This window comes from Aythya ferina, assembly GCF_964211825.1.
Source record: "Aythya ferina genome assembly, chromosome: 3".
In the NCBI taxonomy this organism is placed as follows: domain Eukaryota; kingdom Metazoa; phylum Chordata; class Aves; order Anseriformes; family Anatidae; genus Aythya; species Aythya ferina.
In genome coordinates, this window is record NC_140298.1 from 13,864,419 (window position 1) to 13,976,096 (window position 111,678).

General features: G+C 46.0%; 8 protein-coding genes and 1 long non-coding RNA gene across 20 annotated transcripts; 6 read left to right on the forward strand and 3 right to left on the reverse strand.

The window, feature by feature from the left end:
* Positions 1 to 13,200: 13,200 nt before the first annotated feature.
* Positions 13,201 to 27,693, reverse strand: SNX5 (sorting nexin 5). Of its 2 annotated transcripts, XM_084514809.1 has the most exons (14): positions 26,237 to 26,254; positions 25,744 to 25,812; positions 21,333 to 21,437; positions 20,731 to 20,841; positions 20,154 to 20,275; positions 19,679 to 19,802; positions 18,975 to 19,070; positions 18,014 to 18,119; positions 17,853 to 17,928; positions 16,980 to 17,019; positions 16,807 to 16,893; positions 15,579 to 15,738; positions 14,761 to 14,846; positions 13,201 to 13,762 (listed from the first exon to the last, which is right to left on the reverse strand). In XM_084514809.1, the coding sequence occupies exons 1-14, from the start codon at positions 26,237 to 26,239 to the stop codon at positions 13,715 to 13,717; spliced, it is 1,233 nt and encodes a 410-aa protein (XP_084370935.1). In that variant the 5' UTR covers positions 26,240 to 26,254; the 3' UTR covers positions 13,201 to 13,714. The 2 variants fall into 2 exon arrangements, with proteins under 2 accessions (XP_084370935.1, XP_084370936.1); XM_084514810.1 differs by lacking the exons at positions 25,744 to 25,812; positions 26,237 to 26,254 and adding an exon at positions 27,566 to 27,693.
* Positions 27,694 to 27,744: 51 nt separating this feature from the next.
* Positions 27,745 to 36,722, forward strand: MGME1 (mitochondrial genome maintenance exonuclease 1). Of its 3 annotated transcripts, none has more exons than XM_084514813.1 (6): positions 27,745 to 27,910; positions 28,879 to 29,062; positions 31,816 to 32,417; positions 33,595 to 33,817; positions 34,092 to 34,224; positions 35,585 to 36,722. In XM_084514813.1, the coding sequence occupies exons 3-6, from the start codon at positions 31,880 to 31,882 to the stop codon at positions 35,717 to 35,719; spliced, it is 1,029 nt and encodes a 342-aa protein (XP_084370939.1). In that variant the 5' UTR covers positions 27,745 to 27,910; positions 28,879 to 29,062; positions 31,816 to 31,879; the 3' UTR covers positions 35,720 to 36,722. The 3 variants fall into 3 exon arrangements, with proteins under 3 accessions (XP_084370939.1, XP_084370937.1, XP_084370938.1); XM_084514811.1 differs by lacking the exon at positions 27,745 to 27,910 and adding an exon at positions 27,916 to 28,025; XM_084514812.1 differs by lacking the exon at positions 27,745 to 27,910 and adding an exon at positions 28,365 to 28,762.
* Positions 36,723 to 39,292: 2,570 nt separating this feature from the next.
* On the reverse strand, positions 39,293 to 46,320 carry OVOL2 (ovo like zinc finger 2). The gene is made up of 4 exons (XM_084514814.1): positions 46,074 to 46,320; positions 45,321 to 45,511; positions 42,871 to 43,060; positions 39,293 to 40,494 (listed from the first exon to the last, which is right to left on the reverse strand). Exons 1-4 carry the CDS (start codon positions 46,171 to 46,173, stop codon positions 40,184 to 40,186), a joined length of 792 nt encoding a protein of 263 aa, XP_084370940.1. The 5' UTR covers positions 46,174 to 46,320; the 3' UTR covers positions 39,293 to 40,183.
* A 9,015-nt stretch (positions 46,321 to 55,335) lies between these two features.
* On the forward strand, positions 55,336 to 59,155 carry PET117 (PET117 cytochrome c oxidase chaperone; the record flags this gene model as incomplete). The annotated part of the gene is made up of 2 exons (XM_084514832.1): positions 55,336 to 55,523; positions 59,006 to 59,155. The coding sequence occupies exons 1-2, from the start codon at positions 55,428 to 55,430 to the stop codon at positions 59,153 to 59,155; spliced, it is 246 nt and encodes an 81-aa protein (XP_084370958.1). The 5' UTR covers positions 55,336 to 55,427.
* A 272-nt stretch (positions 59,156 to 59,427) lies between these two features.
* Positions 59,428 to 76,888, forward strand: KAT14 (lysine acetyltransferase 14; the record flags this gene model as incomplete). Of its 2 annotated transcripts, none has more annotated exons than XM_084514815.1 (10): positions 59,428 to 59,683; positions 61,648 to 61,766; positions 63,986 to 64,107; positions 65,481 to 65,662; positions 66,223 to 66,642; positions 67,468 to 68,039; positions 68,569 to 68,705; positions 69,163 to 69,338; positions 72,426 to 72,616; positions 75,206 to 76,888. In XM_084514815.1, the coding sequence occupies 10 exons, from the start codon at positions 59,428 to 59,430 to the stop codon at positions 75,377 to 75,379; spliced, it is 2,349 nt and encodes a 782-aa protein (XP_084370941.1). In that variant the 3' UTR covers positions 75,380 to 76,888. The 2 variants fall into 2 exon arrangements, with proteins under 2 accessions (XP_084370941.1, XP_084370942.1); XM_084514816.1 differs by having other exon boundaries at positions 66,226 to 66,642.
* A 1,021-nt stretch (positions 76,889 to 77,909) lies between these two features.
* On the forward strand, positions 77,910 to 80,098 carry BIRC5 (baculoviral IAP repeat containing 5). Its single transcript, XM_084514830.1, has 4 exons — positions 77,910 to 78,077; positions 78,194 to 78,303; positions 78,411 to 78,528; positions 78,788 to 80,098. Exons 1-4 carry the CDS (start codon positions 77,949 to 77,951, stop codon positions 78,869 to 78,871), a joined length of 441 nt encoding a protein of 146 aa, XP_084370956.1. The 5' UTR covers positions 77,910 to 77,948; the 3' UTR covers positions 78,872 to 80,098.
* On the reverse strand, positions 79,473 to 100,502 carry DZANK1 (double zinc ribbon and ankyrin repeat domains 1). 5 transcript variants are annotated; one of them, XM_084514819.1, is made up of 21 exons: positions 100,235 to 100,502; positions 99,449 to 99,573; positions 98,626 to 98,779; positions 97,270 to 97,384; positions 96,789 to 96,885; positions 95,878 to 96,002; positions 95,234 to 95,319; positions 94,788 to 94,905; positions 93,752 to 93,865; positions 93,363 to 93,455; positions 91,600 to 91,722; positions 90,410 to 90,574; positions 89,586 to 89,814; positions 86,767 to 86,870; positions 84,556 to 84,630; positions 83,548 to 83,644; positions 82,304 to 82,392; positions 81,092 to 81,172; positions 80,605 to 80,732; positions 80,292 to 80,366; positions 79,473 to 80,188 (listed from the first exon to the last, which is right to left on the reverse strand). In XM_084514819.1, exons 2-21 carry the CDS (start codon positions 99,555 to 99,557, stop codon positions 80,140 to 80,142), a joined length of 2,226 nt encoding a protein of 741 aa, XP_084370945.1. In that variant the 5' UTR covers positions 99,558 to 99,573; positions 100,235 to 100,502; the 3' UTR covers positions 79,473 to 80,139. The 5 variants fall into 5 exon arrangements, with proteins under 5 accessions (XP_084370945.1, XP_084370946.1, XP_084370943.1 ...); XM_084514820.1 differs by having other exon boundaries at positions 80,292 to 80,398; XM_084514817.1 differs by having other exon boundaries at positions 79,473 to 80,067; positions 100,235 to 100,479.
* On the forward strand, positions 80,630 to 100,218 carry LOC311434583. Of its 3 annotated transcripts, none has more exons than XR_014691574.1 (5): positions 80,630 to 80,755; positions 83,855 to 83,986; positions 93,729 to 93,815; positions 97,317 to 97,441; positions 99,975 to 100,218. It is a non-coding gene; the product is annotated as an uncharacterized lncRNA (long non-coding RNA). The 3 variants fall into 3 exon arrangements; XR_014691575.1 differs by having other exon boundaries at positions 80,670 to 80,755; positions 83,837 to 83,986; XR_014691576.1 differs by lacking the exon at positions 97,317 to 97,441 and having other exon boundaries at positions 80,670 to 80,755; positions 83,837 to 83,986.
* Positions 100,503 to 100,590: 88 nt separating the features above from the next.
* On the forward strand, positions 100,591 to 108,198 carry POLR3F (RNA polymerase III subunit F). 2 transcript variants are annotated; one of them, XM_084514827.1, is made up of 9 exons: positions 100,591 to 100,704; positions 100,804 to 100,921; positions 102,415 to 102,482; positions 103,468 to 103,535; positions 104,301 to 104,413; positions 104,989 to 105,132; positions 105,880 to 105,987; positions 106,726 to 106,917; positions 107,528 to 108,198. In XM_084514827.1, exons 1-9 carry the CDS (start codon positions 100,649 to 100,651, stop codon positions 107,603 to 107,605), a joined length of 945 nt encoding a protein of 314 aa, XP_084370953.1. In that variant the 5' UTR covers positions 100,591 to 100,648; the 3' UTR covers positions 107,606 to 108,198. The 2 variants fall into 2 exon arrangements, with proteins under 2 accessions (XP_084370953.1, XP_084370954.1); XM_084514828.1 differs by having other exon boundaries at positions 100,595 to 100,708.
* The last annotated feature ends 3,480 nt before the right edge of the window (positions 108,199 to 111,678 follow it).

Genomic DNA, 111,678 nt, shown 5'->3' on the forward strand with positions numbered 1-111,678 from the left:
ATTAGAGCCTTGCGTCACGGGGCCAGGATACTTTTGATGTGGTTATCAGGAGCCCTGAAACCACAGCCTCCAGCCTGGGGTGAAACCATGGCAGAGGGCAGGAGGCGGCACAGGACGTGGCGCGTGATGAGCGGCGCGCTCGCCTGGCTCTGGAGAGGGAGCCGGGAGATCTGGTTAAGTCAGGACCACACAGAGGCACAGGCACAAACCTCAGCTCCTCCACCACGCTCCCAGAAAAGCAAAAAGTCCAGGAAACTCGGGATATGGCAGTAAAAAAACAGCATGGAAAAAACAGATCCTGGAGAACAGCGTGGTTTAGCCATACCCACGATGCGAAGGCAGCAGCTGTAAGGGGATGGCAAACACCTCCAAAGTGAGCAGACCTAATTCTGCAGTTGTGATGGCTTCTGCACATGGCTGAAAGTACAAGAACACGCCATTTCCCTCGAGAGCTTCAGCAGCCTACGGCCATGCCAGGACACGCAGGCACTTCACCAGAAGCTTCGTGTTGTTCTTGTCATCGCGCCCAAGGCCAGGACCCCTTTTCTGTAGCGCTGTTCAAACACACACGGCAATGACAGCCCCTATCTCGAGCAGCCCGCAGGCTGAGAACAGATGGGTTGTGTTTTAAGGAGTTGGTGGGTAGCCCTCGGAGGGCGGGGAGCAGAGCAGAGCAGCAGTTTCTTCGCTCAGGCCTGGCACACTCCTGCGGGGACGCCTCGGATGCAGCCGGTGCCAGCTCGCAGCAGCATGACACACACAACATCCCGAGGAACTGAGGATGTCCCAGCCCGGCCACCAGCAATGTTTTGCACATTTGCACACACACCGAACGTTTACCACGGCAGAAAACAGGCAGTGACATACTCCTTGCCTTTATCCAGGTGCGGAAGGTGTTTCTAGGGGGTGCTGGACATGCGCAAAGCCCACAGAACTCAAAGGGAATTTCTGCCCATGCTACAAGCCTGGTTTTCCAAAAATACTGAAGGGACAAGCTGTTAACACAGACCAAAAGGAGGCAGATGCTCTGTCCCTCTTGGGAAGGCTCAGACACTCAATTCCCTTGTGTTCCTTGGGATATCCCAGCCCGCTCTGGGAGCATACTTTGGGATCAGCCCTTGTCTCCTCTGAAAGAGAACCTGCTAGCAAATGTCAACAGCACTCCCAACTATTCCCTGGGGTTTCCATGCTTCCTTTGATGCTAAATAAAGCGAGGCTGGGGACCAATCTTCAGCCAAGACAAAGCTGTGGCTTAGCTGTGCCACGTTACAGCAGCCTGCTATCCCTTTGAGCCCCACAAAGTGCTGCCACGTCCCTAATTACTGCTTGCTTGAATCACACAAAGGCTACAGCCCTTCTTGCAAGCCCCCCCAGCAGGCAAATGTTATTGCCCTGGTGCAGAAGTGGCTGGGCACTCTTCCTGGGAAATACACAGCATGTGAGACGGCCGGCAGGGACTTACCTGCAATAATTCCAGCTGCCTCCTGGTTTTTCTGGTGCTAATATTGGCTATTTCCCCTCTGCTCCTTGCTTTGTTTCTGGTAGATCAAAATAAAGCATTCGATGCCATGCAAGTGTTACACCCCTCTAACAAGGCCAAGTGCCTCCTCCAGAACCCAATCAGAAAATGAAACGTCAGGGGAGAGACATGGGCTGGGGCATGATTTGCCCTCAATTTGGCCTTTTTAGGAGGGATTAAGGGTTTGGGGCTTTCCTGATCTGAAACCCACTGTTATTCCTTCAAGAACTGGCATGCCAGCAGAGAAAGCACATTTCTAAACAACATCTCTATCTAATATTGGCCTTGTAGCTTTTTAGACAAAAGGTGCCTGTATCTGAAACCTAGAGCAGAAGTCTAAAATCCCACCTACCTGCTGTGCTCAAGGCCGCGGTTCCACAAGCAGTGTCAGCAGCAACACCTAAAACACTGCTTCTGCTGGTTTGTTTCAGCCAGGGTCAGTCCCCTGCTGTTTCACACCTCACCCCACAAACCAGGATCGTGACCGAACGGGAGGCAGGAAGAGAAGGCATTGCTTAAGCACGCAGCACACATCAGCCTGTTTCAAACCAGCTTGGTCCAAGGACCAGCGCAGATGTGCCCTTAAGGCACACGTTACAACTTCTACAGCGATTGCAGCAGATGAAGAGATGAAAAAATTAACCTGCTTTCCCCGGACTTGGCTCTCCTCCCCATCTTTGCCCCTTGGGCTGGCTGGTGGTGAAGGTGTGCTCCCTATTAAACACCACGGACAGTGGGGGCAGGAGACCACCACAGTTTGAAAACATGAGGCTGTTTGGTACGATGGACTGAGGTTTGGTTTGGTTTGGTTTGGTTTGGTTTGGTTTGGTTTGGTTTGGTTTGGTTTGGTTTGGTTTGGTTTGGTTTGGTTTGGGGGGAAATGCATGAGGAGGGAAGAGGGCTTTAAGGCAGAGCACATCCCTGCTCCAGTCCACCATAGAGCTGCTGATGGGGCAGAGCTGGGCCAAAATCACGCAGCTGATGTCCCTGGGGAACCAAAGCATTGCTGATGAATGGGTTCAGGATGGAGGGAGAGTGGTATTCGGGACCACTGAGCGAGATCTGCAAAGAGGCAGGTTGGTGGGACCCCAGAGGAAGCCTCAGCTCACAGCCCCCACCTTGGTTCCCTCCCCATGGAAGTAGAAACCTGCCCACCACTGAGGAGCAGGAGGGAAACCAGGGTGGTGGGACCTTGGGCAAGCATTGCTCTGCAGGAACAAGATGCCTGCCCGCAAGTCCTGCCTCAGGATGCCCAGCCAAAGCAAACCCCCAGTGAGTCTTAGAAAAAAAGAAACAGTAAAACTGTAAGCACTAAACTGGCTGATTCAGGAGAGCATTGAAAGGAGAGATATTAGACATGCTGTTAGTTGACCCACAGCCCTGTTCTTTCCTCTTGGGCACAGCAGCCTACAAATACTGGTGCTTCGAGCCGATAGCACCTCCTGTTTTGTGGGCAGGTGCTAGATAAGCTCGGTGCTCCATAAATCACATGGAGAACATTGCTGGGGCCGTGCCCCTTGGCAGAAGGCAGCACCGCTGCTTTCGCTGCTTGGCTACGCTGCAGTCACCCCGAGAAGCCTTCCTACACAGCTCCTGCGAACGGGCTGCACAGAAAATTAGTTCTTCAAACATCTGTTACCTTCTCCCTGCGCAAACACCAGGCTGCTGATGGCAAGGAAAGGATGCAAATATTTACTGACGAGGTGAAGGCGGGAGCTCTGCCAGACATTGTGCTTGTGGGTGCTGCTGAGCAGCCAACGGAGATACCAGGGTGCCTGTGGCGGGTGCCTGACCCCGAGACAGACCCGGCAAATCCTGGATTCAGCAGCAGAGCATCTTCCTTGGGCTGATTTCAAGGCATTTGGTTGAAAGCCGATGTGCTGATCTGGACACAGCTGAGGGTGGGGGAAGCAATTGTGTTAACCTGCCGGGCTCCACGAGGCTCTCCAGCACGCCAGCTGGATCACCACCACAACACCACATGCCAGGCATCGCTGCCACGACGAGCCTGCTGCCCGCAGGGAGGGCTGGCACCGTTGTGAGAGAGGAAAGCGACCACGGGAACACCACCAGCACCTCCTGGTCAGTGCTAAATGCCAAAAATGCCGTCTTTCAATCTGTTCAGTCCTTGTTGTCCAGCACATCCTGGAGATGGGACATCCCCCTGCCCTGGTGTGCACCAGCAAGGACAAACCAGCCTTGTGCTGTACCAAGGGGAGGAGGAGGCAGTTTCAGTGTTGTAGGAATAAAATATTTAAGCATACCAGGAAACACGGCTGGGAACTGGAAATGTGGCTGTTAGGAAGATCCTTGGTGTGGTTTGAGCTCACGCCAAGTCGCTTCGTTCTGCAGATATCCCAGATTCGAGATAGCGTGGGCCAGACAGCATTTCCAGCAAGCAGCAGGAACATGGCTGCCCTGCTCTGGAGGTAGTTTAATAATACGTGGACTTGGCCAAACCCAGCCAGCTGGGACACAAAACACTCCTGCATACGTACTGGAAGAAATGTGCCCCCTTGCATCTTCCTTTCTCCATTTCGAGACCTAAAGACAAGCGCCCTGGGGGAGGGATGGGGGCGGGTGAGGGGTGGATGCCCTTTCACTCGGGTTTTCTTGCAGAAATTCTTCTTTGATTTGACCTTTGCAAACATCTGAAGCCTCAGGCCAGTTTCCTGGGGTTTTTCTTTTTTTTTTTTTTTTTTTCCAGGGCTGGAAAGCAAGCTGTTGGCCAGGGAAGCAGAGCCGGCTTTTGATGTTTAACAGGGAGAATTTCATCCAGCCTTGCCTCGGCAAAGCAGCGTATTCCTCCCAAATTTACAGTAGGACCTTGAAGTATGGAAACACGTTAAAAACCTTCGCCCACCTGCTGCGGTGTCCTTGTCACAGCTGATCGCCCTCCACTTTCTGCTTTTTCGTGCCCCAAGCCCCGCGCTATGCTACAAGAAGCTCCTCACTGAAACACGCCAAAGTATTTCTCTAATTCCCGCATTTACCAGCCCAGGAAATCAGCCGTGATATTGCTTTCACATATCGGATTTCTGGCCTCACTCATTCATGGCAACAAAAACCAGATGGCGAGAGCACATCTCACACAGCCCGACAGGAGGCCTAGCCGAGACGCAGGCCGTGGTGGGGCTGTGGGGACGCTCAGCAAACAAGGCAGTCACAGATATGGAGACAGCCACCCCTAAATTCTTTGATAGGAGGCGGCTTAAGACATGGTCCTGCAACCAGGCTTGGTTGCCGGCTTTGGCAGGCCCTGCTGACGCACAGAGCGGCATACCAGGGCCGACGGAGGGCAGGTGTGCCCTCAAGCCTCCCGTTTCCCCCTCTGTGTTGTGCTTTCAGAAGAAGTGGTCCTTCTTTGAACCTCCTGCAGCTTCCCTCAAAGTGCTTTGTCCATTTGGCCCATGAGGGAGCTGGGCCCACTGCTCCATGTTGCACCAGACAGAGCGCCAAGAGGAGCAAGGAGGCAGCCCGTCTGCTGCTGGGGCACCAGACACCAAGCAGAAATATTCAACAGCACAACACTAACATGAGATAAGACGATTCCCACATCCTTTCTGCCATGGGTGAAGGAGGAAAGAGGGGAGGAAGCCGTCGCTACCTCCGTCTTTCACTGAAGTAATCCATCTCTCATCTGCTACCAGCCAGGGCGTCCATCTCCTCAGCGTCCTTGCTCCTTTTTTAGCTCCTCTGTAACCAAACACAGCCAGGTGGTTTATTTACAAAGATTTCCCCACTGAGACACAGGGATGCTTGTCTCCCACAGAGAACTCCCTGTTTTCATTGTACCTCCCCCTGGTTGTTGTGTGCACTGAGGGAGCTGTGGTGGTTCAGGGTTTGCATACTCGCACACCACATAGCTCCTATGATTAACCAGTTTCTGTAGACTAAATTACCCTGCCTCAGGAAAGTTTTTCAGCCAAGCGTCATCTTTCTTCCTTCAGAATAGATCCCCCAGCTTGCAATTTCACTCAAGCAGGCAAACGTTACATGCGCAGTTCCAAGGACAGCAAATAAACACTGCATTTTCCTTCTTCCCCTCACCCCAAATTTGAGCCACTTGCAGCATCCAGGCCCCACGTAACGCTTTGTGCTAATGCTGACTGCGCTTTTGCCAAGCTTTGCTATGGAAAGAGGAGACGCTGTCCTGAAGTCTAATGTGACATACAATTCATTGATTATCCCCAGATCCATGGTCCTTTGCCCCCTTATTCTGATCGAAGGATGGCCTGGTCCCTCCAGAAAATAACAGACAGACTCCACGCAGCACACAGTTGCCAGAACAGTTGTCGCTGACAGCCAAACTGAAGATAACACCGTCACCGTCTTCATTTGCTGCCTTGAATTCCTACGTTTTGTTTCTCTTGGCACACACAAGGGACAGGCAAGGTTTTTTCATGTCATCTTGTCAGTGTCAGTGACCAGCTTCTGAGTCACCTTGCATGTTTCACAGGGCATAGGGCCGAAATCCCACAAGGATCAGACAGCCTTAAAGAAACTGAGCCAGGACCTGCACCAGCGGGCCAAATGGTGCCAGCCCAGACCTAGAAGGCCATCCCAGGGTTGCAAGAAACTTTCTGCAGTAGATAGATGCAAATACACAGGCCTGAGCTAAGCCTAAAAAGCCTGGTCTCCCATCTGGGCAGAGGAACCACGTGAAGGTGAAGACATACAAACACACTGTCAGTTATCAATGGGAAAATAAAGCAGCACAGAGGGTGAGACGTGACTTGTGCAAATATACCTAGGGAGGGCTGGTATAGAAAGGAGGTGGTGGTGCTTTGTGGTCAGTCATAAAAGGAAGATGTGTATCAGGTCACTGCATACTGACTCCAGACAGACGTCAAAAGCAACCATGTTCGGAGCCAGACAAACATGGCCATGGAGCCCTATCGGTGTAAATCAGCCTTGCATCCGTGCAAGTCAACGTGATGCCAGGTTACAATAGAAGACACTCCAGCCTCCTCTCCCAATATGAGAAGAAACTGTACAAGAGGCTTGTTTGAACTAGGATTGCATCATCCTGCACTGCAAAAAAGCTGGGCTGTGGCAAGTCCGGGAACAGCTGCCAGGGAAATCCTGGAGTCGCTTTAGGGAAGATCTGGGAGTTTCACCCCTCCACCAGAGCCCTGCTGAGTTTTTGATGCTGTTCCCATCACGTTGCTTGTCAAAGGTGCTTGGCTTCACCCACACCATCCCTATGAGCAACCCCCGAGACATAACCCAGAGGCACTGCAGCTGATTCAACAGCATACAGCATTAGGAAGCACACGACTCATTTAAACATACCATGTTACAAGTCAACACTGACTGGTGTGTACTGAGGAGCTGAAAAGCACAAGCTGCCTTTCCTCTCCAGCCAGGACACCTCGTATAACACCACAAGGATACAATGCAGGAGTATCCTCTGGAGCCTCGCAACAGCAAGTTCAGCTTCGTGAGTGTCAGCATAAAAATTTGGCCCAGAAAACATTGCCAAGCAGAGCTTAAAGCTCCAGGCGTCAGGCAGGATTTTCTCTACCTGCTTCTGTTCAGCACCTACCACAACCCAGGACTACAACAGTGTGGACAGACAGGACAGCAATGGGACAGAACCAGACCTGAACAGACAAACCTGTTTCTGAAGGCAGGGAAACTCCTGATCCAGTGGCCCCTCTGCAGATTATCAGTAACCACTGGTGTGCTTCAGTGGTAATCTGCTGGTCTGGCCTCTGAGGCTGACGGTGGGAAAGACAGACAAATATTGGCCACAGGTATTGTGGTTGCACCTGGCAGCACCCAAGTACCCCAACCTTTATGAAACTTGAAGTTAACAGCGATGGCTCAATTAAGCTAATCAGTCCCCATGGGTTTATCTGGTCTCAGCTCCTGCAGGAACCGGGTCCTCTCACAGAGCCTGCAGTGGAAGCACCCAGTGGAAGAAAATGCAGAGACCTTCCTCTGCAAACAGTAGAGGAAAAAAGGAATAAGAGTAACTGTGGATTTAAAGAGGCAAATCATGTAAATTTGCTAAATATCTTACTCCCAAGAGAAAATCCCTTCTGCTTCTCACATTAATCAGGGCACTTAGGACTAGTCCTAACCAGCTGCTCCCACTTCCTTTGTCCATCACCTCTTCAAACACACACGAAGCACACTACGACGGAGCGAACGTGCAGAGCTCTGCAGACAAAACTGAGACCTTTGGAAAACACCCCGTGCTAGCAAGCACCCCTCTCCCCGCACAGAGGCAGCTGTGCTTTACAGTAGGACAGTTTCCAATGTTTTCCTTCTCTGTGCAGACGAGGGATTTCCTGTCCTCCATGGCAACAACCTTGCATTTACTGAAGGAGGCCGTGCCAATAATCTCCACAGCAGAATGAGAAATTTTAAAGTGGCACTGCCTGTTCACTCCGAGCTTCAGCTCGCTGGCGTTTCCCACATCCACTCGTGAATGGGGCAAATCTCCAGTGTTGCAACTGCCCCCAAATGGGAAGCTATTCCCAACCCCTACCAGGACTTCAGAAACTGATCTCAGTCCCTAGTAGTACTTCAGAAACTAATCTTTCCAAAGAAGGCACCATCACCTCCCAGCTAGCTGACTAATCACCTTCCAAAGGCTTTGCTAACAAGGCACGATTCTCAGTTCAGAGTCAGTCCCCATCATGCAGACAGCCTTGGGGTTACGTGACCCACATTTTCCCCCTGCAGGTTTAGAAATAAGGATTGTCACTCCCTCCCGAAAAGGAAGCACTGGTCCAACAGTTTCAAAGCTGAGCTGAGCTAAGCCTTCCCTGCAAAGTCTCCCCTTCACATCCCCTCCCGGCCTGCCTGCGTGTTGCTCTGCTCCAGGAACACAGGCTCAGTACACTGAGCTGGCGACGGGCCCGTCTTTGGTTTGGCCCACCTCCATTTTGGCCCATCTCATGCCATTTTAGTGAGTTACATCAGCTTGGCACGCAGCCACACGAACATCAGGACCAGCCCAAGGGAAGCAATAGGAACAAAACAGGAGGGGAAGCGAGGCCATCCCCTTTCAGTGGCAGCAAGCTCGTGATGAAACTACATCTTTCACTGTCCAGATTCAATTAGACAACTTTACTAGTGTAGTTCTGCTAACTCGCTCATTAACCTCTTATGCCTAAAGACGGGCTTTTTTTTTTGAGCAAGACCTTCGAGGAGGAGTACTTAGGAAAGAGCTGGGAGCCTCTGACTAAATGAAGCCAAACCTGAGGTAAGTTTTTGGGCTGAGCCACAGGTGCAGACTAAACCTGTGAGAGAGGCCTGGGTGGTTTTGGTCAGAACAAACCCGATCCAAGCTAAAACAGACACAGTGAAGTGGTAAATTGGTTTCAAAGCAAGCAGTAGACTAGCATCAAAAAGGAACCTTAAAATACTTTTCACTCATCTGTTATACCAGTGAGTCCAACTCTCAGAGGCACGTTTCATAAAGAACAGGCTTAGGGAAGTTGGTAAGGAACAGCAAAGCAACGCTAAATAAAAGGAACAGAAAATGAATTAAAATCCCTTTAACCGATAGGGACAATCCTATGGCCTTACCCAAAATAAGTTAAGGTGTTATAAGCAGTAAGCACACACAACCTGGCCGCTGCGCTCTGCCTTTCAGTGCTGACAAGGAGCTGAGGTATCAGCAGCAAAGTACATGTACTTGCAATGCATTTCCAAGTGCCTGGGACTCCGCTGCCCTCCCTGCAAAAAGTGACCTTGCAACGCCGCTGCCAAGTAAAACAGACCCACAGAACAGAGCACTAAAAGCCACTTAAGCTGACACATTTCACTGCGTTTGGGCTGGACACGGGGCAGCCACACCAGCAGCCACCACGTTTCCCCAGAAGAGCAGTAAAGCGCAGCCAAGGGACAGCCAGGCTGAAATCACAAACTCCTTTGGCCGCTTCCAGCAGCAGCAGATCGAGGCAGCGGGAGACCCCGGACCGGGATTTTAGATCCAAGATAAATTTCTGCCTCTGCTGCATGTTCCCTGTGGAATGACAGGCAAGTCACCTTTTCCATGCTCTACGTGAATCCCCTCCCCTGCAAAAGGGGTCCTGTTCTGGCCAGTCTGTTCACATTATAAGGCTGTCCCAGCAGGGGTTATTTTTAGCACGCAAGCACGAAAACCCAGCTGAGATGGACTCTGATCTCAGCTGGGCCTTCTCATCAGCTTCGTAATATAAAAAGTAAACAGAAAGCAAGGCTGAGCCCACGCCGGAGCTCAGCCACTGGGCGGTGTTTGATAGCAGATAAAGCACGTTTCCAGAAAGCAGGGGGCTGCAGGTCTAACGCCAGGACCAGGCAATGACCTGAGGAATTAAAACGGATCACCAGAGCTGGTGTTCATTCCCCGGTGACTAGTGAGCTGCAAATGGACACGTTTCAAAGCCAGTTCAGCTATTCCACTGTAACCAAGTGGTGACGCAGGTGTTTCTCAAGTGCACGAGCTGAAATAACTCCGAGCTGCTCGCTCAGACGCAGCAGCAAGTGCTGGGATAGCAGGAGAGCACTGAAAGCTACGCTCCAGAATGGGACCTCTGCAGAGCTCTCTGCTTCACAGCACAAGCAAGCAAGCTGTTCCTCCCTGTCTTTTAAGAGAGGCTGCAGGTGCCAGAGGCAATTAATACCTACCAGAAGAATCTTCCCAGCTCCACATGTAGAGAAATTCACTTTTGCTGCTATCAGAAGCCTAGCACAAAGCTACAAAGATGCTAGAGGACAGGGCCTCAGATCAGAGCAGAGCACCCCTGAAGTGCACGGAATCAAGAAGAAACAGAATAGAGCAGAGAGGAGAGAAACTGAAAAAAATCAGCACATTAAAAAAAAAAAAAAAAAAAAAACAACCACTAGTGGTGATAAACCTAATTAAAACATCAGTAATCGTCCCAAGACAACTCAGACTGCAGCTGAATTTCTCCCTCCAGCCAGGACCAGGGTGTTTCACAGAGTTTCTCAGGCTCGTAAAGCTAGTCACAGCTGCAGGACCACTGTGAGCATCACAAAACGGGCAATAACTTAGCACAGACAATCCATGCTCACAGTTTCTCTGGGCTTTCTGTATCCCAAAGGCACGGGAACTGTTCTCTTTGTGGTTCACCACCTTTAGCATGTGATGTGTCTCCCTAGAATCATTAGTATTTGCATAAATCAAACTAAAACAGCTCTTTTTCTTAGCACACTTGACCCTTAATCGTACCCTTTCTGTGGCTACAGAATGCTGTTTTATTGAATTCCTTGTTTCTTGCACCGCTTGAAATAGCAATCGCCTGCAACAGGACACATTTATCAGCTTATCACACTTGACCAGGTTGGTTCCCACCTGCAGTTTTCCAATGCCCAGATGCTGCCTACACCCTGGGTACAATTGATACTTATTTCACCCATCCCCCAAACGCTCTCATTTTAATGTCTCACCCGCTGAGAACTCACCATACCAAGACCATGGCTATCTTCTGGGTTTAAAAAAAAAAAAAAAAAAAAAAAGAAAAAGCCAGACTCCAAACTTACCATGTGTGGAAGGGAGCACTGTATCCTACAACACCCTGTGTAGCCCAGAAGCTGCAGGCCAGCAGAAGCACCCTCCCTCAGAGGGCAGTTTCTCTGTGCTATCTCCTACCTCCAGGCAATAGCAGTGACTGCCTCTGTCAAAATCAGAGCTGGATGTTTAACAAGCCTGAGTAAACTTCATCAAACGTTAGCATTCCCTCTGACTTTACACAAAAAGCCACGTACCACAATAACCACGACAATGGTGAAGCTTGCGGCTGGGCTTCGGCGAAGAAGCACAACTCCTAGAGCAGAGCGATGAGGCTGTAAACGTAAACTGCTTTACAGCTGTGAGGGGTAAGAGTACAGTAAGCAGTCAAGACTGTTCACATATGCAGACAATTTCTCAAATACCAACATCAGTCTAGCCATCAGGTAAGGAACCAGGGTACGCAGCATCTTTCCAGTATTTCACCACAGCTCAGACTGAAAGCAAACGTGGTGCTAGTGGTTACCAGCAGCTGTCCCAGGCTGCCACCCACTGGCCTCCAGGAACATGATCCGTGCTGTGAGCAGTATTTTCCTAGTCAACTTGCTTCAGACGCTGAAGCTGATTGCGATGCACTCTACTGGCATAGCTAACACAAAGCAGCTGCCTTTAAAGCAACAGCGACATTGACAAAGGCTACTGCGTAGCTGGATTCCTGGGGTTACTGTGATTTAACTAACTACAACATCAGTATTGTATATTCTTCAGATTCAGCATAAATACTGATACAACCCATACGCTCCTTGCTACTGACTTCAATTTACAAAGATGACCCAACTACTGCAGCTAGTTTCAGGAAGATCCACCATATAAACAGCACGTTACTGCCAAGCATGGTAAGGAAGGGGATACTACTTGCCCTATCACATGTGCAATGGTTATAGAAGGGAAAGAAGCAACCACAGCTTCTGTGAGCCACAGCAAACTAGAAGTTCATTGTGGCACAGCTGGCATACCAACAAAGCCCAGCATCTCCAGCCTGCTGTCTGACTGAAGCAGCCAAAGTGAGTGCAAAAGGCTGTGTACAGTTTTAGAAAAAGTCAAAGCTTTGTCAGCATGAACTGTCCAGCTTGGGAGGAATAATTAACCAGGACAAGTGGCTTATCCTTGTCATATGCAGTGTAGTGCCTGTGTAATGGTACCTACCAACCCTACCTATAAAGGGCCAGACGTCCACAAGCAGCATGCTTTTGTAACTGCTGCTGTAAGTGAGCTATTTGGGTAGGGGTTGAACACAAATGCCAGAAATCTCATGAACCATAAGCTGAAACTCTTCCTGTCAAAGAAGTGAAAAGGTGACAGAGTTCAGGTATTTCTCATCTAGACCACTGCAGGATGTTGTGGCTACCAAGAGCTGTACTGTTTCCATGGGGGTTCCAAATAAATAAAGCAATAGGTTATGGAAAAGTAAACTACTGAACAATTATTATAGATACTGCTGCTGAGCAGCCCCTTCTCAGAGCTTCTCTTACTGAAGCTGCTTCAGGCAGCCTGCTCAGAGCATGGCTACACAGCCTACTTTGTGCACAAGGGGAAAGTTAGACATAAGAAATCTTAAGACATTTTAGACATAAGTAATAAAATGCTCAGGTATTCTGTTCACTCCACAGAAAGCTGCCTCAGGAAGGGCATGGCTTGCTGACCCATTTCCACATATGCCACGTGACAGCCAAAATGTAGCAAGGTGCCCTTGGAATTTATAGGCCAAGTTGCCTAAACTATGGCAATGTAAGCTTAGCATGGCCAGCCAAAGAGAGGGTGAGCTTACATATAGGACTTCAAAACTCCTGGAAGGACAGCCCTTGCCAACAGGAGGTATCAAGATGGGTAAGTATGAACTGCTGTAACATAGCCTGAAGGAATCCAAGCCATCTAGACACTGTTCTGTTCTAGAAAGGCTTAGTTTTTTTGGCATATAGCATAGAGGAATTAGAAGTTTGAGAGCTACTCAAACAGCAGCGTGACCTGAAGTCCCCACATTTCATGTCAACACTCCTTCTGAAAGCAATCCTACCAAGTCAACTGTATATAATCTCTAGTGCTCTCAGTGAAGAGCTCCAGGTGATGAGTAATGGGGTAATTGGTAATTCTGCACTTGAAGCCCATTTGTGTGGGATATGAAGTGACAGTCCTGCCATAGCACAACAGCTTGTTTTTATCAGACATCTTTATTTGCTGTATCATCCAAGTGTACAAATACTGAATGTGTTTATAGAAATTCAAAATATACTGTAGTAGAAATCTGTCTGGGAAGTGGAATGTTAAGATATTTACTTTATAAAATTACTACACAAGCCATTCCCACTTGCAAGTTTCAAATATATCAGGGCTATGATGACAGATCACTTTATGATGCTGAAACAAAAAGTTCTTCTCAGAAAACATTTTCTGCTAAAGAGTCAGTCGACATCAAATTGATTTCTCACATTTGACTCATTTTGAGTTATCAGCCAACAGGATGTTAGCTACATCCAGACAATTCATACGCATTTCAACTCTCATTTATACCAACTCAATGCATCACTATCAATATATTTAGGTATTAGTCATAATCTCAGTGACAATATTTATTTTAAGCTAATGAAATTAAGCCAATAAGTTCCCCTTGGCCATTGAGTGCAACTGATGCTTTTTTTTTCTTCACATTTTCAGAGTAAGGCGCCTTAGTTCTTGAACAAGTCAATACAGCTTTGCAGGAGAGACACATTGTTCTGGAAAGGAAGAGAATTAGTTTCAGATGAGTATGACTGATTGTTTAAATCCTGCCTTCCACAATGAAGGAGCTTTCAAAATAGTAGGTCCATCGCAGGATTTTGCAGATTGTCACAGTGCTAAGAGATTATATTGCAGGAACAAGTAGTCAGGCAATGTATCAAACAGATCAGTCTGCAATCTGCCCCTCCCTGCAGGCCTGCAACTGTGACTTTGTGGGAAGGAAGAGAGGAGCAGGAGACTAAGATAGCAGTAAACTTCAGTGGGCCAAACTGAGCCTTTCTTGTGTCTCATTCAAGCACAGCACTGAAGTAGCTACCTGTGATGAAGTTCAGGGCAATCAGGAAGTAGGAAGTTAAATTCTCCTTGCTTAGAGAGGCTGGGGTTACCTCTTCCTGAGGCTTCCCACTTTGTAGGTTCTGCTAACTTAGCATAGAGAGCAACCAGCATACACTTTCCTAGATTAAGCTGACAATAGTGTGGTCTCCTCATCCTACTTCAAGCAGGCTCTGCACACCTTGGCAGAGGCCTCAAGCCAGTGTCTCCCTTCACCAATAAGCTAGGTAAGAAGGGTTGACAGCTAGCTCACAGGCTGCAAAACATGCTCACAGCACTTGAATACAGACAGTAGCTGACCCCCTCCTGAATTCAGTGAGGAAATTCCATAAGATGAAGCAACTTCCTGTGATGCCTGTAGATAAGGGAGATGATATTGCCTACTACCTGCAAAACAGACTTCTTACTTACAGCACAATAGGCCAATGTCCTAGGAGTGACAGGCTGAAAACGGACTGTATGAGACAGATAAGACTGCCAGCACTTGTTCATTGTATACACAAGTCTTCAATTCCTTTTTTTCCCCCCCTTCAGATCTCAGCCAGAGCACCTGCCTATTCCACTTTACACTTCCTAGCCTTAAAGAAAACCCAGCAAGTACTCTAAGTTAAACATTAGTCACTTTCTTCAAGCTACATATGTCAAATTCCAAAGAACACACCTTTGCATGTTTTATTTCCAGTTCTGCCATTTCAATTAGGTTTTTGCGGAAGGCTGCTATTCTCTTCTGTTTGAAGCTCATCAATTCTGTAGGGAAGAATAAACACAGGTAAGACAGATGTACAGAGTAGTGACTAAAGTTTCAGTAATGCCCTTTTCATAGCATACAGCTCTAGTTACAGCATTTGACCACAAAGAGATTGAAGGGTTTAGTCTCATTTCTAGCCAGAAGATGCATTCCATCGCACAACACTGTCTTACTAGACAAGATGGTTATTTCTCTGCTAAGACAGGAAGGTTTTATAGGAAGACAACAGGAATTAAACAGGAGTAGGCCATGCAAGTTCTGAGAGAAACCGGAGCATTTAAAAACTGGGAATAGGAAGGGAGCAGCAGTGTGTACCATAAAGGTATGTCTCCTCTATTTTATATTGGCCAAAGACATCCACTAAAAAGCAGCGTGAGACTTGGTATCAGGCACTGCTCTGTCCCAGTACAGCTGAAAAACCTACTTGCACAGTCCTATTTGGGAAAATCAGGAGTCTGAGTTGTTATATGCAGGCTGACGAGTTCAAAATACAAAGCAAGTGGGGGCTTATACTTGAGATTGGTTTAGTACTGACATTGACCAGCTTCAGGCAATCATTCTTCAAAAGATTGAGTTCCATCAACTTTCACAGGCATTTACACTGTCCCTGGTATGTACGGACCACTTGCTTCAGGACAGCCTTCAGGAGACTTTGGTTGCTGAAGATCAGATGGAGACCTGGGCCGCATTAGAGTCTCCCTTCAGGAGAAATACAGCAAAGCCTGTTTTACCTTGTTTTGCAGATTCTGAAATCTTTTCAAACTTCTGACAACAGTCCTGCTGATGTTCCTCCGCCAGCCTGACGTCCTTGCTCTTTAGCCTGGCTTTGTCTAGAGCTTTGTTTGAATTTTCATAATTGACAAGAGCCCTTGTACGTCTGTACAGAAGATCCTGGAATTAGACAGGAATAATGCAGAGCCTTAAGACTATTGCCCAAACTGCAGTTACAAATCCTTTAGCAGGAGATATCACTTCTTTCAGCACCAGATTATGCTTTCTCTAAGAAGCTGTTATAACCTGCTGTATTCTTAGCACAGCAAGAAAAGCCTTTCACCAATACACGTGTTCAGGACAGTCACTTGTGCCTTAATCAAGGAAGTTTGAGGGCTATTGTAGTCACCACTTCTTCCCTGAAAGTAGCTTCATCCTTCTATAAGGTGGGCCTTTCCACCAAGTAGTAATAGCACTTTTTGAATTCCCTCAGTCTTCCAGCAAAGCATACAGTGCATTTCATTCCTTGGAGGAGTTGGCAATTTGACTGAAGTGCTGTACTAACCTAGACATGAGCAGCAGCACAGGTCTCAGTGCCAACTCCTTTCTAATCTAGCAGCAGAATAGTCTTAGTACTTGGAGCAGTACATCACACACACAGAGCCTGTACTGAATGCCCCAGGGTATGTGACACTGGAGATGGCACTGGAAGGAGAGGCTTGTCAGAATATACCAGGTATCATTCCTCGGCATATTCACGCCCTTGCCAAACCAAATATTTGTTACTGGCAAGTGTTTTGCAGTCACATCAGTCTACCAGGCAGGACTGATAGAATTCCTAACTCCAGTTGCTTTCACGTTATCATGTGTCCACATACAAGGACTAATTAGAAACCGTTCAGTAAATCCCAAGTGCTGTAGTCATCAGTATGTGTCATGAGAACTTACGCAATGGATGTGCCAGAACACTACCGCAAACTCAGCTGGCTCTAACTTGCAGGAATCCAATGAGTTCTTTTCCTCTACATGCCAAGAGAAACTGGTCAGAGATCTGTACCCTTAGTGCAGTAACGGACTGGACTGCAGCTAGCCAATGCATGGCTTCCATATCCTGCTATCATCCAGCTGTACCAAATCGCTTAAGCAAGACAAGGGTCCACCTTCCCATCTTCTTCAAGCATAAATAAGAGTGGGTCACAATTCCCATAATAAAACTAAGCTTAAAAAAAAAAAAAAAACATTTCTCACCTTAGCAGCTTCTATATTGAGCATGTAGTATCTCAACAGTTCAGAGAGCTTTAAGTCTTCATCTGAAGAAACTCTACTCTCCACTTTCTGCAGAAGAGATTACATAGTTTGTATGTAACAGGACACAGCATGACCCACATTTACAGATTTCATTTTTCCAAGACTTCTCTTACCCTGAGTTTCTCAAAGAGCTCAGCAACTTTCAAGAGATACCTTGGGGAAGAAGAAAATAGCAAGTAAACATTAGATATCTTAGTGCATAAAATGCCAGAATCAATTACCATGAAACCAAAAAGCTGAAGGCTAGAGTTTGTTCCTACACACATATCCAGACCAGAGCTTTGAAAGAAGGTCTAGGCACAGTCCTAGACAAAAGGTTTAATGCCAGAGGTGCTGGATTCCAGCCTAACAGACCAGTAGAGATAAGCAGCTGGACACCATTAAGAATAGCAACAATAAGCAGTATGAAGATATTGTACAGAATTTCCCCACTGCTACTCCCCAAGACTGATGGATCATTTTGTTTATTCAGCTGTTAACAGCATTAACAAGGTTACATTGAATTGATAGCAAAGTTATTAAAGAGTATTTACCTCTTAAAATGACCAGGTTTCCAGAAGTTGGAAAAAAAAAAAAAACTATTTTGGAACCTCTGAGGTCCAGAAGATAATACAGGCTTAGTATAAGCTATAGAGCTTATACAGCACATTAGAACACAGGTGCATAACCCCTTAACTTCTCCTATGTTCTCCAGAAGTTTGTGACCTGAACAACATTCAGGGAGACTTCTATTTAGCTATTTAGAAGGAGCTTTGAGCAGTACAATTCAGCTCTACTGCACAACTGGCAAGAGATCAGCTAATCTGAGAGTCCAATGCAATTGATAGTTTTAGAAATGTCACACCAGGAACATAAAAGGAAAGAGTTTCAACGCCACTTGCATGCAGTTCAAGAAACCCAATCCAGCTATGACTCACTCCCCTTGATTTTCTGAAAACATAAAATACCTGGACTCAGAATGTTTATGAATAGTTAGTGTTGCTTACTTTTTGATAACTGTAGGTTCTTCTAATGCCAGGCTGTTCAAGCAAGCTGAAGTATAAATATAGTCATCTGCAACATCTGCAAGAACAAGACAAGGCTTTCAGGCTACAAAAATCACTCAGCAAGACTGCAGGTCTTTAGAAAGGTCTTTGAAAAGATTCACTTTTATGAGATCTTGTCATCTTATCTGCTTTTGCACATGCATCCTTGATTCTGTTGTAGTAGTTTACAAGAAAAGTCTTCTCTTGCTCAAAAAAGTCATCTACTTCCTGAAAGAGAGTATAACCTGTTAAGTCAGTTACTTCACCACAGAACACAGGCTCTTCCCTTTTTAGGGAAGGGTCCAAACAAAGAACTTTAGTCACCTGAAGATTATGCTTGTCACTCACTATTGAAAAGCAGAGTTCACAAAAAAAGAAAAAACCCTGAGGATTTCCAAACCATTTGTTCAGTTCCTTCTTCACAGTGAAGTGAAGATGGATTTGACACTCAACTATTCAGTGCTGCAGGCTGTCTGAAGTAACCAGTAAGTTATCAGAGAGCCCTTAAGGCTACTAGCTGTTGGAATTTTGTTTCCCAGGCCTGCCACTGCATGGTAGATGAACACTAAACAGTTCACAAGCCTGTTTCACACCTATACAAAACATACGTACTGTAATGTTTTATGACATTGCCTTTCAGACAGCAAGTCTATTAGGAAGAACTGCCATGGCAACAGGGTAGAAAAGCTGAAGCTGGACCACTTACAGGAGTCTTTTGTATTTGATCTTAACTAGTACAAGCAAAAACATGTAAATCATGTTTATTCAGACCCTGAAGTAGCCAAAAATATATTTGCTGAAGGTATAATTCCTTCCTCCCCACCAGTATCACATGTTCAGGCAACTCTTGTGCATCAGATACTTGAAATATACTTGAATTTTTAAACAGTCTATAGCCTCAATGTCCTTTTATTTTTCAAATAAAGTAGTCAGAATATAGGCTACTCCATACTGCTGTCTAAAGTTAGCATAGCAGCTCCAAGCCTCACACACCAAGCCCAAAGCAGATAACCAACTTCCCTGAAGAAGGAAGCAAGAAGCAATCAAGAGTAAGGTGACCAGGAGGAAAACCAGCTACCTTACCTTGACTCCAGAGAAGAGAACTTCATCAGCACTCTTTACCACACTTTTTAGAAAGCCACCAAACATCTCTTTTGTGTTTTTCCTTCGAACACTCAGCTAGAACAGAGAGACCAAGACAGCTTCAAAGTCATCCATGGGAGGAAAAAGTGACTATTTTAAACATTAGCAGAGTAGTAATCTAATTTCTATCTAGCATATGATAAAGCAGCCTGATTTGCAAGCTCTCCAAGACCACTCCTATAAGCTGTACAATGGATTGTTCATGTAACAAATGGCTTTACTAGAAGTTCAACTGTTCTGTGCCAGAGATTTTTCCCATTCCCAGGAAGTTTGGTTTCTCCTTACATTTCCTGGACCAGCATCCACCACTGATACTGAGGCAACAAAACATGTGATATTAACTTCAATACACTTCCATTTTAAGGACCATGAGGCACACATAACAAAGGCACACCTGAACCATGTTTGTTCCTAAGATCCAAGGACACATCAAATTGGCTTCCTAACCAACTTGAGTAGGATTAAGCAATGCTATGAGATTTATGGCAGAAGGCCTAAAGACAGGTCTTCACCTTTTAGTCATCTCACAGAAGTACAGGCAATATCTGCTTGCTGACACTGTGTGCCGATTTACATTCATTCTAACTGCCCAGAAGGGGGATAGCACTTGTAACACCTTGCCTTACATGGAAAGAGTGACTTACATCCTGGTCATACTCCAGGAAAACATGAAAATTGCGATCTTTGCTGAGCACAGGGTGAGAAGAAATCCGCTGAAGGAAGATCTCATGTGATGATACAGTCTTCTTGAAGACAGCAAGGTATTCACTGAAAGGAAAAAAAAAAAAACAAAACAGATCCCTTCTGTACTACCCATTTAATTGGGCAAGGAATTGCATTATGTTTTTCCAGGAAAAATATTCAGTGCATTTCTGAAGTAGTGACAGAGCTTCTCTATAGAGAGAGAAGCCATTTTCAATCTTTCAATTGAGGAAGTTTTCCAGTTTGAGCAAAGCTTTGGACAACTCCCCAGTTCCAGTGGTTTTTACAGAATATCAGGCAGCAGCAGCAGACTCTCTTCAAAACAGAGACACTCAACACCAGCTACCAACAAATAAGTTGCTCTCCCATGAGAATTATTTACATTCAGCCTTCAGTAGTAGACTCAGTTCTACTTACGCTTCCAGTTCTTGCTTCATTTTGGCAAACTCCTCTTTTGTCATAGACACTTCCCCTTCTCCTAGTTTCTGCATCTTCTCTCTGGGACCATCAAAGTCCGGCTTTGAAGGTGCGGGAGGTATCTAGGCAAGGAATTGGTTAGTGATAGATGGTAGCAATCATAAGTTACCCAAAATTACTTCTAGCCTTCTGTAGAGAGGCTCTTTCACATGGTCATACCAAGCCAGGAAGGTTCTGGACCCAGGAAGCCTATAGGAATGTTGGCGTCTAGGTCCTTGATTGCCCCTCCCCGCTCTGTGCTACCCCTGAAACCAACCAGCCCTTCCAAAAGGAATATAAGAGGAACAGCCTCTACTCTCCACCCACTAGCCAGAGGCTCCTGTGGCAGCTGAATAATCCCGACAAAAGAGACTATTTAATAGAGCAACCCAGTGTCATCAACAGGCAGATACCATAGGGACTACCCGAGTCATGAAACACTCACAACAATGGTAAAGCAAACTTCATGTCTTTACTAGTTTCCATATGAAATCACCGTAGCATTTTGTTTAGAAGTGCATTTTCAGGAAGTACTTACAATGAGGCCGGCATATTCCTCAGTTTCAGTGAGCGTATCGTGCAGCCACACAAAGTCTTCGTGCTGCCTTGTAACTGAAAACTCAGAGCTTTGAAAAGCTGGCAGCGTAGTCTGGAAGAGAAGATATAGAAGGCCTACTGTTTTGTAAATTAGTGCTTTTAGAAACAGTTCTGTCGACTTCCAAAGGAAGCTATTTTGCCTACTAAGAGCCTCGCCTACTCTTTTAGCTGAGCTGGCACTCAGTGAGTCTTACTACTAAGGACACTATTTAAAGAACAGGCGCTGCTGCAGAACAGCATTAACACAGTTTATTTTGTGAAGTTCCACAGTGGCTGGCTTCCCCACCCCCCAGCCTTCTGATCTCAGGCTAGTTTCTTGGGAAAGCCAACCTAGCATATCGGTTACCTTGTCTCTAAACAGAGCATTCAAGTTTTAGGAAACTTAAAGTTTCTGCCTTTTTAGCCTCAGGCCACATTTAAGTGGAAAAACTCCATCTAATGAGATTTTCCTCATGGCCAAGCCCATCCTTGCAGGTATATGTGTTACAAACAGCATTTGCAGCATATTTACAGAGTCCACTTCGTACCCCATGATCTTCTTACCTTAGTATGTACCGTGAACTTCACTCTGTCCTTTTCACTCAGGGCATCCGGTATGTCAATTTGGAGAGAAGGATCAACATTCAGGTCTACAGACACAGACCTCAGCTGTAACAGATTTCACAGAAAAAGCCCTGGTTAAGCATCAAGCAGATTTAACAAAGCCAGACTCATCATTGCCAACACGAACCATGTTGCACTGGACTGCTGCCTCCAGGAGCAGTACACACAGGAATATGACAGCCTTGACACAGCCTGCACATCACTGCAACAAGCCTTCCCTTCCAAACACATGAAAGGAAAAAAAAGGCTTAAAGGCTTGCAGCTTAAAGTCTGCAGAACCAATTGTTGAAGATCACACTAGAGGTATTTGTGGAATATTTCTAGGAGGAAGCATCCTCCTTCCAGCACTTCTCCAGCTTCTTTACTTGGAGCACAACAAGCCAAAGCCTATACTATGTCATTTTGAAGAGAGTAACAACCCTAATAATATTCTCTTCGTTATCCCAGGCTTAATAGCCTAGTCTTGTGATCTGTTTCCTCACCCTTACATCAGGCAGCTGCTGTAGTCTGGCACGAGAAGAATTAAGTGATTTTATCTGTTGTGAAGTGCAAGCCACAGGCTGGGTGCCTGTGAGTCCCAGATGAGCCTCAGGTCCAACTGCTTGCCAAAAAGAGGACTAAACCCCAAGAACACCGGGGCACTAACACCACATCTGCATAATCTTACTCTCAAAATACCTGGCATCATGTTATTAATTGCTGCTAGAATGCACACTTTAAAAGAAAAAGCCTCAACAAGCTAGAATAAGAACTAGATACAATGATACCTGAACTTGGCTCTACAAAAGCTATTTATGCTTGCAGCCATGAGCCTCTTTCCCCCTGCTAAATTCAGGTCTTATCTTTCCTAGACAGAGCTTTGGGCCTGGCAACATTTTAATGCTATTTGCTTCTACTCAGAGCAGCCTGGAAGAGGTTTCAGAGCACGCTGTGAGGATGGGCTGCAAGTACACCGTCTGCAGGAGGCCCCAGAGCACACCAGCTTCGACAGAGACCAGATTTACCTCCAGTGATTGAGGCCAGCACCTTCCTTAGCAGAAGGGCACTTATTTCTTCAAGAAGCCCGGCCTACCACGATACGGTGCCTTCCTCTGCCACGGGACTCGTCTTTCCAGAGGCTCTTCCTTCAGCACTAACACACCACTCTTATTTTCTGCTCAAGAGAGGAACTGCCAGGGATCACAACAGGGGAAGCGTGCTGAGGAGCAGCTGTCAGAGCTGGGCCAAACCCCAGGGCTGTCCTTTAGGGAGGATTTAGAATGAATTATGAGGAAAGGCAGAGAGCTGGGATGGGACCGATGCTGTTTTGCCACACCACAGCATGCCAGCAGGCAGGCGCCTGCAAGTACCACCTGCCAGCACCGAGCCCACAAGCACTTGACAGCAGCCCAGCCAGCATCTGAGCAACCCCCTCGCGTTACAGATGGCTCGGATGCCACTTTAAGCTCCTGTAAAGCCGCGGAAGAGCTGTTGAGAGGCTGCCCTTTTTAAGGTGAGGTGTCACTTCCAAAAAGCTTCGGAGGCTCCCTCCCCCAGGTCTGGCCATCTGGGACCTGCAAGCCAGAGCAGCAGGCAAGAAGCCTCGCTGCCAGCCTGCAGAGCACGCAGACATCGGGCTGCTGAGCCTCTCATGGGATGGTTGTGGTCGGAAGGGACCTCCCCAGGGCAGCTTTTGCCTCCACCCAGCCTGTTTTTGGCTGGCTCTGGCTGTCACCAGTGGTTCCTGTAATCCTCAGCTCCTCACGCCTGAGCGAGGGATACCCCAGCCACGGTAAGAAGATTCCTACCTGCGGCATCCCAGCTGCTCGCTGGGGTTCGGGAGGGCGCTGAGCTTCCAGAGCACGTCCTGCTACACCACAGCAGGAGTACAAGCTGCAGCCCCTTCCACTCGGTGTTTTGCATCCTGCTTACTTATCTTCACTGTCCAAACAGGATCAGCAGAGCTAACAATACAAACTGCTGAGTCCAGGAAAAGCACGATAAGCCAAAGGAAACTGCTTCCCCTCAGCTAAACTACGGGAAGGATTACACAAATCATCCAGTCCCGAAGTTGCGAGCTTTCTTCTTAAATGCTGCAGAGAAAGTAACCCGTGGTGAGATGCTGTCCTCACACCCCTCCATGCCGAGTATCTGCCTGCACAGGAGGTGGGGATGTATGGACACAGGGTGGTAGTGCTTCCTCAGGTCAAAGCAGTGTGTGCCATTACATCTGCTGTGAACACGAGGCCCAGTTTATGCTTATAGACCACTGCAGGCTGAAATATCAAGCATATCACTTTTGGAAAAGAGCATGGGATCATCAACTCTGCCCCTAAGGAGTCTCAGCCTCAGGCCCTTCAGTAACGTGAAGCTGAGGAGCAGAAAACCACTGGCCTACTCCATCCCTGCAAAGGTCACTGCAGGCCAGGGACCTTTCGGATTACACAACCATGGCAGAAAGGCCCACACTACAAAGAGAGCATTCACACTGCCCAACCTCGGGGCAGAGGGCTTTGCTGCCCAGCAGGAAGCGCTGGGGCAGCATTTCTCCAGCACACTGGGAGCAAGAAGCCCCCTCCTGGTCCCAGCTCCACGAGGCGCTCACCCAGCGAGCACCCCGAGCAGATGCTCCACACCAGCAGCTCACCCTCCAGGATGTTTTACCCCATTCCTTCTACGCCCACCCCACACGCAGGAATGAGAAACAACTCGCTCACGGTCACACGGAGGCTTTGCCAAGCCTCCTTTCATCTGCAGGCCCCAGGCTGGTCCCTGCCCGAGGCCTTCCCAGGGAGCCACCCCAGCTGAGCTCCCCAAATTCAGCCGTACCCAGAGCTCAGCAGAGGTGACAGCGTGCCTCACACACAGCAGGGATGGCAGCCCCGCAGATTGGGTTAGAAACCCGAGCAGTTCCCCAAGCCCCACACCATGCCCCCACTTTCACCTCTCGTTTCCCTTCCTCAGAAAGGCTCCGGAGGCTTCTGGTTTGCAACACCCACAGCAGCTGTCACAGCTGCTCTGACACTTTCAAGTTCTGGGCTCATGCCTCTTTAGTGGCTTGTATGGGGATCCTTTGGCTTTCTTGAGGATTCAGGGGAAAAACTCTTCCTTGTTCAGGCTGTCCACTGTGACTCCTGCTTAACCTGACCCAGAAATTAGAGCAGGACATCACACAGAGCTCTACAGAACAGGACCATCATATTGATGGCTTCCAGCTCCACGACAACCCAGATGTTGTTGAACTATGATAATCACCTCCTTGAGAAGCCCAAGAGAAGAGACAGCAGGGACAGCACTACTCCGGCCAACCCAGGCAGAGTTTTACAACAGCTGATTGTTTCCATTGGTTAAAGACGATAAAAAAAAAAAGTCAGACCACCTAAACACAATCCAGCACTGACCATCAGCTCCTCAGGCTTCAACTTGAACAAGTTTCTTTAGATGGCCACGTCATTTCTCCATTCTAAGAACAGAATCCGCCAGTGCAAGCAGCTGTGACACAGCATCCAGCCACTAGTGACGTAAGAACCCCTATTCATCCTCAAAACCCAATTAATCCAGGGGTTTCCAACAAAACAGGGCTCCCAGAAGGAGCAAGGAACTTATTTCTTATTCTTTCTATGTATTATCAGCTACCTTCTAACCAAGCACCCTTTCGCTGCTCACCTCCCTGCTGCCACTCAAGCAGCCACAAATAAGACGTCAGCAGTAATTACATCTGACCCAGCATCCATTAGTTTTTAGAGAGCAGTCTAATTAAACCAGTGTAAGTGCTCTCCAGAGAGCACTAGAAGATCGTGATGCTTTCTGGAAGTTCATACAGACCTTTCAGCTCCAGAGTGCCTCGTTTCAACGCCCAGAAGCTAACCAGCAGCCTTTCAGAGTATCCGGACAGCACATTTCAGAGGCATTAGTTGCTAGAATTACATTTCAGTCATATTCAGCACACGGAACTGAAGTTTCCCCTTAATCAAGGCAGTAAAAGTATGCCTGAAAGTACCCTGTGTTCCTAGAGCAGCAAGGAGCTAGTACAGGAGATGAAAAGCTTTGATTTTGGAGCCTTCATGATAGACCTGCTGTTAGTTCTCTGATATTTAGTTGAAACAGTCCTGAAGTAGAAGAGATTACACATCACCAGGAAAACTGAACCAGCCTTCTCACATGCACTCCTCGCATCACTATTGATGTTACAGCAGACCCCAGTTTGGTGATTTTGGACGGCAGAACTGCAGGGATGCACTGGTTTCATTATGCCTTCTTAGTCTTGGTTGTAACACAAACAGCAGCTTGGTTTAGCCGCACTGAGATGCCGTTCCTCACCACGCGTGGTGCCTGCCAAGTGAGCGGGAGGCAAGGTCTACGGCCACAGTACCTGTTGTGAGTGATGGTGCAACGAGCAGGCCCGAGCACTCCGCTCTGCCACAGGGATCTCAGCTTCACTCTGCAGAAAGCAAGCGGTCACACACCTACAGTGGGACAGGGCTGGCAGCATTCAAGGATCCCATATTCCAAGAGAAAGCCTCTAGTTCCCCTTACTCCAGACAGCAGCACCCAGGACACCCCCACCCCTCCCTGCCGTCCCACAGCTCTTGAGGAGCCAAGCAGCAGCGTTGGCAGCACAGCCCAAATCCGCCCTGCCACAGCAATCTTCCTGCACAGCACAGCCCTTCCAGCCCATATTTCATCTGTAACACGACATATGCCCAGCTACAAAAACTGTGCAACAGAAGCAAGCCCCTAAGTCATGTTCAGCGCTTACAGGGATGTGTTAGTGGCCTCCTGCAGCGAGGCCAGGGCTGACAGAAGGGACTGTGCGACACAGCCCCACCATGCATTCTCCAGCTCCCATGGATCTGAAATTTTACCATTAGTTCAGGCTGCTGGGCCAGCTTTACAGAGGTTTATATCCTGGGTAGTACATTATCCTGTCCGGTAGGATTCACCTTGCTAGCAGTTTATCTCTGAATGAGTTTTTTTTTTTTTTGGCTCCCATGCAGCAGTACCCTTGTGGAGCAGAAGCAAGAGCTGAGAGGCCTCACTCATCCCAGAGCACCCAGAAGTTGCCTGGCACTGAGAACTGCTATTAGGAAGTGATAACAGACAGACACTGGCCACAACATCACATTCCATTTTTATTTTTATTTTTGGAAGAGCTGCTACAATACCCGGTGTCACCATTTTGATCTGGTTAAGTATTCAGAAAGCTCAAGCCTGCACTTCAGCAATCAATACAGCGACATTAGGAAACACCGGTATGTGCACAGAAGCAGGGCAATCCCTCTACTTCACTTTCTCAGGCGCCCTTCCCTCCCCACACGCTGCCTTTCCCACCGCGCGTCCAGTCCCCCCTTATCCTCCCCTCCCTCCCTCCCTTTTCCCACGTCTCCCGGCCCTCTCCAGCCTGCCCAGCTCAGGGTCAGCTCACAGTTGACACCTCCCAGCGCTTCCCACTCAAGGTTAACACCTCGCGAAGCTTCCTCCGCAGGCAGCCCGGTTTTTATCTGGGGGCCACACACCAGCTCCGCGCTGCCGCTTCCTTGAGCAAACAGGAACGGAGAAGATCGCAGCCCTCCTGTCCCCCCTCCCAGCTGCCCAGACCCCACGGCAGCCCCCCTGCCTCTCCAACCTGGTTAATTTTTGCCCGCTTTCTGCCGGGGTTAAAGCTCCCGGACCCTCGGCAGCCGCCTCCCCCTTCCCCCATAGGGAAGAGGGAGGAAGGCACAGGATCAAAGGCACCAGGTGCTGCACGACAGAGGGCATTTCGCCTCCCCACCCGCAGACACAACCCACAGAGAGGCTTTTTGGCTCGCTATCCTCACGTTAGAGGCTTTTTGGTTCACTATTATCCAGCCAGAGATGTTTGACTCGTTGCTAAGTTCAACGCGGAGCAGAAAAAGGTGCGAGCGCGGCTATTTCACCAATAACCAACTTCCAGGCGGATCAGGAGGGGGAAGCCCTGACTCATTCGCAACCCAAAGCGGGCACCCACACAACACGAAACGCCCAACCCCGCTCCGCTCCTCCCGAGACACCCCCACAGGGCTGGGGGAAGCTCGGAGGAGGAGGCAGCCCCCACGCCCCCAGCACCAGCCGCCCCCCGGCACACCCAGCCCGGGCATAACACCGAGCCAGGCGGCTCCCCGCTGCCCCTCCGAGCCTCAGCACCCCTCGGGCAGCAGCCGGGCAGCCCTCACCTTGCTCTGCGCGTCCTCCCGGAGCAGGGCCATGTCGCCGGCAGCCGCCCGCCCCCCGCCCCGCCGCGCCTCTTATAGCCCGGGGCGGAGCCGCCTCACGCCGCCATCACCGCCACCGCCCCCCTCCCTCCCGGCGGCCCCCGCGGGGCGGCGGCGGCCATCTTGGGTGAGGGCAGGGCGCCTCTTCGCCTTCATCCAAGATGGCGGCGCTTTCCTCTCTTTTTTCCCTTCGCTTTTAAACGGTTTGGGAACCTTCTAAATGAAAAGGATCTAAACTTAACGAAGGAGAAAAATCCCATTTCAACGGTTCTTATGGGCTTTAACGCCGAGCTCCCCGCGCATACGGTATGGGAGGGTGCAAAACTACAAATCCCGAGAGGCAGCGGGGCGCCGGCGCATGCGTGGTGTGTGCGGTGTCGCTGCCGCACGTGTGTTGACGAGCGGGCAGCGCGGCCCTGAGGTACCGGCGCCCCCTGAGGGGGCGCCCCGGTGGGGGGGGGTCTGTGTTGGGGGGCGGCTCTGTGAGGGGATTTGGGACAGTGCAGAGGGGCTGCTGCCTGCCGGGGGGCTCCTTTCTCTCCGGTACGGGCTTGTGATGGAGGCTGGGCTGCTGAGCTGAGCCTTATTACCTTTATTTTTTTAATGGGGAAGCGCCTTTTTCTCCCCACGCTCCTGGTTTCCCGACTGAGGGCTGGGTGTTGGTCACCTGCGGCAGGGCAACGGGTGGCGAGGTGGATGGAGAGAGACGGGGAGTGAGCAACTGTGCGGGGTCCCGGGGGTTGCAGGGCTCTCGGAGCCTCACGTTATGAAGATACAATGAAAAATAAAGGGGAAGCGGTTGTTCTGATGAAAAACGTGGCTTACTGTTGCTTTTCTGGCGAAAAAATAAATAAAAAGTTGTTATTGCCTCTCTACATCAACTAGTAACGCTGCTTGTGATACTAGTTTAAGCCTGTGATACTAGTTTAAAATTATACTTTTGTGATTGTGTTCGATGTACTCAAATTAGGCACGTAGGGTAGCAGGTCTGTAAGCACGTTTAGCAGTGCCCTTTCCTAGTGTCTCTGAAATGAGCTTGTGCTCCTGTTTGCTCGATCGGTGAGAGAAGGAAAAGCCGTGCTGGGTGCTGCCTGAAGCCCTGGCTGCAGCAGTGCCTTATGGCCGTGAACACTGAAGCGATCCTTTCAGTTTCTACTCGTTTGTATCCTGGGAAAACCTCCTCCGTTATGTTGGTGCCGCTAATGTTGGAGCTGCAGAGTCAACTGGCTTGGGGCAGTTAAGAAAAGTTCTCCTTTTTGTGTTTTTTTTTTCAGGTTATTTTATTTCGGTTCGAGTCTGCAGTCTGGCTCATCGTGCAGTACTTGAAACAATTGTACCAGCGCCAACGGTTTGAGAGAGAAGGGAGACGCTTCCCCTGAGAGAAATACCCATCAAGTTCTGCTCTGTCTGTGTGAGAGCAGATCCAGGCCGCCCCAGACCCGTTGCTTTCTTGTAAATGTAAGTTCTTTATACAGAAATGTCACTGTGATTAACCGAACAACGCATGTGATTCTTTAGTAGGTTAAGTACAAGCGTGCTTTATTTCTGAGCGGTCCTAGAACGACTTTGTGGAACAGCACAGCAGCAGACAAACTTTTCTTTTCTCTGCTGTTCGCTTCATAGTGTGCACAAATGTTTCCAGACATAGTACTCCAGAACAAAACAGGCTGTAAATTTAAAATACATACTAGATACTACTGAGACACTGCATGAGTGTTACAGTAAATTAGCTCGAGTGCTTGTAATACTGAGCATTCTCGTGGCCCCCTGATTTACAGCACCGCTCTGGTATAAGGTTACTCCTTAAAAATTATTGAGGGTTAGATTACTACAACTGAGCTTAATACTTGATCAGGTATCATCTTGCCTACTGCTACTGACACAAAGCCAGCATAAACTATTTCTTTTGTGCTCTGGCTAGCTTAACAAATACCCAGTCAATGACCCAGTGTGTATTCTGTTCTGATTAATGCACTTGGGTAAGACTGTAATGGCCATTAAACAACGGCCTGAGAAACTGCAAGCTCAGACACTACTGCATTTGAGTAAGGGTTGTGTTTTTCCTCCTATTTAGTTCACACTACAGCTTCAGTAACTCAGTTTAGGGGCAAACCTCAGGAAGAGAAGAGATTAATTTTTGCACCCTGCTATTTATGATGGAAAAAATACCTTAAAAAAAAAAATTGCTTCTGGTATTCAGGTCTGACCTTTAGGTATTCTTCTGCAGGTTTTACTATTATTTCTTGTTACCACCTGCAGCAAAGTGAAACCTGATGTAATGTGCTAACATAGTTCATTACTTCTTTTTCAGCAAGTGGCAGATTCTGACAGGTAACCAATTCCAAGATCAAAAATCCATTAAAAATGTGATTTTCTTCTTAGAAGAATGAGTTGTTGCAAGTTTTGGCATAGCAGCTTTGCAGAAGTGAGCTACTTTCTGATAGTTAAAAAGCAAAACACAGAGAGCTTCTTAAAAAGAAATGCATTAGAATGATTAGTAGTAAAAATGAGGCCATACAAAATTCACTGGCTAAAAACCTAAGAAGGACTGAAGAATTCACACAGATGGGTACTTCATTAAAAGTATCTTCTTAAGCTCTTACAAATTTCTAGCAAAACAGTTCCTTGACATTGAATGAAAATGAGAGGTAATAGAGAATTTGGTTATATTTCACTCAACATTGTAAAGCTCCCTCAGACATCCATGAAACAAAGCAGGGCAGAAGTTACAGAAGGTGGACAATCCAATTTCTCACTGTTGTGTAACCTGCCTAAAACAGGTTGCTCTGTTTTTTGGCAAAACTTGCACGCTTTCATGGCAATAAAATGGTTGAAATTGCCTGCTTTCAACACGTTAATTCTGCAGAGGTTGCACGCTATGTGTTTTCACCGTTGATGTTTTATGAATGCTTTTTGTTAGATCGGTTATTATGTGCCCAAACTTGACAAAGTCAGTGTGAAAAGTGTAAAGCCAGTAAAGAAAAAATGCGGTGTATCTGCCTACTGCTGATTAAACTTCTGCAGCTGGCAGGTTTTGTCCTTCACAAGTGAAGAACGGTATTTATGGAACCAGAGTCCAAGGTCTCCCCCTTTTGTTACAAGGTTCCTTGATCTAAACAGCTGCAGCTGGTATCACCCTGCTTCGCAAGTTGCTCTGTGTGACAGATGCCTGCACCCACACTCTGGTGTCCCTGCGGTTCTGCATGAGTTCAGGATCTGCCCATGCAAAATAACTCCTCCTAGCAAGTATTTGTCTTCTGTGCTGCCTACATCTTGGGCAGTGCTGTGTAAGGAGTGTGGGGGGAAAAGAAAAAAAGAGTACTGTTACAAGTATTGTCCAAAGCAAAATGCTGATGTTGGTTGGCTACGTGTGTTGTCTGTATTTTTTTGCAGAGGGTGGATGGAAGGAAACTTTGTGGTGGTCAGCAGATAACTTTCAGTAGGAGCAAAGGCCTTAATTCTGCAATTATTTAGTGTTGATTTAAATGCCACAGTTCACGTGTTTGTTTTAGCCATGTTTGTAGACTTCCGTGGGACTTAACATTGAAGCTATAATATAGTTTTGAAAGCTTTGCCATGAACAAGAACTATGATCTCCAGGTTTTCTTTTAAAGCTTCCTAAGTGTCTTAGAACGTAACTGTGGTTGAAACTTCTTTTGAAAAACACTTTTATATTTTACTCTGGTCTTTAAAAGATTTATTTGCGTCTGAAGGTACTTGCAATGTGTCTGGTTTCTCTTTGGCTTTCCCAGTCTAAAGCCTCCCAATTTCAGCATGCACTGAAAAAAATTAATCAAATTTACTATCTCACATCAATGGGTTTACTTCATTCTCTTCTAGACAGGATCTTTTGTTTGTTTGTTTCTTACTTCCCTCTGCCACTTTTGGGGGTGGTTTGTTACCGATCAGTTTGTGTGTTTCCTTTCATGTCAGTTCTGATACTGTTGCTGTAAGAGCATCTTCTGCAGTTTTTGCTACTTGCAGCATCTTTGTGTTTGCTGTTTCAGATTTTGCCAGCCAGTGCTGGTTCTTTTCAGGATCGTTTCCTCTTTCCTTACTTATAGGTTTTTGTTATTGTATTGTTTATCTAAATTTTGGTGGTATGAAGTGTATGAAGGCACTTTATGACCGTAGTAGTTCTTTATGTGGCTAAGGACAAATGGTTGGTGGTGTTTTATGACTCTGAAAGTGACTGATTTATTTTTCTACAGGAGCAGATTCTGGTATCCTGCAGACTGCTCCTAACAGAAGGAAGAGAACTGTAACTACTCAGAAATGCTTCTTGTCAGAATGAATTTCCTACAGCTACTGTGCAGGAAACCCGAGAGACTGGAAATGATTTTTCAACTACGGCATTGCAAAAAGCAGTTCCCATACATGTGTCTGGCTACCTCCGCTTGTCTTTACAGCAAGAAGAAAAAAGTGAACGGTTATGAGCAAGTTGATCAAGAAAAATACAAAAGCTTGGTCTTCTCTGTTACATCTTACAAAGCCAGTGCCCAAACACCAGAGACAATACTTGAAGAAGACGGTTTGTTATATGGACAGCCACTTAAACATGCACCTCCAGATGAAGCTGAAACAAAAACTCCCAAGAACTGGATTCCTCTCATAAACCCCAACAAGAGGACTCTGCTTCTTGACAGCGACTCCAACCTGCCCATGAAAATTGCTTTGCAGAAAACAAAAATACCCAGCGTTACCCGTATCCTTCAACAGACCATCCCTCCGCAGCAAGCCTTTTACCTAGAAAGGTGGAAGCAGAAAATGATACAGGAACTTGGGAAGGATGGCTTTGCAGAGTATACTAAAAGTAAGTCTCATCACATGATGACAAAGCAGGAGCAATGGTTTGGATAGTTGTCTGGGACACATTACCAGAGCTGCATTATCCAGCTCTAGAAGTGGAGTGCTTTGAAAATTCCTTGTTTCCATTTCAGGGGACAAGAGCGTATGATGAGGGCACCTGTCCTTGATGAATATAAGCTCTAATCTTTGTTCTAGGGCTACTAAAACTGATTCAGAATCGAGTGGGGAAACTGGAATTAGACTGTAGATACCCTTTGTTCTGTCCTACCTGCTTCTCCACAGTTTCCCTATGTGCTAGTATCTGTTTACAAATAGATATTTTCCAGTGGATTTTATTGAGCCTGCCTGCAGATCCAAAGGCACTTTGTAACAGGTGGGAATGAGCATGCTGAAATTGTATCATCTGGAGTGTTTAAAAAACACCTGGTGCCAAATATGCTGAAGTTCTTCAGTAACCATTCAGAATATAGAATACAGCCAGCCCCTCCGGTGAAGTTCGGAGGTTTTAGAGATTTTCATTTCATAAGATACCTCCCCCAAGCTGTGGGACTGAAGAGGATTTGGGGAGACAATAGGTAGAAACTTGCAGCAAGATTGATAAATACCCTGGTGCTCCTTACACAAACAATTATGCTTTGGAAAACTGAATATCCTATATTTATACTCTTTTTGACTTATTAAGTACTTGACTGAATAAGCTTAGTACAATGAAATGACACAACCATATATGACTGTTTAAAATTATCTTTGAATTGTTTCTGAGATAAGCCTTTACTCCTAAGAGTTATGCCCACCCATTTCAGATTTATTCAATTCAAATGGACCTGTACAGCAGGAGAAGCAAATTCATTCCAGACTTCTGGCTGCTATTTTTTTCGTTCACAGAAATTCACGTTTTTAGTATACAGTAAAATAATGCCTTTTAATAAACAGTAAATTAGAGCTCATCTTTTGTTTCTGCAGAATTAGAGACAAAGAAAAAAAAAAAGAGTAAGCATTAATATAAAAGAGAGAATTTCACTGTTGACTAAAGTTATTTTTCTGTCTCATTCCCTTCTCCTCCCCACATTCTTAAGTTTTCAGTACAAAACCAGTCTGATTTAAGGGTTTGTCATATAATGTCCAATATACAAGTCCATCACATATCATGAGCAGTGTCTAAAATGTCGCATCTTTCTTAGATCTTTTCCTCCAAGGAGAGCTCTTCCACGCAGCTTTGGAATCTATGTTTTTACCTGAAGAGTCGGCAACTAAGGAGCAGGGAGAAGACGCTGCTATTTCTGGCTACTTATCAAGCGTGCAACACGTCTTAAAAGACATCAGTGAAGTCAGAGTTCTGGAAAGCGCAGTTCAGCACGAAACTCTTCAGTATCTGGGCCTGGTAGACTGCGTGGCTAAGTATCGGTGAGGTCCTGGTTCTCTGAGAGACCCGAAAATTGGTGCTCTGTGGCACGTGGGAGGCTGGAGCAGCTGCCTTGGTGAGCTGTTGAGGGGAAGCTGGAAAATAATTTTGGTATCTGAGCTGCCAGCATGGGGGAGACTTCCTTAGACTGGAAGTGATGACGAGCAACAGGGTTGAAATGGGCTGTGTTACACCTGTCTTTGCTGTGCTGTGTCTGATTTCCTGCTGTGACTGAATTTAAGCTAAAATATTGTCCTTTCTTGTTGTCTTATGCAGGGGCCAGTTGTGTGTGATTGACTGGAAGACATCAGAGAAACTGAAGCCGTCTCTGAAAAATACTTTTGACAACCCACTGCAGGTTGCAGCGTATGTTGGGGCCATCAATCACGATGCCAATTACGACTTCCAGGTCAGCAGGCCTGCTACCTGCCGAGACAAGCAGCAGCGCCCCTGTTCCTTTCATTTCTCCCCACTTACTGCCTCCAGCACCTGCTGGCCATGATTAGGGTGTTGGTAGGATTTGTAACAAAGCAGCCCGGGCTTAGATCAGGTTTAACTGACATAAAACTGTACTGTAAAATAATTCTTGCTTATCCTGCTGCCATGGCTTGTCAGTAACATCTTGTCCCTGGTTTTAAGGGAATCCCTGTTCAGGGATGGATGCTCCGTGTCCCAGGAGGTCAGGTAAAATCCCAGTTACCTGACATTTGGCCAGTCCCCAGTGCTTTGTTCGTATGTTTTTGGTTTGTGTGGGGAGTAGGAAGCAGGAGGAGAGAGAGGAAGTGAAGCAGAAGACCGTGCAAACAGGGAAATGGGATGGGAGCGCATTGCTCACATCAGGAGTTGCTTCAAAGACTCCACAGGCAATCTAGCCAGGCCTGCTTGGCCTGAAGGTTTGTTATTTTAATGCAAAGCCTTGAAGGGGGGAAAATGTAAAGCAGAAGAGAGCAGGGTAATGCATGGGTTCTGCAAAGGACTTTCTAGGATATTACAGAGATCGGTTTCCTGATCAGAAGTGCTTCATAAACATGATCCTTAGAATGCGCTACAGGCAGTAATGCAAGGATTCTGCCACCAGCCTTCTGACTCCACCACTTCCCCCCTGTTGGCTGCTCGGGGTTTGGATTAGAGCTGTTTGTCAGGCACTAAATATTTCAGAACAGGCCTAGGTAAGCGTTCGCGCTCAGACTGGTGCTGGAGAATGGCGTCAGGCTGATCATATGACCCCAGGCAAAGCCTCGTCAATCACTGGGAATTTTACCACAGAAGGTGTAAGTGGACCCTAAAAATTGATATTTAAGTTTGAGCCCTCCAGTTCTCACCCAGGTCAATCAGAGCTCTGGACTCTCAACGTTTGAATGTCAGTCTCCAAGTATCTTATGGTGAATTATTGCTGGGTTTTGTTCCTCATTTCTTAAGATATTTCTTATAAACTAAATATTTCTGATTTAAGGTATGAAGGAGCACTTTGTTACTGTGCAGGTATCCGAGCACTGACACAGGCTGCCCAGAGGTTGTGGAATCTCCCTCCTTGGGGATCTTCAAAACCACCTGGACATGGTCCTGGGCACCCTGCTCTGGGTGTCCCTGGTCGAGCAGAGGGTTGGACCAGCTGGCCTGCGGAGGTCTCTTCCCACCCCAGCTATTCTTTGATTCTGTGATGTGTATGTGTAAGCTGACATTTTACAGTCAGGTTTAGTCTCTAAAACTGCTGGCTGAAGTTGCACGTTAATGTTCCCTTTCTAACAACCTCCTGGTTTTAATTGCAGGTCAGTTGTGGACTCATAGTGGTTGCCTATAAGAACGGTTGCCCCGCACATCCGCACTTCATGGGTCCAGACCTGTGCTCACAGTACTGGAATAAGTGGCTTCTGCGCCTCGAGGAATACATGGACAGAAACTGACCCAAACTGAGCTATACAAGTGGTCAAGGCAAGTGGTCTGAGCACAGATCCAAGGCACACATCCTTTTTTTTAATCTTTTTTTTTTATACTGTAAGAAATATTCTTTTTCTAGTAACTTGAGCTAGTTTCTTATTACCATTTTTCCCCTTAGAAAAAAAAAAAAAGGAAAGAAAAATGCAAATGGGGAATGCATATTTGCCTAAGTTGTAGGAGACTTCAGTCAGTTGAATTATCCTTTTCTCATTTTTGAGAAAAAGCTGTTGCAGAGCTGAGACTCTGAAAATGGAATGGGTAAATGAAAGCAAAACATCTGTGTTGTCTGAGCTGAGAGAAATGTAAACAACGAATGAACATAGTAGACTGGGTTTCAGTCAGCTTAGTTCTTGCCCATTTCAAAGATAGCCATTAACGGGTCTGTTACTATTTGTATTTTTTGTTACAGCAACAGTTGGAAAAACTGCACTGTGAATTACAACCAAACTCATAAGTACTTGTTTAAAATACTGAGTAAAAGTTGATTGTGTAACAGAAGTGGCTGAGGAACAGGGGGGCAGAATTGTAACTGGTACACTTAAAAATTTCCAGCAAGTGTTCTGGAAGGTGGGAAGGTTGACTGCTGCTGGTAAATCCTCCTGCAGGTTTCTTAACAGGTTGTGTAGCCCACGTAAAATAAATATGAAAGTGGAAACGGGCGTTGTGCCCTAGGTTGTGACCTTACAGTGGGCTCTGCAGGCCGGGTCTGTGACTGTCTAGGGCTCTTCTGACTTTGCTGTGGGTCTGAGGGGACAAGGAGCCTTCCCATAAGGACCTGTCTGCAGTGTCAGGTTGTAGCGTTTGCCAGCACGAGTACATTTCCTTATAACAGTCACAGACTTGTGACTTTGAAGCTGAGCCTTCTGAGGAACAAAGAGCTGTTTTTTTTGTTTGTTTGGTTGTTTTTTTTTAATTGGTCTTGTTTATTTGTTTTCAAGTAAGTTTGTGAATAAATATCCTGAAACAGAAGTGTTACTTTGAAGCCTGTTTCATAAAATTAAGCTTATAGACATGGAATGAGCCTTGGTGATGTCAGGGGATAACGCTTTGTGCGTTGCATGCCTGGAAAGCTTTTTCTTCATCCACTTTCTCTGAATTGTAGGTATGAGTTTTCATAATTCCACTGAAGATTGCACATAAAAATAAGCCCAACCCCTAAACTTCAAGAAAATCAGCCAGAACCATATCTAAAAAAGCAGTGGGCAGGCTTGCTGCTGAAGAAACCTGAGCCTCCGTAGAGTTTAGTCATCAGCTCCTCTAGAGTACTGCACAGTGGAAAGCTGCGCAGTAAACCTTTAGTTGTACTGGTGCTTGCTTATTCAAACACTGGTCTGGTGACAGTGTGCTTAATTACATTTCTAACTAAAGAGACAAACGCAGAGACAGAAGCTAGGTTCAGAGATGGCTGATGACTACAAAGCTGCGTGCGTGCTCAGATGTTGTACCTGTTTGGCAAGTACATCCCCACATCACAGCATTTTAGCAAGTGGGTAGGCCAGTGTCGCTGAACACAGCTGATTTTCTGTGTGGGGTGGCTCTGTAGGTATAAAGGCGGGCATAAAGAAGAGAAGAGCTGCTTTGGGCAGAAGCAGGAGGTGATCAAATGTTCTGGACTTTACGTGTCAATTGGGATTGGGTAAATCAAGGGAGTGTGGAACAGCTGGGCAGCACTGGGGTGGGACTGCACCCTCCATCGTACCTACAGCCATTGGGTGTCTCTGGGCCGTGTCAGTTTTCATCCTCATCCTGCCCGCTGCTAAAAGGACAAGGCTGGAGCCTGGGCAGCACAGGCACCTCTTGGCTTCACCTGTGATCGTTTGTGTAACAAAAGCCTTCTGCCATTGAAGCTGGCAGCTTTCCTCAGACAATGCCAGATCGTAAAACTATCCTTAAGTCTTGGAGTCTGTAACAGCAGAGCCAGGAGGAGCTGGCAGTCTTCAGAGTATCAGTACAAGTTACTCGTGTCTAGCACTTCTGGAAGCCCAGCAGCCTCAGGCATCCCTGTGGGAGCTCTCAAACAGTTCTGAAGAAGCTGCTGCCGGTTTTGTCCCGTAACGAGCCATTGCCAGTCCCATGCAAACTGAAACCCACTTTGTCACCAGTTTAAACTGACTTGTCTGACTGTCAAATTGACGTGCCCAAGGCACCTGCTCCAGGGAGTATCTGTCATCTGCAGCAAACAGTCAGGTGCTGGGGGCAGTGATTGCAGCTATGGTGTCAGCCTCGTTGGAGCTTTGCTCTCCAGCCGGAGCGGTTTCGATCCTGCTGTTTGCTGTTACGTACGACTTTGTTCTGCTGCCCTGAGTGCTTGCTTTGAAGCCACTTAGAGGACCCACCTCAGTGTGTCTGGTTCTTTCAGCAGAGACATAGTTTGGCATACTGGAGGGAAATCAAAAGCACTGTGTCTTACAACCCTCCACTGACACCACTCAGTTGCAGGGGCACTGGCTCAGAAGAACTGAGGATCAGTGCGTAAGCTTTAGATGTTTTTCTTCCTCAGATGCTTTTTCTTCCGTGGACTCGCTATTTATTGAAGTATTCTGCAAACTTCCCTGTTACACAGATTACGAGTTTGTTCTTTACACAGTAGTATCACTTTATTATCATAATTTTCAAGGTCCCAAGCACCCACAGTTGTGCTGAATAAAATACTTGTATCTTTAGAAACCCTAAAAGCTCTTCCCTGCAAGAACTCAAGCAGATGTCTGTACAAGACCAAGGCATCTTGAGAGGTTTTTTGTTCTGTTTTGTTTGGTTCTCAGAATCTTACCATTTTGGTAGCAGTGATTATTCTGGTCCTGGCCATGACTCTATTTCAGGTCTGTTTTAGTTCAGCTTTTCTTTCAACGTACAAAGAATGTGGCATGATCTTCCCCAAAAGTACAGCTTTATTTTGAAACACAAATGACTTTGGGGGTATTTAAAAATGAACACCATTAATTATGATGCATTTAAGTTAATTAAAACCTGTTTAGCAACCGTGTCCATTAACACATGAGACAGACGAATAACATGTGCTTGGACCAGCATAACCTGTGATTGCTGAGGAAGTTCCACCCCACCCTGACTTTCCTAACATAAGACACCCAAATGCCCAGGAAGGGCTGCAGCAACTTCTGAAGAGGTTTAAAGTGTCACGCAGATTCAGCAACAACAGTTATGGCACCTCTACTTCTTTTTTTTAGTCCCTGAATTTGCACTTGATGGTCCCTATAGCGTGGTTGTCCTGGCTCAACAGGAGCCAGAGCAGGAATATAAGGGCAGGCTGAAAACATCAAAGACATCATATCAGTCCCCTATCATCATCACCACCTTCTTTCCTCGTAGCATCAGTCTCACCAGGAGCCTTCTAAACTGACTGATTACACATTAGGGGCCAGATATACGCGTATAGTTTTGCACTGATCTCGTGAGGCAGACAGCCTAAGCTGTGCTCTTAACTGCATTGCACAGCTCTGTTGTAGTAACTAAAGGCACCTGGTTTTTAAAAATAATAAAAAAAAAAAAACAAACAACACACACACATGCACACCATAAAATACAGACAAAAATGCATTTCAACATGACAGAAAATAGAAATCTTCAAGTCATTAAAGTGTTTTCTTTGAGTTTCTGGCTTGGTACTGATGTATGTTAAGAGGATGTGGTAATAATCCCCAAAGCGTGCGTAACAAGTCCAGGACAGCCAGAGTTAAGGTTACACACTTAAATCTAAATATGATAAAAGGAGTTCACAGCTTAAAGTACCTAGAACGTGACTGTAAGGCTGCCCTGGAATGTTACTTGCTAGAAGAGAAAGTTTAAGAGGGGAAAATGTTCTGCGTCCTTTTAAATAAAGTTTCAGCTCACCTTGGATCAAGGTTCTGGAAATCATTAGTTTACTGCACGGGGGGTCAGAGTAAAGGTTATTTGCACATTTACACTTAGGTACCGATACAGTGTGTTCCTGGTTGTAAGCCCGTTTTAATTACTTGTGCACATGAGAACAGTGTACGTGTAGCTGCTCTTACACGGCCCCTCTCACCCAAACCTCTCACAGGCAATTTTTACAGGAGGTAACTGTTGTCGTCTGTAAGAAACGCGCTGGGGAACGGCGAACGTAGTGGTCAGCAGCCATGCGGATGTGTAGCAGAGCTGAAACGAAGCAGGTCACCTGAACGCCAGTTCAGTAAAGGCTCCGTCGAGTAGGTGAGGTGACCGCCCCTTCTGGTCTTTTGTTTTTTTGACCAGACAGAAGTCTGATGTTTGCATCACGTACGGCAATATTTCTTTCAAGTTGAGGTTCTGCCAGTATCAATAGAGTCCCGTTAACAAAAGCATCCCCTTTCTGTCAGGGATTTCTTCCAAAATTGTTTTTTTTTAAAAAATAATAATATAAATGTAGTCCTACATGTAAACTTCACTCCTGCAGCCCACTGTAATCCACCGCGTTATTCGTCCTTGTCATCATCTTTGGAGTTCCTCTGCAGGACAGGGCTCAGTTTGTTTTGCAAGACTGCCGCCAGTTTTTTTGAGGTCTTTTTCAGGAAAGCACTGCCAGGGTGAACGCTACTGACGTGCAGGTACAGGTCCTCCTGCGTGGGGCCGGTGTAGCCGCAATCCTCGCAGACGTAAAGTTTATCTCGCCTCTGTTTGTAGGCATATTGCTGCTGCACCCCGTGAATCTTCTTCAGGTGGGATTCCAGGGAACACCGCTGGGTGAATGCTTTGTTGCAGACCTCACATTTGTAAGGACGAATTCCTACAAAATGAAAAGACAGCGATAACTCTTCTGGTTTACGTTTATTACAGCCAAGTGAGGAATCAGCTAAGAGAAGGCTCTGTTTAACTAAATACTGAGCAAATTCCTAGCAGTAGGTAGCTGCTAGTCCAGGAAACTCTAAATAAGACATTTTACTTTCAGGCTAAAATCTTCAGGAACCATTTGATACATTGGGGAACACAGAAATGTTTTGGTAAGGCTCAGGCATATGCTGAAGCCAACAGGTGCCCATCAGCACTTTGGTGCCACAGAAGAAACCGTTATCCACTCTGGTGTAACCTACTCCTTAAAATATCTGACTGAGAATTTTAGCCCTGTGATTAGGTAAAGCTGCCGGTTCCAGCTAACCCTTCATCTTGGCACTGGTAATGAACGAAATCTTATATCTTGGTAAGTTGTTAATTTTTCTCTTCTAGTGAGCAAAGCTTAATAACACTTCAGTGGACGGCTGCCAAACACGAGCACTCAGCGATCGCAGCACTTCAAACAAGCAAGGCTGTTTTCACAGGATAGAGTTTTAATTATTGAGCTTACAGGCTCAGGTTCTAGGAAAGAAGTGCATTAAGATGAAAGAAAGACGTCTGCGTGCTCTGGAGAAAGGAAGAAGGGGCTGGCTTGTGATTTGAATGCCTGAACAGTTTCAGTATAAAAGAGACCGAGCAGTAGAGCATCCATTTTATCACCAGTCAGCGCTGATTTAACAACAACCCACCAGCACTTGAAGGGAAAATACTGTAGGGTTTACCAACACTAGAAAAACCCAAACACTGTTGTGATTTGACTTATTATGGAGTAGCTCAGTAAGTTTTCCAGCAAAGACCAGCCTTAAAACTGACAGAATGTTACCCCAAACCCTCTTCAGTCAGAGGAAGATCAGACCTAGGGTGAGTAATAGGCAGGCAAAAAAGGGTGAAGTGTAAAGCAGAGGTGTTCATATGGGCGGTTTTAACTTTGTAAGGAAATTGTGTTAAGTTCACAACTCGCTTGCTGTAATCTACCAGAAATCCCAGCTAATTAGGAGTTGCAATAAGAAGCACCTTGATGCTGAGTCGAGTCACCCCTCTCAGCATCTGCACGGGTCTAGACCTCTGTCAGTTGACCAGGAGCTGTGCCTCTTCATTTCTAAATTTCCTTTAACTGCTTATATCAGTTACTTTTTAACCTTTAACTCTGCTTATGCTGTGAATCTGGGCTGGCAGGCTCGCCTTTCCCACCCTGTGACACTACCTTGTTGTTGCAAAGTCCAGTTGCAAACAATTCCCACCGGGACACTGAAATTCAGTGAAGCAGGTGTCGACCAGCACCTGCTGCGCCAGAATGAAGCCCACGCTACCACTCGCAGCACCAGTATTCAAACATCGCCCAGCTTCCCTCAACAGCAATTGGGGGTAAAAAAAGTCACAACTGTGGCTCTTGCTGCACCGCTAGCTGTGCACCTGCTTCATTCTGCCTCATTCCATAAGCAAAGGGAAAAGGCAGTGCAGAGCAACCCCAAGCAACCAGCAGGTCCTGCAGGCAACAGCAAATGCGGAAAGGTGGAGCGCGCCCAGGAGACGTGGCGGCATCGTCCAGGTGCCCTGCAGTGCAAATTAAAAGCCTGCTGAGCGCAGCCAGCCTGGCTTGCCAGCAAGCGTCCTGCTTGGTGAGGATGGACTTGAAGGGCGTTTTAAACCACCACTTCCACTTTAAGGGGAAAAAAAAGGGAAAAAAAAGCAGCTTTCCCCCTGCTCCAGGTTAGCACGAGCGCTTCTGTGCACAGAGCATGGGGTGAGCACCCTCCTTCCAGTGTCTGAAATGCTTTGCTTTGACCCAAGCTCATTCAGAATGAGGACAGACCCTCACAGACCTGATTTTTAAATCGTCGCAGGATGAAAACCAGCCTCATAAACTACTGCCTGAGTTAAGACGAGTTCAGCACGCAGGCACGGGACGGTGCAGCGCTGCTTGCGGGCTGCCCGCAGACGCATCGCCTGGCTTCCCAAAAGCCGGAGGCGCAGCGTGAGCCACGCTCTGCTTTCTCCAGACAGCGCCAAAATCACACCACAGCCCCTTTCCACAGCCCAGCCCGCAGGGCCGGCTCGCACCACGGCAGGAGAAACTGCTGCTCGTTTCCTCTAGAGGGCAAAGCGTTTTCACCCAGCGCGTGGCTGGGGCTGGCGGGACCCAGGCGTGCTGGGAGATGGGTTCACACCGTTCCCTTTCCTCCACCACATCGCCGCTATGTATTTTTTTGCTAATTTTGGCTTACCTGGGCTTTGCATTTTCCCCGTGGATGCTCACCCTCCTGTCCCATCTCACCCCTTTCTCCCACCCCCCCGCCGAGCAGCCCGGAGCCCCCAGGCGCAGCAAGCTCACCAGTGTGGGTCCGGACGTGCCTTTTCAGATCAAAGGTGTCGTTGAAGCCTTTCCCGCAGAAGGTGCACAAGTGTCTCTTCACCTGGCTGTGGCACTTGATGTGGCGGTTGAGCATGCGCTGCAGGCGGAAGCCCTTGCCACACAGCTCGCAGGAGTGCACCATGGCATCGTTACAGGTGCCCGTGGTGAACTGGGGAAGGGAACGGGATCGGGTGAGTTGTATCGACATGGCAAAGACCACAAGAAAAAAAAAAAGACCTCATGCTTAGGGAGCAGCCCCCTCTCCACCACCTGCTGACCCCCTCCCGGGCTGTGCCACGAGCCCCCCAGCAGCAGGGACCCTCATCCAGCTGCATCCAGGACGCCTGCTTTGGCCACGAGCCCTGCCGGCAGCACCTCCGCTCCTCGCGCTTCTCCCCCTGCCTGCCTCAAGGAGCAGCGGTGATGCTGCCCGTTCCCGGCTCAGCGAGGTTAAAAAAAAAAGGAGCTGTGTCTGCACATGGGCTTTGCAGGGGATGGGGAAGTTCAGCGTGGCTGTGTGCAGCTTGAATCCCTCCCCAGCTGAAGGAGACCGAGCAGCAGACCCAAAAAAAGCCCCTCGGAGCGCAGGAGGAGCATCGGGAGGAGAAGCTGATGTCAATTCTCAACTCAGGGCTTCGGGAGAGATGCCAGGGTGCCCTGCAGCCTCCCCTTCGGAGATGCTCTCACAGCCAGCCACATCTTCCCCGGGGATGCCCCTCCCTGCAAATATCACCGGTTTCTGCTGGAGGTTTTTCACCAAAAAAAAAAAAAAAGTTAATGGTGTTTCTGGCTGCACAGGTAAATTTGGAGAGATAAACTGAAGCGAGGTTGTGCTGACTCAGTGGAGACTAAAACAATGGCACTAATCTCCTCCCATCGGTCCCCGTTGCTGGTTAATTAGCTTGAGAGTGTCATTATGGGTTAATCTCCTCATTCCCAGTTCTAACACCAAAAATATTGCGCCAACTCCATGACCTAACTTGACTAAGGGAGACATTGATGATTCAGCTCCTGGGAAGAGCATTCCTTACAACGAAAGTTTAATGTCTGGGATATGCAAACACTTCACTATTATTTTAATTATTCTCGGGGCAGCCGACGCGCTCGCTGCTGGCCACTCGAGCCAGGTGAAAGCAAGCAGAGCAGCAGCACCACGCACACGGCATCAGCACTCAGGGTGCTTTTGGCAAGTTTCTGTGGCATTTGTAGAAAGCCCAGCTCTGCAGGAACGAGGTTAACTACACAGGTCCTCTCCGTGGATTTCGATTTAATTTTTGCTAACAGCACAAAGTAAATTGTAAGCAGTGGGCTCAGCTCAAACAGCAGCAAAGCATGAAAAGAGGAATAGGTTTGGGGGTTCTTCTTCCTGAAGAGCCAGTTATTTTTCCTGCTCCTCCTCCTTCACTTACTCATGAAGTAACGTTACCTGAAATGGTTTGGAAAAGCCAAAAAAAAAAAAAAAAGCTAGCTGTGAGACATCAGGATGTGGAACTAGAGGGGCAGCAGAGGGAGAAGCACGTTGGGCAACAGGTAGGGCTCCACCTCACCTCGGCTGCATGTAAGGAGAGGAAAATGTAATGTTCATCACAAGATTGATAAATCTTGGCTGAAACCCTGTAATCCTCACAGACAGCGGGAACATTTACAGCTCCGTCCAGCAGAGTAGCAACCAGGGTTTAACGAGGTGCTAACTAGCCATGGCTAAAGGCATCTCCTCCTTCCCAGCACAGGGGTGGCCTGGGGGTCTGACTCCACCTCAAGGGGCAGCCGGCGTGCTCACAGATGGCCATGGTCCTGTGCTTCACATCCCACCACACCGGGCAGGAGTTTGGGGTCTGAGTGCCATGAGGAGCCCACTCCCCATTTCCCCTCACATCCTTTGGGGTGAAAGCACCGCCCTGCCTAGGGGACCCGGCCTGTCACAGCTCCTGCCCGTGGGCTTCCCAGGTTGAGATAAGCACCAAGACCCAGCGAGGTGCCAAGAGGACCTCTCCCAGGCGCTGCCCTGATAAGCCAAGAGGGCACGGGGCTGCCGGGAAGCCTCCCCGAGGGGGTGGCCGCTGGGCCACCACCGGGGAGAAGGGCTCTGGAGGAGGCCCCATGCAGAGGGCCAGATCCACCCCCGTCCTATGTCCCATGGGGCACGACTCCTCACGCTGGTGCTTCCTCCTGGGTTCGCAGCCAAGCAGGTCAGGGGCGGCACGGCCCTGGGCAGGGCTAAGGGAAGGCAAAGGGCGCTGGAAGATTACGGTACGCCGCTCGCCAGGCTTGCCCCAACGCCACCATCCTGCTCCTGGGGGGCATCCAGCCTGGTTTGCGGGCTGGGTGCCGGCACCTCGCACGAACGGAGCTGAGCTCGGTGCCGGGTGCCCCCCACCACCCCCCCTCAATGTGGGGTCACCACAAGGGAGGACGCCCATGCCAGTTACCTTGATTTTTGACCTGACCACGGGGCGCTTCACGGCCAGGTCCAGCAGCATCCCCCCGGCCGTGCCCAGGTCGGCGGGGGCCGGCTGCGGCGTCGGGGGGTCGCTGGGCTCGGCGTCCCTCGTCCCGCTGCTGCCGCTGCTCTCCAGGCTGCAGCTGTCTTCGTAGCCCAGAAGGACGCAGCCGACGCCGCCTGCAGCGGGGCCGAGGGTGGGGATGGGGAGAAGAGGGAGAGCGAGAAGCGGAGCGGGATGAGGAATGGGGAGCAGAGGCGGCGTGAGGGGAGATTGGGGGGCAGCGGGGGGCAGCGGGATGGGGCCCCCCAGGGCCGTGCCGTGGGCAGGGGCTGTTTAACCTGCGGGCGGGCCCCGGGGCAGGTTCCCCGGCTCGCTCCGCAATCGGAAACTCAAACACGGACGGTCCCAAAGTTCAAACAAGCCAGCTCCGCTCCGCCGCCTGCCTGCCCGTTATACCCCGGGCAAGGGCAGGCGAGGAGGAAGAGGAGGAGGAGGAGGAAGCAGCGGGACGGGGGCAAGCCGGGAGGACCCCCAACCGCATTTTGCCCCACACACACCACCCCACGCCTCCCACCCAAGACGGGGGGCTCCCAAACCCCTCCCTGGGGGAACGGGCTGTGAAGCTCAGGGCTCCCCTTTCCCCACCGCCCCCTTTTTTCCCCAGGGGGGGCAGCGGTGCTCGGGGGTCGCTTCCCCTTCCCCGGGGGGGGGACACAATGGGGCCGGGCGCTGCCTCACCTGGGATGTAGGTGTCGGCTCGCTCCTCGTCGGGCAGCCCAGCCCAGCTCCGCACGGCCGGCTGCGGGCTCCGCCGCTTGACCAGGAAGGCTCTGGGCATGGCGAGGGCAGGGGGCACGGCTGGGCACGGCTGGGCACGGCTGGGCACGGAGCTTGTCCCCCCCCGCCGGTGGCCGCCACCCCGGCGGGGAGCGGGCGCTGCGCTGCCGCCCGGAGCGGGGAGGGGAGAAGGGGAGGGTGCGAAAAGAAAAGAGAGAGAGAGAGAGAGAGAGAGAAAAAAAAAAAAAAAAAAAAAAGTGAGGGGAGAGAGAGAGGAGGAGGAGGTGGTGGTGGAGGGGGGAAAGTTTCATAAGGTGGAATAGAAAAATGCACCAGGAAACTTGGGAAGGAGCATGCGTGCTGCAAACATAACGGTGTCAACAAGTCTGCCTACCTGTCCGACCGGTTGGAGCGGCCGAGCTTTGTTCCAGCCCTTCCTAAGGCATGAATGTTTGCAAAAGAATTTTCACGGCTGAAAATTAAGAAAAAAAAAGAAAAGAAAAGAAAAAAAAAAAAAAAAAACGCACGCTGTTGCTGCCTCATCTCCGCAGCCCCCCCTCGCTGTGGGGTGCCCCCCACCCATGGGTGCTGCCCCCGGGGGTGAGCGGCCGGGCCTTGGCCCCCGGGACGGCAGCGGGCAGGGAAAGTTGTTGGTGTTATTATTATTATTTTATTTTTCTTAATGACAAGCTTTTCTTCTGGGAAGGAGGAAAAAATAAAAACTTAAAAAAGGCTTTATTTCTTTATTTTATTGTAGTTCGTTTCAAATGAGAAACGTGTCAAGGCCTCGGTTTTTTCTCTCTATCCTCCCCCCCCTCTTTTTTTTTTTTTTTTATTTGCCTCTTGTCCTCTCCCCCCTCTTCCCGAAGTGGAAATGAAACAAAAGAAAAGAGGACGGGTGGGGGGAAGGAAGCACAAGAAACAGAAGAAAACCCACAAAACTCTGCTGAGGAGCCTCCCGAGCGCCGCGGAGCCCGCGCACGGCGTGTCCTTGAACATTTACCAACACCCAGGGGTGCTTGCTCCTGCCCTCTGCCCGCTGTTTCCAAGCCTTCCTCCCCAGGCACATCCTCACGGGTTGCTGGGGCTGTGTGTGGAGAGCTGCCTCCTGCACGGGGAGGCCTTGCGGACGGCATCGCTCCCCCCCAAAATTGCCATTTTCCTCCCAAAGAGCATGGGGAGATGACGGGGGGGCTCGCTGTTTGGTGGCAGGGGATGGAGTTGGGGTTTTTTGGAAGGGACGTGCCCTCAAATGTGGCAGGTTCCCGTGTGTCCATCCAGACCCCGGGGCCAGGACCTGCAGCATTTGCCCTGTGGTGCCCCATGGCCCGGGAAGGTCTCAGGGCTGAGCATCCCAACCCCTGGGGTTCCTGGCTAGCCACATTTTGGCAGGGACCCCCCTGCTGCTCCCGGGGGCACCGCAGCACCCGCGGGCACTGGGGGAGAAGTGACCTGAGCGTGCCTTCGGGGGGATACCGCACATAAACCTCCCCTTTCTGCCTTCCTCTTTAAGGCTATGTAATTCCTCTGTTATGTCTGCGATTTTGCTCCAGGTCAAGATACAACTACACGGCTTTTAATTGATTTTTTTTTTTTTTTGCAACGCTTTCAACTTGAGGTTTCTTTTATTTCAACCACTCCTTGCCTTTTAAGCCAACGGAGGCAGCAAACGTCATTAATCACGACACTCCTGAATGAAGAGCTTGCTGTGACTCCTTCAGGAGTGTTCCTGGCTTCTTCAGACCCTGCTTTGAGGTTCCCACTCAGCGAGGTACCGGGGCTCGCTCTCCACTTTAATTGGGTTCTCCAAGTCGGACGTGCGCTTACATGCATGGCTGAATCAGGAACTTGGTTGTTTATTATTATTATTATTATTATTATTATTATTATTATTATTATTATTATTATTATTACTATCAGCTCTGGAGCCCTAACAAGCAGTCAGGGCTGCCGTGTGCCCAGCGCTGATGGCACAGGGAGGAGAGGAGGTTCTGCAGCCTCCGACAGGGTGAGAGGAGCAGGATGGAGAGGTGGCACGAGGAGACACCACCCGGATCAGACGGAGCACCTGGTGGTGGGCTGCCTTTTCCTTGAGCCAGCAGGGGACTGACCATACCTTGGTGTTGCTTGGACTTAGCCCACTCTGCTCTGCGTGCAGCATTTCTGCCCCAAACTGGCTGCAGAGCTTTGGGGACATGGGGGAAAGGGGCAGGGAGCATCCCCCATCCAGCTCCTGGATGCTGAAGGAAGGAGCAAGAGGGCGAGCATCACTCCTGCACCACTCACTGCTTCAGACACCTCTAAGCCTGTTGGGAAGCAGGAGGCAAACACTTCTTTGCCTAAAATCACCATTCCTAGCTGTTATTTAATCACACGTCTCCCGGTGTCCTTCCCCACTGAAACGCTGCAGAAACGCTATGTGCACAGCCCCAGCACCCTCGTTACTTAATAAATAGCAACGCTAACGAGATAATGGCACACAAACCTTTCTGTAGGATCTTGTTTCATTTTCAGCCTTGCTTGGGTGTGGAAGAAAATCCAGTATGTTAAATTAACATTTTGGGTGTAAATCAAATTAAACGTACAAAACGCCCTGTAGGGTCAAAGCACAATGGGACCCACCCTTACATATTTGACTACTAAAATGTGTTTCATTTGACTCAAATCATTTGGGAGTGAGAAGGGAGAGAGATGGGATCAAACAATGCATCAGCCACGCGATGCTGTCGCAATCACAACCCCCTCCATCCCAGGCAAACCCTTGACATGGGGACGGACTGACATGGGGCACCGCTCCTGCCTGGAGGGCTCCCTTTCACTGCCAGCATCGGCCTGGTGGATATAATAAAGAAATAAAGTGGAGAAAGTGGAAAACTTCATGTCCTTCATCTCCCGGGTGCTGCAGTGTGACCCGGGCTGCCCCATGTTGCCGGCTGCTCCCTGTCTGGCTCCCCCCTGCTTCTCCCAGAGGGATTTTGGGAGAGTCAGGGATGGGGCTGGATGTCCAAATGCCACCTGGCATTTTGAGAGAGCACCTGGCTTGGCACCTCGAAGGCTCCACGTGCACCCTGTGCAGCAGGACGGGGAGCTGGACGGGAGAAGCCGCTCTCCATCCTGGGACGAAAAGCTCGCGGTCCTACAGCATCCCCCTGGGGACAGCCCAGCCGGACGGGGCCTCTCTCCTGTGCCACGCAGAGGAGGGAGCCCAGGGAGCAGCCAGGGCAAGCGGGACGCAGCAGGCACCGGCATGGGGGTGAAAACACCTCCCCGGGCTGGGGCTGTGTGTGCTTCCCTGCCCGCTTTCAAAGCACCCCACCGCGCTGACTCACCGGGCTCCCGGCTCCCGGCCTCCCACATCCCCTGCCACTCCCAGCGTCTCCCTGTCTTTCTCCACCGATACCTCCGCTTCCTTCCCGCTCCCCTCCCGGCTTGGCGCTGTCTCCCCGGCCGCCCACTCGCCGCGGCTCTGCTCCCTGGGGCACCCAGCGGCGCCCCGGCGAGGTGCGGTGCTGCCGCCGGGCTGGATGCGGCAGGCACCAGTACCGAAAGCCCACCTGCAAGTCAGGGGCTGAGGAGATTTGGGAAAGCTGCTCCTCGTTAATGTTCCCGCTGTGCTCAGAAAGCCACCACCAGCTTTATTAGGGACCAGTGTCAACCTCCCAAAGTAACATCCACACGAGGCAGAGCCCCCCTGGCTCCCGAGGTGACCTGGTGGTGCCGTGGTCTCGGACTTTTCCTCAGGGGACACCTCAGCAGCACCCGGCCACCAAGGCGATCAGCAGCACCTGCTCACCCTCTCCCGCTGCTTTCATCCCCGATGGGTTCTGCTGACTCCCTTCTGTGGGGAGATGCTTGCTCAGCACATCCTGCTCAGCTCCCCTCGCCCCCATATTTCTGCATCCCCGTGTCACGGCTTGGCCGGTGCGTGATCCTGTGGGGTGACACCCCAAAAAAGCCACATTTTGCCTACAGTCGGTCACCCGGCTTGGGAAAGCTCTCCCTGAGAAGTATGGCATTGGCTGGTGGGAGAAGGCTGGGGTCTGACCCCGTCAGCCCTCTAGCTGGGTTCCTAAAAATACCGAGCGTGCTCTCAGGACGGGCTTCCAATCCCCGCTTCCTGCAGCTGGCACGCGCCGATAAGGCACTGCTCGGGGGCTAACGGGTGCGCCTGAGCCTCTGCGGCAAGCTCCGGCATCCCCCCCTCAACCCAGACCTCCCCGGGGGAGAAAATCCCCGTATGGCACCTCTGGGGCTCGGGGGGAGACTTCCTCATTCCTGCAGGATGACCGGCGGCCATAAAACCCATTGTATGCATATGTGGCACTTCTTTACCCTCTCAGGCGGGTGGGAGGGCACCTCGGGGAGCAGCGGGGTGCCCTCCCTGCCACCCCTGCAGGTTTCCAGGGAGCGCTTATAAGGGCGCAGAGAGACAGGGATGAGCTGGAGGAAGAAATAACTGCCCCGAGCTGGGCCGGGGGATGCTCGGAGCAGTTAACTCGGTTGCAGATGGAGCTTTCCCGGTGCTCCCTGCAGGGACCCAGCGCGCTGCCGCAGCACAGCGTCTGTCCAAACATGCCCAGAGCCAGTTACCCATCAGCGCAGGCACCCGCTGCCTGGAAAATCGCCCCGGGAGCTCCCGGCTGCCGCTCCCAGCCAGGCAGACGGAGGCCAAATCTGGACTTTTGCTCCCTCTGCTCCTGCACGGCCGTGACCCCTCTGTCTCCGGCTGGGTTTGAGGGGGGACGAGTGACTTGGAGACGGATCTGCCCCTCGGGGGCACCCTCACCCTGCACCGACCCCGGAGAGACCCCAATTTGCCCCGTGCAGCCCTTTTGCCTCCGGGGGGAGAGGGGCAGCTGAGCCAGGCCACCACCCCAGCCAGAGGCTTGGGTTTAACCTCGCTGGGGCAGAGGATGACCCCAAATCTTTTTTATACACAGATAAATCCTCCCTGTCCTTGGGGAGCCCACAGAGCTGGGGGTTTCTGGGGATGAGGACTGGGATGGGGACTGGAACTGGGACTGGGACAGGGACGGGACCTTCCCCAGGAGCAGCAGCTCGGCTTTTTCCAGCAGAGCCACCTTTGTCATGCAGGCTGCGGGGTGATTGCTTTCAGGATTACTCTGCCAACGGTTCTTTTTTTTTTTTTTTTTGCACAACGGTTTTTATCACCAATGCCTTTTACAATGTTTACCAGAAGGGGGAGAAAAAAAAAAAAAAAAAAAAAACAACTCCACACACCTTCGGAGCGTCCCTGCCCACCCCGAGCTCCCAACAGCGCTGCCTGTCTGCGGACAAGGGTCTGTGAAATTGCCACCAATATAATTATCAAGTGTTGTTTCCACATCCTCCTCTTGCCACCGTGCCGCTAGACTTTGGCCTCGACCTGCGTTTCACCCGCCTGTCCCTGCACCAAGGGGGGGGCCCAGGGGAAGCTCCTCAGCCCGGCACCCGCTCTGGCACCCCAAAACTCCCCAAAAACATGGGAGGTGTGGAAAAAGCAGGGAAGCTGTGCTGTGGGGAAGGCGGGGTGATGTGGAGCAGCGGGGTGACAGCAGCTGAGCCCACGGCTTGGTTTTCCTGGAGCAGGGGCGCAGCGGGGCTCGCTGGCTAACCTGTAACCAGCCATCGCCGGCTGTAAAACCCTCGGCACGCTCGCACCGGCTTCCTCTGGGGCGTCCGCCCTCCCCTGGGAAGGAGGAAGAGCAAAGGCAAACCGAGATGAGAAGTAACTGTTTGACACGGCGCCCTGCCAGGGCAGGGGGAGGTTGGGGCGCCCTCGCTTTCTGCCGCCCTCATGGGTTTTTCTTTTTCCATTCATTCCAATTTATTCTTGAGCCTGCACACACAGAAGCCCTGGGCTGCTCTGCCTCTTAATTACAGAGTGAGGACGTGAAACCTTTAACACATTTACCTTTTTTTTTTGCCCCCCTGTTATTTTTTTTTTCCTCGTCTTCTCGTGCTCTCAATGCAGCACCCCCTACCCTGCGGATTCCGCAGAAAAACGTCCTGCCCGCCCAGGTAGGCTGCACCCGAACAACGTCCACGTTGCTGCAATCACATCTGTTGGCGCTGGGGGGTGGGTGGGGGGGAGATAATTACATTTCTCAGAAGGGAAACGCTATCACGGTGAGAAAAAAAAGAGCCCACGACACGCTGGTGATCATTTCGCCCCTGTTATCAGTGCTGCTATAATAGGAAAGGCGACGCTAATGGCAGCAGGACGGCGCGCTCCCCTCTGCTGCTGGCTCAGCTCCATCCCCGAGGCTCTACATCTGCCCCTGCCGTATTTCACAGGGCTTTCCCTGGGATTTACGGTGACTGCTGGCCTGCTTGGGCAAGCCATGAGCAAGTGCCCCATTGTGTGGGGTCCCTGGTGGCAAGGCGAGGGTTGAGCTGCCGCTGCCGTCCCCTTTCCCTCGCGGTGCTGCCACCGCGCCTTCACGCGCCTCCACGCCTGTGGGATGGGGCTGCAGATCGTCGGGGAAGCCTTCCCGACACCGAAACGGCGTCTCAGCCTCATTAGGGAGACTGGCAGACGCCTGTGTAAGAGGGGAAGGGAGGGGGCAAATGAGGCCCGGGGATTGCACAAGCCTCGTTTTCTTAGGAAACCGGGATAGAAATGCCCCCCAAGCACTGGCTTCTGACGCGTTATCCAAGATAACCGTCGAGATCTGAGCTGTTTGCCCAGGGGGGAAATGGCCTTTAGCTTTTTGCCGTCCCTGCTGCATGTGAGCAAACCCTCTGCTGACGGATCAGCAATCCCTGCCCGTGCGCTGACGCGTGCCGCTGTGCCCAGGCTAGCAAAGGAGGAGCGGAGACACAGGAAACACAACGCCGAAGACGGGCATGGACACAACACCCCGGGAACCTTCCTTCAGCAACCACCGCGTTTATTTGAGGAAACCTCATGTGGAGAGGAGCCAGTAGGGCCAGAAAATAAATACATAGGCCCTCCTAAACCACGCTTCCCTCGGCACTGGCTCAGCCTCTGCTTCGCTCCCTGCTCAAGCACATCAGCAATGTGGCTTGACTCCCTGCAGGAAGCCACCAGCAGCTTGCCAGTCACACACGCTCCATCGGCCCCACAAGCCCTTTGAGACATCTCTGCGAAGGGCTGAGTTGTTAAGATTGCATTTGTTGCAGGGAACTCTGAAATCTCCTTTTTTTTTTTCTTTTTTTTTTTTTTTTTTCCCCCTTCTGTTAATGGCCATTGCTTTCGCCTGTGGTATCACCGTCGGGCACCTCTGCCTCCCTCCCACGCCACCCCCATTCTGTCTCTGCAGCACGCCCTGGCTGTGTGCATGCTGCCAGGCTGCACGATCCGGCTGGAAAACACTCCTGCGGGACAAGGAAAGCGGGCTTTTCCATGCAGTTGCCAGACCTAGTTGCCAGCCTGGCCCACAGCTGGGTTTTCCACTAGGTCACCTCCTCAGCAAGCCTTCCCCGAGCACAGAAGGAGAGCCACCAGAAGAGGAGAGCAGGACAGCAGAGTGAACCTGCGGAAGGCGAGCCCTGTGGCAATCCCTGGTCCTTGGGAGGGATGGAAAGAGAACACGAGAACACCTTAAGCCAGAGCTCCCCTGTGAAACCACATCCTGAATATTCCCCGTCTGGGGTTTTAGCCCCTCGAGTGATTAATGCCAGGCTCGGGCAGAGGCACTCGGCTCCCAGCTGGGGTGAGCCCTTCCACGGTGCCCAGGGCACTACACGCTGGCTCACATCCGCCGTGCAGCTGGCTCGACCCAGTTCTTGGCACTCCAGTGGCGTTGGCTGCGCTACAAGCACTTTATGCATAAGTCTTAATAACAGTAAACACACTGATGTGAGCAAAACTATTATACTAAATTGAAATGTTATCATTCCCATTAATTTCGCCTTTCATTTTAATCACATTTGTTCAGCAGACAGATGAAGAAGATTATAACGAGGAAGGGCTGGCTTCACACATCTGGTTTGCCTCCTCTGCTCAGGGCTGGGCTGGGGACGTGACATGGCTGCCTCCGTGCAGCAGAGGGTCCCATTCACGTCCCAGAAGCTGACTGCAGTGCAGCACTGCCAAGCTCTACCTGGACGTATCTGAGCCTGTTTTACAGCTAGGGACTGTGGTAGCTGCCGAAGTTGAAAATCTTTGTGCCCACAGTCCTGCCTGACGGAGAGCAGCAGCAAATGCCTGGAAAAAAAAAAAACAAAAAACAAAAAACAAAACAAAACAGGAAAGAAGTCAGCGATAAGACTACGCCTTTCACAATAAACCTTCCACCTGACGGTTCACTTGTGGTTTACAGAATTCATGAGCTGAAAGCAACATCTGGACAGCAATGGTTGTCCACAGATTTGCCCGGATCCTTTCTGAATCTGTAGATAAGCTCAGCTTCTGCAGCACACGGGGCTGGCTTCCACAATTTGCTCATACATCATGGAAAAATGTCCTTTTTGGTTAAGCTTGCTGTCCATATCCACCTACCTGGCTACCATGGTAGTGTGGGGAAGGGTGAGCGGTTGTTCTCTGACCTCCTTCAGGATTTACAGAGCTCATGGGGTATCCCACCTCCCTGCTGGACATCCCTTTGCTTGGGAAATTCCCAAGTGTCACCTTATACTGAGAGGGTTGTTGGGCATTGGGATGGGCTGCCCAGGGCAGTGGTTGGGTCTCCATCCCTGGAGGGCTTTAAAAGATGTTTAGATGTGGAGCTCAGTGATATGGTTTAGTGGAGGACTGGTCAGTGTTAGGGCAGGGGTTGGACTGGGTGATCTCGGAGGTCTCTTCCAGCCTAGGTGAGCCTGTGATGTTGCTGCCCTGTATCTGTGTTTGCAGATTTGTGGTGTTACACAGCAGATGGTGACTGCTCACACGCTCCTCGCTGTTTGGGAGCCAGCCTCTTGCTACCTCCACAGCAGCCACAGGGATTTTCGTGTGCTATAGGGTAAAAGCGCCCTGAAACACAGCGCCTGAAGCCCTCCGCACGGCTCTGTGTGCGAGGCAAGGAGCTCCGCGTGCCATAACAGCAAAAAATAAAACACAACCTTCTCGGGCTCAGAAAAAAAACCTTTTTATTTGCTTTTCACACCAGCGGCCCCGACGGGCGGGAGGGGGCGGCCGCCATTTTGCGACACCCCCCCCCCGCATCAAGATCCTTCCCCCCCCGCCGCTCGGCGCTCGATTGCTCATGCCTAGCTCGACGCGCTCGGCGCTCAGCCTGGCCGCACCTCCCCCATCCACCCCCACCCCCCTCCAACGGCCGCCAACGGCCGCTCGCGCGCCCGGCCCGGCCCGGCAACGGCCCGGCTGCGGGAACGGCGGCGGCGGCGGCGATGTCGAGGAGCTCCCGGGCGGTGCTGGCCGTCACCGCGCTCCTCTCCGCCGCCACCGTGGCGGCCGTGCACGTCCAGCAGCGGCGGGAGCAGGAGGTGAGCGGGGCCGCTGGGACGGGGGGGGCGGGGGAGGGAGGGGGGGAGAGAAGCCACGCCCCCGCCGAGCGGGCCACGCCCCCTCTGAACAGGCCACGCCCCCTCTGAACAGGCCACGCCCCCCTCTGAACAGACCACGCCTACATGGACCCGTGGCCACGCCCACATGGCTCGGCCCCCGCCCCTCACCTGCAGGCTGAAAGGGGGCGTGGCTCCGTCTCTCTTGGCCACGCCCCTCACCTGTGGCCACGCCCCCTCGGTCTCTCCCCCGGTGCCTCAGGCCGCGGCGCGCAGTGTGCGCCCTGTGGGGAGGCGGGCGGGTGGTGGGCGGGGGAGCCCCGCGGCCCCGTGTCAGGTGTGGTGGTGGGCGGGGGGCGGGCAAAGGCGACCCAGGGCAATATGTTCAGAAGGGACAAGCTGCACGTGGTAGAAACGTGGGCAAAAAGCTGGTTTTAACTCTGCCAGTGAGCCCAGCAAGTGCTAGGATGAGGGCACGCATCTGGTTTAAACGTAGATGTTTTAAATCACACCAAACACACACCACAAAATCTTATGTTAAATGTCTTTTACTAAAGGTCTGAAGTAGTCAGGAGCTACAAACCTCACAGTTCAAGCTGCCAATCCACACCGCAGCTCAGGTGCCTGTTGCTGTGCCATCCGTAATGACAAGATTACATTTTATCCTAGAGATATTGTCTCTGTCAGCACTTAAGAACAAGGGATCTTGGAAGATGAGACTGATCTGAGAAGGAAAGAGGTGCTTTAGGTTGGAAATTGGGAAGAAATTCTTTACCAAAAGGGTTGTTAGACATTGGAACAGGCTGCCCAGGGAAGTGGTGGAGTCACCATCCCTGGAAGTCTTTAAAAGACGTTTAGATGTAGAGCTTAGGGATATGGTTTAGTGGAGGACTGGTCAGTGTTAGGTCAGAGGTTGGACTCGGTGATCTTGGAGGTCTTTTCCAACTTAGATGTTTCTGTGATTCTGTGATAAAGAGGTAACAGGCATAGAGAAGTCCTCAAGGAAATAAGTCGCTCTACCATCCAAGCAGGATCTGCTTATCACGAAGTACACAATGCCGTGGGCAACAGGCTAAACAAGTCATGAGAAACCAAACGCTGAGCACCTGCTCATCCTGAGCGCAGTGCCCTGGTGTGTAGGGACTGCATCCGAACTCAAATCATGGGTAAACGGTTCTGTAACCTGCATTCCTCCAGCATATACAACGTCTTTAATAAAAAGAGCGTCATCCACAAATGAGCTGATATGGGTGATGCCCTCTGGTTGATTCATATATTTCTAACGATATCAGGAAGTAAATGGGGACTTGCAGCTCTTTGCGTGTTCCTCTTGTTGTTTCATTTGCAAAATACTGTTAAATAGCTTTGGTTGTTACACCTGAGGCCATTTCTGTCTGGGTAAATGCTACCTCTACCAAATGCTGCTTAATTTATTGACAACGATGGGCAATTTTCTCCCCATGGGTCTGTTTTAATACATTTTCCCATAACTAGAAGCAGCCGTTACAGTGGGTAGGCAATGTTTTGCTGCCTGCAGATAGGCAGTTTTGCTGAGTTTCCTAGAGATGAAAGGGCCAAAGGATCCAGTTGGTCAGTGGAAAACCTTTTTGGGGGGCAAAAATTTTTTTTTTGAATATGTGAATTAAAATGTTGTCCCTTGCCACAAAAAAAAAAAAAAAAAAAAAAAAAAAGTAACCTATTGTTTTCTATCCATCCAAATACCCGGGTGAGGGCACAGCCTCTGAAGGCCAGGAAGGGAAAAAGAATTGCATGGCTACAGGCAAGCTCCCACATCTTGCACTGGGCAGCATGCCTGGGTCTGTCTTCCCTCCCGAAAAAACCCTCTTCTCCCAAAATGTACATCTGACAGAGGAGTTCAGAGGTGCCTGAGCTGTATATTTGGGGATGGGTTAGCACAGCCTCTAGAGTTAGAAGAGATCTCCCCAGCAGCTGAAGGTGATGCAGATTATGTACTTGCAGGGATAGGAGCATTCTTCGAGATGCTGCTGCTGCAGAAGCAAAGCCAAAATGCTCGGTTTTATGTTACCAGCAATCAGTTAAAACTTGATGTGAAATGCTACTCAGAAAGCCTAAGGCTCAAAGCTTGTATTTTTATAAATGAAACCTGAGATTTTCGTTTTATAATTCTGAATTTTCAAGTCCGGTTATAATGGCTTCTGGTTTAAGGAACCCAGTTCTTTAGGTAACGCAACGGAAATAAGTAACGTGGATATTCTGCCCTCGCGCATAATATTTTCTGACAAGCTTCTGACTATTGCTTTGACACCTAGTAAATGTCTGAACATGTAAAAACGCCTGCCTGCCCCGGGAACCCCAGCCCAGCTGAGAAGGACGCCTCGCACAGCCTCCGAAGTGCTGCGGGAGTGGCTGGGTGCCTGCACCCGGAGCCCACCGAGGTCGCTTTGTGTTCCTCTGCAGAACCAGGCCCAGCTGCTGTCCCCTGCGCAAGGTGCCCAACCAGTTAAACCCTCACTGTGGTCTCCTTTCCTCCCAGAGCCACTGTCAGTCTTGGCATCTCCATCCCGTGCCTTAGTCTCACCATCCCTCCTTTTATATCTCTCTGCTGCCTTGCCTGCTCCCAGGCGTGTAGAGCTGCAGTCCGAAGAGCTGGTTCCCGGATAGTCCCTCCCCTCCTTTTCCCCATCCCAGTCCCCGTCACTAGTTTTGGTTTCGCTCATTCTGCGTTCACCTGGTGAGACATGAGGGTCGAGCATTTCATTAGCTGAGTAAGAAAGCCTTCCAGGTAGCAGACACAGGCAAGTATAAGGAGGAAACAAAGACTACATAGGATTTTCTTAGGGTTTTTTACATTCCTTTGGTGGCCTACCCATCTATGTGCAAACCACCAGTCTGTGTTGCACAATTTATTTATAGCAAACATTTTTGGTAAAGGGTTTGTATAGCTTTTGAATGAAGTGCCATCGTTTTTCAAGAGCTTGGCATAGACAGGCTGTGGGACTTTTACCTTCCTTGCAGCAAGAGTTTACCAGCCTTTTTTGGTTTGTTTGTTTTATAAAGAATAAGACATAAGCAGAAAGAAGCAGGTGAAGACAAACTGCATTTTTTCTTAAAATTATTATCAGTTTGCCACCAAATTCTCTCCAAGCAGAGGTACAAGGCTGTTACAGGTTGTGTGCATCCTGCGCAGCATGGGAGCTACTGGTGCAAAGCATTTCTTTGCCCAATGTCTCTCCTGCTCAGAAAATGCATCCATCTGAAGCGAGTACAAACAAAGTGGGTTTGGTGCAACACCATCAACACCAGGTGCCACCTCCTGTAGTTTTAGTTTTAAGTGGTGTGGCTGCAGGAGGTGGCAGAGGACTAAGGTTTGCAGAGGCAGCAGGGCAAGGCAAGCGCTTCTGCGGGAGGGACTGGAGCTGGGGTGGGATTGGTCACTCTCAACCAAACAGGCTGTAATGAACCCTGTCCCTTTGTGCTTTCAGAGGCTGCACAGAGGAGTTCTCAGAGATCTGGAGCGACAACATCAGAAGAAGGAGAATATTCGCCTGTTGGAAGAGCAGATTGCTTTGACAAAGCAGCTTAAAGAAGAGAGAGACAAGATGCTCATAGAGAAGAGCTCCCAGCAGTCCTAGGCAGGACCTGAGGCATTCGAGGTTTGACTAAAGGCGTTTGGAGATGATTTGTGTCTAACTACTTGCATTTCAGTAAACAGACATTCCTGAAAGGCTTTCTTTCAGATACATTATATTCCTTTTCCAAAAGCCATAGAGCATACCCAAAATATTTCTTCCAGCAGTATTACTTGCGGACACCTGGCTGGTACCTCCAGCGTGGAGGGGCTTGTAAATGTGGGGATGGTGGGCTCCTTGTAGCACAAACACCGTCCTGCTTTAGGCGGTGAGGGATGGCTAATAACGTCCACATGAGTGGGCTGCTGAGCCGCCACGACGATGAAGCCACAAGGACATCGACCTCAGAGGGCCTGGAAGAGGGTGAGGTGGAAGGAGAAACCCTCCTGATTGTGGAGTCTGAAGACCAGGCCTCGGTGGATTTATCCCATGACCAGAGCGGAGACTCGCTGAACAGCGACGAGGGCGACGCGTCCTGGATGGAGGAGATGTCCTACTACTGCGAGAAGTGCCAGAAGTGGATTCCAGCAAGTAAGGAGGCTGGTGTTGCTGTCTCTTGTTGCCCTCCCTGTATGTAGTTGACACTGCTAGGGTTGTGATTTACCATGTGGGCACGCTGACCCAAGAGCCAGGCAGGTGTCTGAGACTGCCATTCCCTGCAAGAAATGGGACTGTTTGCTCTAACTGGTAACCAACCAAGGGGATGATTTCAGGAACGTGCACACCTTCCTGTGTGTCAGGCACTGGCTTGCTAAGGGACTTTGGCCAAGGGTCTTGGCCTTTCACTCCTCTCAGGTAAAGATAACACTTCCTGCAGAGGTTTGGGAGGAGTAGGACTTTGTAGGTAGTGCTACTTTTTTCCTTTTCCGAGTTTGTGGCTAAATCTCAGCCCTGATGATTTCCTGATAATGTGAATTTAATTCATCTTTCACAGAAATGTGTCCAGAATGTGAATTTAGTGCAGCTTTGACAGAAGCATGTCCAGCCCTTAGCAGCTGGCTTTGGGAGGCACTTGGAGCAAGCTACATCACTCGATCTTTTTGCTCTTGCTCCTTGACATATGATACATTCTGTTAGCTAAGTAATAGACTTGGCTTCCCTTTCTGATTCTACATTGTTGGATCTGTTATTAGATGCAAAACCTAGAAATTGCTAAGCACTGGTTTTATTATCTGCTTTTGTGTGTGCTTATTATTACTTCTGCGTTTAGAAATCCCGAGCTCTTCAGTTGGCATCTGCCTCGCAGCTGTATCGGAGCTGCCCTTATTGCCATCCTAGAGCTTGCCCGGAGCCTAGTGTAGAAATCTCCTCTCAAGGCATGGTTAGTGAGCACCTTGCTGTTAGTGAGTGGAGCCAGCATAGCACCATTAAGATGCTGTGCAGGTAATGGGACACATTAACTTGAAATGTATTAATTAAAAAAAAAAGAGAGATCAGAGTTAAAGGTAGTAAAGGTAGCATGAGGTATCCCACCTGAGAGCACTCGATTTAACATTCTATCTGTATAATTTTACAAAGATGTTCCTCTTTCTTGTTGCTGTGGAACAAATCCGAAGAGCAGAGAAAGCCAGTCACAGAGCAACAGTAACTAGATACAAATGGGTAAAGTAAACAAGCTGGAAAAAGAAAATGCTGTTCTCTTTGCTAATTGTTCAGTTATACATCTATCAATTGATGCTTGTGAAAGTTACCAGTGAGCTCAGGCAAATAATCCCTTGCCACGCTGAGTTGCCATCTAAACATTCTGTTAAACTACCAAATCGGTTGGTTTGGCTTTCTCCAACAAACATTGGTGCAACTTTTGTAGTTGGATTCTGCAACTGACTACAAAAGCAGCGCAGCCATACATTGCAAGTGCTTGATCTGCTGTAGTGATATAATAAAGGAGATGGAATGAGTTTGGAGAAAGACCTTTCGTATGTGAAATTTGGAAATATTATATATAGACTTAACTGTTCCCCTGTCCTGTGATTTCTTTTTTTCATATTTCTTTAATGAATGTTGAGTTTAGAAGTCCTGATTCACTTGATTTTTTTTTCCCCGTGCTCTGCTGCAGAAACAGAATTTGAGCCTTTAGCTTTGGATGCGTGGGGTTTTATAGGTGTCTCTATCCCAGTAGATCACTTTTGTTCAACTTATATTGAAGGTTAGCAAGTCAGCTGTTTTTTAAAGTAGAGTGGAGAAACAGTTATTTATTGCAGTGTGTAGATTATTCTGGGGAAGCAAGGAGTGAAAAATGCAGAGGAAGTGAGGAAATGCTTTGGCTTTGTCCATGTGTTCAGATGCCCCTTTTTAATGCCTGTGGTTTTCACTTGGTCCCTGCTGACTGCTGCAACTGTAAAATTGATCCATATGTTACATCACAGTGACTTCCAGACAGTTCCCAAGGAGTGTTGGTCTCTGGACTCCAGGAAAAAATACTTCCTTGCCTGATGTAGGAAATTATTTTTCCTATGAAAGGACCAAAAATCTGATCTTTTGCCTATTAATTTTAGGTCAACTGAGAGAACAGCTCAGCTACCTCAAAGGAGACAACTTTTTCAGATTTACTTGCTCGGATTGCTCAGAAGATGGGAAGGAGCAATTTGAACGGCTGAGATTAACGTGGCAACAAGTAAGTCGAATGTTTGTGCCAGGAGAATAACCACAGGACTTTCTAAAATTGTTGTTTGTTGTGTATGTACTACCTAGAAAAGGAGGACTGGGTATAGATGACAAAGAACCGTATACATGAACTTCAGAAATTAATTAGCTAGGGATTGCCTGCAGATTAGAACTTGAGCATTTGGCAAGTAAATTGAAATATAATCACACAAACCACATTCCTCATTTTTCTTTTTTTTTTTTTTTTTCTTTTTCCTCATTCATGTTGCTCATGAATTTCATGGCTTCGGGCAAGTTTGGAGAAGCAAATTTTAATTTGGCTGTGAGGCATGAAGAGTTTTTTTTATATATACGAACAAATGTAAAACTTGTGAGGTGGCAACACACAAACAGAGAGCTTGCCAGCTCCCTGAATGCAGAGCTCTGGCTTGGCTGCCTGCTTGCTAGCAGTAGTTCTTGCAGAATTCTGCTGTTTCAGTCACTTGCACACCCGAGCCATCAAAATACTCTGCATTATGCAGTAACCGCTGCATGGGTAGATCGATGCACAATATCTTGTTCCGAGCAGGGAGCTGGTTTAGTTTGAGGAGGGGCAGGCAGTGCTGAGCACTTCTGCAGAAAGTGGATTTGGTCAAGCAGGAACTGCTGCCTGAAGTGCTTCCAGATGCCAAACACTGGGTAGTGTGGGCAAGGTATCTTTTTGTCCTTTGGGACAGTAGCAGTGCACTGCCTCATAACAGTTCAGTTAAAACATTAGTTGCAACTTCTGCTGTGCTTTCTGGTGGTTTCCTTGCACAGGGCTGGGAAAGGTTAGAGGAGCTGTCTGTGGTTGGCAGAGTGGTGGAGTTTCAGCTGATTACAGACCTGGGAAGCAAGGGCTGCTAGCGTTACGCTCAGCTCTGTGCAGTGGAGTGGAAGGAGAGTGGCATGGGGAACAGAAAGACAGGATCTAAACTGGTGAAAAAGAAGGTCTCCCTAGGCCTCCAGCAGCCAGAGCTGCTACTTCTGAGTACAACAGATTGAAGGAAGTGGAAAAATTGATCTGTCTGAAGCAGGAAAAATGTGGACGGTGATTTCTGAATTTTTTTCAGGCTATGTGACCTCAACAGATCCTTATGGCCAGTTGTAAAGATATATATACACATGTATATACACACACAAATATATATATATTTAAAGTTCTGAAGTACTGTCCCACCTGCCTTTATTAATACAAAATTCTAGAGAAATAGTACACTAAGAGGGCTTGTGAGCCAGAAATAGAGTATAGGGGACATTAAGGCTATCTATTTCTTCGTTTTGTCTATTTTCTTCATAATTTCTTCATTTTGGTGTCTTCAGTGATGTATTTTCAAAAGCAGCTGCCCACTGCTAGGAGACCACCTCTGATTAAAAATAGCAAACAAACAAAACATCCCCCACCAACAAAAACAAGACTTCAAACCTATGTGGCAGTGAATAATATGTCCCCATTAGAAGTGGTATCCTGTCAAGGCTGTGGGATTGTTAAAGACGATTGCAGCCTAGCTTTATGATTTTAGTTGTATTCAAATGCATTCATTAAATATATTTAACCGCTGGTCACCTGGGGTTTATTTAAAAAGAGGAGTGTTATTTTTCAAACCTGTCCTGTAGTAGGTCAGACTGAATTTGGTTATGAAGCGTGTAGAAGATCTGTAAAAGTATCATTTAATGAAATGACAAACTTAATTCCTCCATACCAAGACTAAATAGTAAATGCCAAGTAGCTTTACCTAGTTTAACCTCTGTTCAATTTGAAATGCAGCAGCAAGTATCTAGAAAGACTGCGGTGACAATATTTCTGATGGATAAGGTGATGGGATTACTTGTCACAGATTTTTTTTCTTTTTGAAAGACTTTTTTCATACTTCCACCCTACGTTCAGATTCCAGTTGTGATATAATTCATTTATACTGCCCAGTGCAAAAGTTTGCCTCGTCGTAAACCTGCCTAGTTAGGCGGCTTTTATTCCCCTGGGATGGAGAAATCTCTGAAAACCAGCAGAACGTGCATCTAACAATAGGAAAATTAGAAAGGGCACCATGAAAGCAGGACAAAGACGGATTGCAGAAATTGCTTCAGATGTTGCAAAAATAAGAAATTTACGAGACAGCAGAGATTTGGGTGCGTATGACATCACGTGGCTGGGTGACAGCTCACCAGCTGAAGCAGAAAAGATGCACTGGTATCCACCTCTTTCTGTTCCAGGTCGTTATGCTGGCAATGTACAATTTGTCCCTGGAAGGAACCGGCCGGCAAGGGTACTTCAGGTGGAAAGAAGACATTTGTGCTTTCATTGAGAAACACTGGACTTTCTTGTTAGGAAACAGGTAAAGGCATGATGTTTCCCCAAGGCTCTGTTTGCTGAGCAAAATGAATTAAAACTGGACAAGAATCCAGTTTAATTCAGTGATGTCTGCTGAGCCTGCTGTCTTTTGAGACCTGCCTGGCTCTGATCAGATTCAGATGAAGTGATCGCTGCCTTGCCTGCACTAGCTGCTGGTGGAGCAGGGACAGCTGACCAATCTGTGTCCCAGTTCAAGAACTGCTACGCTTTACATCCTTGGCATATTAAGCAGCATCTTATCTAGATGCTCCAAGCCCTGATCTGGGGTGCTTCATGTTAATCCCCCGTGTTTGAGGGACATGACTAAGTTGCCTAGCCCAAGTGCTGAAATGTTGGCCAGTGGGAGTGTGCAAAGGCAAGAAGGAATCCTGAGAGCCGGTGCAAATATGGTTTGAGACTCTATACCACGAACCTGATTCTCCCATATTCAAGGGAGTATCTCAGTTACTGGCCACGAGCCATTTTTAAATATTTCTTCGTACTTTTTTTCCTAAATGATGTTTACATTAGCCCCATGATAAGTTCTTAGAAGACCAGAAAGTGCTCAGATGCCCACTGTAGCACACTGCCCTGGGAAGTGAAGGGCTTAAATGCAGCTCCGTTCCTCCAAGTGGCCAAAAATGCGATTCAAAAGCAGTTCAGTGAGGGCTGATGCAGGTATGCTGATTAATGGGGATCCTCTTTGCTGTGCTACAGGAGAGGTTTTATGACAGAAAACTTCAAGACAGATCTTGAATAGAGCTCATGCTTTTATGTCTGTGGGACAGGCATAGGCTTTCCTCTGTTCCCTGAAATTTCTGCAGCTCAGTTGTCCTCAGTGATTTCTCAGGCCCTGGCTCTCCTTCTCTGCAGTGCCTGGCACAGCTGCAGCTATGGAGAGCAGAGCCATTGAATCCCAGTGCCCCCTGTGAATTCAGCCTTCAGGATTCTGTCCCACAGCTTTGGGAGCAGGCTTTGCTGAATGTGTTGAAATCTCAAAGTCGCCAAAGCAGATGTCTAAGTTTAAGTTTCTCTTTCCTTTTACGTGAAGTGAAACCTTTATTACTGCCTTTCCCTTACCTCTCCCATCCTGTGTACCCAGAGTACTGTTTGCTGTCTTCAGTAAGGGAACACGTCCCTGTAATGTCAGGTCAACACAGCTATCACTAGGATCCTGTTCACGTTTTGCTGTAGATAAGTGATTGATTTCAGAGGGCTATGGTTAGCTAAGGTAGGAACCGGAGTGTTTGAATGATTGGGGTGCTAGTGGCAGTGTCCTTTGTAGGCTGAGCGTGTTGTGACCTCCTTGAGGCTTCAGGATGAAGGTGTAGCTGGTGAGTGGGGACCTAACGCTTTTTTTCGTGTCTCCCACTGTAGGAAAAAGACCTCGACATGGTGGAGCACAGTTGCTGGCTGTCTCTCAGTGGGAAGCCCCTTGTTCTTCCGCTCAGGGGCCCAGGAATTTGGAGAACCAGGGTGGTGGAAACTGGTTCATAACAAACCCCCAACAATGAAGCCTGAAGGAGAGAAGCTGTCTGCATCTGCACTAAAGGCAAAAGGTAACTCTTGCCCAAATGGTGTTTAGGTTCCTAGCTGGGCCAGAGCTGGAAGGCATGACAAAAGTTTACTTAAAACGACGCATTCATGTGCATGGATAGTTACAGGGCAGGATTTTTTGTCTTAGTTTTGCTCTGCAGGAATGGCTGATTTAAGAGGACTATGTTGCGTGCACTGTAGAATGAGCAGCCTTTTATATTTCATTTCAGTGCCTTTTTGCATTGTGCTAACTGATTGTAAGGCTTTTGAGATTTGTGCATTTTTTTGCAGCTGAAATATGTTGTTCTTCTGTTCCTCTTTACCCCGGGGAATGTTTTTTTTTTTTCTTTCTTTTGTCCACATTGGATGCAAATTCCCTTCTGTGCAGAGGAGCAGAATTGGGGTTTAAGTGAGGCTCTAGCAGTGCATTAACTTTATGCTGCATGCCTTGGAATGAATTTCTTGTGTATTTTGAGAATGCATCTTCTAAAATTTCTAGCCAATCTGTCCTTATGACCATAAGCACATATACAGTGACTGCAGGAGCTCGGTGTCTGTTAGAATAAGCAAGCTACTTCTTTAGCAGCTTCAAAGCCACCTCTGGATCCCATCATTACCGTGGAAGGCCTCAGGAAACGAGTGAGCCGCAATCCGGTGGAATCAGCCATGGAGCTGAAGGAGAAGAGATCTCGCACTCAGGAAGCCAAGGATATTCGGCGAGCCCAGAAGGAGGCGGCTGGCTTCCTGGACCGCAGCACCTCCTCCACTCCTGTTAAATTCAGCAGCCGAGGCCGCCGTCCCGATATCGTCCTTGAGAAAGGCGAGGTGATTGACTTCTCCTCCTTGAGCTCTTCAGATCGCACGCCTCTGACAAGCCCTTCTCCTTCCCCATCTCTGGACTTCTCTGCTCCTGGCACTCCAGCCTCACATTCAGCTACTCCTAGCCTTCTCTCTGAAGCAGATCTCATCCCAGACGTCATGCCGCCACAGGCTCTGTTTCATGGTAAGAGATGCTATGGTTTTGGTTTAATAATAAGCCACACGTAGTTATCAAGGAAAACATCTAATTAAAAAAGAAACTTCCAATGAGCTGCAGGATATTTTCAAGATAAGATGGAAAGTAACTGGTTAAATTCTGTTGGTCTTGGTTGCATTGAAGTCTTAAATAGGTTTTCACAGTTGTAGTCACAGTTTCTGAGACCAGAAGGAACCACCATTGTCTTCTGAGGCATCCTGAATACCCAATGGGTAGAAGATTTCACCTAGCAACACCATCCTAATTAACAGATCATAAATTTTGGTCAGGTTGCAAAGCAGAAACGCAAGGCTAAATGCTGGTAGTTCTTCAAGGGGTCAGATCTTGTTCTAATTAAGAAAACAGAGAGTAAAGCAGTTCTTGTTGGACATGCTCTGCAGAGGGTCAAATGCCGTCCTTTTGTACTACCTCGTTGTTGTTCCCTGATTTTAAATTGAACTTCTCCAGGGTATGCTAGCTAAAGACAGAGCTTGATCATTTGATCCCCAATCTTCAGGAATTTTCAACAATGTAATGTTTATCAAAGAGCATGAGCTCACAGCCCAGGATGCAGTGTTTTTTGGATGCCAAAGGCAGGAGACCTTAGGAAAAGGATTGATTCTGTGTCCTGAAATACGACCCCTTAACGCATTCTCTGTCCGAACTCTGGAGACCCAAAAGTAAATAGAAAATAAAGCGTGTTGGGTAAATCCACGTTAGTTCTCCTTAGCAGAAAAGTCTTTCAGGAACCCCCTTTGAAATGGGACATTGTTTATGTTTTTTTTTCCTGGATTTGTTTGATCTGTTGAACAGATGATGAGGAGATGGAAGGGGATGGAGTCATAGACCCAGGAATAGAGTACGTTCCCCCTCCCAGTGGAGCTGCTGGTGCTGGCACTGTGATAGCAGGCAGGAAAAAAGTGAAGACAGCTGAGCAGATCAAGCAAGAGGTGGAGAGTGAAGAGGAAAAAACGGAAAGGATGGAAGGTGACAGTGAGGATCCTGAAGAGTCAAACGCATCGCTGCAGGTGAGGGGGCGAGACAAGAGGAAACCACAGGTGGAGAAAGATGCTAAACCCCGAGCTCCCAAGCATACCTCTGTTAGTATTTATGAGGAAAAGCTGCTGCTGAAGAGGTTGGAAGCCTGCCCCAATGCCATGAGCATGACCCCAGAGGCCCGGAGACTGAGGCGCAAGCTGATAGTGAGGCAGGCCAAGAGGGAAAGAGGGCTGCCACTCTTTGACCTGGACCAGGTCGTGAATGCTGCCCTGCTCTTGGTTGATGGGATTTATGGAGCCAAAGAAGGAGGAGTTTCCAGGTCCCCAGAAGGGCAAGCGACATACAGAACTACTAGTCAGGACTTCAGGATCTTGGACAGATACCAGGTGAGAGTCACCAAATTTAAGTGGGTTTTTGACACCGGTTATTTTAGAGCTCTTGCTGCAGAGAACAGCACCACTGTGGGGTACCATGAACATGAAAAGAATTATGTGAACAAGGCTCGTTTTGACTTGGGGCTCTGTCCCCACTAATTATCTCACCAGCCCCTTTCTTCTCACGCAGTGTTCAAGCAGTACAACTTTCTATCAGTATAAGCACCACAAATGTTTATGTATTTGTATTCCACCCCTGCACAAACGCTGATGGCGGAGGCCTGGAAGTGCCTAACTGCTCTTTCATGCCATGTGGGAGAGGAGTTGCCTGCAGTGCTTTGCTGAGCAGTATGTGCAGCTCATAGCATTGGGTGCTGAACCTGAGAGTGCACTGCAGAGTCCTCTGAGGTAGGACTGTCATCCTGTGGGTTCAGATCACCCTGTTACAGAGAAAGGCCCTTATTCTTTCTCTGTTGATGTGATTCCCTCGTGTTAAGTCATTGACTACTTCTGATGTGTTCTGGATTTTTTTTTTGTACAGACGATGCTGCCTGCCATGAAGGGATATCGACAGCAGACGACGAAGTTTCTGTACCGATTGGTAGGCTCAGAAGACCTGCTGACGGACCACAGCATTGTCAGCCCTTACACATCCCGTGTCCTGAAACCTTATATCAGGTACGGATGGGCAGAGGTTGAACTTGCTCTTGGCCTGGGAACTGGCAGCCCACATTTCTTGGGCAGTGATCGAGGTATCTTTGTGGGAGGGGACGCTTTTATTTTGGGCAGTGATCCTTGCAGCAGGGAGGAGAATCTTGAAGAGACAACAGGGCAGAGGAGTCACCATAGTCACTGAATGCAAGGTGCACCTGCTTTTAGGGGAAGCCTGTAACACCCTTGGTCCTGCTGTTCAGACAGGCTGGCTCAATGTGCTGTGGATCCAGGAAGTGTTCCGGCCTCTGGCATGAGGCTGTTTTTGCTGAGCTGGGTGCTGTTTTCCCACATGAATGGAAGACTTCTTTTGTTCCAAGTTGAGCATGTCAGAAAATATTTCATGGGCAGTGCCCGTTCAGCTGCAGTAGCGTTTATTTTTGCTCACTCACCTTCTGTGTTTGCTTTCCGTGTTAACTGGCAGGCGTGACTATGAGACAAAGCCCCCAAAACTCAGGCTGCTGGCAGAAATCCGGGCGTATCCACACAGGAATAATCCTCACTGGAAGGCTGAGCCAGAAGCACCTGTTGATTACTGCTACGTTCGCCCTAATCACATCCCCACTATAAACTCCATGTGCCACGAATTCTTCTGGCCTGGTAAGATTCCTTCTGTGCTGGGTTTTCTAAGAAGGAAGTGGTTTTGTTCAGAAAAAAAAAAATCTTTGGCCAAATGTGTCTTCAGTTGGTGTCTGGCTCAGTTCTTAGAAAACCATTATCTGATGTCATAGGAATGTAGTTGAGATGGAGACATGAGTTTGGTGTCTTTTGTTTTCTGAGATCATTTAGAACTGGGCAATTAGGCCCTAATTAGCACAGCACTTAAAGAAAGAGGTCGTTTTGGGTAACACCATCGATGCCAATAGAAATAGGCAGTTACTAAAATCAAACATCCAGCAGAATCCAGCTTGGGGTGGGGGCTTGATGTACACAAACTGCTTTATGCCAGAGATCTAATGCTCATTGGAGTGAAATCTGGGAATTGCTAACGACTGTAAGCTTCGCTATGGTGTTCTTTATTTCTTCAAGCCTCAGTATTGGCAGTGTATGGGAGAAGTTGGGTGTTGATTTTTATGAACCATCTCTTTAATTGTAAGATCCCTGGGACAGTGGCTGCCCTTCACGGGGTGGGATTGGGGCCACAGTTATGTGACTGTTGTCTCAAATTCTTATGAAATAAGAATTGTAATGTTCATCTAATGCCTGGATCAGCTTCTGATCAGCAGTCAGCACTGCAGACTAATTTAGAAAGCCCCGTGTAAACAGTCCACACCTTTATTCCAAGTAACTGTTTACTTTACGTTTTGATTTGCAGATAGTGATTCAACGTTGTTTGTAGTTCAGCAGTGCTCGTAAGCTGCAGTCAGGATCAGAGCTATTTGTGCCACTTACTGTCCAAATTGTACAATCTGGGGGTAGATAGCTTGGCATGTCTTCCCTTCACAAGCTGTTTTGGAGCTCATGAGACACTCTGCAATCCTGACAGAGGCTGAACCCCTTTGTCATAGACTCTCCTCTTCTGATAATGCATTTGAAGTTCTGGCCAAGTTGCTTTGCACCTTCATTAAGTTCTTCAGGACTCACCCTGTTTTATTTAACATAAGGAGCGTGGGTGTGTTCTACCCTCCTATGGGCTGTGCATCGTTAAATCAGAGAGCTGACACTCCCAGCAGCCTCCAAACAGGAATCAAAATTTCTTCCATGGTGTAAATTTTCTGGGGCTGGGATAATAGGATTATTGTACCTTGGTCTGTTTTATTAGGAGAGAGAAATGAGGATGTGATACTTCAGGAGATAAAACGTGATGTCTGTGTGGACACAAAGGGTTTTTAGCTTCACGGTGGGCTGGTGTAATTGCTGGAGTGGTGTTGGGGTGGGATACGCACCCAGTCGCGTCCTAGTAGTGATGCTGTCTTGTTGGCTGAGTTCTTGGGCACTTCACAAGGTGCTGTGAGTCCAGGCTTTAGTTATTACACCTCCCCAAATCCTTCCTGTCAGAGCTTTTCTTGTTCCTCTCACGGCAGAAACGAGCTCGCAGGTAGTAACCGCAAATGAGCTGACACGAAGCGAGATTCCTCTCACGGTATCTGGAGCCTTCGTGTCCTAACGGGAAACATCTCGAGCAAACAAGTGGCGAACCCTACTGAGCTAAGCACCTTCCTGCAGGAATAGCTGCGTGCTGAGGGGACGGCACCGCTTCATCAACGATGCCAGAGCGCTCAGGGCAATGTAGTGCTCCTGTACAGACACGCTGTAAGGCACTTCACAGTCAATTGCAGCCTTGAGATAATTAACGCTGCTCCCTATTGCCAATCAATTCCTCCCACGTCTTACCCCACCCTGCTCACTCTCGAGCAAGAAAATAATTCACCCGCTTCTCTCTGCCTAGCGCTTTATGAGGTCTTGCATCTCATCAAGAGTGATAAACGTTGCTGTTAAACATACTCTGCTGTTTTCTTACCCCACGTTCCAAATATATCTGTGATCGCCAGTTTGAGGCTGAAACTAGCATTTATGGCGTGACTGCCGTGTGTTGCACTTCGCTTAGGGCCTGGCTACACAGCCAAATTACCAAGCAGGCTTCGGTGCTGTGAGCTAAGCTGCTTGGCCCTAACATGCTGCGTAGATGTTCTTGGGCTGCAAGAGCAGCGTGGTTAGGCAGGGTAACAAATCCCGCTCAGAAGTCACTGACTTCAGGTGTTTCTCTCCAGCCTCTGACTCACAGAAGCACCGCTGGCAGAGAGGCTGTTTCAGACCCCAGATTAGAGAATTTGCATGCTAAAAGCAAATGTTTTGACAGCATTGAAAGCTGTGGCCGGGTTCACAGTGTAGCTCACAGAACAGCTCAGTACAGGCAACGGAGGAAGCAGGAGGAGGTCAAGGCCAGGGAGAGAAAAAGACGAGAACTCTCGAGAGGTAACACTGAAAAAGCTGAAACCCCTTTTCAGGTCTGCTGCACCCGGAGAGAGTTTGCAGGAGGAAGAGGATGGAGTAGCTGATACACTGCATTGCCCCCGTGCTTGTCTGCAGGCAGATCCTTCAGCGTTTGCAGAGTGGAGCGGTGATGGTGCGTGCCAGCCTGCTGCTGGCCTGGCCCTTTCCCTCCAGTGGTTCCGTAGCCCTTAGAGCCCCAGGCAAGGGGCACAAACTTACTGGGACCCAATCCAGCAAACATTTGCACATGCAAGTGACTTTACCCATATGCATGTCTACAACTGGAGGCTTAACAGTCTGCTGATATGGCTCAGCATACAAACTAAGGAGAGATTAGCTGGCTGCTGATACAGTGACACACACACACACACACATATATATATGTATGTATATATGTGTGTATATATATATCTATAAACCATTTGTTTTTTTTTTGGTTTGGGTTTTATCTGTAGGTCATTTGGAAGGAAGCTGGCTTTAATGTTTCTTCTCCACGAGTAAAGCAGTCTTTTCCCCGTTGTGCGTGCTATGCTAACGTGTGCACCTATTGACATCAGTGCCAGAAGTCTCATTTTTGTCTAAGGGCTTGGTTGAAGCATCTGTCAGTCACAGAGCTTTGAAACAAGGCAAAAGGAAGAAATCAAGTGTTTACGAAAGGGCTTAATAATCTGAATTTCCATGGAAGTATGACGCAATGTAGTCTGCTTTCTGCTTGGTTTGCAGTGCTTTCAACTGTTATCTCTTTCTTTGTAGGAATTGATTTGTCAGAATGCCTACAGTACCCAGACTTCAGTGTCGTTGTCCTTTACAAAAAAGTTATTATTGCCTTTGGCTTCATGGTGCCAGATGTGAAATACAATGAAGCTTACATCTCTTTTCTGTTTGTTCACCCTGAGTGGAGGAGAGCTGGAATTGCAACCTTCATGATTTATCATCTTATTCAGGTAATGAAAAAATCCCATGTCTCTGCCGAATTACTAGCTCCCCCTCCTTCCCTGTGTGCACACATGCATGTGTTGGAGAGGAGGTAGTGTTGTGTTCCTCCCTTCGGTCTCTTTCTCCTTGCCCTTTCTTTACTCATACAGCAGCACAAATTGTCCACTGTCAGCAGCCCATGTGGATGTTTTTGGGAGGATTGCTTCAAAAGCAGAAACTGAAACGTGTTTAGAAGAGTAACGGCACTGGTCAGGCCCTCAGAATTAGTGAGATGCTATGGACTTTGTCTCGGGATTAATTTTGCATTCTCCAATGGTCAATAGTTCACATAATAGTAATAATGTAAATTTGGGGTTTGAAGGGAACAAATTGGTAACAGTGATAATAGTTCGGTTAGAATATGTGGTAGCTTTCCTTATCTACACCTGGAAGCTTATTCTGGGACCGATGCAGTTGCCTGAAATCTCTTACTGATCTTAATCATTCTCGTCCACTTCTAAAATGCACTGGTTCAAATACAGCAGAGTTGAAGTGTTTGCAGCCTCATTCAGATTTGTTCAGACTGGCTTGTACTGGGCTTGGTTGCACAGGGACACTTGGGAACATTATTCTGAGCTAACTAAAGGGGTAGTGTTAGAGTAGTTAAACTTCATTAAACCACTGAATGGATGCTGTTTTTCAGGTGGCCTTAATTCCATTTACTTCCTTGGATTAAATTGCACAAATCTGAGTAAGGATGCAGACAGATGTCCTTTTCCAGAGCCCAACTGTGCCTCCTCAGGACCCACTTTAGCACTCCCTGAGCTCTCCTGGCAGAGCTGCTGGTGTGAAAGATTCCCCAACTTGTTTTAGTTGAGATGAGCTGTACTAGCAACAACTCTCCATTGGAACTGTTTTTACTTGTACTCATTTGGATAAAGAGAGATAGGGAGTGCTGGCAGGTCCTTGGGAACAGTGATCTGTACCTTAGAAAAAGTTCCCACCAAGAGCAACTCCTCTTGGCCACCTGAGGGTAATTCTTCTACCAACACAGCTTTCTGCAGTGCCCACCTCTCGCTGGTTACTAGCCTGTGCCAACATGCAGAGCAATCTATTTTACATTCACCTCTTGCATTTCCTGAGCCTCTCTGTGTGAAGTGTTTGAGTAGATTGCCCTCAACTGCAGTGGGCTGATGTGAGATGTCAACACCTACAAACAACAGGCCCAGAGATGAGCCAGCGTTTGCAGGGATGCAGCCGCCGTACTCCTGTCTCTCCGGCAGGACCAGGATGCGTTTGCAAGTCAGCTGTGGGGAATCACCACAGCTTTTTGTAGCACCTATGACACCAATTAACCTGTTCCTGCTTTCAGGAACACGTGGAGAACAGCCAGGCAGGTCTGAGGCTGATGAGACTTGCTAGCAGGGAGAGATCACCGTTGTATGTTTGGCTCATGTTAGATTTATTTTTCCACTGCTGCATATGTCAGTGGCAGATGGCAGACACTCGTGTGGAAGTGGTGACAGTGCCCTTCTCTCCCTCTACTGCCAGGCTGTGTGTGCTGCTTCGCAGCCTACCCGGGCTGATACCGGGGGTCTGCTCTCTGTAGCTGAGGCCACCTTAATATCCTTTGGATGAAGGGTAACTCCGTCTCTCTGCTGAAGATAAAGATCAGTGTGCTTAGGTTGGGGGTGAATTCTTGGGGACAGCATAATTTAACAAAGAATGTTTTGATGGAAGTGATGAGGACCAAACTGCATCTTCTTAATAAGATGAATTCCAACCTCCTTTTCCCCAAAATGGCTCCTCATTATTTCACTTTTTTTTTTTATTAAATCCCTGTGAGACCTTTTCCCTTCGAGTGATCTGCCACGTAGATTTCCTAAAGGGTGTTAATATTGCCACTTAGAGTTACCATACATGCAGTATACAGAGAATGCTACTAAAGCACTAGATGAAAGCAAGAAAACAATACTTTATTATTATATTATAGTTTTATCAAAGATAAAGCTGCCCCTATAATCTCGGATCTTTATGGGAACTTCAGCGATGCCATTTGCTGTCTGAACTCCCTTGCCTTCTCGGGAGGCGAGTGCTGTGCCCTGAAGGATGGGAGAGGAGCTGGGTGGGATGCAGAGGAATTCCAGTGTGACAGCCCAGAGGTGGTGCGGTGCTGCAGCACGGTCCCAGAGTTCAGCTCTGTTTGCTGATGGGGAGGAGCACAGCGCCTGATCCTTTGGCATGTTTTGTCTTCAGGCCGTTGTTATTAAGTATTTGGGATTAGTGCTGTATGCTGGGATTATTTATAATGAACAATTGCTTAGACTTTGACAATGGAAAGCTGAGAAATTATAATCCAAAGCCTTGCTTTTATTGTCAGAGGGTCCCCGTTTCTCAGAAACAGAGGCTCTGAGGAACAGTAGCTGGCCTTCCTTCACGTTTCAGCTGGTGCTACGTGTGGTAACTTCTGTGTTGAGACCTGCGATTTTCTCACGTTTCCTCAGTAACTTAAATACCAGACCTGATGAATCTCTTCACCTCCGCATTCCCCCAGAGGCTTTCTCATTCTCTTGCTGTGATACCTCTTTTTTTTTTTTTTCCTTTTCCTCCCTTGGCAGACCTGCATGGGCAAAGACGTAACCCTTCACGTCTCTGCAAGCAACCCTGCTATGCTGCTCTACCAAAAATTTGGATTTAAGACTGAAGAATACATTTTGGATTTTTATGACAAGTATTATCCCTTGGACAGCAAGGAGTGCAAGCACGCATTCTTCCTCAGACTGCGGCGCTGATCTGCCCGAGCTGCTGGGGAGGATGTGCGGGAAGCCCAGCCTGTCGAGCATGGCCTTCAGCAGAGGATGTTGGCTGTCACGTGAGAGCTGGAACACACCTATGCCTTTTTCCCTAGGACTTCTAGCATCAGCAGTGCTGGATTGTGTGCTGAAAATGCAATCCAAGGGGATTGATTCATGCTCTCCAAGGGAGAGGCCTGGAAATGCCAACTGGGACATGCTGAAGCCACTGGAAGACTGACATTCTTATGGGGAGCTTTTCTGACACTGTCACTTTGGAGAGAGAGCCCCACTGATTTAAAATAAAAAACAACAAAAAAAAAAACCCTGTTCATTTCAGAGGGGCCCCACGGATTTCAAATTTTGAAACCTATCCAAAGTTGCAGGCGTTTTTGTTTTTGTTTTCATTTATGGAAAATGAACATCTAAACTTAAATCATCTGCAGTGTTTCTGTGATTTGATTGCTCTGTTAGGAACGGTGTCTTGAATTCATGAAGGGGAATGCAATATTGGTGCATATATCTGGATGCTGACTTTAGGAAAGCTCTACATGGGCCAGAACAGCAGTACTGGAACCATGTTTTAGGAATAATGAAGTGTGTGTGAACTCACGGCATCCTGAGTGAAGGGCTCAGAGGAGATATCTTTGTTCTGTCCCTTCCCTGCGGCCTTCCTTCCCCCCCCATTGCCCCTGTGCTCAATGTGAAGTTCTTGTGGTGCGCAGTGTTTTGTGTTCAGGAACAAGATGTCAAGTAGGCTCGCAGCTAGGTGAGGGAGGACACAACAGCTGCCAAATCAGCTCTCTGAAATCCTGCAGCCTCTCTGCCAGTTGTTGGTGCTGCAGATCAGCCCTTTGGGCACACCTCTAACCACAGAGCCAGCCTTGCAGGCTGCACCCACCTCCTCCTGCCATAGACAGAACAAAAGATGGAGGCGAGGTTTGAAACGCAGGCTCAAGTTTGTAGGAGCAACCTGTGTGCAGCTGGGAGGGGGCAGAGGGCAGAGGTGAGCCAGTGCCAGTTCTTGGAAGCATCTAGGCGGTGATTTCACAGTAATGTGAGAGACCAAAAAAAAAAGTAAAGTGGAGAGAGAAAAAAAAAAAGCCAAGAATTTAAGGAAAAAAATTGTTTGCACAGTTTAGCAGCTTTTCTCTCTCCCTGTTTTTTACTGCAGAAGAGCAGCAAGTTGGCAGGTGGCTCTGCTGCCTGACTGAAGGCCAGTCAGCGCTTTCCAAACATGAACCATACCCACTGTCCCATTCCTTTCGCATCAGCTCTTCATTTCGGTATCAGCAGGAAGGTGGACGTGTACGTTTTTGTGTAGCCAGGAGTTAGTGGGAGGAAAACAGAGCCCACCCAAGAGCTGCGTGCCCTAACATCCATGCGCATTTCAGCCTGCTTTATGACTACGTGAAAATTTTTGATGTTAACTGATGTTACGAGTTAGCTGTACTTGGAAAGGAGAAAAATTGTCTTTATGAATGGAATTAAAGCCCTTCCCTTGAAAAAGCCTCCCCGTAGTTGTACTGTTTGTTAAACTGTCGTTCCATCATCTTTTTTCATTGAAATTTAGAAAACTCATGTATGGCCAAGAGAGGATGCTTCAGTAAAGGTTACAAGGGTCGGGGAGCAAATGGCTGATCTGCAGAAACAAGAAATTGCTCTGTGGCCTTGCAGGTCCACTAGGATTTATGTGGAGAGGGCTTGTCCCATGCTAATTTGCCCCTATTTCCTGGAAAATCAGCCAGTTAACTGCTGTATCTATTATATTTCACATTCGTGGGACTGACTATAGGCTTAAGTTTTGATTCCTTTGTTATTTTATGTGCTCTGGGATATTGATCTTTGGTGAAAATCTGACGTGGCTTTGACTTGTTCACCATGAAATCCTTCCCTGTTGATCCTAATGGCTTTGGTGAGAAAAGGGTGCAAGTACAGCTGTCTCAAAGGTCATTTTACTGATGGATTGGGCAAAGACAAAGGGCCGGGACCCAAGAAGACCTTCCTAATTAGTGTGAATGAACCAAACCGTGCACTTCCCTCCTCCTTGTGCCTCAGAGACCAGCGCGAGGTTCCTTTAGCTGGGGTTAGCAAACCAGCGCCCACCCCGCGTAATGGCACAACTACTCTGCGCTTCCTTGAGCCGTGCAGTGACTGTAGCGATGATTGCAGCTGCCAAACGTGACTTGATTTAGCCAAATACATTTTTATTAGAGAATAAAGGTGGAACTTGACCCTTTCCTAAAAGGGTGGCAAAGCCCACACCTTTGGAGGTGCTTGCATGTGCTTGATGCTTCACAACCAGGAGGCTGTCTGTTGTAGTTAGCTTTTTATTACTTTTTATCTACAGTGTCTGGCTGGGTATGGGGATTGTTGTGAGACAGCAATGTGGTAAAACTGACGCTTTGCAGTTTCCTTTGAACGCGAATTTTCCTTCCCGAGGTGGAGTGGCGCTCCCCCCAAAGATGGCGGCGCCGTCCCCCTCAGGGCCAGGACTACAACTCCCGGCCTGCCCCGCGGCCCGCCGGCTCCCGCCTTGCCCCGCTCGCCAACCGCCGCCATTTGAACCATGGCGGCTGTGGCGCCCATGGCGGCGGAGGCGCTGCCCGAAGCCTGGCGCCTCTACCTCGTCCCCACCCGCGTCGCCACCTTCCGCAACTGGCCCTTCACCGAGGGCTGCGCCTGCACGCCCGACAGGGTGAGCCCGGCGGCGGCGGGGGGGCGAGGGGCGGCGGCTGGCAGCGGCTCCCGCTGATCACCCCCCCCCCTTTTCTCCTTTTCTCTTTCTCCTTCTCCTTCTCCCCCTGCCCGCAGATGGCGGCGGCCGGCTTCGTGCACTGCCCCAGCGAGAACGGCCCCGACGTGGCGCAGTGCTTCTTCTGCCTCAAGGAGCTGGAGGGCTGGGAGCCCGACGACGACCCGCTGTGAGGAGCGGGGCCGCTGCCCCGGTGGGGAGGGAGCGGGGAGGGAGCTGGGGGGGGTGTGAGCGGTGCTGGCAGCCCCCGGGTGGGTTCCCGCTGTTGTGTTGTAGGGAGGAGCACAAGAAGCACTCTGCCGGCTGCGCGTTTGTCGCCCTTCAGAAGGATCCCGTCAGCCTGACGCTGCAGGAGTTCCTGAAGCTGGACAAGGAGCGGATGAAGAATGCGATTGTACGTAAACATTTGCCATGCCCTCTGAGGCTGGAAGTGGTTCAGTGTCTTGTCTCAGGGCTGTTTACCTGGCCTCTTGCTTCCCTATTGCACCGCTGCCAAACTAGCTTGGTGCTTCTAGGTTCCTTTTGGCTCAGATAGCTTGTCCTCCTCTGGTTCTCAGCCTTTGCCACACCAGAGACACAGCCCGCTCCCTCCCTGAAACCTAACTGACACTCGAAGCAGCGGCAGGCAGTGACTTTTATTGTTTTGTTTGCAGAAAAAACAAATTTCGCAGAAGGTGACTGAGGTTGAAGACACTGCCAAGTCTGTGCGTCGTGAAATAGAGAAGCTGGCCTCCTAGGCTGCACCAGCCTCTGCCGTCCGTCTTGTGTACGGACTGTGACACTGCCACGTCCACTGAACAACTGTTTCCTGGGACCACTTTTGTAACGGCCACACCTGTGAGAAGCGTAACAACTCTGGATGCTCCTTCTCTCACTTGAGTCTGTCCAGGAAGTACCTGGGATCTGATGCACTGCATAGATAATATTCTTCTGCAGGGATTCCCCTATTCTTCCAGTTAGTTTAATTTAGGAGTGTTTAAAAGCTTGTGTTTTTGTTTGTTCTTAATTTCTTTTGTAAACCTAGTTGTTCCTATTTTGGAGGGTACTGGTAGCCTTGCTGCAAAAACTTGTGTTTCTTGCAAGAGTTGGCAGACACTTCCATTTCTTTTATTGAATGTACCAATGAGTATGGGTAACTTTTAAAACAAAAAAGGGGAGGGACTTTAAAAAAGTTCCTTCAGGGATTTAGGATTGTGTTGGCTAATGATGTCTAGCAATGTACCAAATCCTAGTGTGCTTAGTGTTCTTATGAACTTCTGGTTTTATCTGTCTGCTGCCTCATGGTGATGCGTTTATAGTTAAAAGTGGAAGGCAAAACAGCAAAGTAATTCTACTTAATTCTCTGGAGGAAAAAAAAAATATTGACCTTTATTACAGTGAGCTACGCTGAAGGCAGTTTTAACTTCAAAATGGAAAATAACCCCATCAAAGTACAGTTTGTAGTGCTGTTGCTCAAGTGTCAAACCGTCAGTATTCACCATGTGGCCTTAAAATGTTTTAATGCCTTGGAACATAAGGTTGAACGTTCTCCTTGTGCGTGCTTGGAAATGAAAAGAAACCTCACGGAACAGAGTACAGGTAGTGAAGAATTGTGCTCTGAACTGCTGGGAAAGAGTGGGAGAAGGTTGTACCAAGTAAGCAGCTATTAGAGGGTCAGAGTTGATTGCATGGTTCAGCGAAGTCAGTAGACAGAACTGGACGTGTGGGTTTAAGCTCTCCCAACCTCAAAGAACATCAAGCTCCATTTTGGAGAGAAGGCCGTCACGATCAAACGCTGATGAGAGCAATGCTCCTGGGTTTCGTAAGTTCGTCCAACATTCCCTCTCCGAGCTTACTTGTGAACAATGAAATCACTTCATTATTTCCATCTGTAACAGCCAAATCATATGCTGATTGCCCTTTTGTATTCTTCTTTTTTATGCTTGCATTGCAGCTGTAAATAAAGAACAGATTGTGTTAAGCTACTTAGATTCATTTCAAGTTACTGGAGTTAGTAAAGTTGCTTCTACGTAAATGTTGATGTGGAGTCGCTGCAGATTCCTGGATGCTTCTTCCTGCAAGGACAGAGCTGCGATGAGGGCGCTGAGGCTGGGGCAGGCTCTGGTCCTTCAGATCCGTGCAGGTGGGCTGTGGGTGGGTGCCCAGCTGCACACTTACCGTAGCAGGGCTCGGATGCACTCTTCTCCCTCTAATCCAAGCAGAACGGCCTCATGGAGGGCGGTGTTGTTGTACCTGCATGGGAGGAATCAGCAGTGTTCTTATACCTAAGGAAACCATCCGGGTACATAAAGGAATGGTATAGAAAATGAGTAGGAAGATAGAGAAGTACTCACAGTGATCTTTCATAGGCTTTGGTGTGTGAATTAAGTTAATGGGAAAAGGAATTGAATAGAACAGCATTTTTAACTGAAATAACACCTTTCTGGTAAAACTTCAAAAGACCCGAGGTACAGAGTCACTGCTCACTTACAGTCCTGACTGCTGGTCAACGTGAGCACCTTCCTGCACGAGAAGAGGGATCGCTTCCGCGTGCCTGTTTAGGACAGCCACTGTCAGAGCCGGTCGGTCGTCATCGCCAGTGTAGTTTGGGTCAGCGCCCTGGGATGCGCAGGAGAGGGAAGGTAAGCTGTTTCTTACTGCACAGCCAAAACGTAGAGGTTGTGCTTTGCTTTGCTATACAAAAGGCTTTACCCTAAACTACACCATTCATATATCTTTTTTTCTTTCTGTGTGGCCTTGCCAAACCCAGAGGAGGATGCCCTAAACACCTGCAAAACAGAAACTGGGACAATAAAATAACTGTAAAGTATTTTTTCCTCATTTAAAATGCTCTTTCAACCTAAAGATTGCTGTACTGCTTGGATGTTGCCCCCTAAGCGTGAGGTTGAAGTTGTGTGCCAGGCTGATGTTAATTGCAGTAAGTGGTCAAAGAGCTGTAAGGTGAAGCAGTAACTTACTTCTCTGAGCAACCGTTCTATCAAAGTGATTCTTCCTTTCCCATGGGGACCCAGTTCTTCCAGCAGTTGTCTGGACACTGGCTGTGGAAACACAGAAAACAGCCATTAAGATTTCATGCAAGGAAAAGACAAGTGGACTCTTTGCATTTGACTAAAGGTTGGAAATGCACACAACAGTATGAATGCAGCTGAGGGAACAATGCCATATAGCTGAGCTTCAGTATTACCCACGACCCTTCTGTGGGAATTTTGGGTTCTGAGCAAATGTTGGATAACCCAGGCTAATACCTCAAGTCTTGAATCTGCAAATTATCAGCTTTACATCGATCCACTGGTTCTGGAAGCCTCAGACATAGGTGTAAGTGTTTTATTTAGAAAATTAACATACTTGCCTTGCAGAAGTTAGTTAACCAAATCTTAAAAGCAGAAATCTTTTTTTTTTTTTTTTTTTTCTTTTTCCCAGCCTTCTACCTCCTTCCTTTCCCCTTTCAAAAGCCCAATAGCTTGGCCAAGCATTTTTCTCTGGACCCCATCACAAAGCTCTGTGTCTCCCACCCGTTGAGTTAGCGAAGTGATCCAAACCTAGATAACAGCACATTGCACCTCTCAAACATTCTCTGCCATTACTGACAATGTTAATTCAGCAATGCTTCCAGGATGTTTGGTCTCTAGTGGAAATAAAGCTTGCTTCTTGCATTAAGGTATCCCATAGTTGTGCTGGCATCTCAGCTTGATGAAAAACAGAGGTGACCTAAATAAAAGCTTGCTGTATGGGTTTTGTTCAGCCAGACTGTGCAAATGGCAGCTATGACACAGCTAAGGTTATGTCCTGTGGCATCAGAGCCAGGTGTCAAGGGAAGATGGCAATGCCTCCTTCTGGTGCTGCTTCTTAGAGAAACTTGTAACAAAATCAGTCTGCGACAGCTTAGACCTGGTGCTGTGTCGTTAAAACAGAATGGATCAAAAAACGAGGGGAGCAATCTAATTAAGCTTTTGGTAGGAACAAAGCTTGTCTATTTCCAGTTTTGTAATAAGTGTCAGCCATCAGTTTTTCAGGTTTTATATTAAGTTGGACTTTTGTCTGTCCCCCCCCTCCCCCTTCCCTTGTTAGTGTTAAAAGCTTTCTATTTTTATCCTTGGATGCCCTCCTTCATATTAGTGCTGCTCTATATCTATTTCTTTTATTTTTCTGTACCAGCAGAAGATATTTACAGGGAGCTTATCTTCTTTTTCTGTAAGTGTTCTTGACTTTGTTCTCTTTATTTTGCCTCTTGAATGTGAAAGATCGTGATCTTCTTTGCCTACCAGAAAGGGAAACAAGCAAACAATTCAAAGTCAGTATCCTAACAAGAACTCGGGGGGAAAAAAAATCTGGAAATAATTTATCCAAAAATATTTTATTTTGTGCTGAAATGAAGGCAATATTTATAAACTTTCTACAAGAGAAAGTGATGAAATATTTGTTGCAGATCAGACTGGTTTTAACAAAAGGTTTGCACTCAAGCAGACTTAAAAACTTGCTATTTGGAAGTTAAGATTCAATGAAATGTAGAGTTCTGGGGGTTTGAGTCTTTTAACTAGCTGCAGCTATTCAACAGGCTTGACTTGGATTCATGAATTGTTTTGACCAAAAACATCACAATTTTTTCAATGCTGTTTAGTTCCCAGATATTTAAGAACAAGACTAGAGGACCTTGAATAGATATGCATGTCCATTATTTTTAAGACACGCAATCTACCGCTGCACAGGAGGGCTGATAAATTGTGAAGCATGTGGGGACCCTGTGAGTTAGTGCTACTGGAGCCTGGAAGCACATCACTGGCAGTCTGGAAAACCAGCTCCGACTGCTGTTTGCAAAGTCTCACAGTAGAAGCACAAAGTGACCTCAATATGTACATGAACTGAAATGTCAGCTGACACCCGAAGCATTTCTGCTTTCTAATGCTGAATTTACAAATAATTTATGCAATGGAAACCAAAGTGCCATATGAGTTGCCTTAAAGGCTGAGCAGCTACTGACATCAATGGGAAATGCATAATAAGCATCTCTGAAAACTAGAGTTGATGTATTTCAGCATTTCTTATCTTTACAAAATGTACCAATGCTAAAGTCCCTGGCATAGCTCAAACATAGATGATATTGGTGCTTATGGCTTGTATTGGAAAAGAATATGCAGAGCATGTTTATCGCTAGAATAAAAACACTGCACTGAGCAGTGGCTGCAGTTTAGTGACCTCTCCAGCTGTCCTCTAGAGATGAATCATACCCATGAACTTTTGCCAGTCTGTACGTTGCTGAAATCGCAACTCAAACACATTTTGAGACTTCAAGATCAACTTAGGAAGGTGCAGAATGTGCCAATTTATTAATGTGCCTGTCCCAGTCTGTAAGCACTAGTTCCCTGTTCTTGACTACTGTATTTGTTATATCATAAAGACAGAAAAAGAATCTCACCAAAACTAGTCTGGCTGCCATCCAGATCATCTCTGTCTTCTGTTACGCTATTTAGGTAATGATTATTGAATTTCACTGGTTTACTGGTATGAATATCCTGTAGGATGATCAAAATGCAGGAAGTTGATCAGACTATCATGCAATGCTGTTATAAACTCAGTAGCACAAAACAATAAAAAATTATATAGGCTTTAAATCAGTCTCAAATTAGCATAAAACATGATCATCTGTAATTAAACTCTGTTTTGACACAACATAATGTACTGTTTTTTCCTAAACTACGTGTTAGTTTGTTTTGATTTTTTAGAAACTGATAGAACCTCACTGAAAAAAGCTTCGGTTCTCATCCAAGTGGAAGTGCCACTGCCAGCTGAGAAATCTGATTAATTCCTCACTTGTGAAATGATGTGATACGCCTTTTCAGGCACCATTTGGCAAGGTAAGCTTTTTAAGATTCTACACAACAGATACAGTCTTAATTTTGGATCTTTGAAATGGCAGATTTTCATCTTTGAAAAGCTGGAAATGAATATGTGGGTGGTTTTTTGGAATGTGGTGATTCCGTAGGTGGGAATTTAAGTGTTTGAATACTGTTAACAGGAGATTTGGTAAATGGTATCTCCAAACTATTAAAAATTACTAAGCTTGTTTCTTAAGAGCACAATATATGGACTGAAGAAAAGGAGGTTCTAAGATCAGGAGCTAAGGGGTGCTAGAATGACTAAACATCAATAGAAAGAAGAATGTCAATATTACTAGAAAACTAACGAAAAGCAAGATGATAGCAACACAACCATGAAGTCTGGCTTAATCATATAAAGATACCTGTTCAACCAGCTCCAAAAGAAAAGAAAAAGATTCTTTTCTCTGAAGTGATGAGTTAACACCTTGCAAACAAAAGAATTTCTTGTTTAGCCCTGAATTGAAAATGTATCAGTGTTACCCTGACTGCTCTAGCAACAGCTTTAGACCAGCTGCCTTACAACCGGCCGCATCCCCCAGACTGACCTTGTTACTAGCAAGAGCATAATTTAAGGTAACAGTGACTTGATAGTCGTTCTCACAGATGGCAGCAGAAGTAATCTGTAGGGAAAGAGCAACCGAGCAACTGTTAGTATGTCTTACAAAAAGGAGACAGAAATAGTTTTAGGAATAAGTCACAGTGATGGGCTGCTGATGTTTATTGTGGAGCCAATGCACAAAATCACACACGGACAGTGGCCTTTGCCTGTTTCTGAAATGGCACCTGTACTTTAACTGAGGAAGGGACAGGTGGTGTTTTGATTAGCGGGGAACATCAGAATGATGGAATTGCCAAATTAACATAAAAGATGTGGTAATGCTATGTTTAATGAAAGTGCGGTCATTTTTCCACCCAAATTTTGCAGTTGTGTGAAAGGCCGTGTGGTCCTTAAGATTCCCCACGCCAGAAGAAGTGGCTGCTGCTTTAGTTGTACCAGCCTGTGGAGGTACAAGCTGTACTAAAACATAAGTAACTTTCTATATCTTTATAAGTGTAGTGCTGACAAGAGTGCTCTTGAAGCTATATAAACAAATGGACAGGGGATTATACAGAATTGAAATGAAGCAGACAATGTTATATTGCAGCAGGTTGGGAATCCTGAGATAAGGTTGATTTTATCTCTAATCTGTATGATAACTGATAACAAGGCATTGAACCCAGATAGTTGGCATCTACTTTGAAGCGCTTCTGTTACTTTTGTAGGCAGTGATTTCAAGACAATAGAATGACAAAAGGCCAGAAAAGCAGCAGGAGTAGCCAGTTCTAGGTGATTCAGGCATATCCCGAATTCTCTGGCAAAGGAAATGAGTTGCAGTGGACGTACACCTCATGTCCTGTACCATCTATACCAAGCAGATATCTTTTATGTTTATATTTGCATTAGTTTCTGAACACTGGTGTACTAAAGAGGTCTTAGATGTAATTCGGATGCAAAATATCTGCTGTTAAGCCTCCCAAAAAAATAATGTGACTAAATACCAATTACATTTGTCATCCTTAGTATTCATTAGCTTTTCTAGAGTTGTTTCTATATGCTACAATAACTTTTTTTTTGATTGATATGCTGTATCTCTCAGGTCAGGATAAGATGTAGTGAGTTTAAACTGTAACGGGAGATTCAGGTCAGTCACCAAGAAAGAGCTTCCCAGTATCTATGCCAGCTTAAGGAATTGCCAACCCTACTTCTGCCTGCATCCTACTTTCAGCTTTTTTTTTTTTTTTTTTTTTTTCTAGCGCTGATGCACCTTTTTTTTTTCCTTTCTTTCCTTTTTTCCAACTATTTTTAGCCTGGGTCAGTTCATTGATCCCAGTAGACAGGCCATTGGCACAGGCAGTTGTGCTGGCATCACCAGGAAGCAGCGAGGGGGGGAAGCAACTCCTTAATCCAGCAGGGCTGCCAAAGAAAGCAATACAGTGCTTCAGCTGAACTGCAAAGGATAATTGAGCGCAGAAATGGACTGCCTGGGGCAATTGTGAAATCTCCATTGTTGGTGAATTTTAAAAGCTTCAAGACAAACATCTGGCAGGAACCGTTTAGGCAGAGCTGTTCCTCTCTCAGGACAGGGACCAAATGATCTCTCAGTCATTCCAGCCCTGTCTTCTAGGACTGTTTAGACAGGGTCTCCAGTTGCCACCTTTGGTTGCTATCACCCTTTAAATCATTTTAATGCAGGTTGGTGCACTGAAGACCAGGTCTCCAGTATGGAAGGAATACACTCTTCCACTACTGGTATAGTTTACATTAGAAGTAGGCTATATAACCAAAGAGAATTGCTGCTATCTGCTGGTGTAATCTAGCTCTAAGTTGGGGCAAGCATATCATCTAAATCCAATTTCTAGCAGGGTTTATTTAACTGACCAACTACACAGATGTCAGTTGGCTCTTCTTTTTCTTGATTGCCTGCTGCAGGATTCTGTAAAAGCAGCTGAGCAAGAGCTTTCTGGCTTCTATCACTTCTCTTACAGCTGTGAGGTGAGAGAAGAAAAGAAACTGCCATATTAAAAAGAAAGCAGAAAAAAATCTTCAGTGAAAGACTAAGAAAGAAATGGAACAACAAAAACAAACATCCCCACATATAAACAAGTTTAGGTCTAAAGAAAACATAGGTATGTATTTTTCTAGTGTTTATCTAGCAGCCAAAATATTCTTCTCATGACACTTCATGGGAAGATATTACTCACAAGGCCCTTCCTACCTTTCCCATTCGAGGTTCTCCAATCAGTGCTCTGAATTCAAGGTTGTTCTGGGCGTAGCTTCTAAGGTGAGCACAGACATGATCCAGCTGCTTTCTCCAGTAACCTGATCAGAGAGAGTTAAGCAGGACGAAAAAATCCTTGAGATTGTGGTTAACATTTCTTCTGCTCATTTGATTAAATGATTTAAAAAAATAGCAGATTTTCACTGCATACATTTCAATTTTATATGGGAGAGCGTGTTAAAAGCTTCAGCATTCCTGCTCTTTTGCCTGTCAGAATCTCTTTGAAAGAGTTACCACGCTGTTATGCTGGTACAGGGCATGAAACACTTGTTGCATATGTCCTGTATTCAAAACTCAGCTTAAGCCATTCAGAGTTTTTGCATCTATCATCCAACTACTTTCACAGCAGCCTTCTGTTTTCATTAGAGAAAGAAAGAAAAGGTCTTGGTCGTATTCTTCAGTGGTTGTTATCAGGATAAATCTGTTTTTGGGCACACTTATGGGAAGTACAGCGTATGATTTATTTTGTTGTAAATAAATTGGGTAGGCAAGGTAATCTTGTTTAGCTTACACAGTGAAGTTGCTCTGACCTTACCTGTCCCCTCACAGTAAGTGAAGCTCATAACAGTGAAAAGAAGCCAAGTCAGAAGCGCTGCTTTCTGACATTTACAAGAGAAAACACAAGTGCACAAGGACTTCTGTGCTTGGAGGACTCTTTCTAAGTCAGAGCTGGTAGAAATTATGACAAACTAAAACCACAAGTCTTAGTTGTCAGGCAGCTTTAAGGAATATAAAAAAGAAGGATGGTTGACCCACAGAGCAACATAAATTGTAAAAACAAGTTGAATACAAGTTGAAAATACTAATTAAAAATCTAAGCTATGGTACTACCTTATGAGTGATCCCTCCAGGGATGTCAGTATTATTTGCAATAAACTGGTTGATGACTAGCCTAGGTCCTCAGCTTCCTTTCATTAAAAAAAAAATCCAGATGGCCAGGAACATATTCTTGCTCTTTTGACTTTTTATTACATCTAAAAGGCTTTTGGGCAGTGTTGATAGAATACTTCAATTCATGCTGTTGTTTACACTTAGATCACACTGATTTACAGATTGTTAGAGTGGAAAAGGGGAGGTATCTTTGTAAAGTTTACCTGGTAGATGACTTAGCTCCAGAACAGAATGAAAATACAGCAAAAAGAAAGAAATATAGTACACGTCAGAGGATTCGTATTTTGGTACTGCTGTTATTTCACCCTGTCCTAACAGTTTATTTTTGATCCTCACAAAAGAGAAGGTTAGTTAATGGCTGATATGGTCAAGGACAGCAACAACAAATTGCTTATTAAATCACTTGCATTTAATAACTTTAATATCAAATGTCTGATACTATTTGAATTCAAGAAAAACAGACCTATCTGGCCTATATAAACAAGATTTCTTGGTGTGATAGCATATGGTCTTGTTGATATATGTAGTGTCAAGCCCTTTAGACAGCTTAGCATCAAGGAAATAGAGCAGCAGGAAATATTTGACTGTAGCAGACATTTATTGATTTATAGAATGAAATATATTTCCCAGGCCTTGGCAGTGTCTGAAGGAGAACACATTACACAGTGCACCTTCAACAAAGTTGATGTTTCTAACTGGAAAAAAATTAACAAGTCTGGTGTAGGACAAAACCAGAATTTATTCCCAACCTTTCCTAGTAAAAGGAGTTCTCTTACAAGTCAAGAGCTGGACTTTTGACAGAGACACATGAATGTTTAGTGTTACTATTTTTTTTTTCAGTATTATTGTAGGCCAGTCCTTTATGATCTCTGAATAGATTAAGCTCTCTCACATGTTGAGTTGAGTCAAATGTTTTATTTCCTACAGTCATGTCTCCAAGAGAACATGCCACATTTCAGAGCAAGCGAGTAGGAAAAAAAATTTCTCTAGTAATAATTTAAAAAGCAAAAGTGCATCACGTTCATATTTATATACAGAGTCAAAACAGGAAATTCTAACATTCATTAGCACCCAAGAGATAAATAACTCTGATAACAGCCTGAGGGGTTGACAGCAGTCAAGTGATTCCACAAAGAACTCCTGCTGACCAAACCAGCAACTGCAAAACAAAGCAGTCTGCAGTAGTGATACAGTAGTCACCGCATGGACGGTCTCTGCAGTGAGACAGATACCTTAGGGGGATGGAAAAAGGGGACTACAAGAGCTCTCAAAATTTCTACCAACCCTTATTTCTTGTAATGCCGTTAAGAATCCGTTTCTCTGTTTTAGTTTGTGTTGCTTCCAAGACTTATATCATTTATTTCACAACAGCATTCCAAACAGATTTTTCACGTAGACGTGTCTCATCATATTTTTCAAGTGCTGCAACCCCCAGCACATCAGAGTTTTGTTAAATAATACTCCCAGCACGCTCTATCGCAGTACTAACCGAACTTAACTTTTGGCATGGAATAGGGGTTGTTTAGTGGTTTCCAATTCAAATATAGGACACGCATGCCCCTGATCTTGTGGGATCTGAAAAAAATCAAACTACTAGCAAGCTAGTAAAAGTGTACAGGACTCGTTAGCCACAACTTTTATGATTGTTGACAGGCTTTCTTTTAGCTATTATTGGAGATCAGTGATCTAATTTCTAAGGCACTGTGTTTCCAGTTGGAAAGACAGATTTGTAAAGAAGTTAGTGACCTGCTGATGGCACATTCCATAGACTATAATCTTATGAAGAAAAACAAAGTCATATTTCACACCTTTGTTTTGAGTAAGAATTTTCCTTTATGATTACATAAAATCAAACTCTTTCTAACCTTTTCCGGGACTGATGGCTGTCAGGAGAGGCTTACGATCACTCATTTTCTCCAGCTTTTCTTTGTGTAAAATCAGCTCAAGTTCCTTCTTTTCCAACAGTTTGCTAGATGGGTAAAAAAGTCCAATGGTTTGGGTTCCTTTATCTTCTGTTTCTTTTAGATCTACTCTTGATTTGGACAAGGAAATAGGAAGAGACTGCCAGGCAACTTGAGCTTGAAGTGGTTTAGTCTGTGGGAGAGTATGGAGGGGAAGAAAAAGTGTAAGTAAAATAAGTAGATATAATTAAATGGCTTACAAGCAAAAATAAACTAAAACAGTATAAAATTGTAAAGAATGACAAAGCTAGAAGGGAGAATCATTAACAATTACTGATTATAATTACCAATCGGTAACGATGATGTGATTTATCACAAATATTCAAGAAAGCAAAACTCTTCATGACTGTCAGAAGAATCAGGCCGCTTAGCTGTCCTTGCTAAGTGTTATGGTCTCTTCTTAAAACACAGTTTTCAATGCATGAAGGATTGCTTTGTATTAGTAGGACACAGTAATTCATGAGTAGTAAGATAAAATACTTACAGAATGAAAACTTCTGAAAAACTGCTGGTTTCCCACTTTGATATTTAGAATGAGGCTTTTAAAGCCTTTGGCTAAGGCTACATTTTTGCAGAAAATGGCTCTCAGAATAAACATATGCTTGGTTTTGGTCCAGAATTCTCAAAGAAACATCTTAAAAAAGAAGCTGTGTTGATTTATACCAGTAGTGGACTGGCCTATCCTTTAGCTGTGTTCAAGCCTGGCTTTGTAATACTGTGTGTCTTACCTCAGAAAACCTCAGCGAGTCCACAGCATCCATGAGAACTCCATTCTGGGAGCTCACCCTTGATGGGGGCTCTATGTAAACACCACAAAACGCACAGAACCGAGCATATGGACGGTTGTCTGTACCACACTTGAAACAAGAAAAGTAGCACGGAGGAGGATCAGGCTGGAAAGTTTAATGAAATACTTGTTACTACAGAAACATACGATGAGCAGTTCAGAAGAGATAAAAACAATGACACAAATTAAAAGGAAGCAAAATAAGAATACCTAAAGTGATTAGAATAGTAACTAGGGTACCAGACTGTTAACACACCGGCAGATGCAAGACAGTGAATCTTTAGTGATCTCAGCACTATGTTAAGGAGGCAAACATTTTTTTCCAGACAGATTTACTATTTTGGTATATTATTTTTAATGTATACTTCCAAAAACATTTATGTTCTTTGTCAAAACCCTGTCATTACTAGTGTGGTGCTCTAATACCAAATATTGACTGAAATTCTTCCAGTTTAAGCTTTTGAGCTTTCCTGGAACAGTATAGATAGCAATAATTGTGCATGCATGCAGGGGAGTGCTTAAAATTTTATGTAGACTCAGCTCACGTTAAAAAAAAAATGTTATTCTCCACCAGTGTGATGTTACCTTGAAACACTACAAACAAAATACATGTCCAAAGAAAATGTTCACGTTGGTTGTACCATGCAAAACTCAACAGAGAATCAGTTGATAAAACACTTGTCTTTACTGAAGTTAATGAGGTCTTCAGCCAAAAGAACCACATGCGTCATCTTATCTCTGGTAATTCCCTGTACAGATGATCATGGCCCAATGTAGTTGTGGGAAAACTTGAGTTAGGTTAGCCTATGCTTTAGCCTTTGATGGACAAGCTACTTTGGTGGAGTACACAGCTATTGTATCTTATCTGATGCAATGAGGTGATGCTCGTTGGCCCCACAGCAATTTATTTACATCTCTAAAACCCTAAGTCATTGACAAAAGTAGGGTCAAGAAGTTTTTAATTAAACTGAGCATTTAATGTTTCTTTATATTATCCTATGTGCTTTAAGCAAGTATTTTGATAATAATAAACTATGTACTAACTGATAAGAGTTTTGTGAAGATTGAAAGTGTTTCAGCTCATAGATGAGTAAAACCAGATTTGTCAACGCAAACACCAACAGCATGTACCTTGGCTCCACACCAGTCACAGAAACGAGCGTCACACTGGTTAACACGATTGCATTTTGAGCAGGAAATTGTCTTCCCTTGCTGGCTGCTATAAGGTGGGGGAGTATCTCTTTGAAGCACGTGCTAGTAAAACAAAACAAACATCAGGCAGAAACTACTTCTTATAAAGAAAAGTTCAGTAGCTAACTAAGGCAAAATAGAAAATTAAGCAACTTCGATAAAATAATGTGCAGTCTAAAAGAATTATTTCAATGTAGAATAAGCAACAGACTGATTTTGATCTAACTTGCAACATTTCAAAAGCACTGTAAAATGTGGCATTAAATTGTTTGTTTGATTGTTTTAGTAGGAATAAGTGCAAAAAAATTATTTCCTTATCAGTTGTGTCCTTAATTTATATTGAGTACTTTATTAATATGGCCCCATGTGTAAGTACACTTGAAATAAACAGGGAGGATGCTCTGCTGGCAAACTTATATTTTCAAATCCAAAACACAACTGCGATTTTTCTTATTACCTTTTAAAGTCTTTGTTGTGGTATGGTGGGAGGAGTGTGTTCAGAAAACAAGTTTTTTTTTTTCCCAGTTTGATATTTGCTACATAAATATTTTTGTACCCTTTTACCTCGTACAAGTTATATATTACCTAGTTTTCCCACTACAATTAACTTATATGGGTATACAAAAGAAAACAGATTTTGCAGCTGAAACTTGGAGGTTGAGTATAGATCCTAGCTAGGACAAACAAGTCTTAAAATGTTTTGTTAGGTTTTGCCTCAGGAGTCTAACAGGGATATAAGTCCAAGCATGTTATTAGTCTAAATTATTTTATAACCATTAATAGTACTTAATGGTCATTAATAACAATTAATAGTAACCAGTTTCATTACTAATGATCAATTATTCAGGATTTGTTATTGGTCATCACTAATTACTAATTAATCACTATAACTAGTAACATTTGTGATCGCTATTAATAGTAATTCAGTGAGCAGTGAAATTTCTCTTAGCTTCTACAGAGCTCGCCATTAAAGTCATATGCCTAACTTTATGTGGTTACACATTCACATCTGCATTCAGTGAAGCAGTTAAATACATGATTATCTTCTTTAAACAAGTACAGATTTCATCTGAAATTCACTTTGAAATGACCCTTCACTGGCTGAAATATGGCCTAAGTGAAATATATCTTAAGCTTTTTATATAAGACCTCTTTTTAACAAGGAATTCAATAAGTAAGCTACGCTGGGAGTTGAAACAGACAGTAATTTTAGGGGGAACATTTATGGTGTTTCTCCCCTCAGTGCAGAATCACTGACAAATACAAGCACAGTAGCTGTATGTGCATAGGGGCAGCAGCAAACTGAGTTAACAAAAATAAGGTAAAAGATTATTTTGTTTTCATAAAGTAATCGAGATGAGTGAGAATGATCTTTTGGATGTATCTACTCGAGTTCTGTATTGCAACTAATTATTTGGATATCAGCAAGACTCCCAAAGAGTCCCTATTTTTTAAGTGCATTCTGAGCTTTGCAATCCTGACTTCCACAGGAGAAATTTGGAGGCATAGGGTTTATTTGTAATATTTAGCTTGGTATTTGTGATGGCACATCAGTGAGAGTACTGGTCTGGAACATGGCGTGTGGGAGGGATTCTCTGCTTTTGTAATATAGGCACAAAGGGATAGTAATTCATTTTTCAAAAGAAAGTAACTTTATGTTTTGACTTGGGTAACCCAACTGCAATTGATGCAAGAAGCCTTACCATCTGTGCTTCAGGCAGTTTGCTTTCACAAGTCACACAATATTTATGGTGAAGAGGATTTCCTGTGCCGCATGCCTGACAAAGTACTTTGCCCTTTTAAATAGAAAAAGAATATGTTTCACATGGTATTTGAAAACTGTTAGCAACAATAATAAGAAGAGGACTCGATCACAGAAAGTACTGTGGTTATTCAGCTCTGCAGATAGAAGAGATCCTTCAAGTCTGTGCTGTGGAGTTAGGTTTTAGTTAAGCCATGTTGCCTAGTCATCACAAATTTGTGTATCTTGGTGCCAGTTTTGTTTAAGCTATGGTACAGGTCACTTGGGAGATCTGTTATCAGTAACTCCAGACCTTTTTATACATTAGTTTCAGATCGCTTCGTCAATTACCTTCAAGCAGATGTTGGTTTGGGGCTGCAGCTGTGGAGCTATTGGAGACTCACATACAATGCAGGTGGGTGTATTCATTGGCACGAGATGTCTGCATTCAAGACATGGTGCCATCTGAAAGAAGACACATTGTACCTTATTAAGGACCGTGATTAGATCATTAAGTTTATTGTGAGATTTTCAATATTTTGCTTATTAAAGTCTACATCAGCAGCAGTCACTGTAAACACAGCAATTGACAGGAAAATAAGGTTGATATAGAGGTCAAAGGCTATTGAGAAATCACAAAGACAACCAGAAAGAGAATGCTTTAGTGATGACTATCGTGTGCCAAAAAGGTGTTAAATTATTTTTCAGTAGATTTAAATGCTACCATAATATGCGTGTAGGTATTTCAAATCCTTCTAACTATGAACCTCATCTAAAGAGGTGCTGAATATTTTCAGTCATCACTTGAGACTACAGCATTGTCCCAGACAAGACATCTTTTTGAGGATACAGAAAAAAAAAATCACCTTTGACTCGTTAGATAGGGTTACTATTTCATCAGAAGAGATCACGGAAGACAGGCATCACTGTAAAAACTCAGGGTGCTCTTGCATATGCACGCATACCGCTGTTAAAATCTTCAGGCAAACTAGATGGATCTTCTACAGCTATGACACAAGCACTAGTCACTAACTTCACTATTCAGCACTGGAATAAGATGCACATGCAGATCCTGAAGATGTAGTGGTTGTTGTTGTGGGACGAAGAGGAAGCTGAATTTGGTGATGTTTCCCAACAGAAGTGAATAAAACACAATTTACCTTTTTGATGTTATCCTTATTAAAATATATAGCACTTGAAGCAATCCATGGTTAGTTTTGCCCATCATTTAAGAATTACTTTGGACCCACTGCTGAAGTTACAAAACAAATTAAAACAAAACAAGCAGAACTCCCTAAAAGAAACGGTGACTAAATAATGAATATGTAGTTTGCTGAGGAAGGTTGGTCCTATGAAGAGGATTTGTTGTGTTATGATTTTTGCTGACCTGTGCTCCTTCAGGGGGCGGGAACTGACGTACTGGCACAGGTGGGATAGGAGATCCACATTCCTGGCAGAAGTGAGCCAAGGGGTCAGACAAGCGAGGTGCGGAACAGTGTGCACATCTGAGAATAAGAGCAAACTACCTGAGCATATTTTGGTATTTTTTCTAATTTGAAAAGACAGCTTTTCCTGTGATCGTACAAGCGTTAGGAATTTTTAAAAGGATGGTAAGAAAGTTTATAACATTAAACACTGATATGAAAATAAAGTTATATATGAGAGAGAATTTTCAAAGCACTAAACTAGATCATATTCTGCTGCTATAAGCCAGTATCTGCTTTGTCTTTCCTAATTTTTAATAGAGTCTCATAGTATTATCAACTTGGTTGCTAGTAGCAATTGCTCCGTTACCTTCCAAGAACAAAGATATTAAAAGCAGAAGTCACTTACCTGAGGAAATTCGTCTCCCTCTGGATCCTTGCCACCTGTGTGCTTGCTAAGCTTTTTCGGCTAGTCACCACAGAAGAAGTAGCAAACTGAAAAAAAGGCAATTCTTTAGCATTAATTAGCTAATGTTTGCAAAATGCATAGAAGATACACACAATTGCATCTAACAGATTCAGCTAAAGACATGTTATTTGAGTTAAAGTGCACTGAAATGCAGTGCATTAAAGAGCATCTACTGCATCTTGATTCCCCCATTAGCTGTTTTAAGGACCTAATTCTAATTAGAAGAATTCTAATTCTTCTTCAAAAAAATATTTACTTCCAAGTGAGCATTACTATATCTTAAGTTTTATATATTGCTAATTGCATATTCAGTAATGTATTAGAAGAGGATTAGTAGGAATGCAGGCATTGCTAATTTGCCTTGCCTCGTTTTGTCTTTATTGGTAACTCTGTACTGCTTCGGGCATCCCTATTCCAGCGTGTCATTACCTATACATTTAAAGTAGTGCCATACAGCACAGTCCAAAGTATTTGCTTCTGAGAGATTATATGAAAACGATCACAAATTTTCAAATCTTTGCATTTTTTAGAGCTCAGTTATTTTGATAGACTGTTATGTTTTAATTCAACACCCCTCTGCTTGCCTGTAATGACTCTGTTGGTAGTGTTGAGATGGATTCCTCTCTGCATCCTGTTGTTTCCAAATGGCAGTTCAGGAGCTGTGGTCCTTGCAGGGACTTGCGATAAGTCTTTTTTTCTGTTTCCAAGTCTAAAATTACAAACCTGTTATTCCACTGTCATTCACTTCATGGAGTTAAGATATATGTTAACATGAACATTATATGCTCTCAAGTTTTATGTCCCAATAGGCAAGCATATTTCTAGTCATTATTCCAAAATTATTTTCAAATCCATATTTTGGGTTAAAACAAATTCCATGGAATTGCAGGAAGTTAAACTAGAAGAAACCTCATTCCTCTCTAAAAGAGCATACTTTTATATTTTTCTCTGTTTAGGCTTTTCTTCCTTCCTACATTGTCAAAAAATCCATCTTATAAGAGTAAATTAATTCGTAAACATTAATGTGATTCCCTATTCTTAAACACTCCCATTCCTGTGACCATGGGATAAAAGCCCTTATACAGGAAATCTGGGTCAAGCTTTCATTTTTGCTTTGTGTATTTATTTTGGAATCTTACTGCTGGCAACACTCAAATATCAGTAAAAAAAAAAAAAAAAAAAAAAACTGTAAAGGATTTGCAATCCAATCAATTTAACAGCATTTTCTGGCACAAACGGGGGCCTTGTTATGTTGCTCAAACTGAACAACCTTTTTTAAAATGTTTTAAGAGGCAATTTGATATGTGTAAAGGCAATTTTTGTTCTCTATTTGCAGTGCTAAGAACTGGAAATTGGAATTCCCAAAAGATGTTTAGTCTTTTGAGGTGGTTTTGAAACGACCTGTATTTTAATAATGATATAAGATGAAAACCTTACCCTGTCTACTTTCAGCTAAGAGAGAAGTATATTTCAGCTTTATGAAGTAACACCACACCTTGAAAATCTTGGGGTGCTTCACTCCAGGCAGGTTTGATTTCCCTGTTCATTCCATTTTTCTTTGACTTTGTAGTAAACAATCCATCTTCTCTCTCCTAAAAAGTAATTCCAATTGAATTCCAAACAATATATACATATATATTTGCTCTAATCCTTTTTTTCTATAGGTGTTTGTTAGGATTTTAAAGTTATAGGTACATTTTTAAAGGTTAAGGTTCTTATTTTCAGTGCAAGACTTTGAAAAGCTTAAATTATAAATGCATTTTAAAAATGAATTGGTCAAGAAAGACCAGTGGAAAAAAAAGAAAATATGTTGCCTTGAACTTTTAGTATTACAAAAAGGACTGAGGCAGCAAAGATGGACAAACAGGGAAAATTAAGTATATAAAAAGTATAGGTTATCAAGATTTAATCTTTAAGTAATCTCATACATACAAATCTTTAAATTCAGACAAGGGGTTACAATTGTTAAAACTTGCCTGTGTGGTGACAGCTTTTAGGAAATTCTTGTCATTGTCTTCAACAGAAAAGATGTTTGGTTGCTTGTACTCCACCAGAAACACCTTTGTTACAACAGTACTCTCCCTGCAGTCCCTGAAAATCAATGTTCACAAAGCTATATACATGTCATGAAGCCATGTGCAGCAAAAAGTAAATAATTGGTGAACATGGTTCTTTTTTATTTAAAGTTAAAAGTGAGCACAACAAGTTATCAATAAAATGTATTAGTATTTTAATCCCTCAACATCTTTTTACCTGTAAAACTCCTGATACTGCTGTGTCTGCTTTCTGAGGTAATTACTGTTTGCCAGAATTGCAGAAAATAGAGGACAGCCAGACTTTTCTTCCATTCATAATACCATATTCATTTTCCCAGCCAAGCACCAGGTAGCACACTATTCATTTGATGTAACAACTGTATTTCTCAAGTATTTCTTAAATTACAGCAGTAATTTTAAAAGGCTTGTGAATGTCCAAACCATACATTTGGGATTTACTGTCATTCTAGAGCATCTATTTCACCCACCTGAAAATGTCTTAATGAAAACATACTGGAAACAAGTGTTAATCCAGGTAGTGATACAAGAAAATACATCCAGCCTAGATTTTGCATGTCTCTGCACAAGGAATATAACGTTGTAATATTCCAGTGCAGATATAAGCACAGGCTACCTGTAGGTGCTAATAGAGGAGAACAGCAAGTCCAGATTCTCAACTGGACTGGGTATTTCTGTCCCCTTTGAAAAACAGGATAAAAATACAACACAGAATGCATGTATTTCCTGTCTCTAGGCATGAAGTTAGGAGAAAGTCAGTTCCTGTGTAGCAAAATCTCTGGAATGTTGCATTTTTACTCTTGTGCATGCAACATTTTTCCTGAGCTGTGGGGTCTGCCATTCTGTGCTCCTTCCAGAGCAACTATGCAAATTCCTGGGAAGACCAGCTTTTTTAAATCTGTTGAATCGCTGGATGACTTCTGATGGCAGAAAATACCACAGTAGTCCCTCTGGCATTTTGATCATGTTGACAGATGAACTCTGAGTACAATGTATTTTATTAATCTCTCACCCACAGCCTCTATGGATCATTGGCCTACATCCATGTCACAGAATATAAAGATTCTGGATAATCCATCCCCATAAACATTGAATAAAAAGTGTTATGAGAAAGTGAAGACAGTGCACCCATAAAGATCACTTAGGCTGCAAGCTGGTTGGGGAAAGAGTTGTCTCTCATTTTCCAAATACAGGGTAGTTTAAACAATATGGCTCTAAGCCACTGCTGGGATATCAATCCCCTGACAAAATAAAAGTAAAAGAAACCAGGATACTTACTTTGTAACTGCAAGTGCCTTGACCATGATTTTCCCAACTGGTAGTATGATAGGACTTCTATACTTAAAAGTGTTATGCTCTCCATAGCCAAGTTTCTTATTGGGTTCTGGTTTACTTCCATCTAATGTGTAATAAATGGAGACCTCAGGTGTATCTGAAAGACAGAGAGAGTAATTAGCTAAACTGTGTGAGAGCTGTAATAAAAACAAACTCCACGCCTCTGGAAATCCTCTCTACCGTGCTTGATTTTTCTCCCATAAACAGAATAAAGCAGTTGTATAAATGACTGAAAGTTCATGACCAAAATTGTTTCTCCCATGAAAAATTGGTTCATGACCAAAATTGTTTCTCCCATGAAAAATTGGTTACTAAATGAATACAATTTCAATTGTAAGCAGTATTTCTCTTCTTAAAGTAGCTGTACAATGGTTTTGTAGGGAAACATTGCAAAAACTCATCCGTTCTAAAAACAAAAAAATATATTTTCTCCTATGATGAAATGTGGAATTGTAAGGAAGTCCTTTAGGGTGAGCCTAGCACAGGCTAATTTCAAGTGCTATTTTTGCAGTCACAGCAAAATGCAACAACTTAAAGAGCTTGATCTTGAAAGCAATTAAGACCACTAACATAGAAGAATAACCCCCATGTCAATGACATTGTTTGAATTAATAAAATCAAGTGCAAGTGTATTTGGTGTATCAAAACACAGTTAATTTTATAAGTTACTCAGGGAAGTGGTTATTCATAAACGTATGATAAAAAAAAAGCTTCAAATGGTCACATAAGAAAATGTTTTACATAGAGTCAAAGCTATTATTCGTACCTGATTTTATTTCTACGAGAGTATTTGTATCTATTTCATGTTTAGCCTTCCCTGGAAGAGGGATTCGAAGTGGTATGACCTGAGGAACTGAGACAGAGCCCGCTGTCATTTTTCTCACCAGTGATCTTTAAAACAGAAAAACAAAAAGGCTGACAATATTTTTTCTTGACAGAAGAATGCATTAAGAAATGTGGTCTTTTAATGTAATTCCTCATCTTCATTTGTTTCTTTTAGGAGAGAGAACACTGGATACTTTAAACTGCTCACTCATGAATATTTATATATTTTTCACATTGAAAAAGAATAAGATCCTAACCATCATCACACTTTTGACATTTTCTCCTCGAACAAAGCTTGAGACGAGTTCTGTTGCCTTTATTTCACTTCAGCTTTCCTTGCTCATGTCTGACTTCCAAGTATTCAAGAGAAAAAGCTTTAGCATCATACGTCAGTGATACATGCTAAGAGGGAACAGTGAAGTATCCTGACCCTAATCATTAAATATATGGTGTCATTTTCTCTGCAGGAAGAACAAGCTACCTGTTTTGTTGTGGCCACCTGAATGGGTGTCAGGGCAATGCAAGAAGATGTCCTGAAGAGGGCTAGAGACAGCTATTCCTTAAGCTTATCTCATTTGTGGTATGCATTGAAAATATACCTATAAAGCACATGCCAAACTTAATTTATCATAATTTACGTATGATGTCATTATCTCAGCCAAAGCTCTCTTGTGCTGCATGCACCCTGTGGCAAAGTCACCTCAGGGCGTGCGGATCAGACCTTTACCTGACACCGGGGGCTGTGACCAGCTCTCCTCAAAGCCTCACCAGCTCTTGGCGCACACCTAGGGCAGAAGCACAGGGTCCCCGGTCAGCATGGTGGGAGCCCACCAGGGGGACAGCACAGGTCACAGGAGGCAGCCTCAGCCTCACCAGGCCCCCATGTCCCGTCCTCGCACCACACAGCCCCGCTCCATCCCCTCACACTGGGTCCCGGAGCAGAGGCTTGCCCACCCCTCGGCACCCAGACAGCCCCTGCTTACCCCGACCGACCCCTGCCCACCCCACTCGATCCCTGCCCTCGCCACTCGATCCCCCCCATGTTACCACAGACGCCACCATCCCGGCCTAGCAACCGCCCCGTCCCGCCCCTCGCTCCCCGCCCGGCTCCGACGCCATCGCTGCGCGCCGCGGCGGCGCCATGGCGGAGGTGCGGGTGAAGCCGGAGGCGCCCGACCCGGTGGACATCGAGAGCCGGTGGGTGAGCTCCGCTCTTCTCGCCCCTCCATCCCCGCCCCCAGCCTTTCGGATGTGGCAGGACAGGGTTTTTTAACCTCGCTCTCCTCCCTCCCGCAGGATAATCGAGCTGTGCCACCAGTTCCCTCACGGCATCACCGACCAGGTGATCCAGAATGACATGCCCCACATGGAAGCCCAGCAGCGAGCCATGGCCATCAACAGGCTGCTCTCCATGGTAGGTCCTGCAGAGCTCCCCCGGTACTCCAGGCACCCGGCGCCACTCGTACGGACGGGCTGCGTGGTGGCAGCCTGCCAGAACGGGGCTGGTTGGCGTCAGTGGCGTTTGCTGTCATTTCACGGTTAGCACAGCTTATTTTTGGTTGCCGTAACCACTTAGGGTCCCCATAACCAATTAAACATACCTCAAAATTTACTGGTTCTGTTCTGTAACAGAAAGTTAACATCAGTGTGTATGTCTACTTGTCTAGGTTAGGAAGCTAACACCGAGAAGTAACACGTTAATCTTCTGATGTGTGCAGAATCCTTTGCTCTTCCCCCCATGTACTACTTCCTGTATTTACTGTGTAAAACAGAACATGATACAGTGCTCTTGTGTGTAACAGGCAAGTGCAAGTGTAGTTACTGTGGGGTTAGTCACAGTGATAACAAGGCCTGGTGCTGGAAGTAACCTAACCTACCTCATTTTGTTTTTCCTATTTATCAATATGTGTATCAGGACATTGGCTGTGAGCTTTTTTGTTCAATAGCTTTTGAATTGGTTGTCCAGATTTTAGAGTGAGGCTTCAAAGACAGCTAAGTCTCTAAAACTTGTTTAAAATAGATGTCCTGGGGATTGGGATGCAGGGGGAGATCTAGTAAGTGCCTTATGGTAGGGAAAAGAGCTGCGGTGAGAGCTAGGCCTTAATAAGCATCTGGGAGATAAGCTGCAAGTATTTCTTCTGTAGAAAAGCATTGAGAAGGATCGTCCTGAAGTGAGAGCTCCATTCAATTACATAATCCAAATCTGTAAGAAACAAGACTGTAACTGTGGGGAAGGGATCAAATAGCAAATGTTAACTAATGACGTTATATGCATGTCCTTCAACTTGTCTAATTGCTTGTCTCTTTCTCCAAACACAGGAAATAGGAATTTACCTGGCTTAGGCATAGCAGGACAAGTCTTTTGTGTATGAGATGCTATTAATTCTCAGTCCTGGCTGTCGGTTTTCTAGTGATCAATACTTAAGCAAAAAACAAAACAACATAACCAAACAAAAAAGAAAACAACCTTTGCTACTGGAAATTAGAACTGTTTGAAACCCTTATTCAGTAGAGCTCTAACATTTTTTCTGGATGGCCATGCGATTATTTTGTTGGGAAGCAAGAGAAATGTATACAAGAACTTGGTGCTCCTTGTACAACAGTAAAATTTAGGAGAAAGAACAGGATGTACACAGATGTTGTGGGAAGAGGCTGGAACTGTATCTCTTTTTTTATTTTTATTTTTATTTTTTTCTGATAGCTAATGATAAATGGATACTCATAGGGAAAAAGAGCCTGAACGGTATCATTGTGTCCAGCAGATAGAAATGTTAAACTTCCCTTTTTTTTTATTTTATTCGGAAGTCTTTATTTATTTCTTTTTTCATTTATAAGTTAAGAATTTTTGCCAAATTCTGAAACAAGCTGTTTGAAGGAAAGTAAACATGCTGTGTCTGTTTCTCCTAGGGGCAACTGGACCTTCTCAGGAGCAATGCAGGTCTCCTGTATAGAATTAAAGAGTCTCAAAATGCAAGGTAAGCCTCGCACTTGTTGAAAAAAATTAAACACAGTTCTGACGCTTGTGCCTCATTGCTGAGAAGCCACCAAACAATTTAATGTAGATTCTGTAACAGGAATGTTACAGAACTTTAGTGTACCTTCCTAAAACAAGTATTTAACTCCCCTGAGGTGAACCTGGAAACTGTTTTAGTGGTTTGTACTGAACAGAAGCTATCATGGAACCCCCCCTGTGATGTGCTAGTGGAGTTCCTGAGCTGTCAAAGTGATCTGTGCAAGCAGATGTTTATGCTCAGGTGAAATCCAGCTTAAGTTTGACCATACCATCTGCAGCTGTGATTCTGTGGTCTTCCTCATGGCTCATGTTGGTTGAGCAGTGCTCACATTTATAGAGGTTCCAGGAGACCACTTGATCTGCTGTTCATGCTGGTTAGTTGATTTATTAAAAAGTACCTTCAAACCATGTTTTGTGATGACTATGTGAGTAAGAGGTGCCAGACTTAATTTTAGAAAGAAAGATCCTTCAAAATTATTCTCAACAGAGGCATCTCAACCTCTCTTTCCAATGCATTCAGGTTTTCTCAGCCGAGTGAAAAGTTCTGTTTTAGAGGTGGTAGCACTCTACTATCCCTTTGTAGACATTCCTTCCAGAAACAGATTATTCAAATTATGCTCTGTTCTGTGACTGTTTGACCTTCCACAGTTGTGTTAATACGTGGCTTTCAATTCCCCATTGTTATGACAAGTTGAGTAACTCTGGTTTACTCACGTTTCTTTTCAAATTGGGCTCTTTTCTCTTTACTGTGGTTTCTCACTGGCAAACTTGGATTGATCAGGAGAGGTTTAGTGTCATATATTATATTTGCCAATGGCTGGTTTATTGTGCAGATTTTCTTCTTTGTGCATCGTGTTTTTTTTTTTTTTATTATTGTATTTGTTTTCAGTTTAAAACTTTCAGACTTTGGGCCTTTTAAAAATCCGGCTGTCTGTTCTACTTTACAGTAAAATGAAAGGCTCCGACAATCAAGAGAAGCTGGTTTACCAAATTATAGAAGATGCAGGCAACAAAGGTAGTTCAAATAAATTATAACAGTAAATGGTACTAACTCTGTTCGTGGAACTGTTCCTCTCCAAACTTCTAAATGCTTGTCCAGACAATACAAATATAATATCTAGAGTGCCCTTAACGAGTCTGTAGCTAATATTCCCCTTCAAAAGCAAAGACACATTTCTCTATTAAAATAACAACCTCTCCTAGTTGGCTTTTTGGGGCCTCTTTCAGATTATGAATTATGACTTATTTATGGGACTTGAACTGAGGAATCTGTGCAGAACACTCACTACTTAAAGTAAAACTTGCCATCTGTATGGGGTTTAACAGCTGTACTGCCAGCAGAAACTACTACTAGTAACTGTGCTTTCTTAGAAGTCTTTGCACACTCTGTTTTAGAGATGGCCGGTAGAACTGGCTGTATTTTATGTTGTTGTTGTAGGAAATAGTAGTTATCTAAAAAATGCAAGAATGTTTACTTGATCTATTCATGTTACCAGTCAAATGGGGTCTGCATTTAAGAGCTCTCAGAGGAGGAATAAAGGGCAAAAGGACAATTTGGTGGTGCTGCCATGTGTGTTTTGTTTTGTCAGTTGATTTTTGTTCATCCTCTTCTAACTCTTCCTTTCATTTTTTCTGGGAGTCATAGGAATCAGAAATACATCCTATGGCTGGCAAGCAAGTCAAGCAATGCTGTGTTGTGATTTTTGGTTTGTGAGTACTTGCAGAAACAAGTGGCTGTTTCTTGTAATTAATTTCTGTTCATTTCTCTGTTTTTAAACAGGTATTTGGAGCAGGGACATCAGATACAAAAGTAATCTGCCTTTAACAGAGATCAACAAGATACTGAAAAACCTGGAAAGCAAGAAACTAATTAAAGCAGTTAAATCCGTAGCAGTGAGTAGTTTGTGACTTTTTAACCATTTCAGATGTTAGCTACATGTTTGAACAGGGGTCTGGGCGCAGAGAAGCTTTGTTCTGGCACCAGCTTGGTCACTGACTATGCACTGATGCTGGACTCTCCACCTTTAGAACGAATGTTTGAGGTGTGCCAAATATAAGAGGCCATAATGTTTGCTAAATATTCAGCATACCACTAACAAACTGATTAATAATCTAATTAAGCAATGAATATGTCAAGTTCCTGTAAAGATACTCTTCTTCTGCCCTCCTTTGCCAGTGGAGGGGAATTAGGTTAAAAATTAAACTCGGAGATCATCTTTAGTGATGTTTGAACTGTGTGTGCATTGTTAGTAGGATGGTCTCTCTAACAGTATATTATAAAATGATGAGGAGTCTAAACAAATGAATCTTTTCTTTATGTCCATGTTACCTAAGGGTCAAACACATTAATGAGAGCTTGAGTCAGTTCTGTGCCCTAAATTTTAGGTGTAGTAAACCATTTATTCTGTAGATACTTTGTTAAATCTTCTTTTCTTAGCGGTTAAGAGCTGTGTACTTTTCTCTAACAGGCATCCAAAAAGAAGGTGTACATGCTGTATAACCTGCAGCCTGACCGCTCAGTGACTGGTGGGGCCTGGTACAGTGACCAAGACTTCGAGTCTGAATTTGTGGAGGTGTTAAATCAACAATGTTTTAAATTTCTACAGAGTAAGGTGAGTGCCACTGCTAAACCAATCGTCCATTTATATTGTGCAAGTAATTCTTTTATTTCTAAAATCAGTGATGGACAAGGCTTAAGTTTTCCATTGTGTCTTCTGTGTTACCCATTGTTTTAACTGGATCAGCAAATCTGTGCTGGATTTTTGTTTGTCACAGCAAGTGTGATGATACTGCATTTTAACAATGCATATTGTTGCACCCTTCACAGGGAGTGAAACCTACCTTCAAACTCCAATGACAAGCTAGGCAGCAAAGGACACAGGACCAAACAAAACAGCATTTTTTTTTTTTCCCTTCAGGGCTGCTCATTTCAGAGAGACTAAAGGCTCTAGACAAGCAGCTGTGCCTGGAAGACAATTTTCTTTAGTCTTAACCATAGAATCATATTCTCCAGTAAACAAGTCCTAGGCAGATTGCAGCATTTATCTGTTAAATAAATAAACAATGTGATAGGTACAGCAGAAACTTTTGTGTCAACAAAACACCAGATGCTGATATTCCTTTATATCAATCTAAATTACCCTGCAATTTTACGCTAACTGACATGAAACTTACATTTGGATGTGCACTGCATTATCTCACATATATCAATCTTGAGGACATAACTTTAAATAAAAAAAAAAGTCCCAGAAATGGTTTGCAAACTAACTTTTATTTTTCAGTCTGCCTGAAACTGGACTGTGAAGGAAGCTGTTGTCAATGAGTACTGATGAGAATTCGTCTTTGTTTTTTTCCCTCAGGCAGAAGCAGCTCGAGAGAGCAAACAGAACCCCATGATACAGAGGAACAGCTCATTTGCATCATCCCATGAGGTGTGGAAGTACATCTGTGAACTGGGCATCAGTAAGGTCAGAACAGATTTGTATTACTTCTCTCAAAGTTCTCAGTACATGGCTAGGTACAGGAGTTAGGTCCTGCAAATCTGGCAAGGGGCTGATAAGTGCCTTAGTGCTCTGCAGTTACTGAAATGGAGGTGGGTTTTGCTGCACTGTTGCTTTTCAAGGAGTGTCAGTGGTGCTGTATGGGATTCCAGGATAGTTTGTACATGTGGGTTTTCAAAGATATATAAATGTTAGTGTTCAAATCCTTGCAGATGGCAACTGGAATCAGTTTTCATTTAACATTCTCACCTGGGGTAAACTTTATAATTTCTACCAAGTTTGCCTATGTGCTTCAAGCAATTTTAGGGGGAAAGAAGGATAAAACAACAATGCCATTAATGGTCACCATCAACAGACATACCTTCATTACTTCTGACTTCTTCCACAGTTGTTTTGCTGTAAGACTAGAAATGTTCCATGCTAGGCTGATGCAGATACTTGAGGCGCATAGGAAAATCTTTTTTAGCCAATCAAGGCTAGTGTAATTCAAAGGTGCCTGGGAGGAAGGACACCTGTTTGCTTTTCTTTTTGTATCTGCACAACCCCATAAAGTGCCCAGTAAGAACTGTGTCTTCATCTGGGCTAGGTTAGAACTCCAAGGATTTGAACAACGATTTGGAGTTCTTATGGAATTTACTCTCATTTTCTCCTTGCAGGACTTACTGGCACGTCTTTATTGTATTTATTTTACTAATTGTTTCTTAGGTAGAATTGTCAATGGAAGACATTGAAACCATTTTAAATACACTAATATATGATGGAAAAGTGGAGATGACAATTATTGCTGCAAAGGAAGGGACGGTAGGCAGCGTGGATGGACAGATGAAGTTGTACAGAGCTGTCAGTCCTCTCCTACAACCTACTGGGTTAGTCAGGACACCCTGCGGACTCTGCCCGGTAAGTAACGAATTCCGTATGTGAATATGTGGGTGCATGCAAATTTTGGGTAAAACCTTTTAAATGGTCAGCCAGTGTAAATCAGGGTTACGCCTGTGAGTGCTCCTTGTGGATTTCTAAGCCAGCTATGCTCATGAGTATCATTTAGCATCTTAATGTAAGAGGCAGAGTCTTTAGTTTATACCAGGATGTTTCCTACTTACATGCTGTCTCTTTCCCTTACTGTATGTAACAGGGTGCTTTCAAGTCCAGCCTGTTCCAAAATATAACTTCTTATCTGATCCTGATTTTTTTTTCCACCTATTTATATCTTAATAAGCTAACTTCTGTTTAGCTTTTGGTCTTTTCTAAATGGATCCTGAACTGATACGTGGGTGAAACTTGCCAGGCATGTCTGTTTGCATCATTTACTACAGTGGGGTCTGTTCTGCTTTGCTATGCTCACATTATTCTTCCTCAGAACTGGTATTGGACTTCCTATACTTTGTCCTGCGGTAGACTACTGTTTTTCTACAGGGAGAGGAGCAGAAAACACAAGACCATGCTATTTCTAGTTCAGTCATGCTTGATGTACACAATTACTCCACTGACACAGGGCTTTCTTTCCCAGGTTTTTGATGATTGCCATGAAGGTGGTGAGATTTCTCCATCGAACTGTATTTATATGACAGAGTGGCTGGAGTATTAAGGTGCAAGAAAAACTGTAAACTGGATTCATTCCATATAGCCAAGGTGACAAAGCAGCTTGCTTTTTTAGAAGTGGACTTCCAAATTTGTGAACACCTTCAAGTTCCTTGTTTTTCAAGTAAACATGAAGCAGCAACACATCAATTGTGTGTCCTGTGAGAGGACTGAAATTCAAACCAGGACTGAAGATCAAGGCTGAAGTGAAAACAGATCCATTCTTGTACAAAAATGTGTGTGACTTGAAAAATGTCATAGAACTGGGTGGTGATGTGTCACTTTCAAGGACTGTGTTGAGTACTCTGCTGACATTTACTTAAAATGAGAGAAAATAAGTCATCAGCTGATCAGAAAAACTTGCTGGTGAGTGTTGCCAAGAATGAGATCCCAAACTTTGCATTCCGACTAATGCTGCTGATGGGAGCTTAAGTCCTAAAGCTGACGCTTTTTTTTCCCCACGATAGCTACCATCTAATTGGAAGCTAAAAATCTAATGTGGGAAAAATCTTAAATATGTTAAATAGAACTCACTGATTCTTCACCATCTTTCTTACCTGCTAATTTATCATTAAAACGCCGTTTGATTTGTCTTACGTATTTTTGTGCTTCGTTATCTCCACTGCTGTCATTATCTGGTGATGTATCTGTATTTATTCCTTCATCTGATGGCTAGAGGATCATCTGATCTGTGTTGCTGTGTTCTGGCAGCTGCATTATATACACACATCAGCTGAGATTTTGATTTTAAGTATTCTGTAAAGATGTGTTTTCCAGAAGAGAAACAGTTCCTCTGACCTGATACTACAGGTACAGGGAAAACTTTTATAGACTGTCTGAATGCCCTCAGGGTTGCCAAAGATGCCAGTGACAGCTGTTTGTACATAAATATGGCCCCTGGCCTTGGTTTGTGATCTGAGAGAGGCACGATACTGGCACATCATCAAAAAGCATGAGCTTCTCTTCCTGTGATGTGGAGCCAATTTGTGTTTCTTGTAAGCACAGCCTCCCTGGCTCCTCTGTGCATCTCTGGACTGATGAATTGGCAATAACTTATAAATTGTGTTGTAATAAGCCTATTGCCCTTGATAGTGGCCCAAGGCATGCTGGAACACGGATGTGTTCTTTTAGGAAACTAGACACAGCTCTCTATGGATATCTGGCAGTATCAGAGGCGTGACACTCTTTGGAAGTATGGTTCAAATCCTGCTTTGGAAGTAAATAGACTTTTGTACCAACTGTTATGCTAACTAGTTACATCACCTCTTCCTTAATCTGTAATCAAGCAACATCTTGAGAAGTCATCTTTTTCAGGAGTTAAAATACTGTGCGTATATGGTACAGCCAGCTCTCTGCCATCCAGAATAACCAGAGGGCTGGGATGAAGTACTCGTGGGCAGGGCACTGTACACAAGTAAACATTGTGGAGAGCCTGGTCCCAGTACAACTTGTTTCCTATGGCTTAGCCTTGCTGGATGTCTACACAACCACCCAGTACCTTTGTGTTAGCCTCACAGTGCTGGCAAATGATTAGTGGGGTTGAGCACAACAGTGGACCTGCTGCATCTAGCTGTTTTCAGAACTCCATCTGAATATAAGCCCTCCTGGACACTTTGTTGGGAGGGCAATGGTCAAGCACCTTTGCTTATAACGTGGACTGTGGGCAGAAGGCTAATGCTGGTAGGTTCTGTGCAAAGAATAAAAAAAATAAAAGTATTTGCTGTCCCATAAAGGGAATGTATATATACAGAGGCAGCCAGGCATGATGTCTTAGACTGGAGCAGACAGCTAGGATGACAAACTGGCACATCTGGGGAATGACTATGGTGTTAGCTAGTGTGAGTGCCCACGACTGTCTCTTTTGTCGTAGTGTTGTCTCTTGCTTGATGTGACAGGGATGCACCTCTCCACAGAGGCAGAAGTGTTGTCAAAAAAGAGATGTGGGGGTGAAATTACTATATTTGTTCTTTCTCTGCTGCCTTTAACCCCTCAGCGCACTGAAGCCTGAGAAAAATGCTTCACTGAAAGGAGTCTTAACATAAATGACTTAGCATAAAGGATGCTTCAGACATCCTTTATGTGGCCAAAGGTAGTTTGAGGTTTGGGGCTGCGATTGCCTTTGTCTTCCTGCTTTCAAAGATGACTTAACACAACAGGGTCTGCATCCTGCTGCTGCAGAGATAACACAAATTGTTTGTGCTCTGCTTCAGCTAGAAGACAGCTTTCAGGGAAACAACACATCCTTATCATGCAAGTGTGTCACTTTGTGGTGTGACCGTATTCACTGGCAATAAGAAAAAGGACAGAGAGCTTGCTGTCAGTGAACAGATTTAGGAAGTGGAGAGTTGGTCTATTAAGCCCTTTAAATTCTGGCTCATTTATACCGGGTTTATCTGGTTTAGGTGACCTTACCTTTGTGGTCCTTGAACCTTCTTAGCCTTGCGGTTGTTAGAAGACTTGTCAAATTTGGAAAAAATATGCCTATATAGAAAAGTAAAGCAATTTCACTTTCCTACCTGTAGAATAGGAATCTCTGATCTGTCTAAATAAGAAGAATGATCTTTGTCACCCAGGATCTTCATGAACCCGTCTGACCTATCAGCCTGTTTAAAAAGAGAATAAATACCAAAAGGTAACATTAATATTCTTTTTTCCTCCCTGGCTTCCTTCATTTTTTTTTCCTCCTACCCGGCAAAGCTATCCCCACTAAAATGTGATATTAAATGTAATGTTTTAAGGACGTTATACTAGCTGTAGTACTGAACACCAAAACACATCACCACCAAAACATCTTGCCCTGGGAAAGAAGCACAAGCTGCTCCTTTCTTTATGTTAGCCTCATAACAAGAGAGCACGCGTAGCAGGCGTACTCTGCTGATACCTCTCGCTGCTGCTGGAGGTGTTATGCACGGTGGTTGTTCATCTGATGATGCTCAACCTCTTGTGTTGGAGAGCTCAGTCCTGTTCCTATGAGCCCTATGGTGTGCAGCTTGCCCAGCGGTAAGCAGCAGTCCTGAGGCAAGTTGGAGGTCACACCCAAATGCCATTTTAATGTGAGATGAAATGCAGGATTGCTTTTGTTTCCAAGAGAAACATTAACTACAGTGCCAGGCTGTACTGTGAACTGAGAGAAAGTACAGCTGCCAGGTACTGTTTAACGTGCCCAGCCTTCACAGTCCAAAGTTTAAAACAATGACAAGCTTAAAGCAAATTGTGGCTGATTGGCTGTTTGGATTTTTTTTTTCTTTTTTTTTTTAATTAATTTGCTTACACATCTCACCTTTGCAGGGGGTGGAGTGGTGGTTGTTTCTCTGGTGCTGTTCGAGTGCCATCTGCTGTCTCCTCCTGGTATGGCTGCCCTGAGTCGAAAAAGAAAAAAGTTTTAAATGCTGGCTTGCTGTTTTGCCTCCACAGGCAGAGCAGGTACTGGGGAGAAAACCACACTGAGTGGGGACAGCAGGGTCTCCTATTGCTGCCAAACATTTCATGCTTTGAAACAGGGTGTAGACACCTTAACGCGCAGGAGCACCTTCCACACCACACAGACCCTTTCCTTTTTGCTTTTGTAGCTGGAAACGTGTCAGGATGATGAGTGGCGACGCGTGCGGCTGTGCTGAGCCTGGGGACAAACATGTATGTCCCACAAGGCATGCCACGGATGGTCTGTTTCTGCTGAAAAGGTTCACTTGCTCCCTCAGAAAGTTGATTATAATCGTTTAGCTTGGAAAAGACCCCTCAGGTCATCAAGTCCAGCTGTTAATTATTGTACTTGGTGCTGCTGTGGAGGTCTGTTGGGTGGGGATGGGAGGAAGCCGAGTTCGAAGTGTTCTCCTTGGGGTTGTTAAACATGGAACAGATGGAGGCTTGTACCCCGCCATCCCTCTATTTTTGAGCTGGCTGATTGCTCCAGGTAAACAGAGTGGGAAAATTGTAGCTGGGATTTTTGGTGGCAGCCTGTGTATGAACACGGGGCTTTAGGATTCTGCTCCGTGCACCAGCTCGCGGTACTTGCTAAGTGCTTTAGTGAACCTAACGCTGGCAGAGGGGCCAGAAAACAGGAAAAAAAAAAAAAAAAAGCAC

What these genes read in the sequence shown, in the direction of transcription:
- SNX5 (XM_084514809.1), bottom strand. An exon ending in TGCACCATCACTCACAACAG is followed by an intron (nt 21,438 to 25,743) that starts GTACTGTGGCCG and finishes AATCTGTTACAG; the next exon opens with CTGAGGTCTGTGTCTGTAGA. An exon ending in GAACCTACAGTTATCAAAAA is followed by an intron (nt 17,020 to 17,852) that starts GTAAGCAACACT and finishes TTCTTCCCCAAG; the next exon opens with GTATCTCTTGAAAGTTGCTG.
- POLR3F (XM_084514827.1), top strand. Translation starts at nt 100,649, where the DNA reads ATGGCGGAGGTGCGGGTGAAGCCGGAGGCGCCCGACCCGGTGGACATC. An exon ending in TCAACAGGCTGCTCTCCATG is followed by an intron (nt 100,922 to 102,414) that starts GTAGGTCCTGCA and finishes TGTTTCTCCTAG; the next exon opens with GGGCAACTGGACCTTCTCAG. An exon ending in AAGCAGTTAAATCCGTAGCA is followed by an intron (nt 104,414 to 104,988) that starts GTGAGTAGTTTG and finishes TTTCTCTAACAG; the next exon opens with GCATCCAAAAAGAAGGTGTA.
- MGME1 (XM_084514813.1), top strand. Translation starts at nt 31,880, where the DNA reads ATGCTTCTTGTCAGAATGAATTTCCTACAGCTACTGTGCAGGAAACCC. An exon ending in CTTTGCAGAGTATACTAAAA is followed by an intron (nt 32,418 to 33,594) that starts GTAAGTCTCATC and finishes CATCTTTCTTAG; the next exon opens with ATCTTTTCCTCCAAGGAGAG. An exon ending in ATGCCAATTACGACTTCCAG is followed by an intron (nt 34,225 to 35,584) that starts GTCAGCAGGCCT and finishes TTTTAATTGCAG; the next exon opens with GTCAGTTGTGGACTCATAGT.
- DZANK1 (XM_084514817.1), bottom strand. Translation starts at nt 99,557, where the DNA reads ATGACAGCGGGCTCTGTCTCAGTTCCTCAGGTCATACCACTTCGAATC. An exon ending in AGCACCCCAAGATTTTCAAG is followed by an intron (nt 96,003 to 96,788) that starts GTGTGGTGTTAC and finishes TTGTAATTTTAG; the next exon opens with ACTTGGAAACAGAAAAAAAG. An exon ending in ACTCGCTGAGGTTTTCTGAG is followed by an intron (nt 89,815 to 90,409) that starts GTAAGACACACA and finishes ACTCTCCCACAG; the next exon opens with ACTAAACCACTTCAAGCTCA.
- OVOL2 (XM_084514814.1), bottom strand. Translation starts at nt 46,173, where the DNA reads ATGCCCAGAGCCTTCCTGGTCAAGCGGCGGAGCCCGCAGCCGGCCGTG. An exon ending in AGCCGACACCTACATCCCAG is followed by an intron (nt 45,512 to 46,073) that starts GTGAGGCAGCGC and finishes GCCCCGCTGCAG; the next exon opens with GCGGCGTCGGCTGCGTCCTT. An exon ending in TGGTCAGGTCAAAAATCAAG is followed by an intron (nt 43,061 to 45,320) that starts GTAACTGGCATG and finishes TCCCTTCCCCAG; the next exon opens with TTCACCACGGGCACCTGTAA.
- BIRC5 (XM_084514830.1), top strand. Translation starts at nt 77,949, where the DNA reads ATGGCGGCTGTGGCGCCCATGGCGGCGGAGGCGCTGCCCGAAGCCTGG. An exon ending in GAGCCCGACGACGACCCGCT is followed by an intron (nt 78,304 to 78,410) that starts GTGAGGAGCGGG and finishes GTTGTGTTGTAG; the next exon opens with GGAGGAGCACAAGAAGCACT. An exon ending in AGCGGATGAAGAATGCGATT is followed by an intron (nt 78,529 to 78,787) that starts GTACGTAAACAT and finishes TTTTGTTTGCAG; the next exon opens with AAAAAACAAATTTCGCAGAA.